General features: G+C 42.1%; 4 protein-coding genes and 2 long non-coding RNA genes across 8 annotated transcripts; 3 read left to right on the top strand and 3 right to left on the bottom strand.

Annotated features, from left to right (window-relative positions):
- Positions 1 to 11,081: 11,081 nt before the first annotated feature.
- On the bottom strand, positions 11,082 to 57,820 carry LOC102078935 (perforin-1). Of its 2 annotated transcripts, XM_019360238.2 has the most exons (11): positions 57,405 to 57,820; positions 56,756 to 56,805; positions 55,442 to 55,713; positions 55,274 to 55,353; positions 42,990 to 43,035; positions 42,492 to 42,634; positions 42,250 to 42,388; positions 42,076 to 42,156; positions 12,613 to 13,109; positions 12,428 to 12,521; positions 11,082 to 12,207 (listed from the first exon to the last, which is right to left on the bottom strand). In XM_019360238.2, the coding sequence occupies exons 2-11, from the start codon at positions 56,799 to 56,801 to the stop codon at positions 11,998 to 12,000; spliced, it is 1,608 nt and encodes a 535-aa protein (XP_019215783.1). In that variant the 5' UTR covers positions 56,802 to 56,805; positions 57,405 to 57,820; the 3' UTR covers positions 11,082 to 11,997. The 2 variants fall into 2 exon arrangements, with proteins under 2 accessions (XP_019215783.1, XP_019215784.1); XM_019360239.1 differs by lacking the exon at positions 56,756 to 56,805 and having other exon boundaries at positions 57,405 to 57,819.
- An 11,045-nt stretch (positions 57,821 to 68,865) lies between these two features.
- On the top strand, positions 68,866 to 69,600 carry LOC112847177 (uncharacterized). Its single transcript, XR_003220567.1, has 3 exons — positions 68,866 to 68,916; positions 69,285 to 69,419; positions 69,557 to 69,600. It is a non-coding gene; the product is annotated as an uncharacterized LOC112847177 (long non-coding RNA).
- Positions 69,601 to 72,886: 3,286 nt separating this feature from the next.
- LOC109194302 (uncharacterized) lies at positions 72,887 to 75,802 on the top strand. Its single transcript, XM_019360201.2, has 4 exons — positions 72,887 to 73,074; positions 73,476 to 73,909; positions 74,067 to 74,207; positions 74,364 to 75,802. The coding sequence occupies exons 1-4, from the start codon at positions 72,887 to 72,889 to the stop codon at positions 75,599 to 75,601; spliced, it is 2,001 nt and encodes a 666-aa protein (XP_019215746.1). The 3' UTR covers positions 75,602 to 75,802.
- Positions 75,803 to 78,229: 2,427 nt separating this feature from the next.
- On the top strand, positions 78,230 to 78,771 carry LOC112847175 (uncharacterized). Its single transcript, XR_003220564.1, has 2 exons — positions 78,230 to 78,374; positions 78,728 to 78,771. It is a non-coding gene; the product is annotated as an uncharacterized LOC112847175 (long non-coding RNA).
- A 6,850-nt stretch (positions 78,772 to 85,621) lies between these two features.
- Positions 85,622 to 142,593, bottom strand: LOC102077980 (intercellular adhesion molecule 1). Of its 2 annotated transcripts, XM_025908263.1 has the most exons (8): positions 142,438 to 142,585; positions 142,181 to 142,215; positions 140,211 to 140,480; positions 139,717 to 140,046; positions 139,130 to 139,411; positions 138,637 to 138,966; positions 137,527 to 137,781; positions 134,725 to 137,388 (listed from the first exon to the last, which is right to left on the bottom strand). In XM_025908263.1, the coding sequence occupies exons 1-8, from the start codon at positions 142,527 to 142,529 to the stop codon at positions 137,285 to 137,287; spliced, it is 1,698 nt and encodes a 565-aa protein (XP_025764048.1). In that variant the 5' UTR covers positions 142,530 to 142,585; the 3' UTR covers positions 134,725 to 137,284. The 2 variants fall into 2 exon arrangements, with proteins under 2 accessions (XP_025764047.1, XP_025764048.1); XM_025908262.1 differs by lacking the exons at positions 134,725 to 137,388; positions 137,527 to 137,781; positions 142,181 to 142,215 and adding exons at positions 85,622 to 86,095; positions 86,219 to 86,476 and having other exon boundaries at positions 142,438 to 142,593.
- Positions 105,638 to 120,307, bottom strand: LOC112847173 (vascular cell adhesion protein 1). Its single transcript, XM_025908267.1, has 6 exons — positions 120,119 to 120,307; positions 116,502 to 116,771; positions 116,008 to 116,337; positions 114,945 to 115,199; positions 114,620 to 114,771; positions 105,638 to 105,929 (listed from the first exon to the last, which is right to left on the bottom strand). Exons 1-5 carry the CDS (start codon positions 120,189 to 120,191, stop codon positions 114,680 to 114,682), a joined length of 1,020 nt encoding a protein of 339 aa, XP_025764052.1. The 5' UTR covers positions 120,192 to 120,307; the 3' UTR covers positions 105,638 to 105,929; positions 114,620 to 114,679.
- Positions 142,594 to 144,179: the final 1,586 nt, after the last annotated feature.

Consider the following 144,179-nt stretch of genomic DNA (forward strand, 5'->3'; position numbering starts at 1 on the left):
GGTGTTTGTATTCATGTACCAGTATTGACAGCATTTGAATTTATGAAGTTCAAAAATATTTTAGGGAGGGCCAACATCAAACAGCTAAGCAAACAAAACCAACCTTAAGACTTATCAGCTGAAAATGTGCCAGAGCTCAGAGCAGAGGCCTGTAGCATGAATCAGGATTTGGAGATTAGGGTAACATCAGGTTTAAGCCTGGGTAACTTATGCAGCAGACAGACTGTACAAGTATTTCTAAGTGTAACATGAAATATGCACACAAACACAGAGGGGACAAAACGCACACTCTGGAGGCAAAACTGAACAGCCTTTAAATTTCACCAGGACTTTGTGGATTATTTGGAAATGAAAATAGAAAGTTGTGTAAAACAAAATGTCACGCGAGCACATGTATGCATATTTCTACATTCAAATTTCACTTTTATAGTACATCTATATACTTCAGATTTACAGCTTTAACCTCTAACAGGCCTGAGTCACACTACAGCTAAAACATATTTTTCAGTTCACTTTATTTATTTTTTATTTTTACATGAATCGATTCTCCTCTCACTCCGTGGAAGTATCGGAAGTACCAGCTCAGTGTGTTTGCACAACTGCCTTCAGTGTCCAAGATTAATGTCTAGCAGCGTCTAGTGGTGTTGGGTTTATCTAGGCACAAACCCCGCTGGAACACGAGACCAACTAACTGCACGACAAAACAAGACGAGACAGAGCTCTTTGTCTTTGTGGCTCGCGAGGGAAGTCAGTCAAAGTTGAGGAAAAGATTCCTTCACCTGAACTCAACCAACTTCGACTGATTCCTTCGCTACAGCCTTTTTATTGTCAGCAAGCAGTCATTCATGAATATGCAATTACAAATACACATGACATTCTTAAGCAGGCATATCTGAACAACATCAGTGTCTGTATTCTGTGTGTGTGTGTGTTCAGCCATACTATACATAGACATACCACCTTTCAATGAACTTAAACTGTATGCAGAAAAGCAGAAGTAAACGTCTTGCTAAAATATAAAAACATGAACTTGCAATAGGTCATGTCTCAAATACATATTTAAAGGTGTGACCTCTCGAACATTTAAGAAAACGGAACATTCTGGTTTCAAAAGCTATAACAGAATTATAACGTCGAAACTGCTTCCTCTCATCTCATGGTACACAAGTGCACACAGAATCTTATCAGACCTAATAAGGATATTATTTTTATCAGCATACAAATGAACATATATTTCTAAGCATAAATGATTATATGTTTCTAAGCACAAATGACAATATAAAAACATTAATTCCAACAAGTGGTAAAACACAAGTATTACATTGTTAAAGGTTCTCAGGAGGAGCTCACGAGAGAGTCAAACTGTTTGGGCCCAGCGACCCCCTCACAGGGGAGAATATTTATCTATTATAATCTTGACACCATTTGTGCTCTTAGATGCAATTATTTGTTTAAAAAAACATTAAATAAAGACTAATTTGTCAGTGACATTAGTGACATTCTTAGTAAATTAATGTTAGTAAATTATTTTGCAGACCACTGGGTTTTAGGATCTTGAACCCCTATTTGAAACCCGCTGCTCATCAACAGCTGGCAGAGCACAAATGTAACATTAAATCAGAGATGAAACTGATGATGATTATAAACAATGAACCTTCCCTTGCAGATGTGCTTTGCTTTACAGCAAATTCACTTACAGAAGTCAGACAGACAGACAGAGACTATGACAGGGAGGGATTTGAGTGATTTGTTCACATAACTGCACTTGGATGAGCTGAGGATGAAATGGGACAAACAAAGACTTTAACAAATACAAACACAGATCCTTAAACGCACTTGTTCAAGACCCAAACATTATTCACTTCTCTCACTGAACTAAAATTTTTTTTAAAAAGGAAATAAAAACTGTGGGTGATTAAACTGCAAGCATAATAGTGACAGCACTTTGTATGAAGTTAAAAGTCTGTATGTTTGTATCTGTTTTCAGTGATATTAACTCACCTATATTTGACAACAGCATAATAAAAATGGAAATATGGCCACACCAATGAAAAAATTCTGGAGGCGCCACTGATCTGAAGACCCTGTTGCAGCAAATTTGAAGGACAATAATGTTTGTTTCTTAAAAGATGTGACCACCAGGGGGCATCAGTTAGAGCTTATTAACATGATATTCCGTTAATCTTTGTGTCTGTGGTTCTGTAACAAATAAATAAATGTCATTATAAATGCAGGTTGTTAGATAATTACACAGTGGCAGCTGTTGCTTAAACATAAGAAAACAAGGATCTAACATGAAATAATAATTCAACCATAACTCTGAAATCTGTACTTAAGCTGAACAACAAAAACAAACTAAAAGCAACAATGAGACATCGCTAACATCATATAAGACTTTCAATCAAGGAAAATAAGACAATTAAGATGTTGCCCGAAGTATGCAAAGAATAATAACATTGCAATAAATATCCAGTAAATATCCACACATACTGGTCACCTGCACACACTCAGTGATCTTTGACAGGGACCTTTGTCCCACTGATATCATGAGGGAGTGAAGAGGACACCATGTGTTTGTTTTGTAGACAAAATGACACCCAGATGTTTTTGTGATATAACAAAGAAATTTGTTCAATTGATAGTAAATTATTTTGCAGACCCTATGGCCCTGCTTTGAGACTAATAATAAAAATAATAATAATAATGATAATAATACATTTTATTTTAAAAAGCGCCTTTCAAAACACTCAGGGACACTGTACACAGCAGAATAGAGACAAGCAATGACAACAACAAGCATAACAATTTACAAAGTTATAAAGATAAAATGTAGAGTAAATGTAAAATAGCAGAATGGAAAAGCTTATGTGGAATCATGGAGGAGGAGGTGTGATGGTGTGAGGGTGCTCTCCTGGTGACACTGTTGGGGATTTATTCAAAACTGAAGGCAAACTAAACCAGCATGGTAACCACAGCATCCTGCAGCGACATGCCATCCCATTTGGTTTGCATTTAGTTGAACCATCATTTACTTTTCAACAGGCCGATGACCCCAAACACGCCTCCAGGCTGTGTGAGGCCTATTTGACCAAGAAGGAAAGTGATGGAGTGCACAGTCGTCTGACCTAAACTCAGTCGAGATGGTTTGGGATGAGATGGACTGCAGAGTGAAGACAAAAAGGGCCAACAAGTGCTGAGCATCTCTGGGAACTCCTTCAAGACTGTTGGAAAACCATTTCAGTTGACGACCTCATGAAGCTCATTGAGATTCTCATTGAATGCCAAGAGTGTGCAAAGCAGTAATGAAAGGAAAAGGTGGCTATTTTGAAGAATCTATAATATAAAACATGTTTTGAGTTATTTCACACTTTTTGTTTACTACATAATTCCTTATGTGTTTATAGTTTTGATGCCTTCAGAAGAATCTACAATGTTCATGAATATAAAGAAAAACCATTAAATGAGAAGGTGTGATCAAACTTTTAACTGGTAGTGTATATTAGATATAGAGTGATATTAAAAGGTCAGAGTCTCACTTGTCAGAGATGTGTCTTCAGCAATGATGGGAATAACGCCGTTACCAACGGCGTTACTTTTTTCAGTAACGAGTAAACTAACTAATTACTATTTCTATCGTTACAACGCCGTTACCGTTACTAACAAATAAATCCGGTGTGGTCGCTTTATTACTTTTCAAAAGACAGACGGTTGAAGCTGTGTTCAGCTTACCGCATCTTATATCAGTTGCACTGTAGCTGTCTATGTAAGTAATCTGGACGCTACAGCTCTAAGCAGCTGCGTGCTCCTGCGGACGGCAATCACTTTCTAGCAGGGATCACTTTTTGGCACAACACCTGGAGCTAGGGGGCAAAACAATCGCATGAATGCTGCTGTTTGACTGAGGAAGAATAAAGTAGTCGTGGTAAGTTAATCACATGACCACTTCAAGATGAAGCAACACGGTGATATATACCAGTTTTTAAATTGTGTTGATAGGCCACGTAAAACCAGAGTCACAATAAACAATATATACGCGGCGTTTTTTCCTGTTTTTTCGTTTTACTGTCTAAGGACAGCGCTAGCAAGCACTCTCTGCTTATGTCCAAAAAATAAAACAAAACAAAAAACCCCCCTTTCGGGTTGATGGGAAAATGCACCATGTTGACCAATCAAAAGATGATATGGCAACATGACATTTGGTTGTTTAGGAAGAGGGGGAAGTTTTAGGAGTGACGGCGAGAGAGAGAGAAAGAGCGAGTTTTGAGAGAGATTTGTGACGCCTAGCGTGGTTGAAGTGTGTAGTTTGTAGTTAGTGTGTTGTCTTGTGTAGTTAGTGTGTAGTGGATAGTTTTGTGTTGTGTGTCAGAACAATGAGGCGACTGCTGAATGTTAGAGGTGCTGCCAAAAAGCCAAGAAAGGCAGATTACCGTGTAAAAGGTTTTCCAGGTAGAAAACAGGAGGAGTGATACATCTTCTGTTGTCAGACCTCCAGGTATCTGGATTGTGATGTTCTCCTTTATAGTGGAAAGAAATTATTTTTCGCAGTGGCACAAATAATTTGTGTGGCATCTTATTGAATGCAGAACACCTGATTGTTATATAAATAGTTTGAAATGGTTATTTAAAAAAAGGGTAAAAGGTAAATGGCTGCAAATAACTTTGTAGTTTGCAAAACTTGTGCATATGATTTTAAAATTTACTATTTATATTTGCATTTAAAGTTATGAAATATGATTCATTAAACATGTTTGTGGTTGTTGCAGTAAAAAATATTACTTTTTCTACTCTGATTTTATGTTTTTTGTCTGTGGTAATACAGTATGTCAAAATGAAAACATAACAGTAAATTGAGGTTGTGCTGAAAAGAATGATACCAAACAAGGCAAAGTAGATAGTTTTTAAAGGTGAAACGTGGAGGGAAAATCAAAAGTAGTAATTATACTCTGGACCTCAGAGGGTTAAACATTTTTTTAAAGTAAAACAATAGTTACTTTTCTTAGTAATTAATTACTTTTAGAATCTTGCAACTCAGTTACTAACTCAGTTACTTTTTTTAAGAAGTAACTATAATTAATTACTTTTTCAAAGTAACTTGCTGGACTTCAGTCTGAGACTTTAAGGATAGAAATTGTATTCTTGTCATAATCTAATGGAAAATTGAACAAATGAGAAAAAATGATTTGAAAATGAATTGAGGCACAGAAACTTCTTACATTAAATTAAGAGCCATGAAAACCACACATGTAAATCTAAGTTTGATGGGGGGGTTTTCTCAGACTCACAGTAAACTGTAGCAGTGAGTTTTTCTGATGTCACCACTGGAGGGCGCTGTGGTCCAGCTGGTCCCAGCTCCAGCTTGGTTTCGCCCCAGTACTGGGCTCCATCATCTTCTCTACTGGGGGTGATGTTCAGAGTGAAGGTCTCACTCACTGGTCTCGTCTTGCTATTCTTGTACTGTAGGTGACCCAGTGCTGTGTTTCCTTTGTAGAAGGTCACAGGAGCTGCGTTCTGTACGCTACACTGCAGGGTGTACTGCTGATTCTCAAACATCGGTCCAGTGTGACAGAGACACTTTCTGGAGGCTCTGAGAAGACAGGGAAAGAAACAGTAACACAGTTAGATGTTAGTCAGTAACTGCTGAAAGCATGAATTCATCTGTGTATTTACATAAAGTGATCAAATCCTGATTATCAACAATGTAAAATTAACTAGAAAGTCTGACATTCTAAAGTAAGCATACTTAAGATAGATGGTTATATCCAGAATGCTAGTACACTGATCACCAGCATCAGTGTTATAATAACACATGACAGATGTGTCCCATTCAGTCAGTCTGTCAACCGTCCAGATCATCGTGGTTTCATTTTTTTGTAACTTTTCCCACAGCGTGCTCCAAACCAAAAACATCTCCCCTGCAGTCCTTCTGACATACAACACATGTAACATTGGCTGGGTCACCGTACTTCACTACCAGTGCAGATGGAGTGAACACAGGAAACTCTGTGCAGCTAGGATCTGTAAGAAAGCAATTTAATGCAATTATTTGCAAGGAAAATATTTTCCATCCATCCTGGTCACCTCAGCTGCTCCTTTCAATGTAGAGGTGTACCAGGTCCAATCTGAGCCCATCACAAATGACTGAAGTCTGCACCCTGTCTGAGGATGAGCTTTTTCATGTACAGGAGATAATGAAGGTGTCCATGAAGCAGGTGGGAGAAATTCCCATGAAAGTGAAAAGAATATGAGTTAAAAACATCGATCAGCTGACTGTGACAAATATCAGCATGTGGAAAATGTGCAATGTCTTCAACTGTGATAACGTTTGACTATATTTGAAACTGTCGATCTCCTGGGATTCACATTTCAGTTACTCTGAAAGATGTGATGAACAAAAACATCCAGTGAGCAGAGAGACACCGTCTTGTTGAGGCCAGAGGAGAAAGGGCAGACTATGATCATTTAGATTTCTCCTGCAACTGTGCTGGACAGAAAAGCATCTGTCCTCGAGGCTACGGCTGCACAAATGCATGTTGGGTTTCAACAAGCCAAAAACAGAAATCAGAGGCTGCAGAGAGACACGCAAACCAAACCTGGACAGCTGAAGGTTTCCAACATCTTTTGGACTCAAGAGCAAGAAGAGCCGAGGCTGTTTGAGAGCTAATTGAGGCCCTGCTAAGCATTTAAGTGATAACTGAGTTTGCGTGAGCAGTTAATAATGATAATTAATCATTGATTGTCTTGAGGTAACTTTTAGATTTGACTTGAATCTTCCAGCTTTGTGTGTCATAAAGACATAGTCACCCTGTTCTACACAGTAACAGAGAGATACAGAGAGAGATGAGAAATTCTGATGTCAGACAGTGTGGAGAGATTATGAGGACCAGCATTGGTCAAGTTACTTGAAAAAAGTAATTAGTAACTAATTACAGATTACTTCTCCGAAAAAGTAATCCCGTTACTTTACCGATTACTTCTCATTGATTCAAAGCTTGCACAACCACTGAGTATTCCTTTACGTGAACTCGATCCGCCCATGACACAAGATGGCGTCTGTGTGTTTGGCACACCGCGCCATGCCTCGGACGTTTTGGACCTAGTTCCTCTCAGGCTGGGTCTGATAAATACCAGGCCGGTGGCAAACAAGGCTTTCATATTCAAGGAATTTTTCTTTCCCATGCTCTGGATTTGGTTTTCCTGACTGAAACCTGGATTCCTCCCGGTGAGTTAAGTGCCTTCATTGAACCAGTACCAGCTGACTGTACCTTTTTTAATGTTCCAAGAGCTTCTGGTCGCAGAGGTGGACTTGCTGCTGCTTTTAAGGCTCATTTGGACCTGAAGCAGCTATTCCCACCATCTTGCTACACCAGTTTTGAACTCTGTGTGAACTCGGCCACTCGCCTTCACTGTTGTGTGCAGAGATGGGCAAAAAGTTTATTACCTTTTTGTGGAGAAGATTGCTAGCATGAGGCCCCCGATCCTATCTATTGTTGATCCGGCCATGCATGTTCCTTGCTCAAGTCTGTTCTCTGCCTTTGCACCAATTTCCCTGCTTGATTTAGGGAAATTGGTGCTACATGCTAAGCCCTGTGGTTCCCCGAACGATGTTGTTATTCCCCGCTTTCTCCAAAAGGTATTTCCCTACCATTGGACCTTACATCCTGAAAATTATCAATACTAGTCTGTTATCCAGTCAAGTTCCTAGTGGGTTTAAACAGACAGTGATACATCCTTTACTTAAGAAACCTGGCCTTGATAGTTCTGTTATGTCAAATTTTAGACCTATCTCCAAGCTTCCCTTTTTAAGCAAGCTCTTGGAGAGGATTGTACATACCCAGCTGTTAGACTACTTGAACGACTCGCAACTGTCGGAAATCTTTAAATCGGGTTTTAAGCCCTTTCACAGTACGGAGACAGCTCTTGTAAAATTATGTTATGAATGACATTCTTGTTGCGACTGATCATGGTAAATATGCTGTGCTTGTCTTATTGGACATGTCAGCTGCATTTGACACTGCATTTGACGCCTTCATTCCTGGAACTGGAATACTGACAACGAGTCAGTGATGTGCTCCATGACAAACAGTATGTGGGGAGGATGGTCGTACACTCTACACAGGTAAGTTACTTTAAAAAAGTTACTGCACAAACGTTTTACAGCAAAATAGATCATCAGCATAATCTGCTGTATTTTCAGTTACTGTAGCATTTACAGATTTGTCAGCAGTTACTCTGTTCATATTTACAGTATTTGTAGCATCTGTTCGTTTACACTGTTGCGGGATTAACATCCTTTATTCATTATAACAATAATTTACATCAGACTCAGACTTTATTATTCCCCAAGGAAATGATGTGGTCACAGTCGCTCAATAAGAACAGTAACACACTGAACTAAATGAAATAAAACTATATATTATAAAGTTCACAGAGTATAAGAAATAGCTCTATAATATACAAACAGCTCCATTATAAATATCCAGACTATTGTCTTGATGCGTGCTCAGTCATCCAGGTCAGGAAGTCCCAGAAAGTTGATCCTGTTCATCTGGATGTTTTCAGTTTCATCATCAGGTGACTTCTTCAGTGTCAGCTGACTGCAGGTCTCCAACCTGCTGATCTCCCGCTTACACCACTGTGTGGGAATTTCTGATTTGGCACTGTCGTGTATTAAATCATATCTTTCCGAAAGGAGTTTTTGTGTTAAGCTGGGGTTGGCCGCATCCTCTGTGGCCCCTCTGCTTTGGAGTGTGTCCCAGGGATCTATTCTCGGGCCGTTATTTTTCTCGCTGTATTTACTCCCTCTTGGCACAATATTTCGTAAACAAAAAGTGTCATTTCATTAGTATGCCGATGACTGTCACCTTTACTTACCTTTTAGTCATTTGGATACCTCCCCACGTCAATCTTTCCTTGACTATCTTAGCGATGTCAAATCATGGATGGAAAATAACTTTCTAAATTTTAATGATCAAAAAACGGAAGCTATTTTATTTGGCCCACATTGTTCTACTGATTCTCCAGATGTTGATTCTGGTGTTTTAACCTCCCATCTGAAAATTTCGGTCACAAATCTTGGTGTTAAATTTGATTCCGCACTTACCTTTGATGGTCATGTAAATGGGGTGGTAAAATGGGGTGGGTTGTCACACCTGTCACACCTGCAATTAGTGCAAAATGTGGCGGCACGATTTTTAACCGGTAGTAGGAAATTTTAGCACATCACTCCGGTTCTGGCTTCTCTACATTGGCTTCCTATTGAATTTAGGATTCGTTCTAAAGTTCTTTTATTGGTTTTTAAATTTTTAAATGGTCTGGCTCCTGTCTACATATCTGATTTGCTGAAGCCACATGCTTCTACTTGCTCGCTCTGTTCAGCTGAGCAGCTGTTGCTGTGGGTCCCTAAGTGATGGCTGAAACTCAGAGGCCACCGAGTGTTCTCAATTGCGGCTCCGATGCTTTGGAATAACCTTCCCCTCCATATTATACAAGCGTCATCAGTCCAGATTGAAAACCTGTTTTTATTCCCTGGCTTTTAACTCTGTAGGAAAGTGACACCTTTCTTATTAATTTTATTGTATTTTTAACTTTGCTAGCTGTTTGATTTGTGTTGTTCAGCACTGGTCTGCCTGGTGGATTTTTTTTAAAGTGGTATACAAATAAACGATGATGATGATGATTCCCACTAAAGCACGCAACAGTCTCGTCTTTGCCCACATCACACATCAAACTGAACCCATCACACTAATTACATATCTAAATCATCGGGAAATACTCTCACCATCTGCAGCGCTGTCGTCGTGCATGGAGAAGGACACATCAGGTTCTTCTCAGATCAGTTGACTGTCAGCACCAGCACTGCTCGGCCACACCCACTTAAGCTCCGGGACTAAAGGCTGGCTGTCAGCTAAAGACATTCCATTGAGAATAGAGTCCAGTAAACTGTCCCATTGCTACATCGGGCCGTTTGAGGTGGACAGGTTATTTATATTGAAATAAGGGTAAATAAATTCTAACCAGCTGTCATGATGGGCCTGGTTGCCTGCTTATTTCCTTAGCACAAGTGCTAGCCACATGAAAACAACCACAAGTGTCTTTCTCAAATTATTAAGGTATTAGTTTCATCAGTTTAATATATTTGACAGTGAGCAACAGTAATAAGCAAGTTACCTGAATTTTTCTTCTTCTAATGTCTGTTTTTTTGTAATTCAAAATTTTTTAAAGATTTTCTTGCACAAACTTTAAGGGGTCAGGTCAAAAGAAGCTATAACAGGTCTCCAGTTTATCTGCATTTTGATCCTTTCTTCTTTACAAAGCAACATTGGCCTTCACATGTTTTGCACAATGCTTTAAAGCCCTTAAAATTTCAATTTGAATCACAGAATGTTAAAGGTCTGGTGTAAATATTTTCCACATTTGACTGATCTTTATGGAATGCTTGTTGCAAAAGCCAGGAGTTTTGAATGGACACTGTGACATCTAAGTGTTATCCCATATGAAAAAGAAATAGTAAAAACTTATAAAAGACTTGCATAAGATGTGGCCTACTTCATATAGTGAATCATATAAGGCTGATATGATTTACTCATGAAAGTGGTCACTTTATCATTACTTTCATATATTGTTTTAGTAAGTATCCAAAACACACAAGTTTCATTTATATAATTTTTCAAGGGATCTTATACCTGTTTTCACTCTTGTATGCTTTTCATACAAGTTTCACACAAGACAGATACAAACTTTATAAGATTTATATATATCTTTTCCATATGGGATGTTACTGTCAAGAAAGCATGTAGCCTAATGCATATAATGGCTGCTCTATTACTTTGCAAGCTGCTATCAATAGTATCAGCTTTGACTGAAGGCTTTAGCTGAACTAAAAGCTACTTTGCTGCTACTTTGGAGCTGTGACCCTTCTCATCAATGTGCTTCACCACTAGTGCTGTAGCACTACATATGCTTCTTCAAATTTGAAGTAGAAGTCTTTACAACTGGGAGACAATTATTGTCACTCACTAAAATATAGATATTTTTTATAATATAAAAATACACTGACACAACAGGATAATATAAGACTGGATTCCTTTATTAGTAGGCAGCCATCTGCAAATTAGTTAGAGTAAAACAGCAACAGTACATGTATCTTTTATTTATTTATTTTTAGTTTATGGAAATATTTAAAAAAATATAAAACATTATCAAAACATTTGCTTGATATGCAAAAGAATTAAGCTATGTTACTCTGTACAAAAAAAGTAGTGGGTTCATAGTGTAATATTTTACCGTTTGAGAATAGGAGGAGACACAACTCCTCAGAGGGTGCATCAGGAAAAGCATCTGGTGGAAACATCTGCCAAATCAAACATCAGGCCCACTCACTGTATTAACCCCTTCTCAGTAAGGGAGCAGCCACAAGAAGCTACTAAAAGCAAAAACGTAATCCGAGTATTTCTTGTAAGTCATTACCACTACAACTGCTCGTTGCATACCATATTACAAATTTGAGGGTATATAACTTCATTGAAAAGTTGCAGAAAGATGCAGAATTTAAAAATAATTTTCTCAGAAATTCCTAATTTCTGTATATCCAGACAAATGGACGTGTGTTTGGCCTGCCCATACTGTGACATGAAGTATAACATTCATTACTTGTTCAACAAATATTATAATGTGAAATTTTCTTTCGCCTCAATTACACCATCACCAAGCTTTATCATTTGTTTGAGAAAGCAAACAAAACTGGTTACATGTATAAAACAATTTTAGTTCAACTGAAATTAAGTATAATCTAAAAACCCCTAAAACTATATATGTATATATCAAAAATAAGTAACTGACAACAAACAAAAAGAAGATCAAAGTTAAAAAATGGATATATGTCTTGATATGAGGAAAATAAAAGGGAAAACTCATCAATCATGTGACTCTTATGTGATCAACAGATTTACCACACTTGATTATAGAAGAAAGACATGCAGCCCCAAAATGCATTTCTCATTATGGAGATGGTGTATACTGGTGACACCAGTCTCCTGTGAGATGTGAGTCGCAGGTCAGAGTGGTCTTGAACTCATAGCCGCCACTGTCAGCTGAACAGGAAAATATATGTGTCCCCTGAGTTGGACGCTGGGAACATGATCCCAGGAGATCATCATAGTACATATCCTCATCCCATAATTCAACATACACATCAGTGTGTGTGTCCACCTTTTTAAGAAAAATAGGATTAAAAATAGGATTTAATATACTGTACTGTTGTCCTTTAAATAATAAGATGGAGATTTTGTACTGTAAACAACAGTGACAACGGTAATTCCCTTCTAATTCATAAAATGTAAATTCTGGTAGCACTGTAGTGTTTTTCGTATATCAGTAGCAGTAGCAAAATTTGCATTCAGTACCCTTATATGTGTCACGGTTCACTGACCTGTCCAAGATTAAAATAAGCATTCCACCTGGGATAATCTGATTCAATCATACGAGTCTGCTTAATGATGGAACCAAACTTCACCTTGGCATAGCTGTGAGCAGGAGAAAGACACAAAGATGAATAATATTGCAGATTTAAATATACCATTTCTAAATCCTAATCCCTAACTATGCTCGTCTCACCTGTCAGTTGGGCCAACATAATCTCCTTCCAGATTCCAGGCTCGGGTGATTTCCACTGTTAGCTTCCCCCTCCAGGCGTTTCGAGGACAGCAGTTGAAATCTAGGTTAGGATTGCCCCGCCAACAATTATGTTCACTGTGTGATGTATGCACAGTGTTGTCCGTTATGTACTGCTCTATGGCAGCCTTCATCCCTGCCTTCTTTGTGCCTTTCGGTATCAGCTGATACATTGGGCGAAGGAAGTAGGAAGCAACATCTGGATGATCCCTCAGGCTGTTCAGCCAGTTTTTAAAATCCAGGGAGTCATCATATGCAAGTGAAAACTCTCCCAACCACCCATTACCTCCTACCACATCCGTGTAGTGTTGGTGGAGACCAGAGCTGTACTTAGTGGCAACGTCACGGTTTCCCAGCATGTTTTTGCAAGATTGCGCAACAGAAGATGGATTAAGCTTTCCCAAGCCAATGGAGACACCCATCGACAGGCAGGAGTGGAACTAGAAGACAGGGAGGCAAGTGGGAGGATGACTTATTAGGAACAAGCGAATTTTACGAACATGGTGGAAAGAATGATAAGATTTGGGTAATCAGCTGTGCAGAATGAGGGCTAAAACAAATCATAAAAGGAGTGAGGGCGGACAATAGAGAGATGACTACAGATCAGAACGCAATTAATGATTACTGTAAATTCTATACAGAATCTACAGTTTTTGATACGGGCGACACGGGCGGTTGCCCGGGGCGGCATCACGGGCATCGGCAAAAAAAAAAGAAGAAAAAAATTGCTCGTACTCATGCTGCCCCGACATCAGCGAGTGCATATTGGGAATGGCATAGGCACCGATCGGCTTTCTATCGCCCATTTGATGGGAGTAAGGGCGCCCTCCGTTTGCGAGGTGCGCCTGCTGCTTGTGGCACAGGGGGGAGAGGGCGGGGCGGCAGGGGATTCTCTGGCTGGCTGGAGCTCGCAAAATAAAATAAAATAAAAACAAAACAGCAAACACGAAAACACCAGACATTATGATACAGAACTATAATTTGCACCGATGATTTTTTGAAATTCTGTACGTGGAAAGTGAGCGCGAGAGCCCTCGGCGCGCCTGCTCGCTGCTGAAGTCAAAGTAAACTTTATTGTCATCTCGCTACATAGTCCAGTATATAGAGAGACGAGAAGACGAGGCTTCAGTTACAGCAGTGCAAGAAAACAAACAATAAATATAAGAAAGGTAAGAAAATAAATATGCACTTTAGGAATAGGGGTAAAGGGATCAATAACAATTTAAAATTTATAGTTTACAGTTTGATGATTTTCACACACAACCCGTCGAAAGGTGACGGGGCCGGCTGCTTCCAAATAGAGCACATTTCATTCATAATGTTGTAAATCCAAGACCATTATGTATTCATGTTTTGAATCCTGGGTTGTGTGAAATCCCAGAAATACACCTTAGACAAAGAGAATCTGTGAACTAAGATGTAGGTCTATTAGGTTATGTTATACATATATATATATATAAAAAAAACACCCATCTTGCCCCCTGCGGGCGGTTTATCCTTCAAGCTCGGGTGCTCTACCAGAGGCCTGGGAGCTTGAGGGTCCTGCGCAGTATCTTAGCTGTTCCCAGGACTGCGCTCTTCTGGACAGAGATCTCTGATGTTGTTCCCGGGATCTGCTGGAGCCACTCGCCTAGCTTGGGAGTCACCGCACCTAGTGCTCCGATTACCACGGGGACCACCGTTACCTTCACCCTCCACATCCTCTCTTCTCTGAGCCCTTGGTATTTCTCCAGCTTCTCGTGTTCCTTCTTCCTGATATTGCTGTCATTCGGAACTGCTACATCGATCACTACGGCCGTCTTCTCCTGTTTGTCTACCACCACTATGGTGGTTAGCCACCACCATTTTGTCCGTCTGTATCTGGAAGTCCCACAGGATCTTAGCTCGGTCATTCTCCATCACCCTTGGGAGCGTCTCCCATTTTGACCTCGGGACTTCCAGGTTATACTCGGCACAGATGTTCCTGTACACTATGCCGGCCACTTGGTTATGGCGTTCCATGTATACCTTGCCTTCTAGCATCTTGCACCCTGCTGTTATGTGCTGGATTGTCTCACGGGCATCTTTACACAGCCTGCACCTGGGGTCTTGCCTGGTGTGATAGACCCCAGCCTCTATGGATCTTGTACTCAGAGCTTGTTCTTGTGCTGCCATGATTAGTGCCTCTTTGCTGTCTTTCAGTCCAGCTTTGTCCAGCCACTGGTAGGATTTCTGGATATCAGCCACCTCCTCTATCTGCCGGTGGTACATACCGTGCAGGAGCCTGTCCTTCCATGATGGTTCCTCGTCTCCCTCCTCTTTCTTGGGTTTCTGCTGCCTGAGGTATTCACTGAGCACGCTGTCAGTTGGGGCCATCTTCGTGATGTATTCGTGGATGTTTCTTGTCTCATCCTGGACTGTGGTGCTGACACTCACCAGTCCCCGGCCCCCTTCCTTCCACTTAGCGTACAGCCTCAGGGTGCTGGACTTGGGGTGAAACCCTCCATGCATGGTCAGGAGCTTTCTTGTCTTTATGTCAGTGGCTTCTATCTCCTCCTTTGGCCAGCCTATTACCCCAGCTGGGTACCTGATCACGGGCAGGGCGTAGGTGTTGATGGCCCGGATCTTGTTCTTACCGTTCAGCTGACTCCTCAGGACTTGCCTGACCCTCTGCAGGTACTTGGTGGTTGCAGCTTTCCTAGCGGCCTCTTCATGGTTCCCATTCGCCTGCGGGATCCCCAGGTACTTGTAACTGTCCTCTATGTCTGCAATGTTGCCTTCTGGTAGTTCAATCCCCTCAGTTCTGACTACCTTCCCTCTCTTTGTTACCATCCGACTACACTTCTCCAGTCCGAACGACATTCCAATGTCATTGCTGTATAGCCTGGTAGTGTGTATCAGTGAATCGATGTCTCGTTCACTCTTGGCATACAGCTTGATGTCATCCATGTACAGGAGGTGGCTGACAACTGCTCCGTTCCGTAGTCGGTATCCGTAGCCAGTCTTGTTAATGATTTCACTGAGGGGGTTCAGGCCTATGCAGAACAGCAGTGGGGACAGAGCATCTCCTTGGTAGATCCCGCACTTGATGGTGACTTGTGCTATGGGCTTGGAGTTGGCCTCTAGTGTTGTACGCCACATCCCCATTGAGTTCCTGATGAAGGCTCTTAGGGTCCTGTTGATCTTGTACAATTCTAGGCATTCCAGTATCCAGCTGTGGGGCATTGAGTCATAGGCCTTCTTGTAATCAATCCAGGCTGTGCACAGGTTGGTCAGTCTGGTCTTGCAGTCTCGGCTGACTGTTCTGTCTACCAGTAGCTGGTGTTTTGCGCCTCTGGTATTCTTGCCAATCCCTTTCTGTGCCCCGCTCATGTATTGACCCATGTGCCTGTTCATCTTAGCCGATATGATGCCTGACAGGAGCTTCCATGTAGTACTGAGGCAGGTTATTGGTCGGTAGTTGGATGGGACCGGTCCCTTCTTGGGGTCCTTGGGGATCAGGACCGTCCGACCTTCGGTTAGCTATTCCGGGTGTCTCTCGTTAACTAGCAGCTGGTTTATTTGTGCTGCCAGACGCTCGTGGAGTGCAGTCAGCTTCTTCAGCCAGTAGGCGTGAACCATGGCGGGCCCTGGTGCTGTCCAACTCTTCATACTGGAGACCCTTTCTTGGATGTCTGCCACTGTGATGGTTACTGGACCCTGTTCAGGGAGGTCGCTATGGTCTGCCCTCAGATCCACTAGCCACTGAGCATTGCCGTTATGGGTTGCATCCTTCTCCCATATGCTCTTCCAGTATTGCTCCGTCTCCAGCCTTGGTGGTGCTGTTCTCTTATTGTTCCCTTGCCACTGAGAGTACACCTTTGCTGGTTCTGTGGAGAACAGCTGGTTTATTCTCCTGCCTTCTATCTCTCTGGTGTACCTCCTCAAACGGCTGGCCAAGGCTGTGAGTCTTTGCTTGGCAGTTTCCAAGGCCTCAGGTATGGACAGCTTGCTGTATTTCTTATGCACCTTCTTTGTCGCACCTTTCTGCAACTCCGTTAGTTGGCTAACCTCCCTTCGTGCTACTTTGATCTTGCCCTCTAGCCTCCTTCTCCATGGAGGGTACTGCCCCTTGTGGCTGTTCAACTTGTAGCCAAGCATCTCACTGATCACTGCTGCCGTATTGTAGATCAGCTTGTTAGTGTCGGTAATCGTGGTTGTAGGTATCATCCGTAGTGCTGCATTAACATCATCTAGCAGACCTTCTGAGGGTACTTCACGTAATCTTGGTAACCGGCTACGGGGGATCCAGGTTTCAAGCTTGGCCATGATCCTATCTTTCAGGTCAGTTCCTCTCGCACTCAACAATCCTTCTCCTATCGCACTTGGGGCTATGTACCCAATCTCGGGTGGGGGTGATGATATCTCCCCCCTGACCTGGCATCCTGACTCCTCCTTGCCGTAGCATTTATGTTGTACCTCGTCAATCTCTAGCTGTGAGAGCAGTCCCTTCTTTCGAATGTTGGAACACTGAGCTACTAGTTGTTTCGCCGTCATTGTGGATGTTGGGTATCGAAGAATCCATAGGTCCCTCATCCTATTCATGTAACCCCTTCCGCCAGGGTTACTTGCGTAGTAGCATTCCAACAACGCCCTATTTTTGTCTCTTGCCCACCGATGCTTTCTTGTTCCAGTAGCCCACTTGTCGTCAGGGTGCTCTGGTTCCTGAACACCTGACGCGGACCTTGTTGATCCGGGCGACGTCCGAGCCGGCATGCCTTCATATTTATCTGTCTCGCTCATGTCTGCGGTAGGCTTGCTTAGCATTGGGGGTCTAGCCTTAGGACCCTTACTGGATACAGACGCCCCAGGCGGGAATTGAACTTGCGATCCTCTGCGGGGCAATAGACAAACAGAAGAAGACGGCCGTAGTGATCGATGTAGCAGTTCCGAATGACAGCAATATCAGGAAGAAGGAACACGAGAAGCTGGAGAAATACCAAGGGCTCAGAGAAGAGCTTGAGAGGATGTGGAGGGTGAAGGTAACGGTGGTCCCCGTGGTAATCGGAGCACTAGGTGCGGTGACTCCCAAGCTAGGCGAGTGGCTCCAGCAGATCCGGGAACAACATCGGACATCTCTGTCCAGAAGAGCGCAGTCCTGGGAACAGCTAAGATACTGCGCAGGACCCTCAAGCTCCCAGGCCTCTGGTAGAGGACCCGAGCTTGAAGGATAAACCGCCCGCAGGGGCGTGCTGGGTGTTATATATATATATATGTATATATATATATATATATATATATATACATATATATGTATATGTATATATATGTATGTGTGTGTATATATATACATATATATGTGTGTGTGTGTGTATATATATATATCTATATATATATATATCTATATATATATGTATATATATATATATATATATATATAGATATATATATATATGTGTGTGTGTATATATGTATATATATGTGTGTGTGTGTCACGGACGGTGAAGGCCCTACGTGGAAAACAAATCCTTTTTTTGTCTCGCCGCTTTTGCATGCACAGCGGTGGGCCTGAGTGAAGACGGCACTGAAGATTTGCATTTTTCTATAGTGTTTTGCCCATTTGGGGTATGTGTGAGTTGCCGTCCCTTTTTAACCTGTGTGCTATGTCGATTTGTTCTTAAACGGTTCCCCGCAGCGCTTGTCCTGTCTCACGGGCAATCATACAGTTTTAGCGTTTTTAATAAGATATTAAGGTATTAAAATAAGTTTTTAATTGTTTTTAGGTGCCGCTGTTACACTGTTACTTTTATTTTGTATTAGAAATTAAACTCTTTTTTTTTAACTGACTGTGCGCCTACGGTTCTGTCCTATTTTCAATAGGTACCTACCACGGGTCACACACAGTTTTCACAGAATTGCTTGACTATGGGTTACTTCCTTCAACAAGTTACCAGGACTGTATCACAGTGTTACTTAAAAAGGGCAAGGACCCGACTGCCTGTGCCTTTTATAGACCTATATCTCTGTTAAACACGGATGTTAAAATTCTGTCTAAGCTACTGGCACACAGTAGCTTAGACAGATTCCTTCTGTAATTCTCCTGTAATTTATATTATTATTCCTTCTGTAATTTCTCCTGATAAAACTCAGCATTCATTCTTTAACATATAGCGAGATTTTAATATTATTTATACCCCTAACCACGATGTGCCTGAATGCCTTATTACCAGTGTTGGGTAAGTTACTTTAAATTAGTAACTTAGTTACATTACTAGTTACTTCTCTAAAAAAGTAACTCAGTTACTTCAAGTTACTCGTTACTTTCAAAGTAACTAGTTACTAGGGAAAGTAACTTTGGTTTTACTCAGAATTCTCTTGTTAATGTGTTGCTTCCGTAACTGGATACCCAGCAAGATTGTCAGTCTTCTATCTTGCTTACATGCCACAAGTGCACTGTGCCACCTACCAATAGAAAGGAAAAAATAATGTGCACATTTCCACGAGAGAAATCCCACGCCTGGACCGTCGTTGACCGCCCCCATGATTCTAGCCTGCTTTTTACATCCAACACAAAAACTGCAGTCGTGGTGCTTTTGATTGTACTCAGAACTTGGAAATTCTGCCTTCTGAATAGGAAGATGTAGGTAACACCAGACTGCAGATGAGCTGCATCCAGGGCTGGACTGGGACAAAACAATCGTCCCGGGCATTTTGACTAGAGACCGGCCCACCATTATAGGAAAAATCATAAAGCCTTTGAATGAAAATAAACACTGTTGTGACAGTGATGTACACTGTTCTGATGGTATATATGTATCGATCTATCAATTGTTTGTTGTAAGACTCAGATAATTATTTTTTTTTAAAGCTAGACATTTTAAATGAGAATAATAAAGAAAAGTATTTCCTTGTCCCCCCCTTTCCCTGTTAATGCCCTACCTGCCCCCCTGGCAACACTTTGCTAGATCCACCCCTGCACAGTTACCAGCTGTCAGCTACTTAGAAAAGGATCCTGGTGTTATTTGTCTCTCAGAAACAGTTCATAACTTCCCTTCAACTCATTCATGTCACCTAAAAGGTAAACCTGTTTCTACATCACCTGTTCAGCTCTGATGATTCAGTAAGGACATCTCCTGGTTTCATCTGCATGTTTCCCTCTCACCACATATCCAAACCGATATCATGACCAGCAGCTTTACAGCTGTGGCTCCAGCAAACATCAGCTGATACTAGCAATTAATATTAAATAAATTCTAACAACAGCTGATCAAGCTTAAACGTGCTGCTGTTGTTTAACGCGACATCCGCTGGTTTCCTCTTTCTGGCGCAAAGTGGGCGATAAATAAACAAGAGAGAAAAGCCGATCAGCTGATCATTGATCAGTTTCGTGATTGAAGTAGAAACAGGAGAGGAGAGAATGAGAGAAGAAGAGGCAGCTGTGCAGCTTCAGCTTTGTGTCTTTTTCATTGTAGCTTAAGTCCGGGACAAACTGTGTTCCTTTTCACCTCAGTACGAAACGCGTAATATTTTCTCTGAATACCAGACGATTCTGTTTTTTACGGGACGGTTGGCAACTCTAATAATTAACCGTATGAACAAAATAAAGTTCAACATCAGTAACATAGCACCCACCCAGCTCTATAGAAACTCCGTCATGCTAGCTAGCATGCAGTACGAAAATGTCAGCATAACGAAAATAAACTCCACCTAAACTTGATTTATATCTGACCCAGATAGACTGCAGGTCATAACTTCTTACCTGAAGTTCAGTTCACCTGACACTCGGACTGGCGGCCGCTTCGGGTCTCTCCTCTTGCCTCCCTTTTCCTTCATCCACCTGCTGGCTTCCACCACTTGCTAATGTTATTGAATCTGTGGAAGCTCCGCGATATCCACCACACGAAGTAACGAGTAACGAGCCTATCTAAATCCCAGTAACGAGTAACGCGTTCCTGGTTTTGGCATAATAACTAGTTACCGTGCTCGTTACCACAATAATAACGTAGTTACTGTAACGCGTTACTTAATAACGCGTTAGTCCCAACACTGCTTATTACTATGTGTCATGTACTGATATATGGCTATGTCTTAATGTGATGACTTTTGAACCGGATGTTGTTGTCCGAAGGAGGCCCCGTTAAGTGGCTAGTTGTCAGATCGACAGTATTCAATAAAGCAAGATAAAGACCGTGCTTTATGTCCTGATTTAATTCAGAGTGCTCAGCCTAATTTAGTAATAAGGTGGGCACACAACAATGTTTTTGTGAGAAGTAGACCCAGCGGCGGCACGGTGTTAGCGAAAACTTGTGGGCTAACATGGAAAAGTCGGGTATTCAACCGTTCGCCTGCTACACTGATCCAGCTACACTCGGACGGAGATGGACGCGGTGATTAACATCCTTTGAGTTGTTTGCTGATGGGAAAGGTCTTATTTTGACGGATAATGCTACAGATGCGATCAGACACCGGAGATGCGCTCTTCTACTGCACTTGGCCAGACAGGACGTGCAGGATGTCTTCTCCACTCTACCACAGACGGGAGAGGTGAAGGATTACACCGCTGCGGTGACTGCTCTCAACACTTATTTTGTTCCTCAAGTGAATGCAGCATACGCACGCCAAACTTTCCACAAATTGTCACAAACACCAGGTGAGACTGTGCAACAATTTTGTACACGTTTAAGGCGAGCTGCAAAAGACTGTGACTTTCAAGCTGACAATGATAACCAGATACGGGACGCTATCCTGAGTAAATGCACTTCTGAATATGTACGGAGAAAGCTGCTTGAGGAGGGTCCAGGCTTAACCCTAACTCGCACGTTGGAGGTGGCTTCACACTGCAAATCCGTGGAGGAGCAGATGGCGGCGATGAGCGTCGCCGGGGAAAAGAAAGGAGAGGACACGGTCAGCCGGATTTTTACAGCAAAGAAAGAGAAGAACAATAGACCAAAAGGAAAAATGAAAGAAGATAATAAAACAGACAGACAGTGTTACAGGTGTGGTTATACTGACCACATGGGCAAAGATCCCAAATGCCCAGGACGAGGACAAACATGTCACAAGTGTAATGGTAAGGACCACTTTTCAAAATGTGTCGTACAAAAAGACAAAAGAAACAAAATGTGAATGCTGTTGAAAAAGATGATTATGCATTTATTGTAAATGATGATAATGTACCTGAGAAACTTACCTTTTCTCTTGGGGGAATAGAGTTGAAAATGTTAGTTGGCTCTGGAGCTACAAGTAATGTGATGGGAGAAAACATATGGGAAAAGCTAAAAGCTGAAAAGATAAAATGTCACGCATATGTACCCAAAGAGCAGAGGATTTTATATGCATATTCCTCAGCACAGGCACTCACGGTTAAAGTTGCATTCCATTGTGAAATCAAGATTGGTGACAGGACTGAAGACGCTGAATGTGATTAGAGGTAATGGTGAACCACTCCTGGGGAAAAAGACTGCTATAAAGTTAGGAGTGTTGAAAATAGGTGAAAATGTGGCGGCTGTCACAGATTTAAAGCACACTCTTAAAGAAAAGTATCCAAAAGTGTTCAAAGGAGTAGGAAAGCTAAACACCAAACAGATCAGCCTGTACACTGATCCAAATGTGAAACCAGTAGCACAGCCACTGAGGCGCATACCTTATCATTTGAGGGATGCAGTGGAGAAAAAGATCAATGAACTAATCGACATGGACATCATAGAACGTGTAGAAGGACCTACACCTTGGGTAAATCCTGTAGTGGTACTCCCAAAGAAATGTGACTGTACTGGAACTGTTTGTATGTTATTTCTCCAGGCCTATAGGGGGCGCAGGTTTGCTATGTTGAGCCAATTAGTCACTAGAAGAAGTGTGATAGGAAGTGTTTGTTCATGAGTGAAGCAAGACATGGTGTGTTTCTTCCGATCCAAAGCCATCCACTCCGTTAAATCCCTTTGAGTGGCAATATGAGTAAGTTTCTTAATTGTGTTTACGTTTAAGACAGGGTATATGACATTATTGAAGTGATTTGGAAACGTTTGATGTGTTTTATATGTCCACTTAAGTTCAACCCAAGGTAATGTTTATGTGACATTTCTGTATTCTGTATCATTTCCGTTTCACACTTTTTTTGCATTAAATCCTGTCCAAATACAACACGTGCCTGTTCCTTGGAGGAAGTGATGCAAGAGAGAGTTTAGCTGGCTGTGAATCTCAATATAGGACACTGGGTCACATTGGGTGCAACAGTACAGTGAAATCATAGCACTCTGCGAGGGATGTCAAGTGACAGTTCTACTCTAACATGGAGAAATCAGAGGCTGAAGGTCAAAATGACGAGGAAACAAGGTCCACTCGCTCAAGAAGGTCCTCAAAGTCTTCAGGAAGACTGACTGTTAGATCATCTGCAGCATGTTCAAGCAGGTCATCAGCATCAACCCGAGCCAGTATGGCAGCAGTGCAGGCAAAAGCCAGATTAGCTTACGCTGAGAAGGAGATGAACATTAAAGTAGAAAAGGCCCGCCTAGAAGCAACTCTGGATGTAATCAACCTCCAAAAGGAAGCGGATGCAGCCTTGGCTAAAGCAGAGGTAATGGAGTCAGCAGCAGCTCAATTTGACAAAGCTGAATCAGGGGAAGAGTGGCCATTGTCACCCCTACAAGTAACCCCAGAACAAAAAGTGAGTGAATACATGAATAAACGCAGCCACACTGACCTGGCCCCAGACATTACATCTCACCATGGCGACACTAAATATCAGAATGAACAATCCAAACAACCAGTAATGTACACACCTCTTTGTCCCAAACAAGAGCCAGTGCAGCACTCATTCATGCCACAAGATGGGGCAGAGAGACGACTACAAAGAGATGTTAGTCCGCAGGGTCTCCATGATGCATTACAATTGCAGCACGGTTTAAGCTCAAATAATAATGCAGACACCATAGCAAGTGACCTCGCCAGATTCTTAGCCAAGAGTCAGCGAATAACTGGAGGACTGTCTAAATTTGACGACAAGCCAGAAAATTACCTTAGTTGGAAAGCCACATTCCAGAGCACCGTTAGGGACCTTTGTCTAACAGCCAGTGAAGAAATTAACCTACTCATTAAGTGGCTAGGCCCAGAATCTTCTGAACATGCCAAAAGATTAAAAGCAGTCAACATAAAGCATCCACCTGCCGGTCTGAACATGATATGGTTGAGACTAGAGGAATGTTACGGCTCACCAGAAGCAATAGAAAACTCCCTGTTTGCCCGAATACGAGACTTTCCAAAGCTCTCCAGTAAAGAACCACACAAGCTTCATGACCTATCAGATCTGCTGTGTGAACTCCAGGCTGCAAAGCTAGATGGTTATTTGCACTCTCGACCCAAGTGCAGACATTCTGTTGCTGATAGGACGCAACCTTCTGAGAGTTCACAAAGTGAGGGAGCAAATCAACGGCAGAGATAATGACCCGTTTGTACAGAAGCTTGACCTGGGCTGGGTTATCATTGGCGATGTGTGTCTTGGCAATGCCCACAAGCCAAGTAAAGTGAATGTTCTGAAAACCTATGTACTGGACAATGGACGCCCAAGCTATCTCACTCCCTGCGACAGTCACCTTAGTGTAAAGGAGGACTTCAGTCTGGGCCAAACCAAAGCCATCTCCAGTCAACTGCCATCTGCTCACTCACACCAAAAGCCCACAGCTGAGAATATGGGAGACTCTGTGTTTTGTCACACCAGTAACGACAACCACCTTGCTCATTCAGCTGAAGATGTAATCTTTTTGAAAAAGATGGCAGGCTTGGGATGCATAAGGGGGGCGCTCGTGTACACTGATGGAGTAGGACGCACGCTTCTAAGCTCCGCACTTTTCTTCTTATTTTCCAACTAATAACACGACACCCTGCCTCTTTACTGAACTGGTCAACAGAACTACTGCTCTGCATCGACTACGATAAAGACTGGACAACATGCCGCCGAAAAAAGACGCAACACTCGGCCAGAAAGCAGTAGCTGAAAATTCTGTGAGCACCAACGCCATATTAGCAGCTATCGCTAGTCTTAAAACTTCTATGGAGACCTGCCTTGACACAATTGAGTCAACTCTTGAGTCGCTCCAGGCAGATATCCGGTCATCCGAACAGCGTCTAGATGTTATCAATGAGTCGCTTACCACAATGGACGGCCGGGTTTGTATGCTTGAAGCTACATGCAAGGACCTAAAGGCGGCCACCGATAACCTGCGTGACAAGCTAGGCCAGATGGAGGCGCGCGCGCGTCGGGCCAACATTAGGATTGTTGGAGTGAAGGAAGGTGCTGAGGGCGGTAAGCCTGCGGACTTTGTATCATCCCTGCTGCTGGATGTGTTGGGGAAAGACAACTTTATTAAGCCGATAAAAGTGGAGAGGGCACACCATACCCTTAGACCGAGACCAACGGCTGGCCAGCGACCGAGGGCTATCATAGCCAAGTTGCACCACGAGAAAGACGTGTGGCATGTCCTGCATCTGGCACGCCAACGTGCACCGCTGAGCTGCAATGGAGAGAGTCTGTCCATCTTCCCCGACTACACTGCGGAGGTCCTTGCGCAGCGGATGGCCTTCAATACGGTCAGGAAAAAGCTTAGCGCTTTCGGAGCTACGTGCAGTCTGTGCTACCCGGCCCAGCTTCGGGTAGTTCACAACAACATCACTAACACGTTCAAGTCTCCTGCTGAAGCTGAACGGTTTGTGGACTCACTGTAATCGTGACCTGGTAATATGTTTGCTCATGCTGTTGATGCGGGTGTATTGTTGAACATTCTCACTCTTCTCTTCCTATAGTGAGAGTCGCGATTTGTTCAATCATTTTTTGAATGTTTCTTTTGTGATAGTTTTCTATCATTTTTTTTTCTTTTTGCTATGGTGTCTTTAAACTTTTCTCTATCGTGAATTACTGAGTACGTTTATATTATAACTTTGGTTATACACAAGTCATTTTATATGTTGGCGTCTTTTTTGTTTATCCAATCAGTCGATTTATGGGTGTAACTATTGTTTTGATTAATGGAGTCTGGTGCGGAGCCGCCGTATCTGCAGGATGTTTTTTTTCTCTTTTTCTTCTTTGTTTTTTTGTGCTCCTCTTCCCGGCAGTCCCCTTAATGCATGCTGGGATGGGCCGCAGTGGTTCTTGTTCTTTTTTGTGGGCTTTTTCTTTTTGTGGTGTGGGGTTCAGTGTTCTTGTCGTTAATTTTGTTTTAACTGTTTTTATGCCAGTCGTGTGTATTATTTTTCACCAGTCCATATGTCATAACATCTCTCATTTAGATTCGGGGTAACAATGCTGCTGGTTTAGGAAAATGTCCTTTGACGTTTACATCCTGGAATTGCAAGGGCTTAGGCAGAGCTTTGAAACGTGGGAAGGTTATGTCACATTTGAAGCATTTATCGTCTGATATCATTTTTCTTCAGGAAACTCATATTCACTCCAATGAACAGAGACGTTTAAGAGCAAACTGGGTGTCGCAGGTCTACCAGTCCACTTTCACATCTAAGGCCAGAGGTGTTGCTATACTCATACGGAAAACCACTCCATTTATATTTGGATCCGTCGTTACTGATCCGGGTGGGAGATTTGTTTTGGTCTCTGGGTCCATTAACTCTTTTCCACTGGTTTTGCTAAATATCTACGCCCCTAATTTTTGACTGTCCTGACTTCTTTTCCAAAATATTTGACCTAATTTCTGAATATAATATGTCGAATATAATAATTGGTGGCAATTTTAACTGTTATTTTGATCCTGTTTTGGATAGATCATCTACAAAAATAGCCCCCACTACTAGATCCACGGCAGTTTTGAACAATCTGGTAGAATCACACAACATGGTAGACGTTTGGAGGCTTCAGCATCCAGATGACAGGCAATATTCCTTTTTTTCACCTGTACATCGTAGCTTTACCAGAATAGATTACTTTGTTACAGATTCTAGGCTATTACCCAGTATTATTAGCTCTGCTTATCATCAAATCTTGATTTCTGACCATGCCCCACTTACCATGAAAATAGATTTTAATTTACAGCCTCGAATTTTCAATTGGAAATTCAATTCTACCCTTCTGTCAGACAAAACTTTCTCCACTTATGTTTCCACTGAGATTTCTGATTTCTTAAAACATAACGACAACGGTGAGGTCTCTGATTCTACTCTTTGGGAATCATTTAAGGCAGTATTGCGTGGCAAGATCATCTCCTTTCAAACATTTTCGAAAAGAACTAGATTAAATTGTCTGTCCGAAATTGAGTCTGAATTATCAACATTAGAGGAGGCACTTCGCCAGTCTGATACTGAGGACATATTTAATGCTATTCTAAAACTAAAACTTGAATACAGTCATATTTTGGGATCCCAAGTCGAAAGCGATATCGTCAAATTGAAACAAAGACACTTAGAGTTGGGAGATAAACCCCATAAATTACTTGCCAGACAATTAAAAGATGTGCAAGCCCATCGCACCATACACAAAATTGCCTCTTCTACCAGTGAATTCATTACTGATCCTAAGCTGATTAACGACAGATTTGTTGAGTTTTTCAGCACACTGTACTCTTCTAAATCGAACGCCACTGACTCTGAGCTTTTTAGCTTTCTTAACTCTCTGAGTATTCCAACCCTCACAGAATCTGCCACCCAAGCGCTTGAAGCTGATTTCAGCGTCACAGAAGTCAAAGCTGCTATCCTTTCTTTCCCTAGCGGTAAAGCCTGCGGACCGGATGGGTTCAACATAGAATTTTATAAAGCCCACATTGATATGATCGTTCCACTTTTACTCCGAATGGTAAACTGCTCCATTGCGCGGGGCTCTTTTCCTGATAGCATATATGATGCCCATGTTTGTCTTCTCCCTAAGAAGGACAGAGACCCCACCAATGTGACTTCATATCGCCCACTTAGTTTATTAAACTGTGATCAAAAAATAATTGCAAAAGTCTTGTCTTCACGCCTTAATAAATTTTTGGGCACTTTAATTCAACATGATCAAACCGGGTTTATCCCAGATAGATTTGCTTTCTCTAACCCGTTGTCTATTGAATGTGCTGTATGGAACAAATCCTCAAAATTCAGCTGTTATTTCATTAGATGCACAACAAGCTTTTGATCAAATTGAGTGGAAATACCTGTTTGCTACACTTGAGAAATTTGGCTTTGGTAGTAATTTTACAACTTTGGTACGTATGCTTTGTGCACGGCCAAGATCATCGGTACTGACAAATTTTGATAGATCACATCCGTTTCTGCTTCACCGGGGGACTAGGCAGGGCTGCTGTTTATCTCCACTGCTCTTTGCTCTAGCTATGGAACCTCTGACCATTGCAGTTAGAAACAGCTCTGATATTGTAGGTATATCCTGTGGTCCTGTCAAATCTACTATAACTCTATATGCAGACGATGTGGCTCTAACACTGTCTGATGCCAGGCTGTCCTTGCCTCCCCTGCTTCATCTCATTAACAAATTTGGACAACTCTCTGGTTTCACAATTAATTGGGACAAGTCCATTTTTATGCCACTGGCAAATGGGCTCGACTCTAGCTTCATCTCTAGCTTACCTTTTAAAACCACCAGCAGTCACTTTAAATACCTAGGTATTAACATTCCCAGAAACCGTAAGCTGCTATTTAAATTGAACTTTCAGGTCCTCATTGATAGTATTAAAGCCAAGATAGATAAATGGACTCTTCTCCCACTTTCTTTAATTGGACGTGTCAATATTATTAACTTCCTAAACTTATTCATCTTTTCCAAAACATACCCATCTTTCTCACCTCATCCTTTTTTAAAACCATCGACTCTATCATTTTGTCTTTCATCTGGGCAAATAAACCCCATAGAATTTCAAAGGCTCACTTGCAGAAAACCCTCCTCTGAGGGCGGATTAGGGCTCCCAGTTTTCAGGCACTACTACTGGGCTTGCAATGCCAGAACGTGGGTTTTCTGGAACAGTGTTTCAGCTGTTCCTGCTGTTCAGGAGGGATGCGGTCCTTCTTGGCCTTTGATAGAGGCACACAATGCTAAATCAATTTTTGGTACATCACTTGATGCTATTCTGTTTTCTAAGCCCAGCATACCTACCAAACTTTTTAGTAATGATTTTGTCCTAGGTCATTCTCTTAGGATCTTAAAGCAAGTTAGGGTTGCTTTGTGCCTTCCAGACCTATCCATTTTTGCTCCCATAACTGATAACCTTTCTTTTTCACCTGGTTTGATGCACCCTGCGTTTAAGCTTTGGTCAGCACTAGGTCTTCACACTATTAAGGACCTCTACATCGACAATTGTTTTGCTTCATTTGCTCAGCTGCAATCGAAATTTATGCTCCCCTCTGCTCATTTATTTAGATACTTGAAAATTAGGAATTTTGTTAAACACTCTTTTGCCCATCTGGATAAGCCCCCTGCTCATAGTGACTTTTATGATTATTTGATTACAAATCCCACTTCCAAACACCTGATCAGCCAATTTACTACACTTTTTACACTTATACCACCTACGAACCATATCAAGGATGCTTGGGTTAAGGACTTGGAAGTAGACATATCGGATGCTTTGTGGGCCAATGGGTTGAAGAAGATTAAAGAATGCTCTGTTAATGCCAGACTACAACTTATACAGTTCAAGGTCCTTCATCGTTTGCATTTTTCTAAAACAAAGCTATGCAGCATTTTTCCGTCTATTTCGTCTTTATGTGACAGATGCAGAGTGCTGGATGGAAACCTTGGTAACCTTTCTGGTCTTGCCCCACACTCAGGAGTTTCTGGGCAGAGATATTTAATATACAGGGAGTGCAGAATTATTAGGCAAATGAGTATTTTGTCCACATCATCCTCTTCATGCATGTTGTCTTACTCCAAGCTGTATAGGCTCGAAAGCCTACTACCAATTAAGCATATTAGGTGATGTGCATCTCTGTAATGAGAAGGGGTGTGGTCTAATGACATCAACACCCTATATCAGGTGTGCATAATTATTAGGCAACTTCCTTTCCTTTGGCATAATGGGTCAAAAGAAGGACTTGACAGGCTCAGAAAAGTCAAAAATAGTGAGATATCTTGCAGAGGGATGCAGCAGTCTTAAAATTGCAAAGCTTCTGAAGCGTGATCATCGAAAAATCAAGCGTTTCATTCAAAATAGTCAACAGGGTCGCAAGAAGCGTGTGGAAAAACCAAGGCGCAAAATAACTGCCCATGAACTGAGAAAAGTCAAGCGTGCAGCTGCCAAGATGCCACTTGCCACCAGTTTGGCCATATTTCAGAGCTGCAACATCACTGGAGTGCCCAAAAGCACAAGGTGTGCAATACTCAGAGACATGGCCAAGGTAAGAAAGGCTGAAAGACGACCACCACTGAACAAGACACACAAGCTGAAACGTCAAGACTGGGCCAAGAAATATCTCAAGACTGATTTTTCTAAGGTTTTATGGACTGATGAAATGAGAGTGAGTCTTGATGGGCCAGATGGATGGGCCCGTGGCTGGATTGGTAAAGGGCAGAGAGCTCCAGTCCGACTCAGACGCCAGCAAGGTGGAGGTGGAGTACTGGTTTGGGCTGGAATCATCAAAGATGAGCTTGTGGGCCTTTTTGGGTTGAGGATGGAGTCAAGCTCAACTCCCAGTCCTACTGCCAGTTTCTGGAAGACACCTTCTTCAAGCAGTGGTACAGGAAGAAGTCTGCATCCTTCAAGAAAAACATGATTTTCATGCAGGACAATGCTCCATCACACGCGTCCAAGTACTCCACAGCGTGGCTGGCAAGAAAGGGTATAAAAGAAGAAAAGCTAATGACATGGCCTCCTTGTTCACCTGATCTGAACCCCATTGAGAACCTGTGGTCCATCATCAAATGTGAGATTTACAAGGAGGGAAAACAGTACACCTCTCTGAACAGTGTCTGGGAGGCTGTGGTTGCTGCTGCACGCAATGTTGATGGTGAACAGATCAAAACACTGACAGAATCCATGGATGGCAGGCTTTTGAGTGTCCTTGCAAAGAAAGGTGGCTATATTGGTCGCTGATTTGTTTTTGTTTTGTTTTTGAATGTCAGAAATGTATATTTGTGAATGTGGAGATGTTATATTGGTTTCACTGGTAAAAATAAATAATTGAAATGGGTATAATTTGTTTTTTGTTAAGTTGCCTAATAATTATGCACAGTAATAGTCACCTGCACACACAGATATCCCCCTAAAATAGCTAAAACTAAAAACAAACTAAAAACTACTTCCAAAAACATTCAGCTTTGATATTAATGAGTTTTTTGGGTTCATTGAGAACATGGTTGTTGTTCAATAATAAAATTATTCCTCAAAAATACAACTTGCCTAATAATTCTGCACTCCCTGTATATAACAGGATTTATGACTTAAAATTAGAGCTGGTTGGTGTACTTGCAGTGCTAGGCTGCTCCCTAGCCTCATTGGCACTTAGGTGTCCTCTTCAGAAAGCCTTAATGTTTGGCATGATTGTAGCTAAAAGACTTATTCTTAGAGCCTGGAAATTACCTTCTCCTCCATTGTTCAGGGTTTGGCTACGTGAGATGATCACTTGTTTGTATATTGAAGAGGTTCGTTCTCGTTTGGCTGACACCCATTTTAAGTTTGTCGAAATCTGGGGCCCTTTTCTCAATCATATTAATGGGATTTCAACATAAACTTTAACCCTTTTTTGACTGCACTATGTGTTTGTGTGAAACTGAACTTCTGCCGGACCCTGATTCCTTCCTGGACCTGTTTCCCACATTTTTCGGACTTTGTGAACTCTCTGTTGCCCTGTCTAACCTCACACAGAAGATCATCTTCTTTGGACATTGGTGTTTCTTTTGAACTTTTGATTTGTACTGGCTATCTGGTGTATTTTTCTTTCTTTTTCTTTCCTGTTTTGGTTTTTTTTTTTTTTTTTTGTTGGTGTTGTGTGTTTGCTTTCTGGTTTTTCTTTTTTTTCTGTGCTTAAATGTTATTGTTTTTGAATCTTATGTCCTTTGACTGTTGTGACGTTATGTAACTTTGAACTTATCCATCCATCCATCCATCTTCATCCGCTTTATCCGAGGCCGGGTCGCGGGAGCAGCAGCCTAAGCAGAGAAACCCAGACCTCCCTCTCCCCAGCCACCTCCTCCAGCTTATCCGGGGGAACACCAAGGCGTTCCCAGGCCAGCCGAGAGATATAATCTCTCCAGCGTGTCCTGGGTCTGCCCCGGGGCCTCCTCCCGGTGGGACATGCCCGGAACACCTCACCCAGGAGGCGCCCAGGAGGCATCCTTGTCAGATGCCCGAACCACCTCAACTGGCTCCTTTCGATGTGGAGGAGCAGCGGCTCTACTCTGAGCCCCTCCCGGATGGCCGAACTTCTCACCCTATCTCTAAGGGAGAGGCCAGCCACCCTTCGGAGGAAGCTCATTTCTGCCGCTTGTATCCGCGATCTCGTTCTTTCGGTCACTACCCACAGCTCGTGGCCATAGGTGAGGGTAGGGACGTAGATCGACCGGTAAATTGAGAGCTTCGTTTTTACACTCAGCTCCCTCTTCACCACGACGGACCGGTGCAGCGTCCGCATCACTGCAGCCGCAGCACCAATCCGTCTGTCGATCTCCGGCTCCCTTCTCCCATCACTCGCGAACAAGACCCCGAGATACTTGAACTCCTCCACTTGGGGCAGGAACTCATCCCCGACCCGGAGTGGGCACTCCACCCTTTTCCGGCTGAGAACCATGGCCTCAGATTTGGAGGTGCTGATCCTCATTCCCGCTGCTTCACACTCGGCTGCGAACCGCTCCAGTGCGAGCTGGAGGCCCTCACCTGATGAAGCCAACAGAACCACATCATCCGCAAAAAACATAGATGAGATTCTGAGGCCACCGAAGTGAAAGCCCTCCGCCACTTGGCTGCGCCTAGAAATCCTGTCCATAAAAATTATGAACAGAACCGGTGACAAAGGGCAGCCCTGGCGGAGCCCATCACCCAGCCTCGGGCACCCTCCCCGGGCCTGGCTCCAGGGCGGGGCCCCAGGAACCCTATCCCGGGCAGGGTAAACTGTTCCCTCGATGTTTTCTTCATAAGGGTCTTCTGAATCGCTCTTTGTCTGGTCCCTCACCAATTTGCCATGGGAGACCGTACCAGGGGGCAAAAGCCCCCAGACAACATAGCCCCTGGGATCCCTGGGACACACAAACCCCTCCACCACGATAAGGTAGCAATTCATGGAGAACTTAAAATCTTATAAATAAACATTTAAAAAAAAAGAAAAAAAGAAAAGAAAAAGATGGCAGGCTTCTTCAAGGATAATACAAACAGCTGGGTTGCACCACTCCCATTCCGAACCCCCAGACGCAAACTCCCAGATAACCAGTCCTACGCCTATCAACGGCTCATTTCGTTACGACGTACGCTCGACAAGAAACCAGAAATGAAAACACACTTTGTAGAATTCATACAGAAAATGCTAGATAACCAACACGCAGAGCTCGCACCACCTCCCAATAAAGACAAAGAGTACTGGTATCTCCCGATATTTGGCGTGTACCATCCACAAAAGCCGGGGAAGATATGTGTGGTGTTTGATTCGAGTGCGCAGTTTGATGGAGTGTCCCTCAATGAGGTTTTGCTGTCCGGCCCGGACCTGAACAACACGCTTTTGGGTGTGCTGCTTCGCTTCAGGAAAGAACCAGTCGCAGTCACAGCTGACATTGAACAAATGTTCTACTGCTTTGTAGTCCAAGAAGATCACAGAGACTACCTTCGCTTTCTTTGGTACAAAGACAACGACCTTGGCAAAGACGTAGTAGACTACAGAATGAGGGTGCAGGACTTTGGTAACAGTCCTTCCCCGGGAGTTGCAATTTACGGGCTGAGACTGGCAGCAAGGGAAGCAGAAAGTGAGTTTGGAACTGATGCCCAAGACTTCGTAGAGCACAACTTCTATGTCAATGACGCATTAAAGTCTTTCCCAACTGCAGCTGAGGCTGTTGATGTCCTACAGAGAACTCAGAAAATGCTTGCCCTCTCAAATCTACGTCTCCACAAGATTGCTTCCAATAAAGTGGAAGTGGTGAGTGCATTCCCCCCTGAGGATAGGGTCAAAGATATCAAAGATCTTGATTTAACAACAGATGAGCTTCCAGTCCAGCGCAGCTTGGGGGTAAGTTGGAACCCCACAACAGACACGTTCGCATTCCATGTTCCACAAGAGCAAAAACCCTTCACTCGCCGGGGCGTACTCTCAACAGTGAACAGCTTGTTTGACCCTCTTGGTTTGCTTGCACCTGTAACCATCAAAGGCAGACTTCTTCTCAGAGAGCTCTCCCGCAGCAACCTTGAGTGGGACAGTTCCTTACCCCAAGACATGTACGATGGCTGGAGAAGGTGGCATGACTCGCTACGAAGTCTCACAAACCTTCACATTCCCCGCCCCTACGTCACGTTCTCCATCTCACAAGCCACATTCATTGAACTTTGTGTGTTCTCAGACGCTTCAGTGAAAGCCATCGCTGCGGTAGCTTACCTGAAGGTCACACATGAAGATAGGCACAGTGAGGTCGGATTTGTTATGGGTAAGGCCAAACTAGCTCCTGTACCAGAACCGACCATTCCTCGATTAGAGCTGTGCGCTGCAGTGCTTGCTGTGGAAATGTCAGAGCTTCTCACAGTAGAACTAAACATAAAGATTGACAAGACAACATTCTACACTGACAGTAAAGTGGTGTTAGGATACATTAACAATCAAAGCAGAAGATTCCATGTATATGTGAACAATCGTGTACAGCAGCGGTCCCCAACCTTTTTTGCCTCACGGACCGGTTTATGCCCGACAATATTTTCACGGACCGGCCTTTAAGGTGTCGCGGATAAATCCAACAAAATAAAACTAGTACTGGTACCGAAAAAAAGAAGATTTATTCATAACACACGTGAAAAGACCCAGGAAAACCAAGGTAACGATAAAAGCGATAAGAAAATAACGCTGAAAACCGATAAAAACCCTGAAAACCATACATTTCTCATCTGAGCCTCAACTCGCGCGGCCCGGTACCAAATGACTCACGGACCGGTACCGGTCCGAGGCCCGGGAGTTGGGGACCGCTGGTGTACAGAGAATCAAGCAGTCTTCCCTACCAGATCAATGGATATACGTCCCATCAGAGCACAATCCTGCTGATCATGGCTCTCGGTCTGTACCAGCAGAAAAACTCTCTGGTACTTCATTGTTGTACGGCCCAGCATTTCTTCTCAATCACGAGACTCTCTCCCCAGAAAAGGGTCCATTTGAACTTGTCGATCCAGAGTCGGACATTGAAATTCGACATAACGTCAATGTGCTTGTGACCACAACTGCTCCAGGTGCCTTGGGTTCATCACGCTTTGAAAGATTCTCAAAATGGACTTCCCTTGTCCAAGCGGTGGCCTACCTTCGCCACATCTCCCACAGTTTCAAGTCTAAAGATGGTGGTGCCTGTAGCGGCTGGAATCTTTGTAAGGCTAGTCTCACAGATGAAGCGTTATCTGAAGCAGAGCACACGATCATCAGGTGTGTCCAGCATGAAGTCTATGCAGAAGAAATAAAATGCATCATGGCAAAACGAGACTTGCTTCGCAATAGTGCCCTTCACAAACTTCATCCCATCATCGATGGCCAAAACTTACTGCGAGTAGGAGGTCAACTTGCAGAGTCTGACTTGCCGAGTCATCAAGCTAACCCTCTTCTGATACCAGGGAAGCATCACATTGCAACACTGCTCATTCGACATCACCATGAAGCCACCTAGCACCAAGGAAGACACTTCACTGAGGGGGCTGTGAGAGCAAGTGGCTTATGGGTAGTTGGTTCTAAGAGGTCTATCAGCAGTATAATCCACAAATCTGTCACCTGCAGAAAGCTTCAAGATAGAACAGAGCAGCAAATCATGTCTGACTTACTTGCCGAACGCCTTCAGACGGACCCCCCATTCTCTTATGTTGGTCTTGATGTATTTGGACCGTGGGAGGTTTCAACACGCCGCACCAAAGGTGGTCAAGCAAACAGTAAGTCTTGTTCACTTGCATGTCTACACGAGCTGTTCATATTGAAGTGATTGAAACTCTCAGCTCTTCCAGTTTCATCAATGCTCTTCGCAGGTTTTTTGCGATCAGAGGCCCTGCCAAACAGTTGAGGTCAGATTGCGGAACCAATTTCATTGGTGCCTCCAAGGACCTAAAGTTGCATTCCCCAAAACCTGGTGAGACAAGTGTGGATGACTACTTACGCAAGCAGAGGTGTTCCTGGGTGTTTAATGGGTGGCGCCTGGGAGCGTATGATAGGCATCTCACGACGCATCCTAGACTCGATGCTCCTACAAGCAGGAAACCCTACACTAACTCACGAGGTCCTGACAACGTTAATGGCGGAAGTCACGGCTATTATCAACGGAAGGCCCTTGGTACCCGTTTCCTCGGATCCAGACACTCCCTTAATCCTGACCCCCTCAGGTCTGCTCACCCAGAAGCTCGATCCGATCCCAACTCCACCTGGGGATTTCACCAAGGCTGACATATATACACGTCAGTGGAAGAGAGTTCAAGCCCTTGCCGACACATTCTGGGCCAGGTGGCAGAGGGAGTACCTTCACATGCTCCAAGGTCGCCAGAAATGGCAACGCAGCAAACCAAACTTGGAGGAAGGAGACGTTGTTCTTCTGAAGGACAAGCAACTAAAAAGAAATGAGTGGCCTATGGGTGTCATCGTGAAGACACTTCCAAGCAGAGATGGAGTTGTCAGAAAGATGAAAGTGAAGGTGACACGTGACAAGATTGTCAAGACATTCTGTAGACCCATTTCGGACTGTATCCTTCTTCTGAGAGATTGGTCTAACGTGTAAATAGGGTCTAGTGGCATTCTTAAAATAATGCCAGGCGGGGAGTGTACTGGAACTGTTTGTATGTTATTTCTCCAGGCCTATAGGGGGCGCAGGTTTGCACAGTTTGCTGTGTTGAGCCAATTAGTCACTAGAAGAAGTGTGATAGGAAGTGTTTGTTCATGAGTGAAGCAAGACATGGTGTGTTTCTTCCGATCCAAAGCCATCCACTCCGTTAAATCCCTTTGAGTGGCAATATGAGTAAGTTTCTTAATTGTGTTTACGTTTAAGACAGGGTATATGACATTATTGAAGTGATTTGGAAACGTTTGATGTGTTTTACATGTCCACTTAAGTTCAACCCAAGCTAATGTTTATGTGACATTTCTGTATTCTGTATCATTTCAGTTTCATACTTTTTTGCATTAAATCCTGTCCAAATACAACACGTGCCTGTTCCTTGGAGAAAGTGATGCAAGAGAGAGTTTAGCTGGCTGTGAATCTCAATATAGGACACTGGGTCACATTGGGTGCAACAGTACAGTGACAAAGATATCAGAATGTGCTTAGACATGAGAAAAGCAAATGAGGCAATAATCAGGGAAAGATACCCCATACCCAATGTGGATGAAATCTTGCAAGGATTAAACGGCTCTGCAATCTTCAGCAAACTCGATCTCAAGTGGGGATACCATCAGCTAGAGCTTACCCCGGAGTCAAGAGAGATAACTACATTTGCAGTGCATAACGGAGTATACCGATACAAAAGGCTAATATTTGGAATCTCATCAGCTAGTGAGCAATATCAGCATGAGATTGCCAATGCACTAGCTGGCATTGAAGGGGTTGAGAACATTTCAGATGATGTAATCATACATGCGCCAGACCAGGAAACCCATGATAAGTGCCTGCATGCTGTGATGAAGAGACTCTCTGACTGTGGCCTGACACTAAACTCAGAGAAGTGTCAGTTCAACATGGACAGACTTGTATTCATGGGAATATAGCTGACGCAGAAAGGCATTGACCCAACTGAAGAAAGAGTGAGAGCTGTGGTGGAAGCCCGAGAACCGAAGAATGCTACTGAGGTGAGAAGCTTTCTTGGACTGGTAGGCTTCAGTAGCAGGTTCATACCACAGTTTGCTGCACTCTCTGAACCACTTAGACGTTTAACTCGAAAAGAGACTATGTTTACATTCAGGCCAGAACAAAAGCAAGCATTTGAAAGACTAAAGACTGAGTTAGCCAGAGCAGGTACCCTAGCCTATTTTGACAAAGAAGCCCCAACCAGAGTCATAGCAGATGCAAGCCCTGTAGGCTTGGGCGCAGTGCTAATACAAATACAGAACGGAGAAGAGGTACCAGTGTGCTACGTAAGTCGGAGTTTAACAGACTGTGAGCGAAGATATTCTCAAACAGAAAGAGAAGCCCTAGCACTGGTATGGGCATGTGAGAGACTACATCCATATGTGTATGGCAGGAAGTTTGACCTCATCACAGACCACAAGCCATTAGAGGTCATATACAGCCAGAGATCTAAACCTTGTGAACGCATAGAAAGATGGGTTCTCAGACTGCAACCATATGACTTTAAAGTAGTGCACATTGCGGGAAAACAAAATATTGCGGATTCACTGTCAAGACTGCTGTCTGACACCATGTCAAAATGCATCATTGATGAAAAGAATCAGGATCTCACAAGCCGAAGGACTTGACTGGAAGCGAGAGCTAAGAAAATATGTAACAGTGTATCGCAGCATTGAACATCCAACCACGGGCAAAAGTCCAGCAGAACTCCTGTTCAACCGCAAAATGAGAGGAAAGTTACTGAACATCAGTGAGGCAAAAACAACAGAGTTGGATGTGCGTGACAGAGACGCTGAACAGAAAGGAAAATCAAAGATTTCTGCTGATGAACGAAGGGGAGCTGAGTATTCGAAAGTTGACACGGGAGACACAGTGCTGGTTTGACAAGACAAAGTGGACAAGTTTACAACACCATTCAACACAACACCACACAAAGTTGTAAGCAGAACTGGAAACCAAGTCATTATTGAATCACCAACAGGAGCTCGCTATCACCGGAATACGACACATGTGAAGAAATACGAGAGAAATGAGACCAGAGAAGGACACTACAAACAAAACACAATACCTGAAAGGGAGGAAGGTGAAACACCCACAAAGACTGACACCTTCACTCCAACACCACAAGAGGGCTCCCAGGGGCCAGAGAGATCAAGTAGACCACAGAGGGCTAAAAAGATACCTGAGAGGTTTCGTGATTTTGTGGTGAAATAAACTATAATATGTTAAGGTGAAGAGGTAACTGGCAAGTTTCAAGTTCAAATGTGTATGTCGATATGTATATATTGAAAAGAAAAAAGGGTACGTGTGGTGGGACAGTTAGAAAATATAATTGTTAGAAAGTAAGACAAGAAAGAATGTTCAATGTTGAAAAAAAAGACATCAAAGTTATTAAGACTAAAGTTTGAATCTAAGGAAAAGGGGGATGTCATGTACTGATATATGGCTATGTCTTAATGTGATGACATTTTTCCACCGGATGTTGTTGTCCGAAGGAGGCCCCATTAAGTGGCTAGTTGTCAGATCGACAGTATTCAATAAAGCAAGATAAAGACCGTGCTTTATGTCCTGATTTAATTCAGAGTGCTCAGCCTAATTTAGTAATAAGGTGGGCACACAACACTATGGATGCGGAAAAAGCATTTGATAGAGTGGAGTGGGAATATTTGTTTTTTACTTTAGAAAGGTTTGGTATGGGCCCTTTAGTTTGCTCCTGGATTAAACTTCTTTATGCCAGTCCCACGGCTTCAGCGATAACTAACTTTGCCACTCTGACTAGTTTAGGCTCTATTGTGGAAGGTGGCAGGGCTGTCCTTTAAGCCCTTTGTTTTTGCCCTGGTAATTGAGCCATTTGCAATTGCAGTCTCCGGCACTGGGGCCATACAAGGGACATGGAGGGGACGCAATGAGCATAGAGTTTCACTGTATGCTGATGACCTTCTTCTATTTCTTTCCAAACCACTTACCTCCTTACCCGCTGTACTTAATATATTAAATGGTTTCAGTTAACACTCGAGATATAAAACCAACATGAATAAGAGCGAATTGTTTATGATTAATGATAGGGCTTGAGATCAGGATCTTTTAAATGCCCCTTTTAAAACAGTTACTGATCCTTTTGTGTGCCTTGTGATATGTGTCACAAAACACCTGAATCACTTGTTTAAAGAAGAATCTCCTTCCGCTGCTGAAATAGTGCAAGCATATATTGTCTAGATGGTCCCCCATTATCCTCATCTTTAATGGGCAGGATTAATTCCGTGAAAATGATGCTACTTTCAAAATTCCTATATGTATTTCAGTGCCTTCCCATTCTGATTCCCAAATCCTTTTTTTAAAATCTCCAGATTCCTTAATCACTTCGTTTAACATCCAAAATCGAGGAAAGCTATTCTTCAAAGACCCAAGCTGGTTGGAAGTTTAGCCCTTCCCAATTTCCAAAACTACTATTAGGCCACCATTATCAGATGTATGTTGTATTGGAGACACTACCACCTTGAACCGTCATTACCAGTTTAGGTCACCATGAAGTTATATTCGACCAGGGTGATTTCTCTACCCGCGACTTTCGGCTCATCACTCCCTTTTGCCTTGCCTTGCCTTTATCTAGTAATAATAGGGTAGTCCAGCAGTATCTCAGAATCTGATCTGATCTTGATCTTCAGCCTTTCTTACTTAAAAACCCAATTGCAGCAAACCACCTTTTTGTTCCTTTAGTGACAGATAGTGCTTTTCACATCTGGCACAGAAAGGGACTAAAATCTTTTGTGGACATTTTTACAAGTCAGACACTATGTGCAGACTATGACAGTAAAACTCCCCCCCAAACCTCCAGACAATCCGGTAGATGATTTTTTTTTTTTAACGGTCAAGCCAACATCTAGGGGCATAGTATCAGCCTTGTATAATTTAATTTCCAACTTACAATGTTCTTCAGTAGATGCCTTCAAATCTTAAATGAAATCTAAACGGAACAGAACCTTAACTTTCATATCACAGATGAACTGTGTGACTCTAGCCTAGGCCAAGTTCACAACATATCAATATGTGCTTGACACATACTCATTTAATTTAAGTGCTCATCAGGGGCACTGGTCCAGGGCTAAGTTGGCACGCATATACTCAGCGGCGGACCTCCAACCTGTAGAAGGTGTGGAGGTGCTCCTGATACATTGCTTCATATGTACTGGTCCTGTCCTTTGTTGACCAACTTTTTGGAACTCTGTTTTCCATACAATGTCTGAAGTCCCATCAAATTAAACCAGAGACACTCTGTGCTATGTTTGGTGTGGCGCAGAACCTGAAGTTGCCCAACTCCAGACTCAAAGCATTAAACTTTTCATTGCTACTGGCCAGACATGCTATTTTACTTAAGTGGAAAGACTCTTCTCCCCCCTCGCATGTGCAATGGGTAAAAGATATAATGTCCTGTATGGATTTAGAAAAAAATAGATATACAATTTGTGGATCAAATAATAAATTTTATAAACTGTGGTCCCCATTTCTGGACTCCTTTGAAAGGCCCAACAACTATTGGCTATGTCCACACGTGTACCCGGGTATTTTTGAAAATGGAGAGTTTTCTATGCGTTTGCACCTTTGGTCCACAAGTAAACGGCGTTGTTGGTCACTGAAAACAGAGATTTTTTTACCAGGGTGGATATTATCGAAAACCAGGAAAACGGCGAAAATGCAGCGTCAAAGGTTTGCGCCTCTTTTGATGTCACACTGTGCGCCACGTTATTGTTTCAGTGAAATGAATTTCTACAATGGGGGACTTAGACAAAATACTGTTACTGTTAATTGTACTCTCTGCAGTGTTTAAATGCTTACATATACACACACAGTTACTGTCCCTCCACACATAGGACTCAGTTCTGCTTCTATGCGCCATAGAAGCAGAACCCACCAAGGCTTCTAGACTTCTGATTGGCCAACATTTCTACACGGTTAGGAATATATCGCCCCCTGTTGCTTTGGCATGTTCCTAGCAGCGTTTTTCCTTCATTTATGCGTTTACAGGACAGGATTATTTTTTAAATTGAAAAATCTCCGTTTTCAAAAACACCCATGTACATGTGGACGTAGCCATTGTCTCTGAGTAGCAGAATAAAAGTTTTGTTTTTGTTTGTTTTGTTTGATGTTTTGTTGTTTGTTTTTCTTTATGTCTTGTTCTTGTGTCTTTGTTTAGTTAGGCAGCTGGCTGCCAGTTATTTAATGTTTAATGGTCAGGGAGGGAACCATAATGTGAAAATTCCGAAATACTTGGTATTGTACGTTGTACGATATGAAACCTTTGCCTAACAAAGAGACCTTTGAAAGAAAGGTACAATGGTTTCTTTCACTTTGGTCAGTAGAACAACTGAGATGATACCCTTTGGAAGGGAGTAAGGTCATTGCATTTATATAGAAATGTAATAAAAATTATATCACTATTCAATTTGGAAAAAAAAAGAAATTATTAACACGTATCACTTTTACTCATATGGAGTACAAATATGCAGTCTGGTGACTGTGTATGGACATGTGTTCTATACCTCATCTAAGGAGAATCCATTCAGTCTGGACAAACAAGTTCGTACAGCTGTGACTCGCCTAAGACGACCCCCAAGATGAACCTATAATGAAGCATGACATTTTAATAAAGTGTTTTTGCTACTTAAATAATCTAATTAACAATTTTGTGTGTGTGTGTGTGTGTGTGTTTTAACCTGGCGAATGTAATGTGTGCCGTAGGTATCTATGACCTCGTTGTACTGAGCTCTGGTGGAGGAGTTATAGTGACTTGGCAAACTGGCCACATCCCTGCTGAACTCAGAGCTAAGAATCGGTGTGCTTGATACCCGGTAACTAGACAGAAAGAAACTGATTAGTAAATTATTAAAAACTGAATTATATATTGTTAATCCAAACTTGTGGTATATGTGGTAATGCCAGGATTTTCACAGCTAACCGATAATGGCTACAGGTGACCGTGTGTGTGCTGAAGGAGTAGTGGTCCTCTCTGGTCCTTTTTGAAGCAAATGCATATGCCGTGGAGTGTGTTCCTCCCATCCCCACAGTGGTAGATACATTCTTATTTATACTTAGTCCAACCTGATAAATAGAAATATAATTTCATTACTATCTTTATTTGTTTATTTATTTTACAATATTCAAAATACTGTCTTATGAATTATTCAGTCAAATACTTTGAATTTAATACTTTTTTCAGCACTGGAGATAAAAAATACTAAATTGAAAAAAATGACTTAACAATTCCTATTTGATCCAAAATCTAATCATATCAGTTTGTTTGATTCAATGCACATTCAATTTGGAAAAGAACAAAATTAACAAGTCAGCAACCAAAGTTGCTTATATCTTTTAATAATTAGTTATCACAGTAACAGTATTTTTTAGTTTGAAACATTTATTTTGTTTCAAACAGTAAGTGCAAGATGTTTCCTACCTTCCAGTCGTTGATGTCCTGGGCAGTATAAGTGTTAAGTAGGGAACTGTGGACATAATTTGAAGGATAAGAATTATTTTCTTATGTAGTTGTTTCAGTTCTTTAATTTATTTACAGTCAAGCACATAGGTGGAACCATTATGTTTTGGGCATGTTTTTCTGTTAAAGGTATAGGATAACTACACTCAATTGCGGATCCAACAGACAGCGCCATTTACCACAAGATCTTGGATGAGAACCTCCTTCCATCAGCCAGAACACTTAGAGTGGGTCATGGATGGGCCTTCCAGCATGACAATGATCAGAAATATATATCGCCAAGGCAACAAAGGAGTGGCTAAAGAACCCTTAAGGTCATGGAGTGGCCTAGCCCAATGGTTCTCCTACTTTTCACAACCACCTCATAAAATATATGGCTCTTAAAGTACCACCCTTATGACCGACATTAAAGTACAGTAGTATAGGCCTATTTAACACCATATACAATTTACACAAGACAATGTTATTTCTTATATGAATGTTATTTGTTTTAACTGTCATAAACAGGATGTGAAGAGTGATATAATAACTGTACTGCATTAAAACACAGCAGGTGGGATATCCAATCTTTAAGTCTGATGAAATCTGCTTCCGAGTCGAAACTACACTGCATTTATCAAGGCAGTTGTTTTATTAACATGTTTTAATGCTTTGTATCTTGCTCTATTTAATCTGAAAAAGCCCCTAAAAAAAGTCATGTGATCACTGTCGGCCTCTCTCGTTTTTTTTCATCACTATTCATTTTAAAGCTCAGTTTTTAAAACTTCATGATGTTACTACTGCTCAGACCATGCAGCAGTATATTAATGACCAGTGTTGGTCAAGTTACTTGAAAAAAGTAATCAGTAACTAATTACTGATTACTTCCCCCAAAAAGTAATCCAATTACTTTACTGATTACTTATTTTCAAAAGTAATTAATTACTTAGTTACTTTTTAAAAACACGATTTACAACCTGAATAGATAAAGCAATAGATCTTTAAGCCCAATTCTACCTTTTCTGCATAATCCATCATACAAAATGTAATCAAATGGAAACGTCTCTTTTTAAAACTTTAAACTTTAAATCTTTTAACTTTATACATCAAGCAAAAATTTAATTATATGCAACATTCTCTGACTGGAAGAAATTTGTTTAAGATTTAAACATATTTTCTGCACATTCCAGCATATAAAATAAAATAGTTTTTTGTGTTTACACTCACTCTTTCAAATAGATGCAAGTAACACAGCAGAAAATAAATAAAATCAAAGACTAGCGCCCTGTTGCTCTATTTTCACCTGTAAAGCAGGAGTGGGTTAGGCGGAGGTTTACCCTGGTGCAGGTGTGCCGCAGCGATCAGTGGAAGAATCCGCGAGTTTCTCTGTGAATTTCACATTACGTCGTAGCGCACTCGGTGCTTGCTTGGAAGTTTATGGGTTTTTTTCACTGTAAAAAGAAGTTTTCTTCCCACGCACAACGGACACTAATGTTTTTGTCACTTTTATGGAACCAAACTCAAAATAAGGTCAGTACTTCCACGCTTTAAACGCTGCACGCTCATACTCTCTCCCGCACTCGATATATTATCCATTGTTGATCTGCACACAGCTGTTGTCACGAACGTCGCACTCGCTTACGTCACTGTCATGAGACATTCTCGCAAAAAATCACGGTTTTAGTAACGCGGTAACGCAGTGTTCCTACGTGAAAGTAACGGTAATCTAATTACCGTTTTTTGCAATAGTAATCCCTTATATTACTCGTTACTTGAAAAAAGTAATCAGATTACGTTACTGCCCATCTCTGTTAATGACTAACCTCAAATGCGGTTGTTCTCCTGACTGAAGTTTTGTTCGTTTACAGCATGCTGACATGTAATTACATTTGTCCCTAACCATCGGGAAGCCTCATGTTAACTTTTATCATGTTGAAAAAAGTTAGTGTTCATCTCCAGCTTTACTGTGTTTATATTATGCTAACCATAGCTGTGTAGCTAGCCGCCATGCAGCACATCATTACATACCAGCTAGCCCAACTTCAGTAACTCTACAAACACCACTGCTGTTTAGTTTTCTGTCTTCATTTATGTCGGAAGTGATAACAGAGCTGTACATTTTAATGTTTACTGTAGCGGTTAAGCTGCCGGATTTCTGGCTTCACAACCCTCCTTCATGGTTCGTGCACATCGAAGCTCAGTTTGATCTTCCTGGCGTTTCAGCCGACAACACGAAATATCATCATGCGGTGGTCTTGCTGGATCCGCTGTCCACCCGCCGTGTGATGACCCTCCTCCTGTCCTTGCTAGGGACGGATTCCTCTTCACTCACGTCTTCCTCCGACAGTTGCCGGAGCGAGCTATCCTCGTCAACTCCCCGCTGCTCGCCGCGAAGGATTACTGCTCACTTGCAGAAGACCAGAAGCTTCAGCATCCAGGCGATAGTTCCCGACTCATCGTCGGCATCTCCCGCGCCCCCACCGATTCTCCCAGGGGAATCCAACTCATGGATGGTGGCTAGGATCGCAGGACCATGGAAAAGGGCAGTGTTTTTACCATCAGCATGACAGTGCCGTGTTGCCTTTGGAGTTTTAATGTTATGAAATGGCTGTGTGCAGGCAGGAAAAGGACCCAAAGTGCAGACTCCGGAGACAAATGTGAACTCGAAAGAGCTTTAATGCTGAACTCAAAGTAACGAACTTCCAAATAAACTTCACTGGCAGGCAGACAGAACACACAGCATGAATGAGATAAGGGTAGATCGCGACATGGACACAGAGAAACACAGGGCTTAAATACACAGAAGGAGCAATCAGAAAACACTGGAGCCCAGAAAATAACCAACCAAACAAAAAAAGGTTCTCAAAAGGCTCAGGCAGCCAGGAAAACAGTTCCGAAAAAAATTCAGGGAGCCGGCCCGGAGGCTGACGGCACAACAGTCCAAACCCAGGCAGTTCAGGGGGCCGACCCAGAGGTCGACAACACAAAAGACCAAAACAGTTTAGGTCAGAAGGCCGACCACGCGAAAAGTAATGGCGGCGACGAAGACGAAGGAGGTCCGGAGGCCGACCGCACGAAAAGCAACGGCGGTGACGAAGATGAAGGGGGTCCAGAGGCCGGCCGCGCGGAAGGCGGCGGCACCTGAGCAGGTCCGGAAGCCAGCCGCAACAGTGATGACGTCCAGCCAATGGCCTGGAAAGTGGCTGGAAAGGACAAGGACGTGCAGGCCGGACAGGACGAGGTGGCGCCTAGACCTCTGGTGCAGACGAAGCAGAACCAGCCCATGCGGAGGCCTCAGGCAGAGACGAAGCAGGACCAGATGGTAGCATGGCAACCGTAGGCGATGGAAGTGGTGGCAGCACTGCAGGCGGCAGTGCGGAAACTGCAGGAGGCGGCGCTGCAGGCGACGAAGGTTGTACGGGCCCCTCGGACCCTCGAGCAGGGGCAGAAGGCTGAACAAGCCGCTCGGACTCTCCAGCGAAGACAGAAGGCCGGACGGGCCCCTCGGACCCTCCAGTGGAGGCAAAAGGCTGAACGGGCCCCTCGGACCCTTCAAGGGAGACGGAAGACGGCTGGAGCAGTTCTCCAGAACCCCCAGTGGGAACAATAGACGAAGGCCGGACGGGCCCCTCGGACCCTCCAGCAGGAACAGGTGGCAGAACAAATGACTGAGGAGAGGAGTGGCGGTGGCGAGGGCGCGGTTTCCTTCGGGATGAGGTAACAGGAACTGGTGGAGAAATGGAGACCTCCTCCTCATCCTCCGACCACATAGCTACCAGGAAAAAGGCAGGCAAATGGACAGGTGAACGTGGTCCCGGCTGGCGTGGGGAGGGAGAGGAAGTCTGTGGCAGCGCTGAGGCAGGTGGAAAGTGTGTGTTGTCCTGGGGCAGCGGTAAAGAAGTGGAGGTGGAGATAGAAAGAGCAAGCTCACCAGCCTTGACTTGCTCCCTCCAGGCAGCTATGGAGCTGCCCAGCACAGTGTCCATAGAAAACTGAGTTAGCCGAGGGTTGCTCTGAATGACAGCATCTACTGCGCTTAGCCCAACCACCATGGTCCTCAAATCCTTGGCCTGGGCAATGCGGTCAAGAAGTTTAATCATCCGCTCCATCTCACTGTTAAACTCAAAGGCTGAAGAGTCTGCGGGGTCCATGTTCTGGTCAGGCACCCTAACATTTAATGCCCAGTGAAACAAGCCCATCAGCACTGTGTAGCGGCCGTGACCACTGGCAATAAAGAAAGGCTGCTCTTCATCAAGGACTCAACCGAGGATAATTTTTCTGATTGACTCGGGCTCCCAGAAGGGCCTTGGGAACTCGGGTATATTATTTAATCTTAAAATTTTTGGGGAGATTTCCAGTGTACCACCAGAGAGAGCCCAAGTACCACTAGTGGCACAGTTTGAGAACCACTGGCCTAGCCAAACTCTAAACCTTACTCCTATAGAAAATCTGTGGAGTGAGCTGAAGCTTGGAGTTGCCAAGTCACATCCAAGAAACCTAAAGGATTAAAAGAGTTTCTATACAGGGAGTGCAGAATTATTAGGCAAATGAGTATTTTGTCCACATCATCCTCTTCATGCATGTTGTCTTACTCCAAGCTGTATAGGCTCGAAAGCCTACTACCAATTAAGCATATTAGGTGATGTGCATCTCTGTAATGAGAAGGGGTGTAGTCTAATGACATCAACACCCTATATCAGGTGTGCATAATTATTAGGCAACTTCCTTTCCTTTGGCAAAATGGGTCAAAAGAAGGACTTGACAGGCTCAGAAAAGTCAAAAATAGTGAGATATCTTGCAGAGGGATGCAGCAGTCTTAAAATTGCAAAGCTTCTGAAGCGTGATCATTGAACAATCAAGCGTTTCATTCAAAATAGTCAACAGGGTCGCAAGAAGCGTGTGGAAAAACCAAGGCGCAAAATAACTGCCCATGAACTGAGAAAAGTCAAGCATGCAGCTGCCAAGATGCCACTTGCCACCAGTTTGGCCATATTTCAGAGCTGCAACATCACTGGAGTGCCCAAAAGCACAAGGTGTGCAATACTCAGAGACATGGCCAAGGTAAGAAAGGCTGAAAGACGACCACCACTGAACAAGACACACAAGCTGAAACATCAAGACTGGGCCAAGAAATATCTCAAGACTGATTTTTCTAAGGTTTTATGGACTGATGAAATGAGAGTGAGTCTTGATGGGCCAGATGGATGGACCCGTGGCTGGATTGGTAAAGGGCAGAGAGCTCCAGTCCGACTCAGACGCCAGCAAGGTGGAGGTGGAGTACTGGTTTGGGCTGGTATCATCAAAAATGAGCTTGTGGGGCCTTTTCGGGTTGAGGATGGAGTCAAGCTCAACTCCCAGTCCTACTGCCAGTTTCTGGAAGACACCTTCTTCAAGCAGTGGTACAGGAAGAAGTCTGCATCCTTCAAGAAAAACATGATTTTCATGCAGGAAAATGCTCCATCACACGCGTCCAAGTACTCCACAGCGTGGCTGGCAAGAAAGGGTATAAAAGAAGAAAAGCTAATGACATGGCCTCCTTGTTCACCTGATCTGAACCCCATTGAGAACCTGTGGTCCATCATCAAATGTGAGATTTACAAGGAGGGAAAACAGTACACCTCTCTGAACAGTGTCTGGGAGGCTGTGGTTGCTGCTGCACGCAATGTTGATGGTGAACAGATCAAAACACTGACAGAATCCATGGATGGCAGGCTTTTGAGTGTCCTTGCAAAGAAAGGTGGCTATATTGGTCGCTGATTTGTTTTTGTTTTGGTTTTGAATGTCAGAAATGTATATTTGTGAATGTTATATTGGTTTCACTGGTAAAAATAAATAATTGAAATGGGTATATATTTGTTTTTTGTTAGGTTGCCTAATAATTATGCACAGTAATAGTCACCTGCACACACAGATATCCCCCTAAAATAGCTAAAACTAAAAACAAACTAAAAACTACTTCCAAAAACATTCAGCTTTGATATTAATGAGTTTTTTGGGTTCATTGAGAACATGGTTGTTGTTCAATAATAAAATTATTCCTCAAAAATACAACTTGCCTAATAATTATGCACTCCCTGTAGTGTGGCCCAGCAAATAAATATAAATCCAGTGTATGTAGTGAGATGTGGTTTCTATTCTGTCAGACTGGTGTTGTGCAATGGTGTATGTAGAAAAATACTAGTCACCCTCTCCATAAGATTTTGAAGGGTCAGAAAATAGTGATGGGAATTCCGGCTCTTTTTAGAGAACTGGCTCTTTTCAGCCGAAGAGCTTTTTCGGCTCTTCATGTTGTTTTGTTGCTTTAATTAATTTATTATCAACATCAATATAAAATTATACACAAAAGAAATTACTAACGTAATAACGTGGTTTTATTTATATGTTTACATATAAATATATTTGGTGGCCCAAGAGACAAAGCATGTACAAACTCCAAAGCATGTACGAACTCCAAAACACATTTCTAGCGTTAACTGACTTTCCAAACAGAGCTACCTAGATAATATAAATTACACAATTGAAAGCATATGTACGTGCTTCTGAGTTTTTAGGTGTTTTGGAATTTGTACATGCTTCGGAGTTTGTACGTATTTTGTCTCTTGGGGCCACCGTAAATATACTTTTATTTATTCACTCCACATAAAATGTAATAAATAAATCACATAATACAAAAACCAACTATTTACATTTCAACTTTTAACTATTTAAATTTTCAGCTTTTTCCTTTTGAACAAAATTAAAGTGAAACAACACAAAAGACTGCAAACCACAACACAATTAAATATAAATCAAAATATGTAAAACAAAAAAAAGATGCACATTCTCTGTCATATAGACCTGCATGAATAAACTTTCTGAATCCTTTATCATCCGCAACTGATTACTATACCTTTCTAATGTGACAATGTTGTCTCTTCTTGTTGTCCCTCGCTCTCTTTCTCTCTCTTTCCCTCTCGCTCTGTTCCTGTGCTACTGCGAGTGTAACTACCGCCCCTCCCCCCTCTGCCCAGCGCAAAGCACAAGGCTCGTGTGCAGAGTGAAGAGGGAAAAAAGTGCGAGAGAGAGAGGGTGAGAGAAAGAAAAGAAAAACAAAAACATGAGCCGACTTGCGTCGTTCATTTCAAAGAGTCAGCTCTAACGGTGTGTTCACACCGAACGCGATAGGCGCGAGCGAAAACGCCCCAAACGCCCCTAATTTGACGCGTGCACATTCGCACCTCAACGCGTGTCCAAGAAAAATCCATTGCGCGTGAACCGGAAATGTGGGAGGGATGTGGGAGGAAGTTGTGCCAGACAGTATCTTTGCTAGATGGCAGCTGTCGAGCTAGCGTTTGAAGAGAGAGTCTCCCTCCTCTATTTACTGTGGAGAGCAGAGCAGCGGCGTTAAGGACGTCCTCGCCGTACCTGGGTCCATCAGGTCCTCCAGAGGCGTGAGCAGTTTGGTGAGTTTCACCACTTGCTCGAGGAGCTGCGCCTGGATGACGGCCGATTTCAGCGATATCACCGTCTTTCACTCGCCCAGTTTGAGGACCTGCTGTCCCGCGTCGGTCCCAGAATCGCCCGCCTAGACACCAACTACAGGCGCTCAATCCCACCTGCAGAGTGCCTGTCCATCTGCCTGAGGTTAGTAAAAGTGTTTAATACGGTAGTCCTTTATTGATACCTGTGCTAATATATGCTAATATATTTGTATATAATCCTCGCAGCTGTCAGACTCTATAACAGGGGTCACCAGCCTTTCTTAAAACTGAGAGTTAGATAAAATTGTGAACAGTTTGGTTCATCTGTAGTTATATGGTTCTATCTAGCATATTCTATCTTGATAAACTATGTCTTATCACAGGTTAATTTTTCAAAGATATTAACAATGATTTAAGCAAGGAAAGGGCTACATGTCAACATACAACTCTTTATTTCTATTAATGTCTTACTTCATTCCTACCTGATTGACATGTCTAGGAATTATGAGTGATTGACACACTGTAGGGGTAAAAGTTGTTACCAATCAAATTATGATATGGTAAAGTTAAAACAAAACACAACTGACTGTTTTATATCATATCTAATATATGTTATGTAATTATCCTTATAATTACAAAATGTTTTATGTAAGATTTACGTTTTGTAATTTAAATCTGACATCAGAAAAGTGTTTTGGAATTTGAATAATGTATTTTGTAACTGCAGTACACATAATACTAATTTTGAACAATTTTGTCCAGGTTCCTTGCCACCGGGGACTCCTTCAGGACCATCGCGTTCAGTTTCAGAGTCGGTGTGTCCACGGTGTGCCAGATCACCCCCAGGTAGCGACGGCCATCTGGGACTGTCTAGTGGACGACTTCATGGCTGTGCCTTCACCTGGAGACTGGCGGTCCATCACAGAGGGATTCCAGGAGCGCTGGAACTTCCCTCTCTGCTGTGGAGCTCTGGATGGGAAACGCGTCCAGACAAAGGCACCCCATATATCACATAGGAGTCACACACATTGATATACACGAAATATTTATTCCATTTCTTTTTTTGTGGTGCCCAAATTTATGCACCTGCTTGATTTTGTTTAAACAATTATTGCACACTTTTTGTAAATCCAGTAAACTTCTTTTCACTTCTCAAATATCACTGTGTGTGTCTCCTGTATGATATATTTAACTGACATTTTTTATTGTAACAACCAACGATTTATACAGGAAAATAATGGCTATTAACAAGGTTGCCCAAACTTTTGCATCCCACTGTATTAGTATATTCTGTCATTAGTATAATATGAAATAAATTCTACATGTGTCAAGTCGTGTGCCAACATTTGCTGTGTAGTAGAACAGAGACATTAGTCATTATAAAAATTTATTTGAAATAATATTAAAATTCTCAAACAGAAAAACATTAAACATAAATATATAAAATATAAGTATTTACAGAGAGACAGGAATAAAAAGGACCCAGCTGGTCTCCAGAGCAGGAACAAGGCTGAGGAGGAAATGCTCCATTGGAGACTGGCGTGGCCTCTTCAGGGACACCAGGATGGCCAGCTCCACTGCCGATGGACCGTCCTGGGACCCGTCCCTCATCTGCCTCGGAGCTGTCCTCCTCTCTGGGCCTGTAAAACAGCACAAAACACAAAGAAATGAGAAGGCTGCTACTAGATTTTAATTTCAACATTGAAAAAAAAAAAAAAAAAAAAACAGGATATAATCAGATTAGTTGTAGATATTTAGTAAAGGTGATCACAAGGGAATCCCACCGAGTAAAAAGCTATCAGTGCTGCTGTACATCTGATGCTACAATTGCATACCTGTGGGTGCAGCAGCAGGAGCTCAGGGACTGGGGAGCAAGGAGAAGCAACAGGGGATGCTCTGCTGCAGAATCAGTTGGTTCTGTCAAGACAATATTAAATGTTAACAGGTTGAATACAATAATCATAGCGAAAGTATATACAGTGGTCCCTCATTTATTGCAGCAGGGGTTGTCAGAATAACCAGCCCCTCGCCACGAACTCTATACACTTTTTTCCCCACACACATGAACATTAGTCACAGTTCTCACAAGTTGATTCTCAAAGTGCAAACCTTTGTAGATTGCAAAACGTAAAAGTATTATGCCGTGTTTTGTCTTCATCTGCCTGCCACTTTCGTGCGCCTTTTTCCCTCGCGGTGCAGGTGTCTATTTCCGAATGAGGGTCATAGTTATGGGTGTTTTTGTGCTGTTTTATCTATTGGACGTGATGGTTATAAAAACAAAACATGATAAATTTGACAAGCGCAGGAGACACGACACGGTGGAGATTTGTCAATCAGGCTGCAGAATGCAACGCTGTACTGTGCAAAAAAAAAAAAATCAGCGAAAAAGCGAGGCAGTGACGGATGAGCGGGACCACTGTGTGCCGTTTATTAATAAACAAAATATATTCCTATATGACAACATGCATAAAAGCAGAACGGTATTTGTACATCAGTGGGAAAATAGCGGTGGCTTGCTAGCTTTTGTGCGGCTTCCTCGGGTCAGTGAAAAATGTAAAAAGAGAAATGAATGAACTTACCAGGTTGCCCGATCTCTTCACATATCTTCCTCCAAGCTCGGTCCTTTATATTCCTGTCTCGGTACAGAAAGCAGCTGGTGTCGTACAGCTCCGGGTTGTTTGCTACGGTGTTGATTAGCCTTCCCTCCATTGAAGAATGAAGGGCTTTGGTTTGATCTGCCCCTTTGACCTGGTTACAGCCACGTCACCAGGCTCCTGATTGGTTGACGCGACGCAATTTGACGCTGGAGTTCAAATTTTTCCAACTCGAGCGGTAGAGGCGAAACACGCGTATGCACAAAATGCAACACAAAAACTGACGCGCGTGATTTTTTTTTCGCAAGTCAAACGCGCCAAACGCGCTACACTGACGCGCGTTTCATGAGTTTTGGCGTTTTCGCGACGCAAATCTGCTTCCGAATTTTCGCTGGACGCGCAATCGCGTGTCATCGCGCTTTTCCATTGACTTTACATGTAAACCTGACGCTCTGGCCGCCTCTATCGCGTTCGGTGTGAACACACCGTAAGAGCCATTTTGTTTGCGACCGACAGATCACTGTCAGAAATAGTGATGGGATTTTCGACTCACTAAAAAGAGCAGGCTCTTTCGGCTCCGAACCGGCTCTTCAGGTTGTTTTGCTGGTTTAATTAATTTATTATTAACAATAATATAAAATTATGCACAAAAGGAATTACTAATGTAAAAAAAAAAAAGTGGTTTTATTTATATATGTTTATATATAAATATATGCGGTGGCCTCTAGAGACAAAACACGTACAGACTCCAAAACACAGTTCTAGCATGAACTGAACTTCCAAAACAGAGCTACCTCGATCACTTTAATTACACAATTGAAAGCATATGTGTATTGTTTGTGTATTTATACACAAGCATTCATATATATTCAAATAATTTTTTAAAAAAAAGTTCATTTACCTGTTACTACCACACACCAAATCCGGTCTTTGGTACTTGCTGGCTTGTGTAGCCACTAGGTAACAAAAGCTCAACACTGAGCCTAGCATCCTGGAGAACTTCTGTTGTCTTTTGTACGTGTTTTGAGTTTTTATGTGCTTCTGAGTTTTTACGTGCTTTGGAGTTTGTACGTGCTTCATGGTTTGTAGTGCTATGGAGTTTGTACGTGTTTTGAAGTTTGCACGTGCTTTGTCTCTTGGGGCCACCGTAACTATACTTTTATTTATTCACTCCACACAAAATATAATAAATAAATCATATAATACAAAAACCAACTAGTCACATTTCAACTTTTAACTATTTAAATTTTCAGCTTTTTCCTTTTACAAATTTAAAGTGAAACAACACAAAACACTGCAAACCACAAGAAATTAAATCTAAATTAAAATATGAAAAAAAAGAAGATGCATATTCTCTGTCATATGGGCCTGCATGAATAAACTTTCTGAATCATTTATCATCTGCAACTGAAAATAGTGATTACTATACCTTTCTAATGTGACGTTGTTGTCCATGGCTCTTTCTCTCTCTCTCCCTCCCGCTCTGTTCTTGCGCTACTGAGTGTAACTACCGCCCCTCCCCCCTCTTCCCAGCAAAGCACAAGGCTCGCATGCGGAGTGAAGCGGAAAAAAAGTGCGAGGAGTGTGAGAGAAAGAAAAAAAACCCCACGGCTCGCGTCGTTCACGTCAAAGACCCGGCTCTAAGAGCCATTTCGTTCGCGACCGACACATCACTAATCAGAAAAGTAAGCAGCAGGCTTACAAAACAATTAATAGTCTTTGATTTTTATTATACCTTTCTTTAGTTGGAGAGCAATACAAAGCACCAACCAAAATTTTTTTTGTCTGTCATGGCTAACCAGTATAGTGACAGACTAAGTAATAAGACTGAAATGTGACAGTACAGTTATTGTGACAGTTATTCTTTGCATCTTAAAATACTGACTATTATTTTCTTGGACAACTAAACAACTATTAATAATACTTTTGAATCAAAATATTGTTGCAGGCAGCACTAAAACAAGGCAGGGAATATATTGTTATCATAGCTAAAGACAGTATGAATACACGTGATACTTGGTGTGTCTATTTCACGCTTTGCCTCTTCTCTTTGATTGGTCTCAGAGAATTTGAATCAAAGAAAGAAAGGGAGGACTTGTTCTTTGATGTGTTCAGCTCACGTTCAGCTGAGTTAAACCGTTAAGTTTGGCTATTGGGGTTGATCTCTGTGATGAAATGCTTTCAGCAACAAATGTACTACACTATACTGTACCTAACAGTGGTGTGTGCACTGCTGAAGATATCGGCATTGCATCGGCTGATTGCACGCCAGTCCAGAACAGAGGCCGGCAGCTGAAGATAAAAAACAGAACACCATGATTAAGATGTGCACATAACCTATCTACTATAGTTTGCTGGTGATCACAGTTTATGTATTTACTTTTTGTACAGTTTTGTTTTGATGGCGGTTGATGCAGAGAGTACATGTGCCATCTGGTTTGCGGTAAGTAGCTACATCAATCATGTAGGCTCCTTTTCGGCGCATGGTGATGACATCAAATCCCTCCCCAATCAGGTTGTGGCCTGGTACAAATGGAGCAGACTCACACTTGCTGTTGTTCACAGCCTTACAGGAAAGAACAGGGGAGTTCCATGACAGAAAGAGAAGGAGGCTCAGGTAAAGAGGAGGTGAGGTTGGACTGGAGCGCATGGCTGAAGTCAAAGACAAAACAGACAAAATGTAGTAGATAAAGATATCATTGATCACAGTAGGCAAAAAAACTTCCAAAGTAACAAGAGCTGCAAGGTTTTGTCTGGGTATCACAACAGGGGTTATCAAATCTCTTTATTTTACCTATCATTGTTCTGGACAAGATTAATTGACTGAGTGTTGCATACTTCAGTCAAGAAGAAAATGAAGCCATGAAAAATTCATTTAAAATATTGGTAGCACTTTCTATTACAGCTTAGTAATAATGTGGTAATAGTGAGGTCCTTTGTCAGAGACCAATCACTCTGTGCTTTCTCTGCTAGACCTCAGTGCAGTGTTGAACACTGTTGAGCATAATACTTTATTACAGAGACTGAACACTTAATTACAAAAAATATTCAATAATACCAAAGTAGTTCTTGTACATCAACAGTGGTTATAGCTAAGAAATATTACACTGAAACGTATGTAATTGGGCAAAAACTGGAGACGATAATGTGGAAACGAATTCTTGCCTATGAGGCAAAACCCATTAGTAATAGTTTAGCAATATATGGGAAACAATATGACAACCTGCTGGGAATAAAATGGTCAAATCTATGCGTTGGAATTTTTGTATACTGACTTATGGTAGTAGCCCACAATAATAAGCTAATATTGGTTTATACTTACATAAGGATACTATTACCGTATTATAATGCCGGCCAGCATTCTTTTTTGTTTGAAGCTAGCAATGTAAATATTATGTTTAACGTTGTGGCTTATTGTGTAAATATGTGTGGAAGTTTCTGTGTAATAACCAGCAAACAGGGCTAAAAATTGCACAAAAGTTTTATTTGTATAATAAAACAAAAATGATATATTGCAGTATTAAAGGGTTTGGTTCTGGGTCATCACATGTGGCGACTAATTGCCAATATTATATCAGTCTCCATTTTAATATATAAATTTTTAACTTTTTATCCTGCAATTTAATAAATAAATGCTCACTGTTGTTCATTTCTTACTGGGGTAAACTGATAAGGTAATTTATGCTATGCTAACCTGATCCGGCGCAGGTTGGGTTGCAGATTAGAGATTGACAGGTCATACCACTGCATAGAGAGTACGAGTAGGACAAAAGACACAAACACAACCAAACAATTTTATTTCACTGGCACAGGTATTCAAAGAATTCCACTCACTTAAACTCAACAACTCACAGACACCTAAGTCAGCAGCCTCATACACAAAGAAGCCATCACACATGCATGAGTGTCTGTTTTGCAGACATTGCAGCAGTTTCATGCTCTTACAGGTAACTCATGGATCAGTTCTTGAAACAAAGAACTTTCGACGGTCTGGAGGGCAGCGCCCAAAAGAAGAGGCCTGGTCTGTTTCACAGGTTCAGTTTACTGTGTTAAACTGAGCTTAACGTATCAATTGCATCTTTGTCTGAGTGGCTGCTGCTGTGTTCCTGAATAAATCAAAGGTCAGAATTTCTGGAGCACCTTCTCAACTCACATTTCCCACACTGAAAGTTAGAGCAACATCTACAACCACGAGTTAACGAAGATGGCGGCATTGAACGTCAACGGTAAAAGTGCAAACTTTAATCTGTACTGCCACTGTTGTGCCTTTTCGACTCACTAATTAAGATATATGCAGAGGACCATATTCATGAATGTGCTTTTTAAGTGAACGAAAAGGATACCTGAATGGTTCCACCTTGCCAAGGACCAAAGCAAATGTTGTTTTTCCTTGCTTTTTCTGGAACAATTCTCTCCTGAGTTACTAGGTCTGAGTTCCGGGGTATCTGGAATGAGGAATTAGTTCTATTTGCGCAGGTTGTTGATTTTGCAAAACTGAAACTGTACTGTTCAGTAGGGGTGGGTGGATCAATCCAAATATCAATAGTATCGATTTAATGTTGGTACTGACATTGAATTGTTACTAATGTGATTGGCTCGATGCGTTCGTTTGTTTCTTTTATGTAAGTTCAGCAAATTGCTCCTGATCATCAGAAAGGAGACATGTCTGTGCAAACTGCTCCCCTCTTATTCAGACACACATTTGTCCGCTCCCTCCTCCCTGCCCAGTTGTTGCAAGCTTCAAGCTGCAGTGAGAAAAGCAGGAAAATGTATAGAGCTACTTTACAGTTGTGTTGTATTTAAAGATTATGGTGGAACTTAAAAATCACAGGGATTTATTGGTCACTACAGTTTGAAAAATTGATGAACTGCTTTCTACATACTCTGCCTTTATAAGTTAAAAGTGCTAGTATAGGTTTTAGTATCGGTAATACTGGCAACACTTGTGTAGCTGTTGGCATGATAACATTGATTATACATTTTGGATCACTATCAAGGTTCATGTCGTCATTGTAAATTGTTTAAGCTTTACATTATTTATGTTGTGTTATTTTATGTAGTTCAAGTTATGGTGCTTTTATTTTTTTTATTAAGTCAAACTTGCGAAGTCCCGCTGTTTCCTTTTTAGAAGAAAAAAGAAAACCTGTAAGCGCGTAGCAAGAATGAACTTGTAAGGCTCTTTATTAAAAGTCACGCTAAGTGGCATGGAGTTTAAATAGACACTTATAAGGAAACGTCAGAAGAATGATGACTAATTCCTTTTTTGCAGCATACAGCCAACAAGGTATTTACTGATTTATCATTTTTCGTTGTACAGTGTTATTTTACTTTTTGTCTTTATTTTATTAATGCTATGTAGTTTTCATGGTGGCTTTGGAGAGAAGTGTTCAAATAAACCAGTGACAGAAAACCAATTGTGTCTGCCTGTGCTGCGAGGGAATTATAACCTGTATTTACTTTGCAGCATCAAAGAACCCTATAGGAATTTCGTTTTAAAATCGGCTTGAAGTGTGACGTTTCCACTGAGTTCTTACTGTGTTTTTTAAAGTGCGCTGCAGATTCTCTGCAAATGTGTTTAATATGTGCAACTTATTAAGCCGTACCATACAAAAACTACCAAATGAAGTGCAAACTGTGTGTTGAATTTTCACAGGAATGTGCATGTATTCGTTTGGTGATTTAAAACATATATAAAATGTGATTTTATTTGACTTTTATCTAGTGTTCTTTTTTTCTTTTTAAATTTTTAATCTACCGGAATTTCAGAACACGCACCAAGAACACCTGTTCAGTCAATAAAGCAAATTTCAATTTGCGACAAATTAAAGCATACTTAGGCAGAGTTCTAATGTGCACACATCCCCTCAGGGGGAAAAAGTAGCACTGAGCGTGCACTCACTGATAAAATAATTAACTGCTTTAAAATGTTTATTTAATCGAGTGCTTCTCAATTATTATTAAAAACATTTCACGCCCCCCGCAACTTATAAGTACACCTCTGTTTAACACTTTATCCTTATTTACATTAAAGAAAAGAAAAAAGAAAGAAATATAGATCACTTTACAACAAATAATCATTTTATTAACATGTTTTTTTAACAATAATAATAATAAATTCAAACTAAACAGCAACATTAACTCAGGAGCACAATATATTAAACACTTTAACCTACAAAACAAAAATGAATAAAACAATGTTCTGATTTTTTTCTTTTATCAAAATAAAGTCAGGAATAATGGCTACAATGAGCATGTTTTGTAGTGCACAGCTTTTCAAAGTGGGGTTTGAAGCAGGATATTGCAACTCTCAGCTCCTGCTCAATGTTTAGCTGGGACCTGTACTTGGTCTTCAGTGCAGCAACAGCGGAGAAGCCAGTCTCACAAAGATAAGATGTTGCAAAAGGAAGAAGAATGCCCATAGCCTTCTGCCCTAAGAATGGATACTGCTTCTCTACACTCAGCCAGAATTCACTCAGTGTCTGTGAACTGCAGTCTCAATGTGGAGTCAGATGTCATGTCAATGAATTGGTTCTCCTCTGCAAAGCTGAAACCAGTTGGTGCTGGTCCTTTGGAAGGATCTCTCACCCAGTCATACTGGGAACTGTTTTCATGGAAGTATTTTTTGAAGTATCCCATCAATGATGAAATATGCTGCTTGATATATGGAGTCACTGAGGTGGCATCATAGTCAGTAGTGTCAACAAATTCATGCAGGTTCTCGAATGAATCTGTGTTTCCTTCATCGAGTCGCCTGCCCCACATTGCAAGTTTTCGAGTGAAAGAACTGATCTTGTCTGTGACTTGAGGGAGGTTTTTATCTTTCCCTTGAAGCTGTAGATTTATTTCATTTAGCTTTCCAAATATGTCACTCAGGTAGGCCAGTTTTGCCAGGAAGCTCTCATCACTAAAATTTTCTGCGACTTCGTACTTGTGCTCGTGCTCCAAAAACATTCTTATCTGCTCTCTGAGCTCAAAAACTCGGGACAAGACTTTTCCTTGTGACAGCCACCTTGTGTCACTGTGAAACAGCACAGCTTGCTGTTCGGCTCCCATCTCGTCACAGATAGCAGAGAACACTCTTGTTTTTAGTGGTCTGGTCTTTATAAAATTGACTACACCAATAATTTCAGTCATAACCTCACTTAATTCAGAGGAAAGGTGCTTTGAGGCCAGTGCTTCTCTGTGTATAATACAGTGTGTCCTCTCAGCTTTAGGTAAGACCTTCTTGATGAGTGCCTGAAGTCATTTTGTCATCCCTGCCATGGTTTGTGCACCATCACTGCAAATACCAATGCAGTTCTCCTACTTTAGCCCATTCTCAACCAGGAAACAGTCCAGCATTTTAAATAATTCTTTAGCTGTGGCTCTGCCTCTGACGTATTTACAAAAAAGTAGGTCCTCACAGTCATGTCAAATCGTACATAAGCAATAAACAAACAGTCTTTATTGTTGTCAGTTGCTTCATCAGCTTGTAATGCAAAATGTTTGTCTTTGGGTTTATCTACCAGCTGTTCTTGGAGATCGTTAGTAATGTAATTTATACGTCTGGTGATAGTCTCATTGGACAGAAGGATTGTTTTGGGGTTTTTTTTCCAGCACTTGCGTCATCCAGCATGACAGAGACCATGTCTACTGCTGCAGGCAGTATCAGCTCCTCTGCTATCGTGTGAGTGGTTTTTGCACTGAGCAATTTGGTATGCTACCTTATATGCTGCTAACAGTGCTCACCTATTTACTGAAGTAGCATTCACAAAGCAAGATGATTGTTGGCAATATTCGGAACGTTTTTGCTGAAAACCCTCAAGCGACTTATCAGCGTGATTGGGGTGTAATGTCTTTAAGTGACGCCTTAATTTATTTGGCTTCATGCTGTCAACTGCCAACATTTTTAGGCTACGTCCACACGTACCCGGGTATTTTTGAAAACGCAGATTTTTCTATGCGTTTGCACCTTTCGTCCACACGTAAACGGCGTTTTTGGTCACTGAAAACGGAGATTTCTAAAAACGCCTGCCAGGGTGGATATTTTCAAAAACTCAGTTTTTGCATTTACGTGTGGATGAGGAAAACGGAGAAAACGCAGCGTCAAAGGTGTGCGCCTTTTTTGACGTCACACTGTGCGCCACGTTGTTGTTTCGGTGAAATGAATTTCTACAATACTGTTACTGTTAATTGTACTCTCTGCAGTGTTTAAATGCTTACATATACACACACAGTTACTGTCCCTCCACACATCGGTTCTGCTTCTATGCCCCATCTTTGTTTACTATTTCCTACCGAGGCTTCTAGACTTCTGATTGGCCAACATTTCTACACGGTTAGGAATATATCGCCACCTGTTGCTTTGGCATGTTCCTAGCAGCGTTTTCCTTCATGTCTGCGTTTACGTGTGGACGGGATTATTTTTTTAAACGAAAACGGAAAATCTCCGTTTTCAAAAATACCCGTGTACGTGTCGACGTAGCCTTAGACAGTAAACAACACCAGTCACTCCTCGTCTCCCACCGTTGTCCGAGTGAAGCCAAGTGCTACATAACCTTCCTTCGTCAAATTTCCTCATCTTAGCTTTCGGGTGACTTTCGTTTGTCTCTTTATCTCTGTCTCTGTCCGCCTTTCTTTTCATCCTTGATAAATATTTTTTCATTGTGTCTCTTGAGGGTTTATTCACTCCAACTCATATCTCCCGCTCTGTGCAGTGTGTGCGCATACTCAGTGCAATAACATCATAGAGCTAATAGACCTGTCACTACCCGATCCATACCAGATACCCGATCGATACCACGCATATGCATAAGGTGTCTACTTCCGGTCGAAGCATTTTACGATAGTTACGGGTCAGAGTATCTGTTAAGATGTTAAGAATAATAAGTATGTCTTGAAATGTTTGCAACAATGAAACATTTCAAAATAATGTAGACAAAAACGAAAAATAAAAAGATAGTTACGGATCATGACTCCCCGATCCTTACTGCGCATGTGCAAAGTCGGACCGTACAAATCGGGTCTACCCGATCCGTACCGTGCATGTGCAGATGTTTTCTTCTTCTTCTCTTTCATTTAATGGCAGTTTACTCCCCAGTGTACGAGGATACCACCACCTGCTGACCGAGCGAATGAACCCTATTTTAAACTGAACTAGCGTCATTACAAATATGTGTTAAGTTTGATTTAGTGATAGTAGAGTGTGTTTATGCTTGTCTGTGAGGAGAGGATTGTTGGAATAGTAATGATGATGTCCGCTATTGCTGTCAATTGTCAGTAAACACTTAATCTGGCTGATGAATCTTCACGTGACACATTACTAAGTCAGTATTATTAAGTCTGTAATTAGGCGCCATTCTTCTTACTTTACGGCGCTGTTGTTCAATCGGAGGACGCTCTCTGTTGAGGAGAAAAGCATGAATTTGTTTGTATACAGATTATCCATTGTTTAAATGTCCCGGGCAGTCGAAAAGGAGGCAGAGCTGTTGAGAAATGCTATGTGCTAACTAGGCGCTAACCGTGTCACTCAAATACATAACTGTCGCAATGTTGCCAAAGAGAGGAAGTGACGTAGGATTTGTGCATGTGTCACGGGGTGGAAATGGACAAGTTACTTCGGGGGGGTTTTTTGTGCATGTTTTGCTGTGTTTTACTTTAATATTGTACAGTGTTTTATTTTTATGAGTTTTGTTGCACGTTTTATTGTATTGTAGCGGGCCAGGGCTGTTCGGGGTTCTGTTTACAGTTATGTTTGTTCTGTTGCCATGGTTACAGGTGACGCTCCCTCTGCGACTGTGTGTTTCCGGGTGAGAGAGCGCCATTTTGTGTGTTGTTATTGCCGTGTATGTTGCCGCGCGGAGCAGTTGGCTCGCGGCAGTGTTCCCCAAAACTGCGAATAAATGGCTGTGCTCCCGGGCTAACATGGCGGGAAGCAAGACCGAATGAAACCTCTGTCTCCTCCTTTCTGAGCTCGCCACAGTATTTATCGGTGACTTGTCTGGAAAGACTCTGCCCCTCCCTGATTATGAACCATATACACCTGCGAGGTTCCCGGAGGCCAATAAGAGGGCCTACCAGACGACAAACAACAGGCCTGAGAGAGAGAGTAGCAGCGATGGCATAGCGAATGGTGTCAGGCGGCGGTGCCTGCAAGCCCGCAGAGAGGCTCGGGGAGGCTTGAAAGACAGGAGCAGGAATGGCAGTCTAGAAGTGGCAGGTGACGGCCGCAAGCGGTGGAGGCGGCGCCGGAGGCGGCGTCAGTGCGAGACTGGTAGAGCTTGGCGTGAAAGGAGGGAAAGCCAGCGACGCGGGGCGAGCGGTCCGACTGCTGCAGCAACGGGAGGGGGATACAGCGCCAGCGACCGAGGACGTGGAGCGAGTGGTCCGACGGCTGCAGCGACAGAAGCCCAGATTACACGTCTGCGAAGAATTAGAGGCAGCGAGGCAGGCCAGTGCCATTTACCGGTCACAAGGAAGCGGCGGGCAGAGTTGAGAGCTCTGTCCACCCGGGGTAAGTCTTTTTGACTTGTCCCCTTTTAATGAACGATAGCTCCCTAAAAGAGTAGTGACTGCTGCTGCCCTTCCTTTTTTAGCACATTGGGGCGCAGAACGCGGAGAGGAAGGCGAGGACGCCGCCGGGTTCCCTCCCTGTGTCGCTTCACCGGATTTGTTATTAGTGACTTTTATACCGTGGCGGACGCCACTGGATCTTTTAACGTTGTGTTTTATTTATTTTTATTGTGTTGTCCCCTGGCCAGGGCTGTTTTAATCTATTTTATATTTTTTTTAACTGTTTAAATGTAATACATTATATTTTATCCTTACAGTCTTTATTAGTGTGCTTTCCCTTGGCTGCCCCACTGCTCTGTCCGTTTTTAGGAGGGTTTCTCTCTTTTTTTAACATCTGTGCAAAGAAATCACCTTCCCTCCGTTACACATGCGTGGTACCGATCGGGTTTCCGGTATGGATCGGGTAGTGACAAGACCCTGTGCACGAGAAAATGATAACTTTCTGTTTTAAGACCGGATGTAGAGTTGTACATTTCCAGCAGCTTTATTTTGCAGTCAATTACTACTGTGAAGATGGACTACAAAATCATGTCCAAAAGACGAAAACGGAAAGATTGCGTTAAGTTACAAAGAGCAGAGGGTGGGAACTATGGGCTCAAATTGTGGTCATAAATATTTTGTACTTGTAAATCAGAATGCATTTATTTGTGCATCTGTAGACAAGAATTTGTGTGTGCTTAAAAAAGATTTGTGTGTGTAAAAATATTTACACAAATTACAAATTCTTTTTGTTAACGTCTGGTTACAGATACAAAGCAAAAAAAATACGTGTGAAACTCTGCACTCAAGTTTCAACTTACAGGCACGAATTTTGACCCGATTTTTCTTCCTTTCACCTGATTGGTCAATGTCATGTCAATCTCAAATTTAACTATCCAATCAGAGAACAGATGGGTTTGGCTGTTGGAGGGGCGCTCTTTTGAGCAGGTGTCGCTGTTGAGCTGCATATACGTTGTAGATTTAAGCAATTTTGACCATTTGTCCTCTGCAGGACACCGTAGTTCAGGTTTCTCATTCACGTGGGCGCGATCCAGTGTTGCCAATTTAGCAACTTTGTCGCTACATTTAGCGAGTTTTCAGACTCCCTTAGCAACATTTTTTCTAAAAAGTGACTAGCGACAAATTTGGCGACTTTTTCTGGTGTTATTGGAGACTTATTTATGACGACTTTTTGACATGAAAGGGCACTTCACCCGTGCCAAAACGCTCACGGGCGGAGAATAGTCCTCCCCCAGCTGCTGTAAGGGCAGGAGATGTTCACACCTATGCGTCCAAACTGCCAATGAATCGCACATGAGCGAAGCTGCTGCTCCCGCACTGACTGTAACGCAGTCAGTTCTTCTTTTACTGTTATGTTGTTTTGTGGATCACAAGGTTTAAAACTACTTATGAACACACATACACAAAGTAACTCCACCAGAGTGCCTATTTGGGTCACTTTTGCCGGTCCAAGCCCGGATAAAGGAGCAGGGTTGGAATTGTGACATTAAAAAAAACAATAATTGCTAAAAGAAATTTAATTTGTATTTCTAAATAAATTCTAAATGCATTTAGGACGTTTTTTACTCACTTTATGTCTCTTCCACGATGTTATTTCTCTCTCCAACAACGTAGTTTACAATTACATTAGTATGACCAATTAATAAGTAGGCGATTACGTCATTTAGCGACTTCTAGCGACTTTTAGGACAGCCAATAGCAATTTTCCTTACTGAGGAGTTTTCTGTTTACTGTGATTTGCAAAGGTAAGCACTGTCTGTGGCGTATCGCATTGGTTTTGTTTAAAAATAAGTGTTCCACTGTGTAAAATAACGTTTGTCATTTAAGCTAAGTATATATTGTGTTTATTAAGAGGTTCATGTACTGTCTGATGAGAGTGTGAGGAGTTTGTGTACATGTTTCATTTTGAAATATCTGCCACGATTTCGGGCTACATTTCCGCTTGTTAGCAGCGCACCTGCAAAGTAATGCAAGAAGGAGCACTAGCTTTTCAACTACTATTTGCTAGTAGTCCCGCTATGTTAATTTACCTGAGCCCAGTTGTAAAGGTGCCTTTATTACATGAATAATTTTATGTGTTTTTTTGTCGTTCTTGTTGGCTTTGACTATGTGTTAATACTCATGCAGTGTTTACTGTGATTTGCAAAGTGTTTACTGTGATTTGCAAAGGGCCAGCAGCAGAGTTGGAGTGGTGTTTGCCCCAGCACCTAAATAAACAGCGTGGTCCGAGCCACAAATTGAACGCCTGTGTCCGACTGGTCTCTCTACTGTGCATCCCAAACCAACACATAACTACACAACGCAGAGTCCGGGGTGTAGGGAGGCCCCTGCAGTGGTTGGGTTACATATTTATGACCACAATTTGAGCCCATAGGGAACACTCACCATTGCTGTGTCATAAAAAAATCAAATGATCAATTTTGACATTTGAAGAGTGTAGATCGATTGGTTCTTTACATCACTCAACACAAGTAGAACTGCATTACAAAATCAGAAGACTCATTGTCCACATTCAGAAGCACATCTCTGTATAGTGACAGTTCTTATGATTTAAACAGGCAAATGTTCAGCATTCAAACTACAGATGAACAATAGTCAAAGCCAGATGTTTCCCCCATTATGTTGGTATCAGCTAGTCAAGTACACACCTACACAGCATGTCAACAAACCGTGAAAAAAAGCCACAGAAAAAAATAAACGAATGATTACTGGTAAGGGTCTCTATATATTAGTATGTACAACGGGTATGTTGTGACGTACCTCCAAAATTACTGTGGTCCCTCGCTATGACGCAGTTCACTTTTCGCAACCTCACTGTTTTGCGGATTTTTTTAGTGCAATTTTGCATGCTTTTTTAAAAAGAAATGTTTATTTCTTTTTACAGCGCATTGTGTTCTGCGTCCTGATCGGCTGTAGGCCATTGTCGATCTCCTCCGTGCCCTCTCTCATGTACAGTACTGCTGTATCAGAACCACTACATCGACTGCTAGCAGTGTGACTGTGCTGTACTGTATGTTTGTAAGTTTTCTCCCCAACAAACACAGCAATGTCAACGAAACATTTTGCACTGTCAAAGGAACCTGCAGTAGCCCTCAAAAGGCAGAGGAAGATAACCATTGCACAAAAAGTTGGACTTCTGATTCATTGATTCATTAGAATAGAATAGAATAGAATAATCCTTCAATTGTCCCAGAAGGGGAAATTTGGTCGTAACAGCAGCCAAAAAGACACATATACAAACAATAAGTACACAGGACACAGAACAGAAACATACACAATTTTTCTTACATATTTACATTAAGGACAATGGTTACTATATACAGAGAGTACTGTACAGTTATTAAATTAAATAAAAATAACTACAGATAAGAGGCAAACCAGGTTGTAGTGCGAATCGGTTGATTAACTTATTGCAGTTACAGCGCAGATGTAAACATCTATGATTGTTGGGAGCAGTTTTGATTGTACAGTCTGACAGCTGCAGGGAGGAAGGACCTGCGGAAACACTCCTTCATGCATCTAGGATGCAACAGTCTGCCACTGAAGGAGCAACATTCAGCATACTGAAGTTCAGCAACATTTACATGCATGGGGTGGGAGACTGTGTCCATCAGAGATGTTATTTTGGCCAGAGTCCTTCTGTCTCCCACCTCCTGCACTGGGTCCAGGGTGCATCCCAGAACAGAGCTGGCCTTCCTGATGAGTTTATCCAACCTCTTCCTCTCAGCTGCCGATAAACTGCTGCTCCAACATACAACACTGTAAAAAATGACAGATGCCACCACAGAGTCATAGAAGGTCTTTAAAAGCGCTCCCTGTACTCCAAATGACCTCAGCCGCCTCAGCAGGTAGAGTCTGCTCTGACCCTTCCTGTAAAGAGCATCAGTGTTGTGGCTCCAGTCCAGTTTATTATTCAGGTGAACACCCAGGTACCTATAAGAGTCCACTATCTCAATCTCCACTCCCTGGATGTTCACCGGTGTCAGTGTGGTGGGTCTGCATCTCCGGAAGTCCACCACCAACTCCTTGGTTTTCCCGGCGTTGATCAGCAGGTGGTTCTGCTGACACCAGTCCACAAAGTCCAGAGTCCACTGTCTGTACTCTGAGTCGTCCTCACCTGTGATGAGGCCGACTATGGCAGAGTCGTCAGAGAACTTCTGTAGGTGGCAGCGTGGGGAGTTGATGGAGAAGTCTGCCGTGTAGAGGGTGAAGAGGAACGGTGCCAGCACAGTTCCCTGTGGGGCCCCCGTACTGCAGACCAGCGTATCAGAGACACAGCCCTGTGACCTCACATACTGTGGACATTCTGTGAGGTAGTCCAGTATCCACTGGGACATGTGGTGGTCCACTCCCGATAGCTCCAGCTTGTCTCTCAGAAGTCGTGGCTGGATGGTGTTGAAAGCACTGGAGAAATCAAAGAACATGATCCTCACAGTGCTTCCAGGCTTCTCCAGGTGAGTCAGAGCTCGGTGCAGGAGGTAGATGATGGCGTCCTCCACCCCAATGCCAGACTGGTAAGCAAACTGCAGCGGATCCAATGAAGACTTCACCAGGGGGCGCAGATGGTTTAGAACCAACCTCTGGAGAGTCTTCATCAGATGCGATGTCAGGGCTACCGGCCTGTAGCTGCTGAGGTCCTTGAGATGGGAGGTCTTTGGTACCGGTACCACACAGGTCTTCCACAGCTGTGGTACTTTCCCCAGTGACAGACTCAGGTTGAACAGATAACCTAGGATGCCACACAGTTCATCTGCGCAGCACCTCAGGAACCTGGAGCTGACGCCATCTGGACCTGCAGCCTTCCGCACCTTGATCTTACGAAGCTCGTTCCTCACTTGAAGTGCTGAGATAGAAAGAGTGGATTTTGGGGGAGGGGTGTGTATGTTGGAGTCCACAGAAGCCGGGGGTGGGTGTGATGACTGGGAGCTGGGAGGTGTGAAGCTGAGAGGTGTGAAGTCCTGAGATGAAGGACAGGCAATAGGGCTTTGGAGCGTGATGTCACTGGAGGTGGGCCACGCCCCTTTCCGCCATGACAGTAGGCTAGACACAGGATACAGCTTCAGCTATGGTTCGTACGTGTTGTGTTATCAGTTGCAACGTTTGATCACACGATCGTGAAGGCAAGAAGCTGGATAACGGGCTCTCTTTTCATCGTTTTTCAACCTGGAGGCAATGTGAAGGATCCCATGTATCCGATATTACTAAACAAAGACGTCAGGCTTGCATTGCAGCGGTGAGACGAGCGGATCGAGTTCTGTGCAATCCCCAGCTTTTTGTTGGTTTGGTCTCCGCATCTTCTTTCCGGTGAGTTCTAAATTAATTCATATCACTATTAAAATGCTTTTAGTGTTATTTTCAATGTGCTGAGGTCATAGATAATGAGATAAAACATGCTAATGTGTGATGCTGCAGAACCACGTCATGTCATCATGTCGACTGAGTAGCTTATGATTTAGCATTATTGCAGGCAAAGCGGCATATGAAATGGATGTAACAAATCCAGACTGGGCACCAACACTGCTCATGGGCCTCTAAAAACATACTAAATTGCTCTCATTGTACACTAATCCGCACATAACTTCCAGATGAATCACACACCTGTCATGTGCACTAATTTTATCTTACCGCCTTTGTCCTATCCCGATCTTCGCATACCTTGTCTGTGGAGTCAGCGCATACACAGCAAACCAGTTTAAGAATTATAAATCCCTGGAGGCCCACATCCAATTCACGAACGGCTGGGTGCAAGATTTGTCCATCTTTATGCCTCCACGCTGCGACAACTGTGCGTTGTCGTTAAGACAAAGGTAAGTCGGTTTGAACATGATAACTTTCTAAACAACTTCCTTGTTACAGTTTTTGATTTGCACGTACAGCCAAACCATCTATATTAGCCTTGGTTCATTACAGACCTTTTATTAAAAGTGGTTTTTGTGTGTTTCAGGTACAGCACTCACAACGACTGAATGAAACTGCACTGTGACCTCGTTGTGTGGACACAGAGAGACCTTCTGTGATACGCATCTTCCCTGATGTGGATTTCTGGGAACCACGTTTAAAGCAAGCACAAGACTTCTTTCTTAAAGTGTGTCTTCCTGAACTTGTTGGGAAATACTTCTCCAAACAATGTGCTGCTCTAAATAGCCTGTAATGTTTCATTTTGTGGTTCAAGATTGATGCCAGCTGTGTGTTGCCATGTAAATAGTTTGCATTTCATTTCTATGTACTTGCTAAGTACATGTGATAAGATCAAGAATAAAAAAAACAAAACATGTATACTATTCTTTTCTGTTTTATTGAAACTACTTCACACAAAGTACAATTATTTACAATGAACTACACATGCAACACAACAGCTTTATGAATACTCAACAAGAGCAAGTTTCATTTGGCGCTGGTTTGACAACCACACTGGGGCACATATTCACCAAAACACTGCAAACCTTAACAATCTTATCAAGCAGTGTTGTGTTTATTTCTGCTCTGCCCTGTTCATTGCACACACAATGCTTCGTCTGCCCTTTAGCTTCTGTGATGCTGTCTGTCCGATCACCACTGTCCACATTTACAGGTGGTACCTCAACCTCCACTTGTCCAACACAACTGCTGTCCACAGCTATGACATTGTAATTTTGTTGTTGTTCTTCTGTCAGATCTTCATCGATTACTTCTGCACGGGGCACACCTTCAGACTCTGCAGCTGCATAAAAGCCTGTAAGATAAAATTAGTGCACATGACAGGTGTGTGATTCATCTGGAAGTTATGTGCGGATTAGTGTACAATGAGAGCAATTTAGTATGTTTTTAGAGGCCCATGAGCAGTGTTGGTGCCCAGTCTGGATTTGTTACATCCATTTCATATGCCGCTTTGCCTGCAATAATGCTAAATCATAAGCTACTCAGTCGACATGATGACATGACGTGGTTCTGCAGCATCACACATTAGCATGTTTTATCTCATTATCTATGACCTCAGCACATTGAAAATAACACTAAAAGCATTTTAATAGTGATATGAATTAATTTAGAACTCACCGGAAAGAAGATGCGGAGACCAAACCAACAAAAAGCTGGGGATTGCACAGAACTCGATCCGCTCGTCTCACCGCTGCAATGCAAGCCTGACGTCTTTGTTTAGTAATATCGGATACATGGGATCCCTCACGTTGCCTCCAGGTTGAAAAACGATGAAAAGAGAGCCCATTATCCAGCTTCTTGCCTTCACGATCGTGTGATCAAACGTTGCAACTGATAACACAACACGTACGAACCATAGCTGAAGCTGTATCCTGTGTCTAGCCTACTGTCATGGCGGAAAGGGGGCGTGGCCCACCTCCAGTGACGTCAACTCCAAAGCCCTATCCCTGAAGATGAAGGAGATTGCAGCAGGGGGGACGATGCTGTGGGAGGGGTGGGTGTTTGATCAAACCTATTAAAATATTTATTTAGGTCATTCACCCACCCCAAGTCTCCTGCAGCCTGGGGGGTTGGTTTTTGTCCTGAGATTGTCTTCAGGCTGTTCCAAACCCCTCTGATGTTGTCCTGTTGCAGCTGCTCTTCCATCTTCCTCCTGTAGTTTTCCTTTCCTTGCCTTATCTTCCATTTCAGCTTCTTCTGAGCAACTCTCAGCTCCTGTTTGTCTCCAGATCTAAAGACTCTCTTCTTCTCCTTGAGGAGAGCCTTAATTTCAGGATTTATCCATGGCTTGTTGTTAGAAAAACACCGTACCTTTTTGATGGGTACAGTGTTGTCCACACAGAAGTTCATGTAATCCGTAATGCAGTCTGTGATGCTGTTGAGGTCATCCTCCAGAGGGCTGCAGAGGTTGTCCCACACAGTAGAACGGAAACAGTCCCTCAGGGCCTCTTCACTCTCTGCCGACCATTTCCTTGCTGTGCGTTTCACTACTGGTTCTCTGTGTACTAGAGGTTTATACACAGGCTGGAGATGAACCAGACTGTGATCTGAGCCTGAAAACAGGGTTCGATCTTTGTTTTCATTCTATAATACTGGACTTATTTTTCTACAAAGGTTTGAACTTTGAGAGTGTTTAAACAAGAGAGAAAAGTGTGAAATTGTTCATGCCTGTCTGGTTTTACACCCTTAACACCTCTATAATAATTGTAAAAAATAAAGTTGGCTAGCTCACAGATTTCACCTATCGCTGGTTATTTTTAGAACATAACACCCGCGATAAACGAGGGACCACTGTATACAAATACTGAGAAATATAAAATTTGAATCCTTTCTCTCTTTTGCTCTGAGGCGCGGGGGAAAAAAATATCGACAAGACGATGAACATCATCTACAGATATATTCGGCAAATGCCCAATACATCTTGAGAAATGTAAATCGCCACTTGATTCATCCATTTGGTTGACTTGTTTTGGAAAACCCGACCGTAAACAAGGAGTGAATATCACACGAAGTGCTATACAGGAGTTTCCCCACCGGAAGTAGCGAAACATGCTAAGAGGAGAAATCCTGTATCCAAGGACAACGCCAGGCACCATGCAGCCACTCAAATCACGTAATCAAGAATCGCGGCATGTGTAGCGTTGGCTTATGGTTGGTTTAAAGAGTGTGCGCTTACACTGTGATAATATATTATCTATAAACTATATAGACTGTGCAAGAGACTTGAACTACACATATTTATATTCTATATATTAATGATAAATAGATGCAATGATTTATTGAAACGTGTGCAAACATACATGGGCATACACCATACACTGTAAGGAAAAAACTAAGTTTGCAGAATTCCAGTGAGCTTGAAAGTCGACATTTAGTGTTCTGTCCTCCCTAGTTATTGTCCTCATGAACGTAGACTCAGCTATACAGACAGCTAAACACTCTCCTAATCAAAATCCAAGGAACAGGCTGACGTGTTGAGTTGGAAGATTTAATAAGGAAAAAGTGTGAAACTGTTGACAAAACCAGAAATAAACCAATAAAAATGTTGCATCAATATACAATATAACAAACACACCAGTAAGTCACATATTCAAAAATATGAGCACAATATTTATCTGCTTAGTGAGTCCCTGAATAAAACATCAAATGAAATCACGCTCATGATCAAAATGTTAAAGAAACCACATGGCATACGAGCTAGCTTGACCTTACTAGCTTAGGTGATACACCCATTCAAATAAAATTCAAACTACAAACTATATCACACTTTCACAACAAATAATAATGAACACAAGTTGACTCAATGATAACAAACAATATTATTTACAGATGATGCCGTTTATTAACTTGTGAAGACATGGATGGCAACAGAGGTGAAACTGCCTCTGCCTCTGTCTTTGTTTTCACGGAGACATGGCTCAGCGACAGAGTACCGGACACCGCTATTCAGCTGAACGGGCTGGCCTCGTTTCGTGCCGACAGAAACGCAGCTCTGTGCGGTAAGACTCGCGGTGGCGGCCTGTGTATTTACATCAACGCGAAATGGTGCAAGAACTCTGTGCTAGTTTCTAGCTATTGCTCATCGCTGGTAGAGTTTGTGACTTTTAGATGCAGACCTTTTTATTTACCACGGGAATTCACCACTGTTTTCATTATCGGAGTGTACATACCACCTAGCGCTAATGCTAAGGAAGCGCTAGGGGAACTGTATACAAACATCAGTGAACTGCAAAACACACACCCGAATGGACTGTTCATTGTTGCTGGAGATTTCAACCATGCAAATCTCAAGTCAGTGCTTCCTAGATTCCATCAGTACGTGGACTTTGCAACGAGAGGGGAAAACACGCTGGATCTTGTTTACACAAACATCCCCGGTGCATATCGGGCAGAGCCCCGCCCCCACCTTGGCTACTCAGACCACATCTCTGTTATGCTAATTCCAGCATACAGACCACTCGTCAGGCGATCAAAACGGTTCTGAAGCAGGTGAAAACCTGGCCAGCAGGAGCCACCTCTGCTCTTCAGGACTGTTTTGAGAGCACTGACTGGAACATGTTTAGAGAGGCTGCAACTTACGGCGACTTCACTGACTTGGAGGAGTACACGTCATCAGTGTCAAAGAGCAAAAGCAAAAGCACAACCATGGTTCGTACTTGCTGTGTGATCGGCTGCAATGTTCGATCTTACGATCGGCAAGGGAATAAGCTTGGGTTGTCTTTTTATGCTTTCCCAACCTGGAAGCAATTTCAAGGAGCTCATGTATCGGATGTTACCAAACGAAGGCGTCGAGCCTGGATAGCAGCCGTGAGACGAGCTGATATCAAGTTCTGTTCCATCTCCCGGTATCACTTGGTGTGCTCCAGACATTTTCATTCCGGTAAGTGCTAAATATGTTCATATCACACTTTATAGCTGAATAATATTATCGTTGGTGGTCTCGGAAGTTATAGAAAATGCGATCAAACATCAAATGGAGTGACTTTGCAGACATATGTGCTATGTGAAGATTCGCTAATTCTTTTGCACAACTGTAGGGAAGCCTGCCTATGAAATGGATCAAACAAATCCAGACTGGGTACCAACGCTACACATGGGGCACTCCGAAATCCGAACATCACATGCAGACCATCACAGGAGGCGAACACAACGGGAACAAAAGAAAGCACTAGTAGGAGGTAAACAACAACCGCACCCCCCACCACAATCTCTTATTTTAAAAGTTGATCTTAGTGTCCGTCAATCAACACATACATTTTGGAGTATTCATACGGCCTTAATGTATAAACCACTTAAAAATTTCCTTGTGTATTTGCACTCTTTGTATTGGACAGGCTTTCACAATGGAGCAGCAAAGTGTGAAGGTGAAGCCTCAGCAGAAGTTACCACAGAAGAGCAGCCAGACATGGACACCACAGAAGAGCAACACCATAACAACCCTGTGATTTTGTCTGAGGGCCAGATTTGTGATGGACACGTAGAAGCAGAGGTAACAGGTGCAGATGCAGAAAACGCTGATCTCAGAGAGAGACAGACAGAAGATCAAAGACCGACAATTGATTGTGTGCGCTGTGTACAGAGCAGAGCAGAAATAAACCGGCTGCTGGAGGAGAACAGAAAGCTTAAATCACTGTTGGACAAGACAGAGATGAATGAAAACTTTTTACAGGGTGACACGGAAAAAGTGAAATATTACACTGGTCTTACTTGTTTTGCTATTTTTATGTCTGTGCTAGACAATGTAAAAGCTTTCCTACCAGCATCAAAGAAACTGTCACATTTCCAAATGCTTTTACTCACACTTATGCGACTTAGACTTGATCTTCCTGTCCAGCATCTTAGTTATCTATTCAATGTCTCCCACAAAACTCTTTCTTCTGTCTTTGCTGATACAATTGACGTTTTGTATGCCCGCTTAGGAATACTTGTACACTGGCCAGAAAGGCACTGTTTGCAAGCAACAATGCCTCCACAATTTATGGAAACTTTTGGAAATCGGGTAGCCATCATTGTTGACTGTTTTGAAATTCGTACAGAACGACCATCTAATTTAAAGGCTCGTGCTCAAACGTACTCGCACTACAAGGGTACACACACCATGAAATACCTGATCGGGATTACTCCCCAAGGTGCAATTTCATTCATTTCTAAGGGGTGGGGGGGCCGTGCATCAGATAAACACATCACAGAGCAATGTGGCATACTTAACAAGCTGTTACCAGGGGATGTAGTTTTGGCTGACAGAGGCTTTGACATCAGAGATGCGGTGGGAATGATGTCTGCGGAGGTTAAGATCCCAGCATTTACAAGGAGCTTCTGTCAACTAGATGCCAAGGACATTGAAAATACACGAGCCATTGCACACCTAAGAATCCATGTCGAGCGAGTAATTGGCAGTTTGCGCAATAAGTTCAAAATGCTACATACCACCATGCCAATCCGTTCTCTTCTTCCATGTGAGGGTGAAGACGTTACCTTTCTTGATAAAATTGTGCGGGTGTGTTGTGTTTTGGTTAACATGTGCCCCAGTGTGGTAGTGAAGCCAGACACACATGAGACTTGTTCTTGTTAATTAATGATTGTGAAAACTTTGAGTATGTCTGTGAAGAAATACTACTAGGAAAACCTTTTTTTTTGTGTAATTGTATGAACACACTGACATCACATTATGTAACCATTTCTGTATCTGTATACTATAATTGACTGTTTATCATAGCTTTAAACTCTGTGTTTCACTAAAATAACATTATAATAAAAGCCAGGTAACGACAAAGATCTGCATTTGACGCTTTATTTTACACTTAGACAATTGTTACATGGTAAGTGCTGCAGTGTTGAAATCAAGTTATACATATTTCAATGCACTTCTGACATAAAAACTACACACCAGAAAGAAAAACTTTGTGACCACTCAGGGCTGCATTTCGCATAGAGAAATGTTTTCCTACTAAATGGTAAATGGTAAATGGCCTGTATTTGTATAGCGCTTTTACTAGCCCCGCCTAAGGACCCCCAAAGCGCTTTACATACCCAGTCATCCACCCATTCACACACACATTCACACACTGGTGGAGGCAAGCTACAGTTGTAGCCACAGCTGCCCTGGGGCAGACTGACAGAAGTTCTGGAAGGCACACCTTCTGAAAGAACTCCTGAGCTTTCTTTAAACGCGATTCCCAGAAGTGCACATCTGGGAAGATGCGTACAACTGCCATGTCTTTTTGTGTCCAAACCACGAGGTCGCAGTGCTTTGCGTTGGACACAAACACCTGTGTTTGCACTTGAGAGTAAAAGTGGTGTGTCTTCTTCAAGTTAAGTCCATTTGCTGTCAACTCGAGGCAGAAGTCTTTGTCATGTGCATCCAATGCTTGCTGAATGCTGTCAGATCTGTACTTAAATGGACATTTAATTTCCAGGCACCCCTTCCCACAACATTCACATGTGGTTAGACCGTCAGGAGATGCACCTACTTCAGGAAAAGCCGTGTTAACAAGAAAACCACACATACGGACCTGTAGGTTTTTGTGACACGCTGACATTTTCTGGGTGTAGGCGTGGCGAGCGTCTGGTTCATGCTCCAGTCCCCAAGTTGTTTGCACAGTATAGACAGAGTTCACAGGATAGCAAACACGATTAACCACAGTAATGGCGGGTTTTTCTACAGTGGTGGCACACACAGCGTGCATCATTGAAGCCGTGATTCTCCCAGCACGCCAAACATACCATTCTGGGCTCTTGTGTTGTAGTCTTGTGCGTACCTCAATAGCTTCTGCCTGTTCTTCAGTAACTTTTGCTGCGTTTTCGTACTTTACACAGTGCAGTTGTAGCTCGGTAAGGCCAAGGGACTCTGCTCCTGTGTTTTGCAAACACGCCAGAGACAGTGGTAATGTGGATGACTTGACAGTGTGTGATGTGTAGTATTTCTCCAATCCAGACAAACACGCTGCTTTATTGTGTTTTTGAAGTGTGTCTAACACTGGTGACAACTCCTCAAACGTAGAAGAAGGAATCTTTCTTTTTGAAGGACGGCTTCTTCTGCCTTTCACCACAGACGGTCCGTTTATATTTTCATCAAGAGTCTTTTTTTGTGCTGCTGAAGATGTATAGTCAATGTTATGGCCAGCCGCTGGCAGTATCTTGGTTGTGTTCCCCGGCAAAACCCAGTAGGCTGATTCATCTGTGACAGTCTTTGTGCCACGGATCCTCACTGTTGCCTCCACTTTAAGCAGCAGTGCAGCGACATGGGTGCAGGTCTCTGCAACTCCGGCCATACAGGTGCAGTGTGCGGCTTCGACCTTCCCCGTGGTGCGTACAATTACCCATGGCTGTAATGCAGGTTCATTCAATCTTTGGGAGTGCAGTACCTGGAACATACAAGGACAAGGTTGATGTAAAGACAATAAATGAAATGAAATGAGACAGGGGGGACACAAATTGGCGTTAGGTAATAATTCGCCTGATTATCAATGTGTTTGCTTGCATCTACTTTACAATTATGGGCACATAATAGGATAACAACATTTTAGCAGTTCAATGATACATGTATAACATTAATTATGGCAGGGGGTGGACAATGCACTCCAGCCGACTTACCTTGGTATGAATCACGACGTATTCGCAGTTTGGCGGCTTGAAAATAGCCAAATCTTGCACCCAGCCGTTTGTAAATTGTATGTGCGCCTCCAGTGACTTGTAATTACGAAACTGGTTCGCTGTGTAGGCGCTTACTCCACAAACAAGATAGGTGAAGATATCGGGGTAGGACAGTGGCGGTAAGTCGTCTGGGTCTTTACTCCACTGCCGTATTTCATATGGGTCCAGATTTGCGATGCACTCTATGTTTTTCAAGTACCGCTGCTTCGCCTCTGGACGCAATCGGTCTCTATACCGTCCGTTTTCTTTGGAGCTGCTTTTAAGCATGATTCTTGTCGTCGTCGTTCCAACACAGTGTCTCTTTTGATTCGTAGACCCCGAAAATGGCGCCGCGCTCCGCGGCGTGACGTCAACTCCAAAGCCCTATAGGGCTTTGGAGCGTGATGTCACAGGAGGTGGGCCACGCCCCCTTCCGCCATGACAGTAGGCAAGACACAGGATACAGCTTCAGCTATGGTTCGTACGTGTTGTGTTGTCAGTTGCAACGTTAGATCACACGATCGTGAAGGCAAGAAGCTGGATAATGGGCTCTCTTTTCATCGTTTTCCATCCTGGAGGCAACGTGAGGGATCCCATGTATCCGATATTACTAAACAAAGACGTCAGGCTTGCATTGCAGCGGTGAGACGAGCCGATCGAGTTCTGTGCAATCCCCAGCTTTTTGTTGGTTTGCTCTCCGCATTTTCTTTCCGGTGAATTCTAAATTAATTCATATCACTCTTAAAAGGCTTTTAGTGTTTTTTCAATGCGCTGAGGTCATAGATAATGAGATAAAAAATGCTAATGTGTGATGCTGCAGAACCACGTCATGTCATCATGTCGACTGAGTAGCTTATGATTTAGCATTATTGCAGGCAAAGCAGCATATGAAATGGATGTAACAAATCCAGACTGGGCACCAACACTGCACATGGGCCTCTAAAAACATACTAAATTGCTCTCATTGTACACTAATCCGCACATAACTTCCAGATGAATCACACACCTGTCATTGGAATATTGGTGTACGTTTACCTTATGTGTATGCACTAATTTTATCTTACAGGCTTTTGTTATCCAACTGCAGAGTCTGAAGGTGTGCCCCATGCAGAAGTGATCGATGAAGATCTGACAGAAGACCAACAACAAAATCACCATGTCATGGAGGCAGTTGTGTTGGACAAGTGGAGGTTGAGGTACCAGCTGCAAATGTGGACAGTGGCGATCGGACAGACAGCATCACGGAAGCTAAAGGTTTGCTGTCTTTTGGTGAATATGTGCCCCAGTGCGGTTGTCAAACCAGCGCCAAATGAAACTTGCTCTTGTTGAGTATTCATAAAGCTGTTGTGTTGCATGTGTAGTTCATTGTAAATAATTGTACTTTGTGTGAAGTAGTTTCAATAAAACAGAAAAGAATAGTATATTTGTTTGTTTTTTATTCTTGATCTGTTCACATGTACTTAGCAAGTACATAAAAATGAAATGCAAACTATTTACATGGCAACACAATGCTGGCATCAATCTTGAACCACAAAATGAAACATTACAGGCTATTTAGAGCAGCACGTTGTTTGAAGAAGTATTTCCCAACAAGTTCAGGAAGACACACTTTAAGAAAGAAATCTTGTGCTTGCTTTAAACGCGGTTCCCAGAAATCCACATCAGGGAAGATGCGAATCACAGCAAGGTCTCTCTGTGTCCACACAACGAGGTCACAGTGGTTGGCGCCGGTAACAAAGATTTGTGTTTGTACCTGACAGTAGTGTATCCAGTAATGGTGACAAATCCTCCAGCGTTGCAATAGGAATCTGCCTTTTTTGCGATCGCCTCCTTTTGCCTCTCAAAGGCAAAAGGAGGGTGTGTTTATGTTTTCATCAAGACCACGTTTTTGGGCAGCTGCTGAGGAGAAGTCAATGTTATGTGCAACCTCGGGCTGTATCCTGGTCATATTTCCGGGCAATACCCAATATGCTGGCTCGTCTGTTACAGTTCTGGTGCCTCTGATACGCACTGTAGCCTTGACTTTAAACAAAAGAGCAGCGACATGGGTGCAGGTCTCTGCAACTCCTGCCATGCATGTGCAGTGAGCAGCCTCAACCCTCCCATTGGTGCTCACAATGACCCATGGCTGTAATGCAGTTTCATTCAGTCGTTGTTAGTGCAGTACCTGAAACACACAAAAACCACTTTTAATAAAAAGTCTGTAATGACCCAGGCTAATATAGATGGGTTGGCTGTACGTGCAAATCAGAAACTGTAACAAGGAAGTTGTTTAGAAAGTTATCAAGTTCAAACAGACTTACCTTTGTCTTAACGACAACGTACTCGCAGCGTGGAGGCATAAAGATGGACAAATCTTGCACCCAGCCGTTCGTGAATTGGATGTGGGCCTCCAGGGATTTATAATTCTTAAACTGGTTTGCTGTGTATGCGCTGACTCCACAGACAAGGTATGCAAAGATATCGGGATAGGACAAAGGCGGTAGGTCGTCTGGATTTCCACTCCACTTCCTTATTTCATACGGGTCCACATTACCGATGCACGGAATTTTTTCAAAGTACTGTCTCTTGGCGTCTGGGCACAATCGGTCGCGATACAGCCCTTTGTCTTTTGCGCTGATTTTGAGCATGGTTCTGGCAGTCCCGATTCCAACACTCCAACACTGTGCGCTTGTTTTGCTTTCTAGCCTACTGACATGGCGCCGCGATCCCACAATGCACTGTGGCGTGACGTCAACTCCAAAGCCCTATTTAGTGTCGCCACATTTATTCCTCGACACAGCCTGAGCTCCAGGCAAGCTTTCTTGTCATTTCTATAAGTAGATTTTAGGAACAGTCTTCTTGAAGCTCTTCTTTGGATGTTGGCTGCTTTCCAGTTTTCTGTCAAGTAGAGGTGAGGCGTATGTCATGTAGTTTTGAACTTATTTAAGCAGTTTTGCTGAGTTTACCAAATAAAAGGATATAAAGGAAATGAAACACCAAGTTGAATTTGTTTTGATAGTTTTGCAGTTCATCATGAACTCTTGTGACCATAAAAACACAGGAGGGCAGATGTTTCCTCTGGAAGTGTTTTTATATGCGCAGATTTTCCCCATGGCAACTTGGAAAAAAAGCACACTGTCAGGGTTGTTCATCAGAAGTTCTTGTTGTGCACATGACTGTGAGGGATTACGACAGGGGTGGGCAATTCCAGGCCCCGAGGGCCGGTGTCCCTGCAGGTTTTAGATCTCACCTTGGGTCAACACACCTGAATCACATGATTAGTTCGTTACCAGGCCTCTGGAGAACATCAGGACATGTTGAGGAGATAATTTAGCCATTTAAATCAGCTGTGTTGGTTCAAGGACACATGTAAAACCTGCAGGGACACCGGCCCTCGGTGCCCACCCCTGGATTACGACATAAAGGAAACGCCTGCTTTAATCGCAGCCTCAGAGGAAAGCAATGCATTCCTTCCAAAGGGATTTAATTTCTGATTTTCAGAATGTCAAGCTACTTTAATGTGTAGCTCAGGCGGTAAAGGAGGTCATCTACAAATCGGAAGGTTGGTGGTTTGATTCTTGGCTTCCCCCTAATCTGCATGCCAAATATCCTTAGGCAAGAAAGTAACCCAGGGGTCGGCAACCCTAGGCACGCGTGGTTAACTGATGGCACGACCATAGCTGGACTGGCCATACTGGGCATTAGCTTGGTGGGCTGATGGTGATTTTTCGTTTTTATGGGCTGATGATCTTTTTTTTTTTTTTTTTTGTGGATTGGCCAGATGCTGGCCCGTGTATAAAAATAAGTCAGTTGTTTGGCGGTGGCTATGGCGAGGCTTCCAAAGATTCAGTAACATTAGCAAGTGGTGGAGGCCAGCAGGTGGATGAAGGAAAGGGGAGGCAGGAGGAGAAGAGACCTGAGGCGGGGCCAGTCCGAGTGTCAGATGAACTGAACGTCACGTAAGAAGTTATGACCTGCAGTCTATCTGGGTCAGATATAAACCAAGTTTAGGTGTAGTTTATTTTCGCTGTGCTGACCTTTTACAGTCAGTTACAATAACTCGTACTGCATACTAGCTAGCATGATGGAGTTTCTATACAGCTGGGTGGGTGCTATGATGTTAGTGATAGTGAACTTTATTTTATTCATATCGTTAGTTTGTAGAACTGAACTGTTTCTGAGAGACAAATAACACCAGGATCCTTTTCTATGTAGCTGACAGCTGGTAACTGTGCAGGGGCGGGTCTAGCAAAGTTTTGCCAGGGGGGCAGGTAGGGCATTAACAGGGAAAGGGGGGCACAAAGAAATACTTTCTTATTCTCATTTAAAATGTCTAGCTTTTATTAAATAATTATCTGAATCTTACAACCAAAGTTTTTATCTGACGTAAAATGTATAGAAATCATACATATACCAACAAGACAGTGTACATCACTGTCACAACAGCATTTGTTTTCATTCAAAGGCTTTATGACTTTAATACCTGGTGGGCCGGTCTCTAAGCAAAATGCCTGGGCTGATTTTTTTGTCCCAGTCCAGTCCTGGGCATGACATGCAGTGAATTAACCTGAGAAGGTGCATTAAAAAATAAATGGCCGGGCCAGCGGTGCACATCGCAAATTAGCTTGCATAGACACTTAGTTGTGCTGCTTCTTAATGACGGCATCTTAGCTAACAACCCCAACTACCAGATTCAACTTGTAATTGGCTAAAAATAACTTAGCCTACTGGTGAGAAGGACGTTGTTAGCTGGCAGTTTTTTCAAGCGATATTGAAATTTCCACTTTCCAACACTTCAAATGCTTCAGGAGCTTTCCACTCAGCGCAGCATCAGCACCACGGAAATACACTGATACATCCGTAGACTCGAGACAGAATTCACAATGCGTTTTTGGAACTTTCAGGTGTATGGACCAATGTTTTCTTTTCTGATCAAACCAGAAAGCTTTAATGAGCAGCTAGATTTGTCTCGCATTAACTGGCTGAGTTAATGCCAGTTAATGCGACATCGACGCAGCTGGTATCCATAGCTGTGCGTGTTCATGGAGCTTGCATTTTCACCTGCTGGACATCACTACATGACAAGTTTGACTGTCTTCAGAACATTGCAGAGGCCTTATTGACAGTATTTGGCTCTACATATCTGTGTGAGCAGATTTTCTCTCACATGAGTGTCCTCAGGTAGCCGTCTGAATGCTGGACACTCGGAGACCTGTGTCTCTGAGTGGGAGACCAAAGATCACATTAACATGTGTATCTCTGTAATAACAAACATGCCATATTGGCTCAGTTTATTTTTCTTATCATTGTTGTGAGGAGACCATAAATAGCATTTGCATTTTCTGTTGTACACTTCATTTGCTGTTATGGATAAAAAGTGTCTTTTTTTTGTTTCAAAATAGCTGATAACTATTCACTGATAGCTGCCAACATCTGTGAACAAATATAATTCTATAAAGTGGCTCTATATAATGTGTAACTGTTAATATAGAGTGTTATTAAATTTATTGCTAATGCAATCATATGGCACATTGACTTCTGAGGAAATTTTAGATGGCACTCGTTATCAGAAAGGTTGCCTACCCCTGTACTAACCCTATGCTGCTCTCCGATGCATTCATCGGAGTGTGAATGTGTATGGTGGCGATCGTGGCTCAAGAGTTGGGAGTTCGCCTTGTAATCGGAAGGTTGCAGGTTCGAGCCCCGGCTCGGACAGTCTCGTTCGTTGTGTCCTTGGGCAAGACACTTCACCCGTTGCCTACTGGTGGTGGTCAGAGGGCCCGGTGGCGCCAGTGTCCGGCAGCCTCGCCTCTGTCAGTGCGCCCCAGGGTGGCTGTGGCTACAACGTAGCTTGCCATCACCAGTGTGTGAATGTGTGTGTGAATGGGTGGATGACTGGATATGTAAAGCGCTTTGGGGTCCTTAGGGACTAGAAAGCGCTATATAAATACAGGCCATTTACCATTTACCATGAATGTTAGATAGGCACTAACAGCTAAGAAAAAGTGCTTGTGTGATTGGGTGAATAAATTAGTTGTATAAAGTGCTTTGAGTGCTCAGATAGAGTAGAAAAGCGCTATATAAAAACCAGTCCATCTACCATTTCATGATTTATTAATTTGTTACATGGTAGCTATTTATAAACATCGGAGAAGAATATTGTTTTGCTGAGAAAAAATGGTTACATGTGTTACTTTTTATCTATTCATCCAGTAGCTCAAGATAATGGAGATCCTATCAGGCTTGCGGGTGGCTGCTGGAGCCTATCTTAGCTTTCATGGGATGAGAAGCGGGGTACACCCTGAACAGGCTGCTGGTGTATCGCAGGGCTAAAAGTGTACAATATGAAAGGTCTTTAAAGAACAGCTAAACAGCCAGGCCTCACACACTGAAGTGATTCCAACAATAACAAACACAAGGGAGGGCATTAGACCAGCCTTAATTATGTTTAGCATGAGATATATTTTAAGTGGTTTACAAGCATTACTTATTTCATCAGTGGGGGAGAAGCAGACTTTCTACTGGGGCTTACACAGGACTGAGACAAGTCTAACGTAAGAAGACAAGTTGGATGTTAAAGGAGGTTTGGGTGTGCTTTTTATCAGTTATGATGTTCATTCAGTGAATAAGCATGACATGATAAGAAAAACCAGGCTTCGTGCCCTCTTTTTTTTCTTCCTGTGAGGCTGTGTAACAGTTCAAGAAAAAAGCTGGTGACATCCTGTGTTTTCAGTCTGTATCGACACAGGAACTTTTAATTCCACACTCAGTACTAGTGATGTGTTGGTCACGAACAACACGGGTCTTAGAGCCGGGTCTTTGAAGTGAACGACGCAAGCCGTGGGGTTTTTCTCCCTTTCTCTCTCCCTCTCTCTTGCACTTTTTTTCCGCTTCACTCTGCACGCGAGCCTTGTGCTTTGCGCTGGGAAGAGGGGGGAGGGGCGGTAGTTACACTCCCTGTAGCACAGGAACAGAGCGGGAGGGAAAGAGAGAGAAAGAGAGCCAGGGACAACAACGTCACATTAGAAAGGTATAGTAATCATCCACAACTATTTTCAGTTGTGGATGATAAAGGATTCAGAAAGTTCATTCATGCAGGCCCATATGACAGAGAATATGCATGTTCTTTTTGTTTTCATATCCATAAATTTGTTTAAAAGGAAAAAGCTTAAAATTTAAATAGTTAAAAGTTGAAATGTGAATAGCTGGTTTATGTATTATATGATTTATTTATTACATTTTATGTGGAGTGAATAAATAAAAGTGTATTTACCGTGGCCGCTAGAGAAAAGCACGTACAAACTCCAAAACACATGCAAACTCCAAAACACGTAAAAACTCCATAGCACGTGCAAACCCCGAAGCACGTACAAACTCCAAAACATGTACAAACTCCAAAACATGTACAAACTCCAAAACATGTACAAACTCCAAAACACATACAAAAGACAACAGAAGTGCTCCAGGATGCTAGGCGCAGTGTTGAGCTTTTGTTACCTAGTGGCTACACAAGCCAGCAAGTACCAACGACCGAATTTGGTGTGTGGTAGTAAAATGTAAATGAACATTTTTTTAAATTATTTGATTATATATGAGTGCTTTTGTATAAATACATAAGCAATACATATATGCTTTCAATTGTGTGATTTAAGTGATCTAGGTAGCTCTGTTTTGGAAGTTCAGTTAACGCTAGAAATGTGTTTTGGAGTTTGTACGTGCTTTGTCTCTAGGGGCCACCGCATATATTTATATATAAACATATATAAATAAAACCACTTTTTTTTTACATTAGTAATTCCTTTTGTGCCTAATTTTATATTATTGTTAATAATAAATTAATTAAAGCAACAAAACAACCTGAAGAGCCGGTTGGGAGCCGAAAGAGCCGGTTCTCTAAAAAGAGCCGGAAATCCCATCACTACTCAGTACAGTGAAATATAGAGATCACTTCTTAAAAGCTACAATCCAAGACCTACGATTTAAGGCAGCATATTTACAGGAAGTGACTGCAGAACTGCTGCTGACTGCATTACAGTACCTTGAAAGCAGAAGCTTTATAAAAGAGGAAGGAGCTTTTTTTCCATTCAGTATTTAGGTCACCGGTCACGTCACTTAAAGTCTTCATTTCATGCTGTCATTTTTGTTGTTTGGTGTCATCAGATGTCATCAGTAGAGGGAGGTAGCCACTACCTCAATCAAACTTGGCAAATTAACTTCAAGAATTAGGCAGCACCTAATGTCAAAGAAACAGCTTCAGACTGTTTGTCCACAGTTCAGACCTTCTCGCAGTTTTGCAGAGGCAAGGCAGTGCACTTAGGGAACCGTAAAACATCCTTTAGGTTGTAGCTTCCCTTTCGGTTTTGTTTATAGGAACGAAAACATAGGACACAAAGTATGAAGACAAACAGAACAGCTGCAGTTACCCCAGCTATTATCCATATCAAGGGGGAAGCTGCAGAGTTGGGAAAGGGGTTTGGTAAAGAAAACAGAAAAAGAGAATATTTTAAATTAGTCAAACAGAAAATACCCGAACACTGCTTGAATTGAAACTGTGAAAAACAAACCAAAATCTCACCTTGTACATCAATTTTAAACTCCTTGGTGACTGTCCCTACTGTGTTGCTCACAGTGCAGATATACTGTCCTTCTTGCTCAAAGCCGACAGATTTAATAGTGAGAACGCTGCCACTGTAGGAAGCTGAGCTATTTACTGGGAATGTCCAGGTGTATGAGGGCCTGGGGTTTCCCACAGAGGAGCAGTTCAGGTGTAGAGCATCTCCTTCTGTGACTGTGATATCATCTGGATTTGGTGGCCCTATTAGCTCAGGTCCATCTGTGTGATTATTGAAGGAAAAAAAGAACAAAACATTTAGCAAAACAAACAATTTTGGAAGAGAAATTTCATATGGGGAAACATGGGCCTGTTTTCACAGTCGCGCAATTTTGTTAATCTCTGTAACTTTTCATCTGTGATAACTGACAGAGAAAAATGTTAACACTTTGGAAAAGTTAAACAGATTATTCACTAACATAATATACAGCAGAAAGTGGAAAGCACTGTCCACAGTTCAGCCCACTTTGCTTCATTTCTACTCTGTTAGATTTCAAAGGATCATATTTTACCAGTTTGTCCAGTTCATGATGTTTAACTGCTCTACTTACTTTGCAGGTTAATGCTCGCCGCACTAAACATCTGACATAAAGTTTATATTACATGCAGTGTGACATTAAGAGGTCAGTCTGATAGTTTAGAGAGTTATTCTAGCCATATGACACTCTGAAAGAAGACTGACAGACTTTTCTTTCTTGAAGATTTGTTGCAAGGTTCACAAATAAAGTGGAGTTCTATTCTTGGTTTCTACAAACACACTGAGTATTTTAGTTTTTAGCAGCTAAATCCTCCACTATGTTCATCAGCTTGTGTCAGTCAGCAGTTTGTTGATGATGCTTTTTAGAGCTTGTTCATTAACAGTGATGAGCGCTGTGAGGAAGAATTAAAACAGTAAAGTAATGGGACATAAAACCAAACCAGTGACATGAAACATGCTCAAAATGTCAAACTCTGAGGAACAGTGAAGGTCTCACTCACGGGTTTCTTCTGTTCACTGTTGGACTGTAGGTGACCCAGTGCTGTGTTTCCTCTGTAGAAGGTCACAGTGAGGCTTTGAACAGGAGCTACATTCTGTACGCTACACTGCAGGGTGTACTGCTGATTCTCAAACATCATCCCAGTGTGGTTTACAAAGCTGATGGAGACACTTTGTGGAGGCTCTGAGAAGACAGGGAAAGAAAGAGTAACACAGGTAGATGTTAGTCAGTAACCGCTGAGAGTATGAATCCATCTAACTGTGTATTAATACCAGTGTTGGGACTAACGCGTTATTAAGTAACGCGTTACAGTAACTACGTTATTATTGTGGTAACGAGCACGGTAACTAGTTATTATGCCAAAACCAGGAACGCGTTACTCGTTACTGGGATTTAGATAGGCTCGTTACTCGTTACTTCGTGTGGTGGATATCGCGGAGCTTCCACAGATTCAATAACATTAGCAAGTGGTGGAAGCCAGCAGGTGGATGAAGGAAAAGGGAGGCAAGAGGAGAGACCCGAAGCGGCAGCCGGTCGGAGCGTCAGGTGAACTGAACTTCAGGTAAGAAGTTATGACCTGCAGTCTATCTGGGTCAGATATAAACCAAGTTTAGGTGGAGTTTATTTTCGTTATGCTGACATTTTCGTACTGCGTGCTAGCTAGCATGATGGAGTTTCTATACAGCTGGGTGGGTGCTATGTTACTGATGTTGAACTTTATTTTGTTCATACGGTTAATTATTAGAGTTGCCAACCGTCCTGTAAAAAACAGAATCGTCTCGTATTCAGAGAAAATATTACGCGTTTCGTACTGAGGTAAAAAGGAACACAGTTTGTCCCGGACTTCAGCTACAATGAAAAAGACACAAAGCTGAAGCTGCACAGCTGCCTCTTCTTCTCTCATTCTCTCCTCTCCCGTGTCTACTTCAATCACGAAACTGATCAATGATCAGCTGATCGGCTTTTCTCTCTTGTTTTGTTTATCGCCCACTTTGCGCCAGAAAGAGGAAACCAGCGAATGTCGCGTTAAACAACAGCAGCACGTTTAAGCTTGATCAGCTGTTGTTAGAATTTATTTAATATTAATTTCTAGTATCAGCTGATGTTTGCTGGAGTCACAGCTGTAAAGCTGCTGGTCATGATATCGGTTTGGTTATCTGGTGAGAGGGAAACATGCAGATGAAACCAGGAGATGTCCTTACTGAATCATCAGAGCTGAACAGCTGATGGAGAAACAGGTTTACCTTTTAGGTGACATGAATGAGTTGAAGGGAAGTTATGAACTGTTTCTGAGAGACAAATAACACCAGGATCCTTTTCTATGTAGCTGACAGTTGGTAACTGTGCAGGGGCGGGTCTAGCAAAGTGTTGCCAGGGGGCCAGGTAGGGCATTAACAGGGAAAGGGGGGGACAAGGAAATAGTTTTCTTTATTATTCTCATTTAAAATGTCTCGCTTTTAAAAAAATAATTATCCGAGTCTTACAACAAACAATTGATAGATTGATACATATATACCATCAGAACAGTGTACATCACTGTCACAACAGTGTTTGTTTTCATTCAAAGGCTTTATGATTTTTCCTATAATGGTGGGCCGGTCTCTAGTCAAAATGCCCGGGACGATTTTTTTGTCCCAGTCCAGCCCTGTATGCAGCTCATCTGCAGTCTGGTGTTACCTACATCTTCCTATTCAGAAGGCAGAATTTCTGAGTTCTGAGTACAATCAAAAGCACCACGACTGCAGTTTTTGTGTTGGATGTAAAAAGCAGGCTAGAATCATGGCGGCGGTCAACGACGGTCCAGGCGTGGGATTTCTCTCATGGAAATGTGCACATTATTTTTTCCTTTGGCACAGTGCACTTGTGGCAAGTAAGCAAGATAGAAGTCTGACAATCTTGCTGGGTATCCAGTTACAGAAGCAACACATTAACAAGAGAATTCTGAGTAAAACCAAAGTTACTTTCCCTAGTAACTAGTTACTTTGAAAGTAACAAGTAACTTGAAGTAACTGAGTTACTTTTTTAGAGAAGTAACTAGTAATGCAACTAAGTTACTAATGTAAAGTAACTTACCCAACACTGATTAATACAAAGAGATCAAATTCTGATTATAAATGATGCAAAATTCACTACAAAGTCTGATGTTAGTAAAGTAAGCATACTTACGATAGATGATTATATTCAGAGTGCTACTACACTGATCACCAATATTAGTGATATAATAGCACTCGACAGATATGTCCCATTCAGTCAGTCTGTCAACCGTCCAGAACATCGTGGTTCCATTTTGTGTAAATTCTCCCACAGCGTGCTCCAAACCAAAAACATCTCCACTGCAGTCCTTCTGACATACAACACATGTAACATTGGCTGGGTCACCGTACTTCACTACCAGTGCAGATGGAGTGAACACAGGATGCTCTGTGCAGCTAGAGCCTGCAAGAAAAAACAAAACAAAACATTACATGCAATTATTTGCAAGGAAAATATTTACCATCCATCCTGGTCACCTCAGCTGCTCCTTTCGATGTAGAGTTGCACCAGGTCCAATCTGAGCCCGTCACAAATGACTGAAGTCTGCACCCTGTCTGAGGATGAGCTTTTTCCATGTACAGGAGATAATGAAGGTGTCCATGAAGCAGGTGGGAGAAATTCCCATGAAAGTGAAAAGTTAAGAAGTAAAAACATCGATCAGCTGACTGTGACAAATATCAGCATGTTGAAAATATGTGATCCCCTCAACTGTGATAACGTTTGACTATATTTGAAACTGTCGATCTCCTGGGATTCACATTTCAGTTACTCTGAAAGATGTGATGAACAAAAAATGTGTCGTGAGCAGCACTTCTGCAGAGAGACACCGTCTTGTTGAGGCCAGAGGAGAAAGGGCAGACTATGATCATTTAGATTTCACCTGCAACTGTGCTGGACAGAAAAGCATCTGTCCTCGAGGCTACGGCTGCACAAATGCGTGTTGGGTTTCAACAAGCCAAAAACAGAAATCAGAGGCTGCAGAGAGACAGGCAAACCAAACCTGGAGGTCGGGGCAGTGGCCCCCCACACCCTCTAGCAGATCGTTACATGAAGGAACCTTTTAAAAACAAGCGCGTTCATGCTCACAGGTGTACACACGGGTGATCACACACACAAACTACACCCTTTTTGGCTCCTACCTCAAAGCACACTGTGCGCTGTCGATCTCACGTGCTGCACAATAATGTTTAATATTTAGTATTTACTGTCATATTCCCATATATCATTGTGATCTTGTTTATTACTCTCGTTTTCTTCTGCTTGCTTTCTTTTTTCTTTCTCAACAGGTGATCCAGGTGATCGATATATGTATTTTTTGTCTGCTTATTCTGTTGGTTTTTGTTTTTTGCCCTTTTTCCCCGTCCCTCTTCTCAGGTTTTTTTCTTTCCCTCTTTCTTTCTCCACGTTCTCTCCTCCAGTCAAGTCTGTCCCGTATTCAGCAAGTGAAAATAAAATAAACAATAAAAAGTTGAATCAAATGGACCATTACGGCAAGGCTGGGATGGTCCATTTGGTAAAGTAAATCCGTTGGGCATCTTTCTTCGCCTTTAGACAATAATTCTGATGGCAAAAGAACCAAACGGGACAGGTTAAAAAACCTGGACAGCTGAAGGTTTCCAACATCTTTTGGACTCAAGAGCAAGAAGAGCCGAGGCTGTTTTAGAGCTAATTGAGGCCCTGCTAAGCATTTAAGTGATAACTGAGTTTGCTTGAGCAGTTAACTATGATAATTAATTATCAATTAGATTAATTAGATTGTCTTATAGTAACTTTTAGATTTGACTTGAATCTTCCAGCTTTGTGTGTCATAAAGACATAGTCACCCTGTTCTACACAGTAACCACAGATACAGAGAGAGATGAGAAATTCTGATGTTGGACTGTGTGGAGAGATTATGAGATCCCAAATGCAGACACTTGAAATCATGAGTGGGTTTGAACAAAAGGCGAGCCGTTTATTTGGGCTGAATGAAAATATAAATAAGAGGCAAATGAGAACAGAGACTTAACTAACAAACTAAACTGCATGAACTAAAGCTAAACACTAAACACAGAACACGGATGGATGTGGGAACATGGAGTGAGAAACACATGGGAACTGTCAGGTTTTGTGTTGTGTGGAGGCGAGGAAGTGACCCAAACGCAGGACTCATGGATAGTGGAGAACTGAAGATGGTTTATTATGAAGCGTGGATGAACAGGGCAGGAACGAAAGGACTGACTGACTGAAAGGCTGAATGGCTGGCTGAACTGAACACAGGCGGAAACGACAACATAACATCAATGACACGACAGTGAACGAGTGGAAACAGAGGACTTAAATACACAGACTGATGAGGATGATAATGAGAGACCGGTGAGTACACAGCTGAACATAATCTGGCCAATAACACAAGAGACGAGCTGATACAGGAAAAACAGGAAGTGAGAACATAGATGTGGCAACATAATGTAAACATAACCTAAACGTGACAAAACTGAAAACACTGGGTCACCGACCCAGGAACCCTGACAGTACCCCCCCTTCAAAGGCCGGCACCCAACGGCCGAAAGAGAAAAAACACCAGAACAGGGCGGGCGGAGGGGCCCAGGATGGAGGGACGGAGTCCAAAGAGAGACAGTTCAGGCGGACGGCCAAGTGGCTGGTGGCTGAGACGAGACAGTTTGGGCGGGCGGCCACGTGGCCGGCTGTGACACTGGAGGTTATCCGGTGGGCGGCCGCGAGGAAGGTAGCGGGAGAGCTCACAGCTGGCTCCGGATGCTGTGGCTTCGGGTCCGGGAACTGAAATGGATGGTGAATGAGTGACTGGACTACAGAAGACTGGACTACAGAAGACTGGACTACAGACGGTGAGAGAACGGGTGACTGAACTACAGGATGCTGGATGGCAGACTGAACTGGCTGGACAGGCTGGAGGACGGGCGACTGGATGACAGACTGGACAGGCTGGAGAGGACAAGACTGGAGGACAGGAGACTGAGCTATAGGGGCCTGAGGAACAGGAGACTGAGCTACAGGGGCCTGAGGAACGGGAGACTGGGCTGGAGCGGGCTGGACTGACTGGGCTGGACTGACTGGAGTGGAGCGGGCTGGACTGACTGGGCTGGAGCGGGCTGGACTGACTGGAGTGGAGCGGGCTGGACTGACTGGAGTGGAGGCTGAACAGCAGGCGAGTGAACTGACTGGAGTGGAGGCTGAACAGCAGGCGAGTGAACTGACTGGAGTGGGGGTGCTAAGGGACGAACAGAGGTGGGTGAGGCTGACGACGGAGCTGAGGTTGGTGTGGCTAACGGCTGAGCTACAGACTGAGCTAGTGACGGAGATAAAGCTACAGTCTGGGCTAGTAAAGCTGGTGCCTGAGCAGGGGAAACCTCAGCTAGCCTAACCAGGGATAGTGCAAGGGCGTGAAAGGCTGGATCAGGAGGTGGATGAAGTGGTGGACTGACGGGTGGAGAGGCTAACTCTTCTGAGCCTTTAGGGAGGTCAGGCTGAGTTCTGGCTGCCCTCAGCCTGGGCGCTGGGACAGGCACGGGAGGTGGCTGGACACCAGTCACCCCCACCCGAGAAACAGGAGCGGGTGTGGGTGGCTGGACACCAGTCACCCCCACCCGAGAAACAGGAGCGGGTGTGGAGGTAGACTGGGTCACAGCTGCCCTCCTCCTGGGAGCTGGCACTGGTGTGGGTGTAGGCTGACTGATAGGAGTAGAAATAACGAGTGGGTGAGCGATACTGACAGGTTTAGGTGACTGGGTATTTCCAACAGTGGCCTGAGCTGATGAAACTGGAACAGGCTGACAGGTGGACGAAGGAGCAGGCTCAGATAAAACAGTCCTAGAGTGAGCAGGCCTAGGGTTTGCATACAGGGAGTGCAGAATTATTAGGCAAATGAGTATTTTGTCCACATCATCCTCTTCATGCATGTTGTCTTACTCCAAGCTGTATAGGCTCGAAAGCCTACTACCAATTAAGCATATTAGGTGATGTGCATCTCTGTAATGAGAAGGGGTGTGGTCTAATGACATCAACACCCTATATCAGGTGTGCATAATTATTAGGCAACTTCCTTTCCTTTGGCATAATGGGTCAAAAGAAGGACTTGACAGGCTCAGAAAAGTCAAAAATAGTGAGATATCTTGCAGAGGGATGCAGCAGTCTTAAAATTGCAAAGCTTCTGAAGCGTGATCATCGAACAATCAAGCGTTTCATTCAAAATAGTCAACAGGGTCGCAAGAAGCGTGTGGAAAAACCAAGGCGCAAAATAACTGCCCATGAACTGAGAAAAGTCAAGCGTGCAGCTGCCAAGATGCCACTTGCCACCAGTTTGGCCATATTTCAGAGCTGCAACATCACTGGAGTGCCCAAAAGCACAAGGTGTGCAATACTCAGAGACATGGCCAAGGTAAGAAAGGCTGAAAGACGACCACCACTGAACAAGACACACAAGCTGAAACGTCAAGACTGGGCCAAGAAATATCTCAAGACTGATTTTTCTAAGGTTTTATGGACTGATGAAATGAGAGTGAGTCTTGATGGGCCAGATGGATGGGCCCGTGGCTGGATTGGTAAAGGGCAGAGAGCTCCAGTCCGACTCAGACGCCAGCAAGGTGGAGGTGGAGTACTGGTTTGGGCTGGAATCATCAAAGATGAGCTTGTGGGCCTTTTCGGGTTGAGGATGGAGTCAAGCTCAACTCCCAGTCCTACTGCCAGTTTCTGGAAGACACCTTCTTCAAGCAGTGGTACAGGAAGAAGTCTGCATCCTTCAAGAAAAACATGATTTTCATGCAGGACAATGCTCCATCACACGCGTCCAAGTACTCCACAGCGTGGCTGGCAAGAAAGGGTATAAAAGAAGAAAAGCTAATGACATGGCCTCCTTGTTCACCTGATCTGAACCCCATTGAGAACCTGTGGTCCATCATCAAATGTGAGATTTACAAGGAGGGAAAACAGTACACCTCTCTGAACAGTGTCTGGGAGGCTGTGGTTGCTGCTGCACGCAATGTTGATGGTGAACAGATCAAAACACTGACAGAATCCATGGATGGCAGGCTTTTGAGTGTCCTTGCAAAGAAAGGTGGCTATATTGGTCGCTGATTTGTTTTTGTTTTGTTTTTGAATGTCAGAAATGTATATTTGTGAATGTGGAGATGTTATATTGGTTTCACTGGTAAAAATAAATAATTGAAATGGGTATAATTTGTTTTTTGTTAAATTGCCTAATAATTATGCACAGTAATAGTCACCTGCACACACAGATATCCCCCTAAAATAGCTAAAACTAAAAACAAACTAAAAACTACTTCCAAAAACATTCAGCTTTGATATTAATGAGTTTTTTGGGTTCATTGAGAACATGGTTGTTGTTCAATAATAAAATTATTCCCCAAAAATACAACTTGCCTAATAATTCTGCACTCCCTGTACACAGGGACTGTAACAGATTTATCAGAGATGGCACTGGCCTTTCTGCCATCACCATTTACAGTCTTTAGTTGAACAGTCTTCGGGGGTGTTGAAGTGCGGGTATTGTCCTTAATGAATCCCAGCTCAGAGGGAGCAGAGCAGAAAAGTTCTTCCCAGTCCACATCATCCTCCAGGAGGGAAGCACCCCACGGATCGGAGATGAGTATATTATTAGTTTTAAGTGGAGGATCAAATGAGGAGGGTGGAAAACAGTCCATTTTAGGGCGGCGTGTGCGCCGCTTTCTCCGTGAAGAGGAAGCGGTCGGGGTAAACAGCGAAGCCTTTGGCGCGGTAGCCTCTGTTGAGCCGAGGTGGGAGGCGGAGCCGCTGTGCCGGGGCGAGGTTGAAGGTCCGGTGAATGAGGTAGATGGCGTGTGAGCAAGGAGCGGACCCGCGAGGGAGGGAGCCGCTGAAGCGCGGCACGAAACGCCCACTCTCCGCGGCAGATGCTCCGGTGCAGGTGGGCAGCAGGTGGGAGGACGCGGCGTCTCCGAGGCCCACCCAGAGCCAGGCGAGTTCCCTCGAAGATGTGCTCTCGCTCCGCGAAGAGCCGCTGTTTCTCCTTGAGCTCCCCCGCCCAAATGGAGAGCGCTGCCTCCTGCCGCTCAAAAAGGTCCGAGTCCGCTGGGTCAAAAGCGGGTCGTGTCATTCTGTCAGGTTTTGTGTCGTGTGGAGGCGAGGAAGTGACCCAAACGCAGGACTCATGGATAGTGGAGAACTGAAGATGGTTTATTATGAAGCGTGGATGAACAGGGCAGGAACGAAAGGACTGACTGACTGAAAGACTGAATGGCTGGCTGAACTGAATGGCTGGTTGAACTGAACACAGGCGGAAACGACAACATAACCTCAATGACACGACAGTGAACGAGTGGAAACAGAGGACTTAAATACACAGACTGATGAGGATGATAATGAGAGACCGGTGAGTACACAGCTGAACATAATCTGGCCAATAACACAAGAGACGAGCTGACACAGGAAAAACAGGAAGTGAGAACATAGATGTGGCAACATAATGTAAACATAACCTAAACGTGACAAAACTGAAAACACTGGGTCACCGACCCAGGAACCCTGACAGGAACAGCTGGGACGAATAGACATAACAACACAGGGGAAGCAAAACTAAACACACTGAACACGGGACCAGAGAGTGTCAGAATAAAACAGGAAACACACTAAGATGCAGACTAAGACACGCGCCTGACATAGGGGTCGGGAGGACAGAACGCACATGGACACAAGACAGACTGTGGAGACAAAGGAAGGACACACAAAGAGGGAAACATGGAAACAGTTACGGGAGACGAGACATGGAGGGAGCGAGACCAAACACAGACACGACTGGGGAAACACACACAGAGGACATGACAGACTGTCACAGGAGACACAGGAAAGAGACAGAGACCAAAAAATACAGACAAACATAAACTCAACAGCATAAAAGAACTGAATTCAAGACAAAACTGAATACAATTGAACTTAAAACATGTTCACGATGTAATGGAAGGAAACATGAACACAAAATAACACAAAGCATTAGGGGAGCAATGCTGAAACCTAAATATCCTGATAACGCAAAGCATCATAAATCAATAGTAAAACTCAAAACTCTCAAACCATGACATGTGAACGTTAAATAAACCAACAAAATTGATACATGATAAAGAGCCTGCCTGATGTAGCTCTCAGGCTTTGCTCCATTAGCTAAGAAAGTGGTTAATACAGTAATATATACTTACAGTATATGACCTGATATGTTATGCACTGTCTGAACCTTAAAAGGATATAGATGATAACTATTACAAGAAAAATAAGGCACAATACTGATAAAAGTAAATTAAGAAAATTACAATAAAAATATATATATTGTGAAACAATACATGTAAAAATCACATAATTTAATCAATTAATATAATGTACTGTATATAAGATCATTACAAAAAATAGAACTGCCATTTATAAACACAGTAACAAAACTCCACATGTGTGAGAACTTACCGTAGCCTGACACATGGAAGTGACACAGAGAATGCAGCAAAGAAACAGCCAAAAATATGCAACAGCAAAACATGATGTTCAGCTGGTGTCATCTAAAAGTGAAGCTGATCAGCTCAGGTCTGAAATTTAAAGGAACTGTTACTGTGTGTGTGTGTGTGTGTGTGTGCGTGTGTGTGTGTTTAGGGGTGATGTCAGACTGGGTGGGAACATCATAAACAAGTGAAGCGATATTGGTTTTACAAACACCAGATACAAAATGCAAACTAAACTTCTTCATCAAAATAATTTACATGATAAGTTTACACACAATCATCATGGATGTGAAACTTGTGGTAATTTGTGGGTTTTTAGCAATTTCTTTGAACTGTTCTTTTTCCTGGGTGCAATGATTGTACAGCACACGCTGTTAAAAAACAAACAAACAACAATTGGGTCACAAGTTTGAATTTATTTTAGACTTTATTCAGTCTGCACAGGGCCAGAGTTTACATACAAACTGAAATATACATGTCTACATATCTCTACACATCATTGCACAAGCACTTAATAACAACAACAACAATAATGTAGTTCAGTAACCTCATAACTCATAACTATTCACTGTCAGTCTGCACACTGCTGATTTGCACATCTTTTTAATTTTGATTTTTAACTTTTATACTTGACTTTTAAATTTAGTTTTATTCTTTTATCTGGTCGGCAGTTGCACAGCTATAAGCATTTCACTGCATGTCATATTGTGTATGACTAGGGATGGGTATCGTTTAGGTTTTATCCGATACCAGTACCAAACCGGTACTTTTGAAACGGTGCCGGTGCTTAAACGGTGCTCGAACCAGTGCTTAAAGAATGGAAAACACAAACTTGACCTAAAACCTCTCATTTCTAGCTGTTTTTTTGTAAAAAGATAACAATGTTAGCCTTTTCTGCAGCTATAGGACATATATGGTATCACTCTTGGCTGGAAGCAGTGCTTAAACAATGGAAAAAACACAAACTTTGTCCAAAAACCTCTCATGTTTAGCTGTTTCCCACTTTTTCTTTGGTCATTTTAGCCTTTTTGGCCAGGGTGACGGGAGTATCTGCCATCAAACAAGAAGATAGCCGCATATAACTATGACGGTGTTTGCTAGTTCACCTTACATGCATTAATGTAATAACGTGGTTAGCCTACTCAACATAAATTACACATGTACAACATTAAGCTACTCACGCAGAGGAGAACGGCTGCTGCTGCCATCATCATCCGTCATCATTTCTGCTACACTGACAGGGCTAGGGGCCAGGACTCTACTCTTCGGGTTCTTGGGGGATGTTGCTAACTCCGGGTCCGATAACAGGCACCACACCCGCAGTAGATGTGCACGGTGTGAGGTCTCGCAGCAAGCTATCAAATACGGTGCATTTCTCGGCTTTTAATTAAAGCGCTATGCGTCGCCAGGTGTTTCATCAGATTTGAGGTGTTACCTCCTTTGACAGTATCACAGTATCAGCTTAAAGCACTTGTTGCAGGCTGCTGAGTTTGCATCTTTTGCTGTGAAGTACAGCCAGACTTTTGACCGCTTCGCCTTGGGCATTTTTAATCTGTAGCTCTGCTCTAAAAGAACGTACGTACCTGGCCCCGCCTACTGCTACTATGCTCGGAAACATAAAATGATTGGCTAGAATTCAAAGTGTATGACATCTCAGGGAAAATAGCACTGAAATAAAGCACCGAAATGTGCGCTGCTTTTCGGTCTGGTTACTACCGTTTATGTCAGATCATGGCACCGGATACCGGTACCCATCCCTATGTATGATTGTGTATATAACAACATTTTTTTTTAATTTGATTTGATATATACACACTCACATCTGTAATAACTGGTTCTGAAGGTTATACAAAGTATTTTAACTTGACAAGGCCTATTAATGTCTCACAGAGTGAGAGGTGTGGTACACCCTGGAAAGGTCGTCATTTTGATGCAGGGAAAAAGAGCAGTTCAAAGAAATCGTTAAAAGCCCCCAAATACAATGGCATTAATGCTCACGATGAGTGCTATTAGATGAGAGAAAGTAACATTTTATTAAATTAAAAATCACACAGAACAAAAACTAAGGTAATATATAAAAATATGTTTTATGTAAAAAAATAAAAAAGTTATCTAAGTTCAAACATTTTCACATTCTAAAAAGTGCGTTCTATGAGCTGTAAAGAACTTTTCACATATAACTGAAGCTGATAAGGCAAAACCACAGGAAGGGTGTTTGTGTTCATGTACCAGTGTTGTCAGCATTTGAATTTATTTTTAGAGACAGCTCATGAAGTTCAAAAATATTTTAGGGAGGGCCAACACCAAAACAGCTAAGCAAACAAAACCAACCAAAACATGCTAGAGCTCAGAGCAGAGGTCTGTACCATGAATCAGGATTTGGAGATTAGGGTAACATCAGCTTTAAGCCTGGGTAACTTTGCTGCAGACAGGCTGTACAAGTATTTCAAGTATAACATAAAATGAACAAGACAAAAACATTTATTGCAAACAGGTTAAATTGCGGTTTATCAGACATATATTATTTCCAAAATAGAATAATAATGTTGGTTTAACCTAAGGTAACTAAATACACTCAACATAATAAGTTTAATGAATTGTCTTAATCTTATCTAAGTACCAACAACACTGTACATGGAAAGTGCCTTCAGGTGACTTTTGTTGTGATTTGGCGCTATATAAATGAAATTGAATTGAATTGAAATCTACACCTATTCAAACACATAGTCAGTGGGAAATACACTCACATCCACACCCTTCTTCAAAGGTCTTATGTATGCAAATGTGTAGGACTGCTGTCTTACATTTGGGCAATATCTCTAAAATTAGAAACATCCTGTAGCAGAGTGAGTCTGAGAAACTAGTTTCATTATTATCAAGTTGTCCTAAAAACAGCTGAAAAGTCTTCAGTTGATCCAAAATGCTGCAGTAAGAGTCCTTCTCATCAAATAATCAGGCCCCATATTTTATTAAAAACCTTATAGTACTGTATCACCCCATTACAGCACTTGCTCTCAGACTTACTTCTGTTTCCTAGAGTATTTAAAAGTGAAATGGGAGGCAGAGCATTCAGCTTTCAGGCCCCTCTTCTGTGGAACCAGCTTCCAGTTTGGATCTGGGAGAGAGACACTATCTCTACTTTTTAAGATTAGGCTTAAAAGTTTCATATAGTTAGGACTGGATCAGGTGACCTTGAAGCCTCCCTTAGTTATGCTGCAATAGGTCTAGGCTGATGGGGGATTCCCATGATGCATTGAATGATTTTCCTTCTCTCACTCATTTTACTCTCACTATGTGTTTCTACACCTCTCTGCATTTCATTATGAGTTATTGTTAATCTCTGAGTCTCTTCCACAGCATGTTATTTGTCTTATCTCCCTCTCCCCAAACGCAACTGGCTCCTGAGCCTGGTTCTGCTGGAGGTTTCTTCCTGTTAAAAGGCAGTTTTTCCTTGTTCCTGTCACCCAAGTGCTTGCTCATAGGGACTTGTAGGAAGTCTTATGATTGTTGGGGTTTTCTTTGTGTTGTTTAGGGTTTTATCATAAAATATAAAGCATACATTCAATTAAAAAAAAAATGAAAGACCAAAAGAAGAAAGAAAAAATGGCTGTGTATATAAGTGTAAGTGGTCTTTGCACAAAAAGACAGATAGAAAACTTATTGATTTAAGATTAATTTATTTATCACTATGCAAAGTTAGGTTGTATATACCATGGCAGATTACAGCAGTGTGAACAGGATATGATTGAGGTATTGTCTATAGTATCATCTGGAGTATGCTTACTGAGCTTTCTGGTCTTGATAGATGAACTATTGAACTATGAAAAACCAACCTTCTGAGCATGCTCCAGGCACGGGGATGGACCATACAGTAGTGCAATTCGTCCTGATCAGTGATTGGTCAAAAGTCTAGAGTGGAAGAAGGGGAAAAAAGGGGACTTCTCATTGATCAAAAATGTGCAATGAAGGACACTTCTTTTTTTCCATTCTGTCTGTTGTCTTTTTTTCCTCTATCAGGTGATGTTTCCAGCTCCTTTATCCCACCTGATGCCTCGGCTGCGTTCTGCGGTCTTCAGCATGATCCCAATGTGTTATTTATTTATTTTTACTGGTGTACAATGACACGACAGTAAGCATTATCAGTGTACAAACAATAAAAGTATAAATAAATAGTATAGTAAGTATAAATAAAAATAATAGTTTTTACTCCAACATCGATGAGGATTTTCCTTTGGCTCTTTTGAACCAAAACAGGTTGGAAAATCCCCTGAAATTAACAGCAATTGATAATGAATTGCTTTCTTTTCCTCTGTGTTATTATGATGTGCAAAGACTAGCCATAAGAGGAGTCTTTTAGGTTTCCCCGATGAGACGATGTAATTGTTTTACTTTTATACTGTTAAAATGTGAAGGATTATTTATACCATTACACTGTCATTTACAGACAGGCATGAAATTAAAGGCATACCCTGAACTCTTGACCCCTACACGGAGAGACGTTGTTGCACTTTGCTGCCATGTTAGGGTCCACTTGTCAAAGGGAAAAGAGTCGTAAAATCAGTGTAAAGTTGCTATGAGAGATTATCTTTGTCCTGTGAATAAGTATTTGAAGAGGGGTCACTGAATAGATGGTGTGATCATATACCATGGCTTTCACAGTCACCAGATCTCAACCAAGACTATCTGGGGGAAATTTGACTGACATAAAAGATAGATGATCAATTCCAGGAAACACTGAAGCTGTTGTGGAGGCATTTGTTGTACAAATACTTCACAAACTTGTCTTTGCCACCTGCTTGTACACATTGCTTGTTTGGTTCTGGTCTGTTTCTACATAGTTGTGTCTTCTGAGCCTTTTGGCAGAGAATGCTATTTGTGTGTAACTTAATAAAAAACATATCAAGCATGTTTCTCTTTCTATAGATTGTATTTATTTATACTTGTATGTTTTGTCAGTGGCCTTAGGACTATTGTGATGATGATCCAAAGAAGGTCAGTAAGTCTAAGGCAGATTAAAGCCCAACTTTGGCATTCGTTAAGTGAATCCACAACTCACTGTTACTGTAACACAGGACACTTTATTAAAGCGGATGAAACGGGAATACAGCACTGCAGGATAGTCAGTGAACTTGAATTATGAATGCAATGCGAGGGACTTTACAAAATTAAACTGAGGCTTATTTGTGTTAATGTAGACTTTGTACAGAATTTAACTGTTTTGATGCCATAAACTTTGTTTAACGTTCTTATGGCATGCATGTTATGTTTATATTACGTGTAAAACTAGTGGCCATCTTTACGTAACTTAATTAACTAGCAACTTACTTAGTCATGACAGAAGCTAATATTTCTGTCCTTACACTGTTTAAATTGTAACCATTTTATTACAACATAAAGCTAACCTTTACACCGTAACTGTAAGCTAGCACCATAAAGACGGTTAAACACACAATATCTACAAATGCATCTCAAAACTGTTGCATCAGCACTCGCTGTATTACTAACACAACCACATTAAAATTACTGACACTCACTGAGTTATTATAGTCACTCTATAAATGCTCTACATTGTATGTTGTTAATGTACATGCTATTTCCTTGTTCATTTACTTTCAGAACATATTCCCACATTGTGATTCCTACTGCTGTCATGGTGCTGTACAAATAAATAAATTCTCAGACTGCATTTGACAGGTGGTATGTGTTCTAACCGACATCCCAGGAAGACACTATTTGAGCTTCAGCCCTGTAGCAGACCCTTTGGCCCAAATGTGCATTGTCCCACCATCTGCCTGGTGGGACGATGCCAGTATGGCAGATTATCAGTCCAGCCCTGCCCACGACTGATAAGCTGATATGAGAAAACCATAGGAAGGGTGCATGTAGTCAGGTTTCCCATTTTTTTTCAGCATCTGAATGTATTTTTATTTTTTTTATTATGTGGTGGCAGATTGCTTTTCTCATGTATTAATCACGTATTTTAACCATATCACTCTAGTATAGTAAGAGCACTCCTGTCACCAGTTTGTATGCATGTGGAATGTGATCACAAGTGGGGCCCAAGTTTTATTGTACCTTTACAGCAGACTAATTTTCCTCTTGAGGGCTCTGCGCATCCTGTTGTAAGGGGGTGACGTTTGGTTGGAGTTTTCCTTGGACTGAAAAGGATTTGTTTATAATTGATCTGCTGTGGAATGTTCTTTGTTTAAGAGTGTCTTTGTTTGCGTATATAAGATGTAAGGGCGGTGTCCACAATTCAGAGATCACCCTAGTGTTTGGCTGGAGTGGGTCTCTCCATATTGCAATATGTTTATTAAATCATTTCAAAATGCTCACTCGGTATGTTGCAGGTTATTGTTAACATTTCCCCAAAAATATATTATTTATTAATATATATAATAATATTTTATTATTATTTATTATAATTTATTATTTATTGGCAAACAGGCAAAGTATTCACATGAAGGTGGATACCAGCTTGAAGATTTGGGAAACTCAGAACCCTGAGTTTTCCAAATGAAAGGTGTTGGCAGCATACATTATGACCAGTCACAACTAGGGATGGGTATCGTTTAGGTTTTATCCGATACCGGTGCCAAACCGGTACTTTTGAAACGATGCCGGTGCTTAAACAGTGCTTGAACCGGTGTTTAAAGAATGGAGAACACAAACTTTGTCCAAAAACCTGGGGGAAAACGTTAGAGCACTTATGCAAATATGTGATGTCTTGATCAATCGAGCAGATATTTGAAGTTTACACAGCACCATTCTCGCATGAAAATATCTTAAAAGTTTATTTTGTGACCCAGAAAGAGTAATATTTCAAACTCTGCCACTTTGTGTTCCTCCACCACTGCCTCGTTTGAGTTTTGGACGAAATGCATTCTGGGATATTGCATTTCGTCATTTCGAGCTGATTGGAGACCAAAACAGCCAATCAGATTTTTTTGCGTCTGTTAAGGGAAAATTGTACTTAGTAGTCAGTATAAGCTTTTAATGATATAAGTTTAACTGTGATAGAATACTGCATGATGACCTTTTCCTTGCTTAGAACTGATTGTTCTTTATAAAACGTGTTCTGATATTTCTATCTGAATCTTCCCACAGCGATAGTAAGAAGTTGAACAAGCACACACACACACACACACACACACACGCTCACGTCACTGAACGAATGTATTAATTTCTCTTGTGTATAAATAAAGACAAGTGCAACAACAGAGCGCGCACTTCACAGGGCCCCCTCTGATGTGAGCGCTCTGTAAACGCCCTTGCAAGTCAAAACCTACTGTGTGTGTGTCTTCACTCTTAGACTCTCAGCTGAAGAAGTGTCATTTAGAATAAATCTCTTGACAGCATCCAAGTCTGTGATTGGCTGGTTTTGTGGCACAAATATAACGGTGTACAGAAAGAGTTGAGCGCGCACGGGGAGAAATGTTGAGAGCGCAAGCAACACATTGCGAGCAAGCGCAAATGCAAAAACTGAGCGAAAGGGGCTGCTATTGTGTGTGTGTGTATGGATAATAGCAAACACTAAAATAAATTTTTGCATGCAGCAATGAATTTTGTTCACTCAAATTTAGCGTTTCTTCGCTCAAAATAAATTTCTCCTCAAAATGCAACATCTTTTTTACGTGCGCTCAGAATAGTGGCACAAAAATAACACCATACGAGAGGGCCAGGCTGTGTGTGTGGACTCAAAGGTACACAGAGTCAATATAATGAGAGGAGACAGGCAGTCAGTTGCAGTCTAGTGAATCACAGCTAGTTGATCAAACTATGATGCTTATGGCTTACGCATTGCAGGGGAAGGCGTCGTGCGAGAAGGGTGTCCAGGTGGTCTGGGTGAGGAGTGGTAGAGAGAGAGTCCAGAATATACTTGGAGCAACGGCCCTGGCAGGGAGGCAGGCGGGTGAAGGGCCACGATGAAGGGAGCGCAACCTGATAGGTGAAAACTAGCATCCAGACTGAGATGTGTATTATTCCAGCTTGTGAAAGGTGACGGCCAGGCATGTACTATGACACAGAGAAAACACTGTGAGTAGAAATGCAGAGTTAAGGGATCTCACAAGAGCTTGGCGGCCTAGCACTAACGCGAGTTAGCTGAAGATCTAGCAGAGGTCTGTTGTGAGTGCTGGTCTTAAATGACTTGATTGCAGTCAGGTGCGAAGGCTGATTGGAGTCTCTGCCTGAAGGTGGAGCCCAGCAGAGTGGAAAAACCCTGCACTCACTCGGACCATGAGAGTTGTATTTATCCGCGACACCTTAAAGGCCGGCCCATGAAAATATTGTCGGACATAATCTGGTCTGTGGCCCAAAAAAGGTTGAGGACCACTGGTATAGAATATAAAACACATGAATGATTAACAGCAACATTTCCAGAGACACAGAATATATGCATAACACCAACTGAACTGAATGACAGTGAGACGAGGGAACTGAAGCAAGTGTCCAGAAGCAAAACAGAACAGAGGACAAGGCTTGAGGGTGGATACACATGGATACAGGAGTATGATGGAATTGAATCGGATACATGAAGAATAATCTGCTGTTTATCAGCATTACATTTGCAGATGAGATGAAGTGGAAACACCTTGCAAAGCACCAACAACGTTATTCATTTAAGAGCTTTTGAAATTTGACAATGGAACAGCACAAACAAAGCAAACTTTGTGACCTATAATGACTAAAAGTCCCTTTTATGTTGCATCTTGAATAGAAAAGGACATAAAATTCAAGATACTGAGCAGTGAGGACAAATTGTTTTCCAAGGACAACCCTTATCTAATTTAACTCAAGAGGAAAAGTGACATTATTGAATAATCCCAAGAAAATATGCAGACATTGTGAAGTGTCATGTATGCGATTGAGAGAATACCTATGAGATGTATTAGGGATTTTAGGTTTGAGTGAAAATAGCCTGCATTATCAAGCAGAGAATGATTAAGGAGAGAATCAGCCAACAAGTGAAGAACAGAGGGGACATTTATCTAGCAGAGACCCTCAAAGACCCCGTGGGCCCAGTTTGAACACCACATTTAAACAAAGAGATATTGGGGAGAACCTTCCATTGCAATTGTGCTTTTTCCAAGCAATAAGTTTACTTAATAAAGACAGACCGTTACTGATTCTGATGAGCAGCTTGTATCAAAAGCACGTGTTAACCATTGAAGAATTATAGGAATTATTTTATGGTTACTGTTCATAACCATCATCTTTATCATTGCATTAAGTATCATTTCATCAAAGTGTTTATTGAAGTTGCTGGCATTATGTTATAATTTATATTATAGGGGTTATCATAATCAAATATTAACATGTTTATTACAGGTGCAGTATAACTACTTTAAAATGATTGAGTTAAATATATATATATATCATAACTCATATGCTGAGTATATTGTTACAGTAAAAAAGTAGCTGAGCAAAGGCCTGAATGTATTCAGCTTCTTGTTGCATTTGAGTTTGCCTAGTTACAGGTGACGGAAGGATGTCCAGCCCATGGTGACCTCAAAGGCCTTAGATCATCACCATATTCTTAAGAGTATGCCACAAGGAGGAACCTCTATGTTGCAGTTAATTCTTAAAATACATGAATGTTCTGTACATGCAAATTATGTGCTTGTAAACGCAAGAAGGGGCGTTACAATACCCTGATGTTATAAAAGCAATCTAGAGTGTATTTTGGGTAGAGATGTACAACTGTTTGGCAGTTTACACCTCTCCACGCTGCGTGCATTCATTAAAATCAATTGTTTGATTGACCTCTTCTGGACCATCATTGTTTTACTCTCATCCTCAATTTCGGACCCGTAACATTTGGTGCATTGGCCGAGGGTTGAGGGAGAAAAGTTGGAGGTTGAGACTGAGAGGGTCCAAGGTGCTCAAACAGGCAGACACGAGTCAGTGGTCGAAGTGAGTGGACATAAGCCGGCTTATTCAAAGGTAAGGCACTACCTGTTGAATTATTTCCAAACAGTGCTGAATTGGTTCTGACAAAATTGAAAGTCTACTCACTGAAAATTACTGGTAAAGGTCTGTTTTGATTTTGGTGAAAATCTCATGAGAATTGAAGTTGAAGTAATGATAATGTAAGGTTAAGTGACAGTACTGATTAAAGGAAAAGCAGTTGGACTGCTACGAGGATTTAAATGCAGTTGGACTGCTAAGGAAAGAGAATTTAAAGTAGTTGGACTACTGAATTTAGGATTATAGGTAATTTGGAAACTGTGTATGGTAATACAGTCATAATTGAATATAAAGCTGGGCTTGGACATCAATAAAGTCGGTTTGGTGGTTGCATAGGATGTCTTTAAAAACATAATTAAATTTATGTAGAACGGAACTGTGGACAGTTCTAAGAAGTGCATTTCTCGGAGGTGACGCTCCAAATTTCCTGAGGACGCTCGGGATCTTCCTTGGATAGGGATAGTCCGACTTGGCATTTCGTGGAGAACTTGGGAACCTCCAAAATAGGCCACTGACTGGGTCAGTTTACCGTCCGGGACGGTGGTTTGCACTTTTTTGGTCAGTAGAAACCGGGTTTCGGGCGTCTAATTTTTAACTTAAAACTTCGGGGAAGCCTGGGATGTGAAATGTCCCCAAAACAGAGCTTTTCGGCAGGGGTTGAGTTGGTTGACGCTTTTAAATTGTGTAGGGTCTTAGATATGTGACCACGGCCCGGGGCCGAGACTGGTTAAATTGATGACAAAAAACTCAGGGAGTTTATCGGTCGGACCGTTAATTTAAAAATTGTCTAAATTGTGTAGGTTTTGAAATGAGAGGCCTAAAATCTGTGCAGTTGTAATCATAGGACGTCTGTGTAAATAGATTAAGAGACTTGTCTGAGTCTGAGAGTCAGGCTGGTATTATTTTTAGATTGTGTGTGTGTGTGAGAATGCAAATAAGGCAGCTGAGAGGTCAATAGAGTATGAGGAAGTTAATAGGGACTGCTAGACATTGCTGATGCATGTACTTAAGACGCTGGTTTTGTTTATTACAATATGTAAGTAAAGTTTTATTTCTTGCCATGACTGTATGACTTTTTGAGGGGTTTTGAGATAGGATACATAAACTGTTGATACTTAAGACCGTTACCTGGGTTCTGAGAACTGAAATTGAATTTGAGATAATTTAATTAATAAATATGTCTGTAAGCGGTGTGTGTTTTGGGGTGTCGAAGTAAGATGTTTTAGGATTTTAGATGGGTTTTGTTTCAGTTTGAGATAATATATACAGTTACATTTTCTGTGTGTGTGTTGTTGAGTGACAACATGCGCAGTTTAAATTGGGCGCTGTTCCTTCCTCTTTTAGTTTCAAAACACAAAGGCTGTTAGATTAAAAATTACTTTGTGAGGAACGGTTTGACTTTTGACTAGGGAAATAATATGCTTACTTTTGGGTCTATGAAGATATTTGACCTTCAGTGATGTTATGAGAGGTTTCAGTTTTCTTTTTCTTTTTTCTTTTGACTTGCTCTTTCTGATCATGGAAGGCATGTCCAAGATACTCGTATGAAAGCGTATTTCGAGTGATTTTAATTGTGTGAATGCTGTCAGTATTTGATTTGAGTGACTGTGTGATTTGTCTGAGTAAGTGAAAAGGGGGAGTTTGAAAGAAAAGGCAGTGTGTGAGACGATTACTGAATGACTAAAGAGGTTAGAACCTGTAAACGTGTGTAAAAACAAAGGAGTTAGATTAGTTTGAAGAACAGGAAATATGGCTCTGTGTACCGGGGCTGCAGCGACAGGAAATAGTGAACAGGAACTTTGCATGCCCATATATGGGAACTGAGTGTGTACAGAAAGAACACAGAGAGACAGACGAGGCCCATGGAGCAAATGAAGCCTTTAAGAAAAATGAATATATTACTAATTGTATGCTTTAGTGTGTCAATACAGGTGGACTCTCTCAACATTGCAACCTTGAGTTCAGCAGCAGAAAAGTAGATTAAAAGAATTGGGAGAATAAGCCAGTTTTTGGCTCGAAATTGTGCGGCTGGATCTCTCACTTTGTCCCTGAAGCGGAGAAGAAGTTCAAAGGACAGTCAATCGCCTGATGAAGACCGATAGAACATCGTGGACGTGAAGAAGTAACGGAAGCTAAAAGACAGTGCAGGCGAAAGCAGTAACACTGACAACGACTGATGAGTCCAGCAGCATGGAAGAAAGCACGTGATGCAACATGCATGCTGGTGAAGAACAGCGTGATATGTCTGCTTGAAGGCACTGACTGTCATATTTGCCAAGCTTGGAGCAATCTTGGAAGAAAGACTGAAAAGATGGATGCAGAAGAAAACACAGCAAATGAAAATAAGACTGAAGGAAGAGGAAATACTGAAAGATCAAAACAGAGAAGAAACAGACTGTGTTTGCTGGGGCTCTGAAGCCCGAACAGGACACTGTGAATGAAAAAGGACCAGTGAGAGATGAAGCTGGACGAGTTTGACTGCGAGAAGATAGGAGATGATTGGATTGAAATTGAACCCTGAACCCATGAATTGTTTAGGGATGTCCACCATATCACAACAAAGAGGTAAACAATACAAAAGGTAAAGATAATCAAAATAACTGACAATTATATTAATGAATAGAAAACACACATATACCAATTGTTACATGTGAGATTATTTTTGAAACGAATCAGAAGTGAGATAGTTTGAATCTAGAGCTCAGTGAAAAGATGCATAAATTAAATATGAATACATGAAAATGCAATGAATATATAAGGATGCAATGAAGAAAACAGCTTACACTGCATTTACATGACCACATAACGCAAGGAAGAACACGCTTACATACATGGCATAATTGGTATTTTTGACTAGAAAAAGAGAAATGGGTCGTTTAGGCGTCCGTGATAATAATGAAAATGTTTTAGTTTGTTATTTTTAGGGGCAAGCAGACCTGGACCAATTCTCCAGATCCAGGAGTCGGATGAAACTACAGGTTAACATGAATGGATATGTTAAGGCAAGTTTCTGGTTGAATTGTTTACAGTGTCCAGGAACCTGACAGCAAGCCCTAACTGGTGGTGGAAGACCAGCAGGGCTGTGATTTAAGGTGGGGAAGTAAAATTTGGGTTAGTGATTGGGGGACGGAGAAAACTGACTCTTTAACTGGAGAATGGGAAAGTGTCTGTGAGACTGTGAAGCCATATATGCAAAATAGCACACACAAACATACGCAATGAAGATCGGCTTGCTACTTGTATGAGTGATAGAATGGTGTGAATGTTGAATAAACTGATTAAACTAGTTTAAAAGGGTGACTTAGCAGTGCTTTTGCACTGAGTGATCAAAACAAGTGATTAGTATAGAAAGAAAATGAAAATAATTCAATAATGTGATAAAGTTTAAACATGTATTTCTTTTGCCAAGTTAAATTGTTGAGATATGGCTGAGTATGGAAAAAGTTTGAGAGCTTGTGTGAATGTGGACAGAGGAGCTTGCTGTGGGGGTGTGATTGAGGCCTTAAAGGAGGGGTAGATTGTTCAGAGGTGCAAATTTGATTAGGAGGTGTATAAATTAGTGTTGACACATTGTTGTAAGGTGTTAGGCTGAATCTGAGTATGGTAAAGTGCCTAACCGGGGTTATTGTTGTGTACGAAACGGTGCAGCTTTTGGCGAGGTTTTCAGTGTGTCGAACGGGTGAAATTTCAGATTGTTGAAGATTTTTGAGGTTGTTGTTTTATTTTTAATAGAGGGAGTTTTGATAAACATGGACATGTCTAAAAGGGCCCATAGTTTTTATAACAGTGCACTTAGAAAAAACCTGTCAGGTGATTTTGTTTTGTACTTTGATGAGCTAATAATCAGCTCTCTTTTTTCATTTTTGTTCTAAGCAGGCCTGGAAGAGAGTGAACGGACGGCGTTGACAAAATTACCAAGTACGAAAATCAGGTGGGCATTACAGAATTATAATTGATTACAATCAGAGACTGATTGGCGGCAAGTCTCTGTCTAAAAATGGATTGATCGATTCAATCCAGTCAAAACTATAGAGAACTATTTTCCTAAAAAGGAAAACGAAATAAAACAAATGATTGAGCTCATTTTGCTGATGTGGAGCATCTGATGACGTGCGCAGAGGGCTGCAGATCAGCAAAAATATCACGTGTGAATGCATGGGAGTGAATGTGAGTGATGGGACCAAGAGGGGAAATAAATAACAGGTTGACAAACAGGACAACTGGGAGACTTAAATCTGGGGATGCTGATTTTGGGATATTGATGTGTGCGTTGAGAAAATTATTTACTGGGGTTGGATTATGTTATTACATTATAGAATGCTAAATGCTAAAAGGGAAACATTGATGTAACTTAAGTTACCATGAACGGAGGGGACACATGATCAATAACTGTTCTGTGTAAGTTTATTTTGGGTTATAACACAGGTTGGATCATCAGTGGAGAAAGTGAGTATAAAAGGTGATGTTCTGGTTAACACACAGGCTTTTGTTTATAGGACGTTTCAAGGATGCAGGCTGTGGATGGAGCCAAGAAAGGATTTGACATGATGATTAATTTGATTTCATTCCTTAAATACAGGTTTGAAGGGCCGGAGCATGTATGCCTAATATGATAGGACTAACCTTTTTCTTTTAATTTCCTAAGCTTGAGTGAAGGATTTTGAGTTTGTAACACATGAGATGTGTCACAAAAAGGGGGGTGTTAATATATGCGATTAGCTACATGAAAGGTGCTCTTTTAGGGGTACTAAGCAAATGTCTACGTGACCTTTACCTAACAACCTTTGTGATGAGAAACTTGTTTACCGACTTGCTCTCTTGTAGAACATACAGACTTAGAAAAGGGGAACCTCAGCTCTGAGTTCTGAGAATAACTCTGTTAAGTGGACAGGAAACACGTCGAGACAGCAATATAGGGCAAATATGTTTGAGCTTGTAATTAAATGTGGGACTTGAAAAGAGGAAGCAAATTTGGTACAGGACGTACTTGAGATGATCAGACGAGAGAAGGAGAAGGTCAGGAATAGTTTAAACCAGATTGAGAAAGTAAATGGGGTAAAAGGGGGTGTAGCTTCAGGGCAGTTCACAGCCTGGCGTAAACGCAAGGTGCTGTCACACAGCTTAAGTTATTTGGTTGATTTATTTTATGACAAAATAATAATAAATAAAGAACAATACAGAATCCAAATCTGAACCAAAGAACAAAATAGTGAAATGTGGATTATTGGGTTTTTCTCTGTATATATGAAGTATTTGTAATGTGTATCTGCTAATGAAGGCTTGTAGAGGCCAGTTTATACTCACAAACGAGTGCTCAGCCAGACTGAAAAACAGGAAGCTTTAGTGCACAAGGCATATTAATAAATATAGACACAAAAAGAGGAACTCCCCATATAAACAACGTTCAAAAATGTGTGAAGTATAAAGTACCGAAATAACACTATATAAGTCACAGCTGATGATTCTAATGTTAGAGAGCTCTTGCAACTGGCGTCTGAGCTGTGCAGAGGTCTCTCTTAAGACAGGTACTTATGTAGGTTAGCATGAGGTTGAGTTAATTTTATACACAATGCGTAACTGTGCTTGTTTAGAGTTGATGTTCCGTCCAAACAGGTTTTAAGCTTCACTGGTGAGAGTGTCCAGGTGATACATGTTGAGGGAAGATGAGAACATAGCAGGTGAATTGCATGCACGCTTACAAACACACATGATTTAAATATAGGCCAGGCCAAAGGCCTGGACTTGATGCAGCTTTCAACTTTACAGCTCCTAACTTGCAGGAATGGCGTGGAGTGTAATGAATGAATGCAAAACATGCTTACAGACACAAACATGACAGGGGTTTATGTTACAGGGTAAAGGTGGACCACAGGTTGCTTTGTTTCTGCTTAGCAACTACTGAGGTAAAAGGTGTTAAAGATAAATATGCAATAAGTGAACAGGAAATGTGTGAGGGTGAGCCGGGTGAAACAAAATGTTGTAGATAATGGAAACTTGTCTAACGGGCATTAACAGTAACCTTGGCATGTTATGTATATGCTTGAGGCCAAAAGAGGCGTAAATCCAGATAGAAAATTTTGAAGTGTGCTTTCTAGTGGAGAGTCAGGCTGACATGGGGATGGTGTGCATTTTACTTGGGTTGTGTTTAATAAGACTAAAAGCGTTGCTCACACACATAAAGAGTATTGAGATTAAATAAAGTTAATATAATGGATAGAGCCCAGAACAGGATAATACATAAGTAAAATCAAATGTAATGTTTGATTTCACTTTTATTGGGAAACAATCAGGCTAGAAATGTGAGTAACCTATGTTTAAACTGTGAAAACACTCTCCACATACATTAAAACTGTGCAACTCTGAGTGGGCCATGCAATCAAGCAACTGTTACATATCTGTATTAAACTAGCCAACATAGACTTACCACCACATGATGTTGCCCTGCAGCGGGGGCAGAAAATCATTTGCAAACCAGGGATCTTATGTTGATTATTATATTCTTACTTATGTACACACACACACATAGAAGGGAAAAATTTCAAAACAAAACAAAAAACAACTTCGCTTAACCTGTCAAGCACAGGAGCAAAATAAAAATCTTTTTGGGCTTTGTTAAAATTTCTTTAGTAAAAGTGTAAAAGGCCAAACCTAGGAAGTTCGGCAAACAGGAAAGTTCCTTGAGTATCAGGAGTTAATAGTCAGGAAACATTTCTCACATTAACGCCTTATATCTGACAAATCATTGACTCATAGATGCAGATAGACATACAAGTGCACATACATCCAGATGTGCATTTAGACATTAAAAGTGTAGAGACATGTACACACAGATTGGCAAACCGGTACAGAGTCTAGCTGAAGAGCTTAACAAAGTAGACGTGGCAGTAGGGTTTGTGATTTTGCCTGATATGATATTGTGAACCAACTTTGAATAATGACAGGAACCTGAGATGAACACAGTAAGTTAGTAAGGTGTAGCAGAGAAAGGTTGTTTGTTTGCTATCCCTTACAGGAGAAGATCTCCACTAGAGAGGGACTCAGAAAAGGAGCAGAGACCACTTAAGCATGAAGTGTTTTCAAGTGGGAGCTGGTGTTTTATTGCTGGACCACCTAGAGGACATGAGGTTGTTGTCGGATTTGCTGAGTCAGGGGGCGGCTAGAGAGGGTCAGAGCGAAGGTAGTGGACCTGGGAATGGTGTAGTGACGTCTTTGGAAGACGTCAAGAGAGGGAATTGAAGAATTATAGGAATTATTTTATGGTTACTGTTCATAACCATCATCTTTATCATTGCATTAAGTATCATTTCATCAAAGTGTTTATTGAAGTTGCTGGCATTATGTTATAATTTATATTATAGGGGTTATCATAATCAAATATTAACATGTTTATTACAGGTGCAGTATAACTACTTTAAAATGATTGAGTTAAATATATATATATATATCATAACTCATATGCTGAGTATATTGTTACAGTAAAAAAGTAGCTGAGCAAAGGCCTGAATGTATTCAGCTTCTTGTTGCATTTGAGTTTGCCTAGTTACAGGTGACGGAAGGATGTCCAGCCCATGGTGACCTCAAAGGCCTTAGATCATCACCATATTCTTAAGAGTATGCCACAAGGAGGAACCTCTATGTTGCAGTTAATTCTTAAAATACATGAATGTTCTGTACATGCAAATTATGTGCTTGTAAACGCAAGAAGGGGCGTTACAATACCCTGATGTTATAAAAGCAATCTAGAGTGTATTTTGGGTAGGGATGTACAACTGTTTGGCAGTTTACACCTCTCCACGCTGCGTGCATTCATTAAAATCAATTGTTTGATTGACCTCTTCTGGACCATCATTGTTTTACTCTCATCCTCAATTTCGGACCCGTAACACCATTTAGTCATTTCTTCAGCTGTCACTTACAATAATTTTGTTGAGTTTGTAGTTTCCCATTCAGTTGTGTTTGCAGTAGCATCCCACTGACAGTCCGACAAGGACCAGAGCTCCCAGTATTGTCCCAGCTATTATATATGGGATGGAGTTGACTGTAGAATTGGGTTGAGGTGGGGTCGGGGGTTGGGTAAAGAAAGGAAAGGAGAATCATTTATACCAGGCAAATTAAAAACACCAAAACACTCACAATGAACTTGATTTGTGAAGTAATATTGTGAATGAACTTCAGTGACTCGTTTTCCAGGAAGTATCTGACAACACTCACCTTGTACATCAATGTTAAACTCCTTGGTGACAGTCCCTACTGTGTTGCTCACAGTGCAGATATACTGTCCTTCATGCTCAAAGCCGACAGATTTAATAGTGAGAACGCTGCCACTGTAGGAAGAACTATTTGTTGAAAGTGTCCAGGTGTATGAGGGGCTGGGGTTTCCCACAGAGGAGCAGTTCAGGTGTAGAGTGTCTCCTTCTGTGATTGTGATCACATCTGGATTTGGTGGCTCCTTTAGCTCAGGCCCATCTGTGTGATTATTGATAGAGATTAAAAATACGAAGCAAAATTTCAGCAAAATAGAAATAATTTATAAATTAAAACACATTTCTGGTGTAATATACAACAGAAAGTACTGTCGACAGTTCAGCCCACTGTACTTTATTTTCACTTTGTGCTGCTATACTCTGTTGTCAGTTTGTCCACTTCATGATGTTTAACTGCTCTACTTACTTTACAGGTTGATGCTCGCCACACTAAACATCTGACATAAAGTTTAAATTACACGTAGCATGACAGTAAGAGGTCAGTCTGACAGTTCAGAGAAGTAAGAGAATTGTTCAACCCATATGACACTGAAAGGAGACAAATCATGATTAATTCTTCTGGAGTGGCTTTAAATACACTTATTCTTTTATTGCATATTTGTGACTCTGTATTGATTCCACATTTAAACAAATAGTAAAGCCGACCTTTTATCATTTAGGATTTAAACACAATTACTATTATTATTTTTTAATATTCACAAACAAAGTTTACGTCTATTCTGGCTTTCCACAAACTTCTGAGGGAAACATTTTACTGGTAAACAGCTAGATCCTCCACTATGTTCATCAGCTTGTGTCAGTCAGCAGTTTGTTGATGATGCTTTTTAGAGCCTGTTCATTAACAGTGATGAGAGCTATGAGGAAGAATCAAAACACTATTTCTTTACTGTTTTGATTCTTCCTCAAAGCGCTCACGAGGACACAAAACCAAACCAGTGACATGAATCATGCTCGAAATGTCAAACTCTGAGAAACAGAACAAAGAACGTCTTTATTTCTCTCAGACTCACAGTGAACTATAGCAGGGAGTTTTTCTGATGTCACCACTGGAGGGCGCTGTGGTCCAGCTGGTCCCAGCTCCAGCTTGGTTTCGCACCAGTACTGGGCTCCATCATGTTCTCTACTGGGAGTGATGTTCAGAGTAAAGGTCTCATTCACTGGTTTCTTCTGTTCACTGTTGGACTGTAGGTGACCCAGTGCTGTGTTTCCTCTGTAGAAGGTCACAGTGAGGCTCTGAACAGGAGCTACGTTCTGTACGCTACACTGCAGGGTGTACTGCTGATTCTCAAACATCATCCCAGTGTGGTTTACAAAGCTGATGGAGACACTTTCTGGAGGCTCTGAGGAGACAGGGAAAGAAAGAGTAACACAGATAGATGTTAGTCAGTAACTGCTGAGAGTATGAATCCATCTAACTGTGTATTTACACAAAGAGATCAAATTCTGATTATAAATGATGCAAAATTCAGTAGAAAGTCTGATGTTCTAAAGTAAGTATACTTACGATAGATGGTTATATCCAGAATGCTAGAACACTGATCACCAGCATCAGTGTTATAATAGCATATGAGAGATGTGTCCCATACAGTCAGTCTGTCAACTTTCCACAACATCGTGGTTCCATGTCCTGTAACTTTTCCCACAGCGTGCTCCAAACCAAAAACAGTTCCCCTGCAGTCTTTCTGACATACAACACATGTAGCATTGGCTGGGTCACCGTACTTCAATACCAGTGCAGACGGAGTGAACACAGGATTGTCTGTGCAGCTAGAATCTGTAACAGACACATCATATGCTGTTATCTGGTAGATTAGCAGATGTATCTTAACACCCAGTGTGCATTATTTTAGTCAGACATTACTGTATATTTTGATTCCTTAAAAAGTGTTGTTGCAACCCAATAATATCTTTGTACATTATATGGTTCTGCTGTTCTCTCTGTGTGTATACCGTATGTTTATTTAACCCTATAATGCCCTTTGTATCATATTTGATACATGAGTTTCTGAGACCTCTAGCTCATCAACATGATCAATACTTGCCATAATTGCAAAATGTTATGGACAAAACTCTTTTTTTCACCTACAATTAACATTGTTGTTAACAAAAAGTTGCCAAAAATGCCCAATGTATTAAATGTGATTCAAATATATAATAAAAATATATCATACACAACATGATTTAGCAAAAATAAAACTTGTGGATTTTGTTGTGAGGGTTAATAAACATCTCAGTTCCAAAAGAACAGAATTTTCTGGCTTTTTTGATGGGCTGGGTCTTACAGGGTTAAAATCAAACACAAAATGAAACAGCAACATCATATGTAGAGTCAACTTTTCAACTGATATCAGAGCATGTTGTACAAGGCTTATATATATATATATATATGTGTATATATATATATATATATATATATATGTGTGTATATATATATATATATGTGTGTATATATATATATATATATATATGTGTGTATATATATATATATATATGTGTGTATATATATATATATATGTGTATATATATATATATATATATATATGTGTGCTTTGAAGTAGCAGCTACGAAAGGTGTAGTTTGTCTACGAACAGTGAACACCCGTGTGTACACCTGTGTGGATCAACGCGCTTGTATACAAAAGGTTTCCCCATGTAACGGTCTGCTAGAGGGTGTGGAGGCCCATAGCCCCGTCCCCCAGGGCATGAAGCAGGCATGGAGGAGATCCAGGCTCCAGACATCCAGAGGCCCCAGAGTGCGAGAGCCCAAGGAGGACCACCGGAGGGGCATCCGTGCCACCTTCCTGGGAAGGGCTGAGGAGATCCCCAGACGAGGGGGTCACCCAGTAGCCACGGAGCAGAAGCCAGAGGGGGCTGCACCGGCGTGCCCGCCGGCTCTGCCGGCAGCCAGCTGTGCCAGAGTGAACCGAGTTGCAGGCCCCGAGGCCGGAGGCCCGAGGGCCCCCTTTGCTCCGGAAGAGGCCTGACCGAGCTACAGGCACCAGGCCCCGCCAATTAGCCACCGGGAGTGAGCTGGTGCATACCTGAGCGCCCAGCCCCGGACACCAAGAACCACCAATGCACCAACCCCTGAGGGCATCAGTTACCAGCAGGGAGTGTGGTGAGGGGAGATAGGCCTCCACACTTGGAGGGCCTGGGAGTACCCAGGGAGGTGGAGTCTAAGACCCGACCTGACATATAGACACAGACAAACAGACACACACAGACATAAACATGCTTTCCCACCCTCATGCACACATATACAAACACTCAGCACTCACCCAACGTAGGGACAGACATACATAGACATGTACACACAATCATACTCCCCAAACATACTCTATGCCCCGGGTCCAGGTACCCTCGCCCCCAGAGGGGGAAACGGCACCCAGACCCAAGATATGTGTCCCTTTCCCCCGGGGTGGAGGCAAGCAGACCGCCCCAGGCTCCGCAGCAGCAGGGAGGCCAATCGGACGGCCAACACCACCTCCCAGCCCCCCCGCCCCGATGGCTAGTAGAGAACGGGTGTGTGTGAAGACCCCATACCTCCCTCCTCCCGCTCATGTGTAGTGTTGCTGCGTGTTGTTCTAAAGTGCATTTAAAACAAGGGAGGGCATGGTGCTGCTGCCAGAGAGCAGCAGGTGTTAGCACGGCCCCTCCCGAGAACCCTCAATGTCTACATGGATTTAAAATTGAGAGGTGGGCACCGGCGCCAGAGGTAGGGTTGAATACACAGACCGTCCTCTGGACGCCGTTAACGTGGTCACCCTCAAGGCCCTACATATGTGTGTGTGTGTGTTGTGAGAGTGTGAATAATGTGGATGTCTAAGTTGTGAAATAAAATTGAGGCGCAGGTGGCCAGAAGGGGACAGAGGGGGGGGAATGCCTCCCCTGCACCCTGGTGACACACCCGCACCCCAAGGCCCTACCTGTGTGGGTGGGTGTGGTGGAGCGGGAAGAGGGAGGCAGCCGGGGATGGGGAGGAAAAGAAGGGAGGGGCAAAATGCCCCTCCTTAGGGCCAGCTCCCCGGCTGACCCCAGTAGGCACCCCCGTCCTCTAGCACCCACCAAGGCAAGGGAGCCCAGGCCCATCCAGACCGGGGCCTATGGCAGCAGCACCACCGCTAAGCCCTACAGGACCTGGGGAAGCCCACCCCACCCCACCGCAGAGGAAACTATACCCACCCCAACATTCAATCATCTCCAGACTACACAAGACAACAGACACCCAGGTTAGGTTTATTCTCCACCTCTCCTGTGTCTTTCCCCCACCTGCAGAGTGGACTTCTGCTAGGATGGAACAACCTCCCTGCCAGTTGAAGAGTCCCCCAGTTGGGCCGATGCACCAGAGGCCTCCTGCGCCAGGGCTGAGCCCCCGTGTACCCACCCGCCCACAACCTCGGCGACACACCGACGAGGACCGAAGCCCCCAAGGCCCAGCCAGAGCCCCATCACAGAGACGAAGCACCCCGAACCCCAAGCCCCCCGCCTGCCCCGGATCCACTCAGGGGCAGCCAGGCTACCAGGCCAGTAACCTACGTCCGCCAGTACAAACCATCCCCCAGCCCCGCTGCACGCAGCCACGAGGAGAACACCCTCTAAGAGCGACCAGAGCCACTCACCAGGTTATGACCACAACCCCCCGCGTTGAGCCCTCCAGGGATAGCGTCTCTAGGGGTTCTCCTGGCGCCCTAAGCCCGTCGCAACCTCCACATCAACCACAATAGCGAAGGCAGGACCAAACTATGACCCCCCATCTTGTAAATCACTATACTATGGAGCCACTTTGCAATACAGTTTTATCGCTCTAGTTTAGACACTATTTTCTCAGCCATCACCAAAACACAAAATGAAGGAACAGCTTTAGGAAGAATGATTTTCCATCGGTAGAGCGGTCCGGAGATTTTGGATATTGAGTCTCAGAAGCACTTAAACTTTATGTTGATTTCTTTTTTCTTTTTCTTTTTTTATTCAATAATATGAGACATAATGAAATAGTTAAATCTCTAAGTCTCATAATAAAAGCACGAAGCATCAAACTGATGTATTATTTTGAAGCAGCAACACTCTACCCAAAAAAACTATGGGAAAAATCTGTGAGCAAAACAGATAACAGGACACTTACCAGAGGTGGACACATGGACGTCTCGGAAGGATATTATCAAAGAAATAAAGAGGAAAAGGTAACAGGAAAACATCGTGTCCAAAGAGTTTTGTTGGGAAAATGAAAAAATGTTTGTTAATAAAAAATCTCAGAGGCAAAGTTTGTTCGCCTGATGGTGTCTGGAATGAACTGAGAGCAGAAAAGATAGCAACATGGAGGCCCAGTCTGTTTTATAAGCTGTGGGCGGGGATCAGCGGGCTGGTCTTCTTTTTGGGAAAGTGAAATCGAAAGCATCCATCTCGGTGAAATCCCATTAAGCAAAAATAAGCGATGAACTCATGACCTGAGTAACATGAATAAGCCTCATAGCAGGCAGAGCCCCCTGAACACGACACTCTCTGCAGTTATTTTTAGTCTGTTTATTCTTGCTCCCCTTTGCACTAGCTTGAAGACATAAGAGGCACAACTACATATCAGAAGAATCTGCAACCACATCAGCAGAGCCACACAAATGCAATGGAAAGACCAAACCATCTGAAGAAAACTGTGGTACACTGCATGCCAGTTATCTGAATCAGGGATAAAAGTATCATAATCATAAAAACGCAGTGTTGTGAAGTTTAAATCTCCCCAAACAAACTGATTTGCCGCACAGACTAGGTCAAACAAATGCATTTATCCATTCTCCAATATAAAAAAAAATCAAGTCAGTGACATTGTCTAAAGTATACTTCTCTTTATAGATCCTATAATATTTTTATATGTAACAGTAAAATGGAACAAGTGTTAGTGAAAAGGCTTTTCACTCGGGGGTCACTGGTAATCCTGCTGAGCCATACGGAGTGTAAAGACAGTTAACATTCCTAACATGCTTCTGTGTTTACTAAAATCTTGCCTCATTTTGCTTTTAGGACTCATTTCAATGCTTTGCTGGGTTTTAGGATCTTGAACCCCACTTTGAAATCCACTGCTCATCAACAGCTGGCAGAGCAAAAATTTAACACAAATCAGAGATTAAAACTGATGACGATTACAACAATGAACCTTCCCTTGTCCTCATATTCAAATTTTATTTGTCACATGCACAGTACAACATGTAGTGAAAAGCTTGGGTCCCAGCTGCGGACATAGCCACACTGTTCCAGGGCTTGGTTTTAGCATGGGGGGTTTAGCCAGGACCCTTACTGGATACCAGGTGGTATCAAATGTGTGACTCCTGCTCCAAAGGTGTGTAGTCTTACCGCTACACTATCCAGCTGCTGCTCACAGCCCTTGCTTTGCTTTACAGCAAGTTCACTTACAAAAGTCAGACAGACAGACAGAGACTATAACAGGGAGGGATTTGAGTGATTTGTTCACATAACTGCACTTGGATGGGCTGAGGATGAAATGTGACAAACAAAGACTTTAACAAATACAAACACAGATCCTTAAACGTACTCGTTCAAGACCCCAAACATTATTCACTTCTCTCACTGAACTAAAAAAATGTAAAAAAGGAAATAAAAACTGTGGGTGATTAAACTGCAAGCATAATAGTGACAGCACTTTGTATGAAGTTAAAAGTTTGTATGTCTGTACCTATTTTCAATGATATCAACTTTATTTTTTCAAGTCACCTATATTTGACAACAGTATAATAAAAATGGAAATATGGCCACACCAATGAAAAAATTCTGGAGTCGCTATTGATCTGAAGACCCTGTTGCAGCAAATTTGAAGGACTATAATGTTAGTTTCTTTAAAGATGTGACCACCAGGGGGCATCAGTTACAGCTTATTAATATGATAGCTCGTTAGTCTGTGTGTGTGTGTGTGGTTCTGGGATTACTAACATTATATAAGACTTTCAATCAAGGGAAATAAGACAATTAAGATGTTGCCTGAAGTATGCAAAGAATAATAACTTTTCAATAAATATCCAATAAATATCCACACACAGTGGTGGTCCTAGCCTGTTTGGTGCCCTGCGCGAACCCCCCCCCCCAAACACACACACATACATAAAACATATTAACTGTAGCGATAGACATTACTACAGCAGTCTTGCGTGTAAACCTTTTCCAAAGTGGCTAGCTTGCACTCTTTAGTGGCTTAATATTCACGGAGAGAAAATAACGATAGCCATCTTCCTTTTGGCCTGGGAACCACACTGGCCATTTATTGCGCATGCTCACAAGAGAAAACAATAACAATCTCGTGCACGCAGGCACGCACCTCTCTGACGTCATCTCGTCACTTGGACATGACTTTGCTTATAGTGAAATACTTAACACTCCCACTCAAAGGCATGTTCGTTGTTCTCTGTAATAGAAAATAGAACAAACAAAAAAAAATATACAGATATATTTTTCAATACTGGCCATACTCAAAAAAAACTTTGCATCGCTCCTTTGTTCATTTTTTTTTTTTTTTTTAGGATTCTCTGTGCTGATCCATTTTATTTTCCAAATAGATACTCCTTGAAACTCTCGAACTTGACCTTTGTCACTGACTTAGTAAGAACATCAGCTATCATATTTTCAGTAGGGCAGTACTCAATAGATATCTTTCCCTCAGTGTGCGCAGATCGAACAAAGTGAAACTTTATATCTATGTGTTTGCTCCTCTGTGTGCATACCGGGTTCTTTGATAAAGCTATCGCCCCCTGGTTGTCTTCATATATCTTAACAGGTACATGCTCTCTACTATCTACTCCTCTAAGTAGTTGTACAAGATACATACTTTCTTGGGTAGCAGCAGCCAGCGCCATATACTCTGCCTCACACGTAGATAGAGCTACTGTTGACTGTTTTCTGCTTTTCCAGGATATAACTGGACCATTTTCAGTTAGACTAAAACAGTATCCAGTTGTGCTCCTCCTGTCATCTTTATCTGACGCCCAGTCAGCATCACTGTACCCTTCAAGCTTTAGACCTTTCTCACTTTTGTGATAGTGAAGCTCTTGGTCTCTAGTACCCTTCAAATATCTCAATAGATGTTTTGCTGCAGACCAGTGCTGTTGTTTTGGTTCCGCAAGATGTTGTGATAATTTACTAACGATCCAGCTTAGATCGGGTCTGGTGCATGTCATAATGTAAATCAAGCTTCCCACCATCTCTCTGTACCCTGTAGGATCAATGATCTCTCCTTCACTGTCAAAACTTAACTTTTGCTCGCCTGGCGTGAATCTCGGTTTACAATCGGACATCCCCAATTTTGTCAGCACCTTTTCAATATGTCTTTTTTGAGTCATTTTAATCTCTCCCTCACCCTGTGAAAAATCGATGCCTAGAAAATGTTTAAGTGGACCCATGTCTTTCATCTTGAACCTTTTCTTTAACACCTCTTTCACATCCCTGAGTAAGGTGTTGTCACTTGCTGCTATGATCAAGTCATCTACCCACACTAATAGAATGACCTTCCCACTCTCAGAACCTCTGTTGTAGACACAATGATCAGCATCATTCTGGACAAAACCATTCTCTTCAAGGTAATCGTGCAGTAACAAGTTCCAGTTACGTCCCGACTGTTTTAAACCATACAGTGACTTGTTCAGTTTACACACTAAGTGTTCTCCTGTCTTGGATTTTACCTCAAAACCTTCTGGTTGCTCCACATAAACTTCACAGTCCATCGGAGCGTGGAGATAAGCAGTCTTTACGTCCATTTGGTGCAGTGTGAGGTCTTCCTGCACCGCCACCTGCATCAAAGCTCGAACAGACGTCATACTCGCTGTTGGTGAAAAAGTCTCTTTATAGTCAATCCCTTCTTTTTGTCCATATCCTTTTGCAACATACCTTGCTTTGTAAGTCTCAGATCCATCTGGGCTTTCCTTTACTGCATACACCCAACGGCCTCCCACTGCTTGTTTACCTTCTGGCAGTGGCATCAAAATAAAAGTCTCATTTTCCTTTAAAGAGTTCATTTCCTCTCTCATGGCATTTTTCCACATTTTTGATTTTTTAGAGTCCATGGCTTCTTTGAATGTTATTGGCACCCCATAAGCCACTTTATAGAAATAGTCTACACCTTCATCATCATCATTGTCACACTCAGTTTTGCATTGATAATCCTTTAAATACTCTGGAGCTTTTCTCTGTCTTGTAGGATATCTCACTTCTTCTCCTTCCTGAGTACTTTCTGTTGAATCTGCCCCTGTAAACTCATCTAGGTTTGGTTCTACACTCGCCTTTGGTTCTACTTCATTTTGGTCAACCATGTTTGGTGGTGTATTTTTGTGGATCTCAAAAACATTTCTGACGTCAAAATCTGTTTGTGTCTGACTGTCTGCACTACTTTTAGTAAGACATTTTATCAGCCTGTGTTTTTGGATCTTTCCTACTTCAGGATAGTAGACATTGTAGGCTGGGCTATATTTGTCATAGCCTAAGAAAATTCCCTTTTCACATCTAGAGTCCAGTTTCTTTTTATCCTGTTTGTACACGTAGCACTCAGAACCGAATACCTTCATGTTTGATAGGTCAGGTGTTTTTCCAGTGAATACACAGTAAGGAGTCTGTTCCAGTCGCCTACTGTAACATCTGTTGCGGATTTGGGCAGCTGTTTGCACAGCATACGTCCATAAATGCTTTGGGAGTTTGCTCTCCAACAGCATGCATCGTGACATCTCAAATAAGGTTCTCCAACCTCTTTCTGCAGTTCCGTTCTGGTGTGGTGAGTAGGGTGCACTAGTCTCGTGCCTTATCCCATTACTCCTGAGTAAAGTTTGGAACGGTTGCCCGGTAAACTCTGTACCATTGTCGGATCTTATACATTTTATCTTTCCATATGGAGCTACGTCTGCAATGAACTTTTCTGTAGCTTTTGTTGTGCCACTCTTTGCTTTTATAAAGTACGGAAAAATCATTCCACTGTAATCATCAGTAAATGTTATCGCATACTTGTACCCATCTTTGCCTACTGGCTCTATAGGGCCACATAAATCTGTGTGTACTAGCTCCAGTATAGTTTTAGCTTTAGCATCTGCCTGTCTGTTTCTGTTTTGTGTGAATTTTCCCTGTATGCAAACTTCACAGTTTTGGTTGGACCCTTCCTGTTTTCCTTTTATGGTCATGCCTTTAACCACCTTTTCAAGTTTTGCAACATCATCTAGGTTACAATGACCAAGTATTCTGTGCCAGGTCTGAATATCATGACAACCATATATCTCATCAACATTTTCATTTTCTACAGTGTTCAGGTAATACAGCCTACCGTACACCTTCACCTCAAATTTGGTTCCATTTTTGTGGAATAACCAGTTATCCCCATTCTTGAAATGGAGTTCGGCTCCGTTGGCTGTTGCTGCTTTAACTGAGAAAATGTTCTGAGGAAACGATGGGACGAAGAGTGCTTGCTTCAGCCTTGTTTTCACCTGCCGTCCCTCGCTGTCCAGGATGTAGATCTCTGCGTCGCCCCTCATCTTCGCCATTCCTTTCACCTTGGTTCCATCTGCAAGTTCGATCACGTGGTTCTCTGGTTTGAAGTTCTTGTCCACTGTCTTGAACTTTGTGGCGTCGTTAATCATGTGTGTGGTGGCACCGCAGTCTACTAAAAGACTTTTCTTTTCTTGTTGCATAGGACAGTCACTCATTTTAAAGAAACAAAAGGATGTAGCCTCTTCCTCTGCTTTATTCATGTAGTCACGTCCTCGTCCACGACCGCGTCCTCTTCCTCGTTGTGGTGTGCCCCAGTTTTGCTCCTCTCTCTTTAACTGGGGATCTGCAAGACAAGTCCTGGCCATGTGTCCCTTTTTACCACAGGTGTAGCACTCGATAGTAGCCATGTCCACTTTCTTTCCTCTCTGTCTTCCCCGCGACCTTGTCCCGCCGATGGTCTTCATCACGTTGTCCTCCTCTACACTCACGTCACTCCTCCCGTATCTTTCGGTACTCTCGTAACTCCGCAGTTTTGTTTTAAACTCGCTGAACGTTACCGTGTCATTTGTCTGAGTGATGTGCACGACAAAGGGTTTATATGAATCAGGTAGCCCTTTTACTACCATGGCTATCTGGAGTCCATCACTTATATTTTCATCAGCCCTTCTTAATGACGTGAATATAGTCTCTGCTCTGATAATATAGTCAGTTACTGTTTCTTTACTAGTCATCTGGAGGGAGGACAGTTCACAGTATAAACTTACGACACGTGGTTTGTCTTTTCCTGCATAGTGCTCGCGGAGAATCTCCAGCGCTTTTCTTCCGTTATTTCTTGCATCTCTCATGACCAGTGACAAACTCTTGTCATCCAAGCACTGTACCAGCTCTGCGTATGCTTCCCCGTTCTTCGCTTCGTCTTCGGCGCGGGCATCCTCGTCGTCCTCTGCTTCCTGCTGCAGGACAGCACCGAGGCCGCGCAACTCCATGTGCGCGAGGAACCGCGTTTCCCAGAGCTCGTAGTTTTTCTCATCGCCGTCGAATAAAAGCTTAAACCACCTTTGGCTGGTATGACTGGGCCCATAACCTGTAGCGATAGACATTACTACAGCAGTCTTGCGTGTAAACCTTTTCCAAAGTGGCTAGCTTGCACTCTTTAGTGGCTTAATATTCACGGAGAGAAAATAACGATAGCCATCTTCCTTTTGGCCTGGGAACCACACTGGCCATTTATTGCGCATGCTCACAAGAGAAAACAATAACAATCTCGTGCACGCAGGCACGCACCTCTCTGACGTCATCTCGTCACTTGGACATGACTTTGCTTATAGTGAAATACTTAACATTAACGATTGTACATTAACATAAAACTGTTGTCAGAACCATACTGAATTTCACCAGAGAAACACACACACACACACACATATATATATATATATATATATATATATATATATAGAGAGAGAGAGAGAGAGAGAGAGAGAGAGAGAGAGAGAGAGAGAGAGAGAGAGTATGCATAGTATGCAAATGGCTACCAAACAGCCATCATAATTCGTCATACAATGAGAACAGGACAAATCAACAATTGACAATGACTAATTAATATTGTGCTGAACACAGTCCAAACGATTCAGTAATCTAACAAACGTAAACAGAAGTTTTCACTATCCCTACTAATTAATGTTTTCATGTTGTATCTCTGTTGTGGTCAGTGCTATCCTCCATGCTGTTGCATGCTGGGGCAGCAGGTTGAGGGTCACAGACGTCAACAGACTAAATTAACTGATCCACAAGGCCAGTAACGTTGTGTGGATGGAGATGGACTCGTTAGGGAGGTGTCTAGAGGCAGATGTTGTCCAAGATAAAGACAATGTTGGATAATACCGCCCACCCACTCCATGACATGCTGGCTATCACAGGAGCATGTTCAGTGAGAGACTGAGGCTGTGTCCCAATTCAGGGTATGCACGCTTGAAGTACGCATTTCAAGTGCGATTACGTCACCGCCACGCGACGACGGCTGTCCCAATTCAAAGTGTACTTCAAATGCATACTCCAAATGCGCCGTCGATTTCCCCAAATATCAAGCGTGGTCCGGTGCACACTTCGTGGCCCCATATATCCCACAATCCATAGCGCGGCGGTGGGTGTGGATAATTTTGCCGCAAAATACGGCAGAAGGGAGCGGCCGAAGAGTGAACTGTCAAAAGTAAGTACTGAATATGATGTCACTTATTTATGTGCGAATGTTTAAGAACATTAAAACATGACTGTTGGCCACATGTCGGCAAAGTTATGTGACATTAGTGATGTTTGTACTTTCAGCGGTAACTTGGTTTTAAAGCCTCTACTTCTAAATATACATATAGTTGACCTTAATCTTACAGAGAATGTGATGATTTTATGGATAATTAAAGTCAGTCATATATCCACAAACACAACAAGATGAAAGTTAGTGATGCTGCTCGGTTTGCAGTCCTGAATATGACGGCACAAGCAGGATTCACTGCACTGTTAATGTTAGCTATGTTATATTGCTGCCTCTGTTCGGTGGTGTCGAGCCAAACGGACTTTAACGTGTGTTTGAACGAGCTGACGGTTCACTCGTTAAGCTGAAAGAAAGATGCTTTAATCACAGGAGTCACACATGTGTCCACTGGACCATCTGGGAACTCTTCTTGTTTAGCACTCGTAATAACACAAACACTAAATCCTCCTTCTCTTGTGCTGTTTTGTAGCAGTGTGTACACCTGAGACTGTCACCTGTCTGTCTGTCCTGCACTCTCTCTCTGTTTCTTTCTCTCTGATTGTGGAATAAAAGTGTGAACATGTATTTATAAGTTACACTTGTGTTTGAATCCTGCAGCTTATCACACATTTGATTTCCATGTGTGACGACTGCAAGTGTCCAGAGTGAGGACAGACTGAGGGACCCACTGCTGCACATCATCTGTGAGGCTTTGCACCCCTGATGATCCACCAGGACACACTCAGCAGTGTGTGAGGAAGAGGAGGAGGAAGAGCCAGCAGCAGCTGACAGATGGAGAGAATAGACAGACTGTTCCCTGTTTGTGAAGGACTGCTAGAAAAGTTTACAATAACTAATTATCTGTCCTGAATCAGTCTTATTAGGTAATGTTCAAATAATGTTATCATCCCAGTGTTTTCAGTGTGGGAGAAAGTACTCAGGGCCTTCAAGTTACACACTATGAAAGGCAGCAACAAGTTTAATATCCAGAAACCTAAAGTATGTATCAGCAGCAGAATGGAGCTAAAAATAAATGTTTGTTTCAGTTCTATGAAGCTTTGAGTATTTTGGATCAGTAGTACTGCTGTGTTTGTTGCATCATATTGCTGTAATTGTTTATATGCTTTATATATTCTGAGCTAAGTTGATCCATAGTGTTACATCATATTCTATAAGGATGTTATGTGTTTGTTTACTTTCTGCCCAGTTTGACCCATTTAGCAGAAGTCGGCCTGTTTAAGGCTCTGATATCTATTCTGTATGACTTAAAGCAGTTATGACATGCTCTGATTTTCTCACCCAATAAAGGAATATTTAATATATCAGTCTACTCTTCATTCTATCAGCAACAGTTATCACAGCTCATACATTTTCTTTTTACACATATATGTAAGCATTGAGCCAAATTTAGTAATGCCAACATATTGAAAGAACAATGTTTGTCTCATATATATAATACATCTGTATATACACTGTTAGAGATACTTGTCTTTGAGTGAAGATTTAAGGTGATAGGAAATATAATTAACTGCTACTTGCATCTTTGACCCAGAGTTCAAGCTCATATGACAATACATATAATATTGTCCATATTATATTAACATTACCACAGTGAGATGACTTTAGTCTCATGAACAACATTAGCTAATTATTATTTACTAACTAATCTTGAAATGACTGTTCAGTACAGAAATGAAGCCCAACTATCATGTTTTACAGTCCTGTGGTCTCAACTAATCAAAGTGATGTCATGACAAAAATGAATGACCAACAAAACATTTTTCTCCTTCATTTCTGTCACACAAAGCTGTATGAAACATTTCTCGCAGTTAGTATCATGGTTGCTAGGCAACCTGAACAGCGCGACGAAGGCTAGACCGTCCCATTTCACAAGCCTCTCACTTCCGCACTTCCCGTACTTGTAGTACGCACCGTACGTAGTACGCGTAGTGTGCGTACTTCAAGCGTGCATACCCTGAATTGGGACACAGCCTGAGTGTCTTCCTGATAATTAGTGTTGTAAAGACCCACCTTTTAGCACATCCCAGCACACCTACTCACTTCACCAGATGCACCTTGTTTAGTTCCCTCACCTTTGATTGGGTGTGGTGCTTGTCCTTAATTGCACTCACCTGTCACACGTTATATAAGGACTGCATTCACTTTTGGCTCACTCTTTCTTCACTCCCACATGAGGCGGCAGCAGAGGTGAGGTTCTGTTTGGGTTTTTGATTTTATGTGTTGTTTAAGGTAATGAGTAACTTAAATCTGTTTTCTTTCAGTGTTGGCAGTCCATGTGTGTCTTTCCTTCTTTGCTTTATTGATTTGAGAATAAAAGGAGAACCCTGTGAATGATTAGATGACTGCTTATTCTCATTCTGATCGGATGAGCCCATGATGCTGATTATTTAAACCCTGAGCCTTCCTTCCTTCACAACAATTAGCATTATTTAGATCCAGTATTCTCTGGGTGAAATTGCCAGGGTGGTGTTGTCTTTTAAACTGTGAAGAGTATGTATTTTATTCCCACCTCGTGCTGCCACAATTGGTTTTAATTTTGCACTCCAGTATGAACACCCATCCCCCAACCCCAGGATCACCACAACATAACCTAATAAACCTACGCCTTAGTTCACAGATTCACTTTGTCTAGGGTTTCTTTCTGGGATTTCGCACAACCCAGGATTCAAATCCTGAATACATAATAGGCTTGGATTTACAACATTATGAATGAAATGTGCTCTATTTGGAAGAAGCCCCCCCCCCCCCCCCCGTAGACGGGTTGTGTGTGAGACTTTAAGTCAACAAACTGTAAATTATAAATTTTATAAGGCGGTCTGCTTCTCCCCACCGCAGGGAAAAGGGTAACACCACCTGGGTCTGGGCGCAGTTTCCCCCTCCAGGGGCAAGGGTACCTAGACCCAGGGCTTAGAGTACGCTTGGGGAATGTGATTGTGTGTACAGTGTCTCTCTCTGTCTCCACGTTGGGTGAGTGTTGAGAGCATGAGGGTGGGAATAGATGTTTGTATCTGTGTGTGCCTGTTTGTCTGTGTCTATATGTCAGGTCGGGTATCAGACGCCACCTCTCTGGGGACATCTCAGGCCCTCCAAGGTTTGGAGGCCCATCTCCCCCCACCACTTCCCCTGCCGGTGGCAGACGCCCTCAGACATCGGTGCATTGGTGGTTCTTTGTGTCCGGGGGTGGGCGCCCGGGTACCCACCGGCTCACTCCTTGGCGGCTGCTTATCGGGGCATGGAGCCTGGGGCTCGCTCGGGCCACTTCGGGGATGGGGTGCCCTTGGCCTCTCGGCCCGGGGCTCGGTCACTCAGGCACAGCTGGCTGCCGGCGGAGCTCACGGGCACGTCACTGCAACCCCCCCTGGCTTCTGCTCCGCGGCTGCTGAGTGACCCCTCATCTGGGACTCTCCTCAGCTCTTTCCGGGAGAGTGGCGCGGCTGCCCCTCTGCTGGTCTTCCTTGGTCTCTTGTGTTCTGGGGGCCTCTGGATGTCTGGAGTTTTGATCTCCTCCATACCTGCTTCATGCCCTGGAGGTCGGGGCAGTGGCCCCCCACACCCTCTAGCAGATCATTACATGAAGGAACCTTTTAAAAACAAGCGCGTTCATGCTCACAGGTGTACACACGGGTGATCACACACACAAACTACACCCTTTTGGGCTCCTACCTCAAAGCACACTGTGCGCTGTCGATCTCACGTGCTGCACCATAATGTTTAATATTTAGTATTTACTGTCATATTCCCATATATCATTGTGATCTTGTTTATTACTCTCGTCTTCTTCTGCTTGCTTTCTTTTTTCTTTCTCAACAGGTGATCCAGGTGATCGATATGTATTTTTTTTTGTCTGCTTATTCTGTTGGTTTTTGTTTTTTGCCCTTTTTCCCCGTCCCTCTTCTCAGGTTTTTTTTTTTCTTTCCCTCTTTCTTTCTCCCCTTTCTTTCCACCAGTCAAGTCTGTCCCGTATTCAGCAAGTGAAAATAAAATAAACAATAAAAGGTGAATCAGATGGACCATTACGGCAAGGCTGGGATGGTCCATTTGGTAAAGTAAATCCGTTGGGCATCTCTCTTCGCCTTTAGACAATAATTCTGATGGCAAAAGAACCAAACGGGACAGGTTAAAAAAAAAAAAAAAAAAAATTTATAAATTTTAAATTCAATCAATCATTCAATCAATCACCTTTATTTATAAAGCACTTTAAAACAACTACAGCTGACACAAAGTGCTGTACATTGGAACTAAAAAATAAAATTACATAAGATATAAATAAAAGCCAAATAAAAGAAAGAAATAATAAAATAATTAATTAAATAACTAATTTAATTTCAACGGAAAACTAAGTCTAACTGAGGTTAAAAGCCAAAGAATAAAAGTGGGTTTTAAGACGCGATTTAAAAGTGGACAGTGAAGGAGCCTCCCTAATGTGCAAGGGGAAAGTATTCCATAATTTTGGAGCCACGATAGAGAAGGCCCTGTCCCCTCTGAGCTTCCTCCTGGATCTCGGTACCTCCAGGAGCAGCTGGTCAGCTGACCTGAGAGACCGACAGGGTGTGTGGAGATGAAGAAGCTCAGAGAGGTAAGGCGGGGCAAGACTGTGAAAGCATTTAAAAACAAACATAAGAATTTCAAAATTAACTCTAAAAGACACAGGCAGCCAGTGCAGTGAGGCTAGGACAGGGGTTATATGCTCTCTTTTACAAGTTCCAGCCAACCAAGCTTTAATGTCACCTAGGCATGTCATGAGAGGTTTTATGGAGATGCCACCTTTCTGCTTCAGTGGCAAATAAATTTGGCAGTCATCGGCATAACAATGAAATGCGATCCCATGCCTTCTAAGGATGGAACCCAGAGGCAATAAATACAATAAAAAGAGCAGAGGCCCTAAAATTGAGCCCTGTGGGACGCCGCATGACAGAGGAGCAGAAGATGATTCGGAACCGAGAAGGCTGACAGAGAAAGTTCTATCTGACAAATAAGACTTAAACCAATTGAGTGCAGTGCCACCAATACCCACTACATCACTTAATCGAGAAATTAGAATATTGTGGTCTACGGTGTCAAAAGCAGCAGTTAGGTCAAGCAAGACAAGAACAACATGGTTACCAGAATCACATGCCAGAAGGATGTTGTTAAAAACCCTTAATAATGCAGATTCTGTGCTATGAAGGGTTTTAAAACCTGACTGAAAAACCTCAAAGATGCCATTATCATCTAGAAAATATTTCAGTTGACTAAAAATAATTTTCTCTAAAACCTTGGAAAGTTAAGGCAGCTTGGAAATAGGCCTATAGTTCGCTAAAACTGTGTGATCAAGGCCAGGTTTCTTAAGCAGTGGCTGCACTACTGCATGTTTGAAATTTGCAGGAACCACACCAGAAGACAGACTGCTGTTAATAATTTCAAGGACATACTGTCATATACTAGGAAAAATTTCTTTAAAAACCTGTGGGCTTAATATGGCGAACCACATCCTCTAAAGTGGAGAGAGTCACAAGCTCAAACTGAGTAAAAACAGCAGTGCAAGGGACAGAGGGAGAGGGGTCAGAGTCAGGAGCTGTGATAAGAGCCCTGGTGGTGACAACCTTTTCAAGAAAAAAGTTCAAAAAATCATTGCAAATATCAGGAGAAACTTCCAAACAGACATTCAATGGAGTATTTAGAACAGTGTCAGTGGTCCTAAATAACACACGTGGGTTATGACCGTTGCAAGAAATAATATTTGCAAAATATTCCCTTTTTGCCTCTTTAACAGTGTTCTGGTAGCGATGCCAGTAGTCTTTTAGAATTTGAAATGATACATGCAGTTATGATTATTATTATTATTATTATTTATAAATTTTAAATTGTTATTGATTCCTTTACCCCTAGTCCTAAAGTGTATATTTATTTTCTTACTCTTCTTATATTTATTGTTTGTTTACTTGCACTGCTGTAACTGCAGCCTCGTGGTCTCGTCTCTGTATATACTGTACTGTATATAGCGGAGATGACAATAAAGTTTACTTTGACTTCAGTACAGCAGCAAGCAGGCGCACCGAGGGCTCTCGCGCTCACTTTATAGAATTTCGAAAAAACATCGGCGCAAATTATAAGTCTGTATCATAATGTCTGGTGTTTTCGTGTTTGTTGGTTTGTTTTTATTTTGTTTTATTTTGCGAGTTGGTTTTTAGATGCTGCTCCAGCCAGCAAGAGAGTCCCCCGCCACCCCGCCCTCTCCTCCCTGTGCTGCAAGCAGCAGGCGCACCTCGCAAACGGAAGGCGCCCTTACTCCCAGCAAATGGGCGATAGAAAACCGATCGGTGCCTATGCCATTCCCAATATGCGCTGGCATGACGTTGGGGCAGCATGAGTATGAGCATTTTTTTTTTTTTTTTTTTTTTTTTTTTTTTTTTTTTTTTTTTTGCCGATGCCGCCCTGGGGAACCGCCATGTCACCCGTATCAAAAACCGCTACTGGGCTTTACTCCCAACGTCACTGTTGTCTAAATCTGCAGCAGCCTCAAACACTTCATGCCTCTGCCAAGGCAGCCTCGGCTTCATACTCTTCTTTTAGTGCATTCAGTGTAGCCTCTATGCATGCTTTCTCCACTTCCATGTCTATTTGACATTTTGCATAGGCTGCTCGCGTGCGTGCAGCTTCCGCCTTGGCACGAGCTTTAGCAGCAGCGGCACTAGCTGGAGATTTATTTGACACACTCTGATCTAACCTCTAGGCTCGGAGTATCAGCGTCGATAGGGTTTGAGCTTGACATCGTTTAATATAGGCAGGTGAATGGGTCTTCAAATCCCGCAAAAAGATACTGAAGAATCAAGCGTAGCCTCTTTAGGGTTTTTCTTACTGGTGGCTAAGAAATGGGCTGCCGACATTCCTTCACAGCTTGATGTGATGGTCCATCTTTTCACTGTTCTGTCCTCACTAAGTATTGTCCTCATGAACGTAGACTCAGCTATACAGACAGCTAAACATTCTCCTAATCAAAATCCAAGGAACAGGCTGATGTGTTGAGTTGGAAGATTTAATAAGGAAAAAGTGTGAAACTGTTGACAAAACCTGTAGCTCAGGGTGGCTGTAGCTCAGGTGGTAGAGCGGATCACCTACTCACCAGAAGGTTGGTGGTTTGATCCCAATCCTACTCCTCCAGTCTACATGCCAAATATCCTGGGCAAGATCATATCCTACCAATGCATCCATCTGTGAATGTTAGAAGCACTAAAAACCTTAGATAAAGTGCTTGTGTGAATGGATATGATTGGGTGAATGCTAGTGATGTGCGGATCGATATTGAAATATCGATTCTTCCGATACCAGTAATTTATGTTATAGAATCGATTCTCATATTAAAATATCACTATTTTAGTACTTTAGGGTAAATTTGTAGTTTATCATTAACAGGAACACAGTGGAAAGAAACGATATCATTCGGATCGTCTATATTGGAAGGAGCTACTTCCTCTTACGCATTTCATAGTCATATGCGAAATATGGCTGTATAAATGTGTCGCAGCCCCTGGGTGCACACTCACAACAGTGGCTGAGCGTAATCAGAGTCATGTGTGGACATATTTTACCTCCACAAACAGCCAAGACGCGGTTTGCGATACATGTGGCAAGACAGTGAGGTGTTGTGGCAACACCACTAACCTCGTCAAACACCTCAGAGTAAATCATATCACAGAATATGATGAGTTATGTTGAGGCGAACTGAAGAGGAGGAGAGGGACAGGTGCTGCTATGGCGAGACAGACGTCTCTCATGGAGTCCTTTAGTGCTGCAGGCAGGCAAGGTGTTCAAACAGCGCTTCAACTTCAGGTTTTATTTCTATATGATAATTCTGTATTATTAAGCAATAAGAACAAATAGTCTGATGTCCTGTAATCATTATGAAGCTATATTATCATATTATTATTACAATTACATAATACAGTTATATATTGTATTATGAAATACAATGAAACATTATGTTTTTGTACAGAGTATCGGTATCGGATCAGTATCGTTGATACCACCCTGAATTTTACTTGGTATCGGATCGGAAAGGAAATCAGTGGTATCGCACATCACTAGTGAATGCACCCAATAAAAGTGCTTCTCAGTGAGAGTGGAAAAGCGCTACATAAGAACCAGTCCATTTACCAAAACCAGAAATAAACCAATAAAAATACTGCTTCAATATACAATATAACAAACACACCAGTAAGTCATATATTCAAAAATATGAGCACAATATTTATCTGCTGAGTCCCTGAATAAAACATCAAATGAAATCACACTCATGATCAAAATGTTAAAGAAACCAAATGGCATACAAGCTAACTTGACCTACTAGCTTAGGTGATACACCCATTCAAGTTAAATTCAAACTACAAACTATATCACACTTTCACAACAAATAATAATGAACACAAGTCGACTCAATGATAACAAACAATATTACTTACAGGTGATGCCTTTATCAACTTGTGAAGGCATGTATGGCAACAGATTAACAGAGATGAAACTGCCTCTGGCTAGATCTTGCAGAGTAAAAATACACAAAACAACCACTAGAGGGCAAACTGCAGAACAGAAAATACCTAATGCCAGCATAATTAGTGTCGCCACATTTGTTCCTCAACACAGCCTGAGCTCCAGGCAAGCTTTCTTGTCATTCCTATAAGTAGATTTTAGGAACAGTCTTCTTGAAGCTCTTCTTTGGATGTTGGCTGCTTTCCGGTTTTCTGTCACGTAGAGGTGAGGCATATGATAGGATCAATATTTTATTTATATCCTCTAAGTTCAGTATGTAGCCCACTGACTTCTGTTAAATTATTATTATTATTATTATTATTATTATTATTAGTAGTAGTAGTAGTAGTAGTATTATTATGGGGGGGGGTGCACCCTTCGGTCAAAAGTATTGGGCCACACCTCTTAATCTTTGCCACCGATTCAGCACATCAGTTTGTCTTCCTTCCAATTCCACCATCAGCTCTACCAAAGTGGAAGTGATTTTAGGAACCCTAGCAAATAGGCCATAAAGTGGTAGACCACATAAAGTTACAGAGTAGGGTCACTGGTGGAAAAAGCTGGTGACATCCTGTGTTTTCAGTCTTTATCGACACAGGGCCTTTTAATTCCACACTCAGTACAATGAAATATAGAGATCACTCATTAAAAGCTACAACCCAAGACCTGCAATTTAAGGCAGCATATTTACAGGAAGTGACTGCAGAACTGCTGCTGACTGTGTTATAGTACCCTGAAAGCAGAAGCTTCAAAAAAGAGGAAGGAGCTTTTTTTCCATTCAGTATTTAGGTCACTGGTCATGTCACTTAGTCTTCATTTCATGCTGTCATTTTTGTTGTTTTGTGTCATCAGATGTCATCAGTAGAGGAAGGTAACTACTACCTCAATCAAACCGGGATGATGTCAAACTTGGCAAGTTCACTTGAAGAATTAGGCAGCACCTAATGTCGAAGAAACAGCTTCAGACTGTTTGTCCACAGTTCAGACATTCTCGCAGTTTTGCAGAGGCAAAGCAGTGTGCTTAGGGAACCTTAAAACATCCTTTAGGTTGTAGCTTCACTTTCGGTTTTGTTTATAGGAACGAAAACATAGGACACAAAGTATGAAGACAAACAGAACAGCTGCAGATACCCCAACTATTATCCGTATCAAGGGGGAAGCTGCAGAGATGGGAAAGGGGGTTTGATAAAGAAAACAGAAAAAGAGAATATTTAAATTAGTCAAACTGAAAATACCCAAACACTGCATGAACTGAAACTGGATGTGAAAAAACAAACAAAAACAAACCGAAATCTCACCTTGTACATCAATGTTAAACTCCTTGGTGACAGTCCCTACTGTGTTGCTCACAGTGCAGATATACTGTCCTTCATGCTCAAAGCCGACAGATTTAATAGTGAGAACGCTGCCACTGTAGGAAGGACTATTTGTTGGAAGTGTCCAGGTGTATGAGGGGCTGGGGTTTCCCACAGAGGAGCAGTTCAGGTGTAGAGTGTCTCCTTCTTTGATTGTGATCACATCTGGATTTGGTGGCTCATTTAGCTCAGGTCCATCTGTGTGATTATTGAAGGAAAAAAAAAAGAACAAAACATTTGCAAACAAAACAAACAATTTTGGAAGAGAAATTTCATATGGGGAAACATGGGCCTGTTTTCACAGTCGCGCAATTTTGTTAATTTCTGTAACTTTTCATCTGTGATAACTGACAGAGAAAAATGTTAACACTGAAGTGGAAAGCACTGTCCACAGTTCAGCCCACTTTGCTTCATTTCTACTCTGTTAGATTTCAAAGGATCATATTTTACCAGTTTGTCCAGTTCATGATGTTTAACTGCTCTACTTACTTGGCAGGTTAATGCTCGCCACACTAAACATCTGACATAAAGTTTATATTACATGCAGTGTGACATTAAGAGGTCAGTCTGATAGTTTAGAGAGTTATTCAAGCCATATGACACTCTGAAAGGAGTGAATGAATTTTTCTGGAGTGGCTTTAACATAATAAAAAGAACAGACTTTTCTTTCTTGAAGATTTGTTGCAGTCAATTGCTTCCAGATTTAAATGAATATATACTTAAAAAATTTTTTATTTAGGGTTTAAACACAATTGCTATTATTTTTTTAAGGTTCACAAACAAAGTGGAGTTCTATTCTTGGTCTCTAGAAACACACTGAGTATTTTAGTTTTTAGCAGCTAAATCCTCCACTATGTTCATCAGCTCGTGTCAGTCAGCAGTTTGTTGATGATGCTTTTTAGAGCCTGTTCATTAACAGTGATGAGAGCTGTGAGGAAGAATTAAAACAGTAAAGTAATGGGACATAAAACCAAACCAGTGACATGAAACATGCTCAAAATGTCAAACTCTGAGGAACAGAACAAAGAACGTCTTAATTTCTCTCAGACTCACAGTGAACTATAGCAGGGAGTTTTTCTGATGTCACCACTGGAGGGCGCTGTGGTCCAGCTGGTCCCAGCTCCAGCTTGGCTTCACACCAGTACTGGGCTCCATCATCTTCTCTACTGGGAGTAATGTTCAGAGTGAAGGATTCATTCACTGGTTTCTTCTTTTCACTCCTGGACTGTAGGTGACCCAGTGCTGTGTTTCCTCTGTAGAAGGTCACAGTGACGTTTTGAACAGGAGCTACGTTCTGTACGCTACACTGCAGGGTGTACTGCTGATTCTCAAACATCATCCCAGTGTGGTTTACAAAGCTGATGGAGACACTTTCTGGAGGCTCTGAGAAGACAGGGAAAGAAAGAGTAACACAGGTAGATGTTAGTCAGTAACTGCTGAGAGCATGAATCCATCTAACTGTGTATTTACACAAAGAGGTCAAATTCTGATTGTAAATGATGCAAAATTCAGTAAAAGTCTGATGTTCTACAGTAAGTACACTTACGATAGATGGTTATATTCACAGTGCTAGAACACTGATCACCAGCATCAGTGTTATAATAACAGATGAGATATGTGTCCCATTTAGTCAGTCTGTCAACCGTCCAGAACATCGTGGTTCCATGTCCTGTAACTTTTCCCACAGCGTGCTCCAAACCAAAACCATCTCCACTGCAGTCCTTCTGACATGCATCACATGTAGCATTGGCTGGGTCACCGTACTTCACTATCAGTGCAGATGGAGTGAACACAGGAAACTCTGTGCAGCTAGAATCTGTAAACCACCCTGTAGTATACATGATATTTATTTATCAGTGGGTAATATTTTACCACTTATTCCACTTCATTATATTTAACTGCTGCAGTTACCTTGCAGGGTAATGCTCTGTATACAAAACATAATGTACAGTATACAGTATATTACAAGGAGTTATATTAAAAGATCAGTCTCACTGGTCAGAGATAAGGATAGAAATCGTATTCTCGTCATAACCCAATGGAAAATTTAAAAAATGATTTGAAAATGATTTGAAGCACAGATACAAGTAACTTGTAAATGTAAGTTTGATGTTTTTTTTCCTACAGACTCACAGTGAACTATAGCAGGGAGTTTTTCTGATGTCACCACTGGAGGGCGCTGTGGTCCAGCTGGTCCCAGCTCCAGCTTGGTTTCACACCAGTACTGGGCTCCATCATCTTCTCTACTGGGAGTGATGTTCAGAGTGAAGGTCTCATTCACTGGTTTCTTCTGTTCACTGTTGGACTGTAGGTGACCCAGTGCTGTGTTTCCTCTGTAGAAGGTCACAGTGAGGCTTTGAACAGGAGCTACGTTCTGTACGCTACACTGCAGGGTGTACAGCTGATTCTCAAACATCATCCCAGTGTGGTTTACAAAGCTGATGGAGACACTTTCTGGAGGCTCTGAGGAGACAGGGAAAGAAAGAGTAACACAGGTAGATGTTAGTCAGTAACTGCTGAGAGCATGAATCCATCTAACTGTGTATTTACACAAAAAGGTCAAATTCCGATTACAAATGATGTAAAATTCACTAGAAAGTCTCACATTCTAAAGTAAGTATACTTACGATAGATGGTTATATTCACAGTGCTAGAACAGTGATCACCAGCATCAGTGTTATAATAACACATGACAAATATGTCCCATTCAGTCAGTCTGTCAACCGTCCAGAACATCGTGGTTCCATTTTGTGTAACTTTTCCCATAGCGTGCTCCAAACCTGAAGCATCTCCACTGCAGTCCTTCTGACATACAACACATGTAACATTGGCTGGGTCACCGTACTTCACTACCAGTGCAGATGGAGTGAACACAGGAAACTCTGTGCAGCTCGGATCTGTAAAAAAAAAACATTACATGCAATTATTTGCAAGGAAAATATTTTCCATCCATCCTGGTCACCTCAGCTGCTTTCAATGTATAAGTGTAGCAGGTCCAATCTGAGCCCATCACAAATGACTGAAGCCTGCATCCTGTCTGAGGATGAGCTTTTCCATGTACAGGAGATAATGAAGGTGTCCATGAAGCAGGTGGGAGAAAATCCCATGAAAGTGAAAAGTTAAGAATATGATTAAAATCATCGATCAGCTGTCTGTGACAAATATCATCATGTTGAAAATATGCGATCTCTTCAACTGTGATAACGTTTGACTATATTTGAAACTGTCGATCTCCTGGGATTCACATTTCAGTAACTCTGAAAGATGTGATAAACAAAAAACATGTCGTGAGCAGCACTTCTGCAGAGAGACACCGTCTTGTTGAGGCCAGAGGAGAAAGGGCAGACTATGATCATTTAGATTTCACCTGCAACTGTGCTGGACAGAAAAGCATCTGTCCTCGAGGCTACGGCTGCACAAATGCATGTTGGGTTTCAACAAGCCAAAAACAGAAATCAGAGGCTGCAGAGAGACAGGCAAACCAAACCTGGACAGCTGAAGGTTTCCAACATCTTTTGGACTCAAAAGCAAGAAGAGCCAAGGCTGTTTTAGAGCAAATTCAGGCCCTGCTAAGCATTTAAATGATAACTGAGTTTGCTTGAGCAGTTAATAATGATAATTAATCATTGATTGTCTTAAAGTAACTTTTAGATTTGACTTCAATCTTCCAGCTTTGTGTGTCATAAAGACATAGTCACCCTGTCCTACACAGTAACCACAGATCCAGAGAGAGATGAGAAATTCTGATGTCAGACTGTTTGGAGAGATTATGAGAACCCAAATGCAGACACTTGAAATCGTGAGTGGGTTTGAACAAAAGGCGAGCCGTTTATTTGGGCTGAATGAAAATATAAATAAGAGGCAAATGAGAACAGAGACTTAACTAACAAACTAAACTGCATGAACTAAAGCTAAACACTAAATGCAGAACACGGAACACGAGACCTGGATGTGGGAACATGGAATGAGAAACACATGGGAACGCAGCTGGGACGAATAGACATAACAACACAGGGGAAGCAAAACTAAACACACTGAACACGGGACCAGAGAGTGTCAAAATAAAACAGGAAACACACTAAGATGCAGACTAAGACACGTGCCTGACATAGGGGTCAGGAGGACAGAACGCACATGGACACAAGACAGACTGCGGAGACAAAGGAAGGACACACAAAGAGGGAAACATGGAAACAGTTACGGGAGACGAGACACGACTGGGGAAACACAGAGGACATGACAGACTCTCACAGGAGGCACAGGAAAGAGACAGAGACCCAAAAATACAGACAAACAGCATAAAAGAACTGAACTCAAGACAAAACTGAATAAAATTGAACTTAAAACATGTTCACGATGCAACAGAAGGAAACTTGAACACAAAATAACACAAAACATTAGGGGAGCAAAACTCAAACCTAAATATCCTGATAAAGCAAAGCATCATAAATCAATAGGAAAACTCAAAACACTCAAACCATGACATGTGAACGTTAAATAAACCAACAAATTGATACATGATACAGAGCCTGCCTGATAGCTCTCAGGCTTTGCTCCATTAGCTAAGAAAGTGGTTAATACAGTAATATATACTTACAGTATATGACCTGATATGTTATGCACTGTCTGAACCTTAAAAGGATATAGATGATAACTATTACAAGAAAAATAAGGCACAATACTGATAAAAGTAAATTGAGAAAATTACAATAAAAATATATCATGTGATACAATACATGTAAAAATCACATAATTGAATCAATTAATATAATGTACTGTATATAAGATCATTACAAAAAATAGAACTGCCATTTATAAACACAGTAACAAAACTCCACATGTGTGAGAACTTACCGTAGCCTGACACATGGAAGTGACACAGAGAATGCAACAAAGAAACAGCCAAAAATATGCAACAGCAAAACATGATGTTCAGCTGGTGTCATCTAAAAGTGAAGCTGATCAGCTCAGGTCTGAAATTTAAAGGAACTGTTACTGTGTGTGTGTGTGTGTGTGTGTGTGTGTGTGTGTGTGTGTTTAGGGGTGATATCAGACTGGGTGGGAACAGCATAAACAAGTGAAGCGATATTGGTTTTACAAACACCAGATACAAAATGCAAACTAAACTTCTTCATCAAAATAATTTACATGATAAGTTTACACACACTCATCATGGATGTGAAACTTGTGGTAATTTGTGGGTTTTTAATGATTTCTTTGAGCTCTTCTTTTTCCTGGGTGCAATGATTGTACAGCACACGCTGTTAAAAAACAAACAAACAAGAATTGGGTCACAAGTTTGAATTTATTTTAGACTTTATTCAGTCCGCACAGGACCAGAGTTTACATACAAACTGAAATATACATGTCTACATATCTCTGCACATCATTGCACAAGCACTTAATAACAACAACAACAATAATGTACTTCAGTAATATACCTCATAACTCATAACTGTTCACTGTCAGTCTGCACACTGCTGATTTGCACATCTTTTTAATTTTGATTTTTAACTTTTATACTTGACTTTTAAATTTAGTTTTATTCTTTTATCTGGTCGGCAGTTGCACAGCTATAAGCATTTCACTGCATGTCATATTGTGTATGATTGTGTATATAACAACATTTTTTTTTTAATTTGATTTGATATATACACACTCACATCTGTAATAACTGGTTCTGAAGGTTATACAAAGTATTTTAACTTGACAAGGCCTATTAATGTCTCACAGAGTGAGAGGTGTGGTACACCCTGGAAAGGTCGTCATTTTGATGCAGGGAAAAAGAGCAGTTCAAAGAAATCGTTAAAAGCCCCCAAATACAATGGCATTAATGCTCACGATGAGTGCTGGTAGATGAGAGAAAGTAACATTTTATCAAATTAAAAATCACACAGAACAAAAACTAAGATAATATATAAATATGTTTTATGTAAAAAAATTAAAAAGTTATCTAAGTTCAAACATTTTCACATTCTAAAAACATGACTGAAGCTGATAAGGCAAAACCACAGGAAGATTGTTTGTGTTCATGTACCAGTGTTGACAGCATTTGAATTTATTTTTAGAGACAGCTCATGAAGTTCAAAAATATTTTAGGGAGGGCCAACACCAAAACAGCTAAGCAAACAAAACCAACCCTAAGACTTATCAGCTGAAAACGTGCCAGAGCTCAGAGCAGAGGCCTGTACCATGAATCAGGATTTGGAGATTACGGTAACATCAGCTTTAAGCCTGGGTAACTTATGCAGCAGACAGGCTGTACAAGTATTTCTAAGTGTAACATGACATGAACAAGAAAAAAAAACATATATTGCAAACAGGTTAAATAGCGGTTTATCGGACATATAAGTTTAACAAAATAGAATAATAATGTTGGTTTAACCTAAGGTAACTAAATACACTCAACATAAGTTTAATGAATTGTCTTAATCTTATCTAAGTACCAACAACACTGTACATGGAAAGCGCCTTGAGGTGACTTTTGTTCTGATTTGGCGCTATATAAATAAAATTGAATTGAATTGAAATCTACACCTATTCAAACACATAGTCAGTGGGAAATACACTCACATCCACACCCTTCTTCAAAGGTC

Source organism: Oreochromis niloticus, linkage group LG6 (genome assembly GCF_001858045.2).
Source record: "Oreochromis niloticus isolate F11D_XX linkage group LG6, O_niloticus_UMD_NMBU, whole genome shotgun sequence".
Taxonomy (NCBI): domain Eukaryota; kingdom Metazoa; phylum Chordata; class Actinopteri; order Cichliformes; family Cichlidae; genus Oreochromis; species Oreochromis niloticus.

What these genes read in the sequence shown, in the direction of transcription:
- LOC109194302 (XM_019360201.2), top strand. Translation starts at nt 72,887, where the DNA reads ATGGATGGCAACAGAGGTGAAACTGCCTCTGCCTCTGTCTTTGTTTTC. An exon ending in ATTTACATCAACGCGAAATG is followed by an intron (nt 73,075 to 73,475) that starts GTGCAAGAACTC and finishes TGCTAATTCCAG; the next exon opens with CATACAGACCACTCGTCAGG. An exon ending in CTCCAGACATTTTCATTCCG is followed by an intron (nt 73,910 to 74,066) that starts GTAAGTGCTAAA and finishes GCACAACTGTAG; the next exon opens with GGAAGCCTGCCTATGAAATG.
- LOC112847173 (XM_025908267.1), bottom strand. Translation starts at nt 120,191, where the DNA reads ATGTTTTCCTGTTACCTTTTCCTCTTTATTTCTTTGATAATATCCTTC. An exon ending in CGTCCATGTGTCCACCTCTG is followed by an intron (nt 116,772 to 120,118) that starts GTAAGTGTCCTG and finishes TGTCTGTTACAG; the next exon opens with ATTCTAGCTGCACAGACAAT. An exon ending in TCTGGATATAACCATCTATC is followed by an intron (nt 116,338 to 116,501) that starts GTAAGTATACTT and finishes CTGTCTCCTCAG; the next exon opens with AGCCTCCAGAAAGTGTCTCC.
- LOC102077980 (XM_025908262.1), bottom strand. Translation starts at nt 142,510, where the DNA reads ATGTTTTGCTGTTGCATATTTTTGGCTGTTTCTTTGTTGCATTCTCTG. An exon ending in CTTCCATGTGTCAGGCTACG is followed by an intron (nt 140,481 to 142,437) that starts GTAAGTTCTCAC and finishes TTTTTTTTACAG; the next exon opens with ATCCGAGCTGCACAGAGTTT. An exon ending in ACTCCCTGCTATAGTTCACT is followed by an intron (nt 86,477 to 138,636) that starts GTGAGTCTGAGA and finishes ATAATCACACAG; the next exon opens with ATGGACCTGAGCTAATAGGG.
- LOC102078935 (XM_019360238.2), bottom strand. Translation starts at nt 56,801, where the DNA reads ATGACCTGTCAATCTCTAATCTGCAACCCAACCTGCGCCGGATCAG. An exon ending in AAAACAAAACTGTACAAAAA is followed by an intron (nt 55,354 to 55,441) that starts GTAAATACATAA and finishes TTTTATCTTCAG; the next exon opens with CTGCCGGCCTCTGTTCTGGA. An exon ending in GCACACATTACATTCGCCAG is followed by an intron (nt 42,157 to 42,249) that starts GTTAAAACACAC and finishes GCTTCATTATAG; the next exon opens with GTTCATCTTGGGGGTCGTCT.